The sequence below is a fragment of the Aquila chrysaetos genome, chromosome Z (assembly GCF_900496995.4).
Source record: "Aquila chrysaetos chrysaetos chromosome Z, bAquChr1.4, whole genome shotgun sequence".
Classification (NCBI taxonomy): Eukaryota; Metazoa; Chordata; class Aves; order Accipitriformes; family Accipitridae; genus Aquila; species Aquila chrysaetos.
The window spans coordinates 73,127,308-73,271,486 of record NC_044030.1 but is presented as its reverse complement, the minus strand read 5'-3'; the positions used below and the strand labels follow the sequence as shown (position 1 = coordinate 73,271,486).

The 144,179-nt window shown below is 41.8% G+C and overlaps 2 protein-coding genes across 7 annotated transcripts in view; one reads left to right on the top strand and one right to left on the bottom strand.

The window, feature by feature from the left end:
* The window catches only part of EGFLAM (EGF like, fibronectin type III and laminin G domains), a 76,152-nt gene extending 585 nt beyond the window's left edge, over nt 1–75,567 (top strand). The window contains exons 2-24 of one of the 3 annotated variants that reach the window (XM_030005749.2): nt 17,691–17,803; nt 19,563–19,646; nt 21,370–21,396; nt 25,760–25,877; nt 26,138–26,273; nt 32,601–32,767; nt 41,394–41,509; nt 41,734–42,070; nt 44,571–44,671; nt 46,001–46,101; nt 47,199–47,343; nt 49,799–49,988; nt 53,716–53,841; nt 54,579–54,822; nt 59,199–59,310; nt 60,635–60,751; nt 64,048–64,228; nt 66,575–66,598; nt 68,808–68,886; nt 69,758–69,901; nt 72,584–72,667; nt 73,743–73,846; nt 74,366–75,567. In XM_030005749.2, the coding sequence (XP_029861609.1) occupies nt 17,691–17,803; nt 19,563–19,646; nt 21,370–21,396; nt 25,760–25,877; nt 26,138–26,273; nt 32,601–32,767; nt 41,394–41,509; nt 41,734–42,070; nt 44,571–44,671; nt 46,001–46,101; nt 47,199–47,343; nt 49,799–49,988; nt 53,716–53,841; nt 54,579–54,822; nt 59,199–59,310; nt 60,635–60,751; nt 64,048–64,228; nt 66,575–66,598; nt 68,808–68,886; nt 69,758–69,901; nt 72,584–72,667; nt 73,743–73,846; nt 74,366–74,520 (3,005 nt within the window). In that variant the 3' untranslated portion in view covers nt 74,521–75,567. The remainder of the gene's footprint in view (nt 1–17,690; nt 17,804–19,562; nt 19,647–21,369; nt 21,397–25,759; nt 25,878–26,137; nt 26,274–32,600; nt 32,768–41,393; nt 41,510–41,733; nt 42,071–44,570; nt 44,672–46,000; nt 46,102–47,198; nt 47,344–49,798; nt 49,989–53,715; nt 53,842–54,578; nt 54,823–59,198; nt 59,311–60,634; nt 60,752–64,047; nt 64,229–66,574; nt 66,599–68,807; nt 68,887–69,757; nt 69,902–72,583; nt 72,668–73,742; nt 73,847–74,365) is intronic. The other 2 variants (XM_030005751.2, XM_030005752.2) reach the window with 2 other exon arrangements.
* A 6,117-nt stretch (nt 75,568–81,684) lies between these two features.
* Nucleotides 81,685–136,773, bottom strand: LIFR (LIF receptor subunit alpha). Of its 4 annotated transcripts, none has more exons than XM_030005745.2 (21): nt 136,636–136,773; nt 127,953–128,059; nt 115,239–115,393; nt 114,402–114,522; nt 112,181–112,332; nt 110,243–110,406; nt 109,230–109,404; nt 108,678–108,947; nt 106,456–106,585; nt 104,481–104,644; nt 102,863–103,008; nt 99,940–100,105; nt 99,716–99,786; nt 99,075–99,288; nt 96,025–96,204; nt 94,305–94,406; nt 92,514–92,681; nt 91,690–91,851; nt 90,557–90,650; nt 89,907–89,985; nt 81,685–89,228 (listed from the first exon to the last, which is right to left on the bottom strand). In XM_030005745.2, the coding sequence occupies exons 3-21, from the start codon at nt 115,318–115,320 to the stop codon at nt 88,590–88,592; spliced, it is 3,279 nt and encodes a 1,092-aa protein (XP_029861605.1). In that variant the 5' UTR covers nt 115,321–115,393; nt 127,953–128,059; nt 136,636–136,773; the 3' UTR covers nt 81,685–88,589. The 4 variants fall into 4 exon arrangements, with proteins under 4 accessions (XP_029861605.1, XP_029861606.1, XP_029861607.1 ...); XM_030005746.2 differs by having other exon boundaries at nt 136,640–136,773; XM_030005747.2 differs by lacking the exon at nt 127,953–128,059.
* Between the last annotated feature and the right edge of the window lie 7,406 nt (nt 136,774–144,179).

Sequence of the window (144,179 nt, the reverse complement as noted above, 5' to 3'; positions counted from 1 at the left end):
TGGCGCTGCGCAAGCGGAGTTAGGAGCCAGGTGAACCTCTGTGCCAGTCGGAGGTTTCCTGTCGGCAAGGCTGTGCTTCGGCTGTGAGTGACATCTATGTGTGTGATAGCGAGTAACCTAAGACATACAGTAGTAAACGTGAAAGAGAAATGGCTAGGGACGCAATAATTTAATCAAAAAATGTAGTTATTCCATACCAAGCGTGATGTGGGGTGCTTCAAGGTGCCGCTTCTGGCTGAGCGTTGCCTGTGACCTGCCGGAGAGTTCCCACGGCTGTCGCGGGGTTTTGCACATTGATCAGGGCGGTGGTACGTGGTCCTTAGTGGTTGAAAGTTAAAAACCTGGACTCTGAGCAGCTTTTACAGCCCCTGCAGTCTGCAGCGTATGAAACAGTAACGTAAAATGCAAACAGTGAGATGGGACACAGTGCACAGTGAAGTTCGACATTCTGCATACTTAAAAAATTGTGGTGCTTAGAGAAAATATTGACACCCAGGATGGTTTCAAACACTGAGACTGTCCTGGAGTCTTTGAGGCCAACACCGGTATTTATCACTAACTTCACTGGTGTCAGTTCAATGGAAAATATAACAAGTTTAGTAAATGCTGCCTCAGCTCACAAAGTGTTTGCAGGATCAGACCCTTTTGGTATATATTCCACAGTGTTAGAAGATTTCTATCACTGTTTTTTTCGAATCAGTATTGTGCATTCTCTTGCTCTTGCGAGGGGAAAAAAAAAAAAAAAAAAGCCTGTACAGTTGGAAACTTAATACTTAAATACAGCCTGAGCTTAAAGCCCTTACTGGACAGATGGCTAATTTTACTGGTCTGACCTTGTCTCTTAGGGATCTAGTCCCATGATCCTTGGTTATCATAATAGCTACCATTAAGTACTTGAGGGAATTAGATAGGCAGTAGTTGTGAATGAGATGATTAGTAACTTGCATTAAAATACTAGGTATGTGAGGTTGGGGATGGAAATGTGTAAATATTTTTAAAGATTCCTCTACTGTACTGGTGTACTAGTTTCCCCTAATTATGGCACAATGACAGACCTAGTGGAAATGTATTCCTATGCATTGAATTTAAACAGTTTAATACTTGGAAACAAATTATTTGTAGTACTGTGGAGGAGATTAATTTGATACCATTGTGTGGACACTAGTTTTGTTAGCTACACATTTTATGTAAGTTTTTTTATCATTTACATTGTTTCAGGTTCACTGACTGATTCATTCAGTTGTTCCTTTACTGTTTTTGCTGTATAAGAAGTAGCTAGTTTTATATGGGAACAATTTTTTCAAAATATGTGCAAACATTTGAAAACCCACTTCTAGTAAGATTTGAAGAGGGAAATCCCCCAGACAGTTTGTGTGCAGCAATATACAATTTAAATCCCACCTGCATTCTGCCAAGGGCTATTGGAATTGTGGGCTTCCAAGAATCGTGTCGCTGGGTCCCTACTGTGAAATGTTGCTGTCAAAATACTGAGAACAGGTATAGTTCCAGGTAGCTCACATCTCTGCCTTGTTCTGCAGCATATCACATGTTGGGCGGTTAAGAGTGAAAGGGAACTGTCATTTACTTGCATATTCAAAAGTAGTGAATGAAGAATAGATAAGATAGTAAAAAGTTCCTTAAGATTTTTTTTTGTCCTTTCACTTTGCCCTTTTAATAGCAATAGAAGTGAGACTTGTACAGGAATTGTAACTGAGGTGAAAGTAAATGGTTGTATTGAGCGAGAAGCGATAAAACTAGTTCATCTTCAATAACGGGAGCTGACTGGGAGGTCCTGTGGGTCAAAAGCAAAAAAAGTCAAATGCATCTCCATTTTTCCAAGTTTTTTTTCAGGGCTCACCTTACAAAGCAGCAGAATGAGAAATCTGTCTGTGAAGTTAAAGATAAAGTATATAGTAAAATGGCCACACATGCAACTTCTTAAATTAAACTTCAGGGGAAAAAAGCTGTCATCCTCAAATTTGAAACATTCTGATGACTGCTAAACTCTTTTGAACATTTATTTACAGTTACCTGATACATTTGCTGGAGACAAGGAGATGGGATGACGGACACCTTGGGAAGGGCTTAAAACAAATCCCTACACACCATGTTGTGAATAGCATAGTTGGGAACAGATTAGGCTGGGATTCTTTAAATCTTGTAGTCCCAGAAGCTGGCACTTGTCCTGCTGCTTTCACATTGTTTTCTTGTTTTTGCCTTCTGCAAAGGCACAGATACTCACTGCTTCTGTTTCAAGTTTCAGTCAACTGGTTGAAGCCTGGGAAGCTTAAACCTAGCCCCCAGTGTGTAATACTACTACTGATATAAACACAATAATATTGAATTTTAATGGTTCTGTGATTTTAGAGGATTACAGGGGAAAGAGCCGGCCACTTAGCTGATTTTCCATGGATGTTCATGGCATGAACTTGTTGCACTATATTGCTTTGTTACTTTTTTAGTATCAGAGTGTAAAGTTCCAATGCCTTGTAAAATATTAAAACTGTTGAGTTGGTCTGCACGGAGAAAATAAAATATTCATATCTGATGCTTAGGAATACCTTTTTTTTTTTTTAATATATTATGCTTGCCAACCAATATAAACAAAGAATTGGGCTTGTAGTGTATCTATTTCCCAGATGTCCATAATGGTAGACATCAGTGGCTTTGTGTGTAAATGCTGGAGGAATCAGACCAGTTAAATTCTGAAGACTTTACAAGAGTGTAGCACTCAGTATCAGGGCCAGACTCTTGAAAGAGCCCAGCTCCCTGGTCAGCACTACAGTAAATGACTTTTTTTCCAAAGAACTTGGCTCTGTGATACTTGAATTCTTTAGAAAATCTGGCTATAATAAAAGCTGCTGGACATGGAAGACTTTTGAAAGTCTAGCCCTATTTAGGTATCAAAATAGGTCAAACTACCTTGAAAATCAGGTCTACAGATAGGGAAAATGTAGCAGTCTTTGGGAAGGAGGCTGTTTATTTGAGTTTTTAAAATATTACAATTTTTTTGGAACAACAATGGAATAAGTTGTAATTTACTGCCATAATAAATTCTGCATGTAAAACGTGCAAGGGTGAGTGAGGTTGATCTGCTGCTGAATGCAAAGTGTCTGCAGAAAGGAACAAGTCTGAAGCTGAATGATTCCTAACACGAGGGCTGCAGAGCTGGCACAGACGGTGTGTATCTGTGAGCTAAAACTAATAAAGGAGATGTGAATAATTTATATGGGAGAAGATTAATATAATTCTTTTGTTGTTTCAGACATAGGCCAAAACACAGGCTATTAGATCGCACTGTTCAATGTCTTCAACGCCAATAAAATCAACCCAGCACTAATTATATATTTATTTGCTGTTTATCGCATTTGGTATAAGTTGTGTCACAACATTGTGTGACATTTTCATTTTGATTGGACTTGCTCTCGTACCTCTGGGGTCCATATTCTGTTACATCCTGCTAGTGCTGATCAATCCCATCACCACCTCGCATAGGTACGAGCATTCCCCTAATACCCTCTGGGACAGCACTGGGCAGCACTGAATTAGTTCACTTGAGCATGTTACTTAGTATGTCACTGTTCATCACTCATTTTGAAGTATGTTTTCTGATTTTAGTTAGTTTTACATGCAGCAAAATGTGTTGTGTCCTTTCCATCCTGAAATCGCTGTCTTCCTCTGTAAAAGGAAACTTTCAGTAAATGTTTTTCTTGGGCACCATTTTGACAATGCTCCCTCTAAAACTACTATACAGACTCACAACAGCATTCAAAAAGGTAAAATTAGCCAAGAACCTTTTAAAAATTGGTGGAATTATACCTATACCAGATATTGAGGTTCCCAGTGATGCTTTGGAGAAGGGGGATTGTTTTAGAGTTAAGGCACTAGAGTGAGCCTTGGAAAATCTTTCTGTCCTGAGGCTGTCACAGACTTGCTTTCAGAGTTTGCCAGTCCCTCCCAGGCCAGATTTTCAGTTTTCAAAATGGGGTTAGAGTGGTTTTGTGCTTTTTTCCTTTTCCAACCATGCCACATTAGACAGTAATAGGACTTCTGTAGGGTGCTTAGCACAGATGTACCCCAATTTTAGTCAAGGCTGCTAGGCATACCTTAGCATTAATATGTAGGTGAATGCCTCCATATCGCCCAATGTGCCTTGCAGAAAAAACAGCCTCTTTTTCTCTGACAGACAGACAGTGACACTGGACTGCACAGGGCACAGAACTATGTACTGTGTACAGCTCGTTAGGAGTGAGCACGTCCTGCGATCAGATTCACCTTCTTAAACTTAATGGCAAGGATTCTGATTGTCAGTCACCCAAAAGACATCCTGAGGAGCAGAAGAGTATCCTGTTGTCTTAAAATGGAAAATTTCAGTGGATGAATTCTCTTCAGTGCCCCACAAACTCATCAATTAGCTGAGAGTATACTTGGGGGTTTCCCATTCCTCAAATCATGCTTATATTGGGACTCAACCTTATGCCTGATTTCTGCTTATATCCCTTTGATGTGGTCTTACTGAAAATAAAAATAAATTAAAAAAATAGGTGACTAATATTTTTGCTTCATGGTGGAGACTCAAAACAGGACTGATAGGACCTTTTCACAGCTTTTCTGTCACAATGAAGTGAAACACTACAATAAATGGTTATAGAAAGTTTTTCGCATATTAAAAAGTTATTAAAATATAGCAAAGATGCCTACAATGTGTGTAAACTACTATGAAGAGGTCTTTGCAGACTTTATTATTTCATATATTAAGGAGTGTACAATTTGGTGCCATGTTTATTGGTAAATGTGCAACAGTGGTCTGTGATCATGTAATAAAAGACTTTTTAAACCACAGGCACAGGCACACCTGAGACTATGTTAGCTATGTGATCTTGAATAAAATTTCCTATGCAAAAAGATGACCTATCTAAAAAAAAACCCTACAAAACAAACAAACCCCCAAACCTATTCCTCATAATTAATTCCAACTGAAAGCAAATACTTTTGGGTAAGAATAGGCAAGATTTGATCTCCTTTTATTTTTAGTTAAGATGCTTATACATGAAAACCAAATTAGTTATTTCATATAACATGAACATCCAAACCACAGCAAAAGAGGAACATTATTTTTTCAAACTTTTCAGAGTCGCTGAGCTGAGAACAAGCACAGCGGAATTAATCTTTGAAAGTAACTGCTTCAGGAGGGCATAAGCCACTGAAAATTGGAGGCTTAGGTGCAAAGCTCCATCACAACCAGGTAATTAACTCAAACCTAGGTAATGATATGGTGTGTGATGATCCATAAAACTCTCCAGGTGAGAGGCGTATAGTGTGAAATACACCAAGTTCACACCAGTTCTTCTACCAAGCGCAGTGTAACTACACCCAGGAGTAAGGACTACTTATGAGGAAAGCTTCTCAGGCTATTGGCCTCCAATGAAAGAGAAATCCACACAATATTGACCCAGAGAGCCTTTTATTCAAAAGGAAGAGGACAGCTATGGGGCCGTGGGAGAAACCCTTTCTTCTGTTAATGACTTGCTGGCCATGTAGTTGGATAGTCAAAATGCACTGGCTTTGTTGTCTTAAAAAGGTCTTTCATTCAAGCATTGCCAAAAGTTATCCTAGATAATTTTTAGAGCTAGAACAGATAAACCGTGTGCAGGTGTTAGCATATTCTGCACCTGGCTTTCTGGGTGTATCATCAAGTGGTGATAGGGTGTGTTTCCACTTATATATATTAACCTTATAGTTAATAAACACTTTTTAAATAACAGTGCAGATAGCGGTTGTGTTAAGAGCAGTTCTTGTGAGAAGTGGACACCGAGTGGTTCTGAGTTTCCCCATGTCCTCAGAGGATGGTCAGGCTGGTGTAACTCACACAGAAAGATCCCCGAGGCTGGAAGAATCTCAAGCCAGATTATTCTTCACACGTCCCTCAATTTTTAAAGTCATTTAAGATTGCTGGCACCTGTGAAAATGATCGTACAGTCAAATATCAACACCTGTGTACATTTGGAAGTTGCAATTTGAATCCTCTTTCTAAAATGAGGGGAAATGAGCATCTTGTGAATGTTGAGCATGCTGCTTTCAAATACAGAAATAATTCTGATTCTTCTGATGTCAGAGGCATTATTGCACATATAAAGTTTTAAACCAAGACTGGCTTTGTGTTGCTGAGCTCAAAAGCTTCTGAAAAAAATCCTAAGGGCAAAGATTATAGAGAAATTCACTCAAGTTAAATCCTTTCATGCATGAGAAATTTCAACTAGAAGATCATTTTAGGAAAAAAAATGAACAAAACCTGTCAAACTGCAAATGATGGAAAGTAAGTGTCTAGGACCAAAACTTTTGTGGTTTAATTAGAGATAGCAGAAGCCAAAATTTGTTACTTTGAACAGAAATGTGAGGTCTGTTTCATATTCTGCTCTCTAGATAATCTCAAAAGAAGGCAACATGTTTCTAAAATGAGCGGGCTTTTTATGAAGATGACTATTTACAGAGATGGTGGCATTGCAGCTGGTACTCCAGCCATGCACAGAGACCAATGTCCTGATGGCATTTTTAGTTCCCGTTCCCATTTCATGATGTTCCCATTCCCACATGAACCCATTGTGTGCAGGTTGCTACTCTTCTCATCTTAATTGAACAGTCATAATGGCAGCGCTATGGTATGGTGAACTATGCAGTCAAGAATTGCAACTCTCTCTATATATGTGCTAAAGGACTTAGTAGGCTGAGATGAGAGCATTCAAGCCATTTACCTCCGTGGAGTTGTAAGACGAAGTGCTCATAGAGAGGATAGAAGAAGAAACCTGCAGAATATAAGGGGTTCTTCCAGTCACCTCTGGACAAAGGACTGGGCGGCACCTAAAATGGGCAGAAAGGGAAAAGGAACGAGCTGTTTGAACCAGCTGATGCCAAGACAAGGGCATGGCTTGCATGGTGAGGCAGCCCTGGTAGGGGCTGGGGCCAAAGGGTTGGACTCTGCAGGCTGCAGAAGCTAACGTGCCGATGGAGTAGGGAACTCTTTGAGAGGATTAGGGAGTATTAGATACCAGCTTTGTGGACATCATAACTGTGCCTGGGTCATTCGCTGTTTGTTCCTTTACATATTTGATCTTTTTGCTGAGATATTTTTCCATGCCTCATTGTCTCTTGCAGCTAAGAGGGTTTCAACCCTCCCAGTCATTCTCCCAGCTTTCTCATCCCACTGCTTGTTACTGGCTCTTTGGATACACAGCCGTGTCCCACACTAAATTAGTGCAGGGATTCAGGTTTAAAAAACACATCTATTTCAGTCATTTAATTGAGACAAAGAATTTCCTCTGTGGTTTTTAGTGATACTGTTGGTGAATGGAGAGACTTGCTGACTGCAGAAGATAGTGAAATTATCCCATTTTTTATGGAGGAACTGAGTCACAGAAGAATTTCCTGTTCCTTGAGAAGATGCCAGATTTCCTCCCTGTCCTGGCCTTCAGCAGCCTTTAATAAAATCACAGTTGCAACTGAGGTGGTTTCTCCAGTCAGGTTAGGATCAGTGTGCAGTGGCAGTCCTGGTGGATGTGCCCTTGCAGCAAAAAGGCCAGCAGCATCCTGGGCTGCATCAGGAGGACTGCTGCTAGCAGGTCGAGGGAGGTGATCCTGCCTCTCTACTGAGCACTGGTGAGACACATCTGGAATACTGGGTCCAGGTCTGGGCTGCCCAGTACAAGAGGAGACATGGACATGCTGGAGCGAGTCCAGCAAAGGGCCACAGAGATGATTATAGGACTGGAGCATTTCTGGTATGGGGAGAGGCTGAGATGAACAGTTCAGCCTGGAGAGTAAAAGGCTCAGGGAGGACCTTATCAATGTATATAAATATCTGATGGGGGACGTAATGCAGATGGAGACAGGTTCTTCTCAGAGATGCCCTGTGACAGGACTGGAGGCAATGGGCACAAACTGAAACGCAGAAAATTTCATTAAACGTAAGAAAAAACTTTTTTACTGTGAGGGTAACTGACCACTTGCCCAGAGAGGTTGTGGACTCTCCATACTTGGACATATTCAAACCCTGTTAGGCAAAGTCTTGAACAACCTGCTACAGTTGAGCCTGCTCTGAGCAGGGGTTGGGACTAGGTGATCTCCAGAGGTGTCTTCCAACATCACCCTCTCTCTGATTTTGCAGTGTCACAAGTATCTCTTGAAAATGTCTATTTCAGCTCTTGCTTTTAGCTTCCTTTGATGTGTCCTCCATCCTGTCATGGACTGAAAACACCAGCTGGACGAAGTGCTCTGCTTTCTACAGAGAAGTGTGTGTTTGCTTTAGTTGTGATCAATACGAAGATGTTTGGTGGAGGTCACTACCATTTGAGGTGGTGTAGCTGTATGAAGCCTGTGCTGAAATTTCAGGGATAACAAATCTGCACATTTATTTTTGTGGTACTCTCTGGGGCATGATCAGATTGTTTGTGCCCACCAGTAATGAGCTTCCAAACAATTACTCAGGACTTGTAGGGATTGTGGGAACCCAAGATGCTGCATGTCCTGTCCTCACCCTGCACATTTATTGCTTGTCACGTGGCCAGCTTTGTCCTCTTTATACTTTAATCTTTTTGTCTGTGTGTGTCCATAATGCATGTATGATTGTCAGGTTTTTCTATCATCTCATCACTTTTCCAGAAGCTCCCCTTGAATTTTGTTTCTTATACCAAGTAAGCTATTTCTTCAAGAGCTCAGTTTTGTATGGTGTATCAGCAAGAGAGGAATTTGTAGTAGATAAAGCAAAGAGATTAAGAGAGACATCAAGAAGAACATTTTTCAAGTAGCATGAACAATTTTTCCATGGTTCCCATTAAAGATAATAAGCTTTGGATAGCAAACACCTGAAAAATAAAAAAGAAATTTCCAGGTTATTTATCTGGCATTTTTACTTTTTAACTGGCCTTTTTATTTATATATATATATTTATATATATATGTATGTATGTTATCTATAGAATGAAGCTGTATTTTTTGATAATAAATACAAAGTCTTTCATATGTGGTTCTCTTATGTATTTTACCCACGTTATAAATGCTCAGAAAACATAGCAGGCTGACTTTTATCCTTGTTTTTATCATTTCACTTCAGAACAGTAATAGTGTGCTTAGTAGAGCTTACTGTCACCAACAATGCCTAAGACTAGTTATGAACTTTAAGCACTGTGTGGTCAACTTCGTTTTCCTGTTTCTGCTTCCAGTAGTGTTTGGAGTGCCATGTTTTCTGGAGCTCTGATGTTCATGCTTCCTAGCACCTCAGATGTATAACCCACAAGAGAAAAGAGAACAGGCTTTTTTTTCTGGTGGAAGCAGGTTGAATGCTCTTAGGTGACATCCACATTGGTACAAAAGGGGAGGGAGAAGCCCTGGGGTAGGAAGGTGGAGGGAAATGCCTGGGGGGAGAGGGATGGAGGAGTGGAGAGGCGGCAGGGCAGACCAAGCTGGGAGACCTTTGCCCTTGCCACTGGCTGTGAGCTGCTGCTTTTGCTCAGTGGTAGGATGAAACTTCACCTCTGGATGACACAGTTTTCCTTGGGTGCAGAGTTTCACCTGCGGCTCACGGGGTCTGTCTCACACAGGCAGCATGTGCAAACCTGCTGGTTTAGGGGAGCCATGCCACCACACTGGGGCTTTGACAGCTGAAGGGCAAGCCTGGTTTTAGGGGCGCGAGTGCTAGATTTTGACTCAGGCTTCCAGGAATGAACCTGAAGTTATGCAGATGGAGTGTCTTGGTGGTGCTTTTTACAGGCATCTATACTACATTTATACTGGAAGTGGAAAGCGCTTCCATTAGGAGAAATATTTCACCCAGCTATCTCAGATGCAGGTACAATGTAAGCAGGTATGCACTTGTGTTAGTCAGACTGGCCTCTGATCAGTAATTATTAAAAACACTAGCCTGTAAGATTTATCCAGAGTTTGCCCTGTCTGTTCCTCTTGACAAAGGCAGGACAGGTCTAAACTAGACCTTTGCTCAGAGATAATGGTGTCCTCTGCTTTTAATAACCTTCAGCACCAGGAATTCCCCAAAAGGGGTTCCAGTGTGTAACCACCCACAGCTAGAAGTTTCTTTGTATATCTAGTTGTTAAAAATTATTTTAAAAATCAGTTTCTGATTTTCCTTCTCACACCTAGAAGTCACTGTGCACTGTGCAGAGCTCCCATCCTCTCTCCTTTGCTTCTCTGCAGAGTCGGAGCCTTCCTGGGAGCAGAGCTCCGGGGAGGAGTGTTGGGAGGGGAATGGGGCTTCCCACCTCTGTCCTTCTCTTCCGTGATCAGCAGGGCCAAGGCATGCCACTGATATTGCGTCTGTTCTTTTTTAATGGGATTTGCTGTGTTGCACTGTAGCTTAAGTCCTGAGCTTTGCCTCCTTCCTTGCTCTTCCTTGGGCTATAAATACCCTGATGACAGTCTCCTCAGATGTACCTGGGGCAGATAACAGATGCTATATACTGCATCAGGAAAACATCAGGTGGGTCCAAGCCTGCTATTATTATAACATTAAGGTTTTTGGTTTTTTTTATTTTGTTTATTACAGTATTTTTTAAAAGGCTAATGGAGATTGGGTTAGTCTCTCCAAAGGTTTGTGCACCATGGTCTGCGTCAAAAACCATGATGCCTCTGTAGGGCCATACTGCCTGCAGTGTGTGCACCAGAGCTCACTGTAGCAGTGTGCAGGTGATCCAGCGGATTTCCTCTTGTTGGGATCTAGTGCACGAGCAGTGGTAGGTGAGTTGTTCAGAGGAATGGCTATCAATATTTCTCCATATTTTGATTTTTTCCATGTTGTTGCTACTCAGGGTGCAGGACCAGGAGAGACCGGCTGAGATTTTCCAGTTTCAAGTCATTGTCCTTTGTAGTTGTTGCGGCTGGGAGATTCTTGCTCTCTTATGTACCACTGCTGGGCAGTGGAAGCTGGAAAATACTTCAAAGAGATTAAAAGATGGCACATTTTTTTCATTTAGGATTTCCTAATCTTTTTCAGTTCGTCATGCTGTCTTCGTTCCACCATGGTGTTTGCATAACCTCGTTCAGACTGTAAAAAGAAGGGAAACAAGAAAAGACCCTATCGTTGTTTATTGTTTTACAAATAAGAATTTCACCAATATGTCAGTGAGAGAGTGAATGAGCTGTAATGCACTTCGTTTCACCTCTAGGAGTGGACAGACTTTTTTCCTGAAACCAGCTTTTTCAATGATAAAATGCTATTTCAATAAAACTCTTTTTTTTTTTTTGATGAATTAGTGAACTGAATTAAATAAAGTTTGAAACAAAAGAAACCAACAGAATTCCTCTTTCTAGAAAATGTGTTGTTCTGAAAACTTTGATTTAGAATTAGTTTGAATTGTCTTTCATGAGGCTTTTTATTCCTATGTCCTTATATTATGATGTGTTAGTAGTGACAGCTGGCATTTCATCAACAAATTTCTCTTGTTTCATGGAACCCAGATAGGAGACACATCAATGTGGAAAATAAGGAGTCCTTCAGTCAGTACCTCTTAGCTGTAACCCACACAGATTAAAAGTGAAATAATGAAATGACTATCTCATTTTGTTGGCCTATGCCTTATCATTAATAGTAGTGCAGAATATGAAGATTTTAGTTTTCCAAACCACAAACTAGTAAAGATGAAATGAACTATCTGTTTTCCCTTGAACAAATTACCATATTATTGCATGTGGATTGTATCAGTGAATTATTTGTATATTACTTCAGGACCTGTGACTACCTGCATGCCTTGAAATAGCATAAACATCTAAAAAGGAAAAAGAAGATGAATTGTAAATATAATTAAAACTCTAAAAGAAAATTTTCCAACCCCAATCCTTTCAGATATTCCATTCGTGAATATTTTAAAAAATACTGTTTTCAGTCAGTATTGTTTTCATCTAATTTAAAATTTAAATCAGTTTTGAAATTTCCTCTAAAGTAGTAGTACCATGATGAGCTTTATCCAACTCATCCAAAGAGCTCCAGATATGAAGCTTGTGAACATAAGAAATATATTTGTTTTGAAGTTGTTTTTTTCTCATAACTATTCATCACTGTAGTAAGATTTTGGGGTCACTTCATGACTGGAAGGAAGGAGGACCTTGCCTGTGTCTGCATGAGAAGTTTTCTTGGCATAGCTGGAGGAAACCATCAAGCTGAAGTGGTTGCTCCTGAGGTCTGCACAAGGCCAGCATGGTTAGGCTGGGAGCAGAGGGTGGATTAATTTGAAGTGTTCCCATCAGGTACCCAAGCTAACTCTGCTTAAAATCACATGGGTAGACATGGAAGTGACACCTCTGCTGGTGGATTCAGTAATGGCAAGGAGCATCCTGAGGCACCGGTACATGGTTGGCTGGCCCAGATGGGGGACCATTCCCAGGAGTCACTTTGCCTGTGGCCACCCTGATGGTAGCCTATGGGTGTTTAAGTTGTGGGCAGAGCCTGTTGTATGAAGCAGTGAGAGCCACAATAGAAATGACACTTGTATTGATGGGATAAGCTTTTTTACCATTTGACGTGGTTTAACCCCAGCCAACAACTAAGCACCATGCAGCCGCTCGCTCACCTCCCTCACGGTGGGACAGGGGGGATAATCAGAATGGTAAAAGTGAGAAAACTCCTGCTTTAACAGATAAAGCAAAAGCCACATGCACAAGCAAAGCGAAACAAGGAATTCATTCACCACTTCCCATGGGCAGGCAGGTGTTCAGCCTTCTCCAGGACAGCAGGGCTCCATCATGCGTAACCGTTACTTGGGAACACAAACACCATCACTCCAAACGTCCCCCCTTCCTTCTTCTCCCCCAGCTGTATATGCTGAGCATGATGTCCTGTGGTCTGGAATACCCCTCTGGTCAGCTGGGGTCAGCTGTCCCGGCTGTGTCCCCTCCCAGCTTCTTGTGCACCCCCAGCCTGCTCGCTGGTGGGGGGGGGGTGAGGAGCAGAAAAGGCCTTGACTCCGTGTTAAGCACTGCTCAGCAGTAGCAAAAACATCTCTGTTTTATCAACTCTGTTTTCATCACAGATCCAAAACATAGCTCCATACTAGCTACTATGAAGAAAGTTAACTCTACCCCAGCCAAAATCAGCACACCATTTTTAATTTGAGTTGCTTTTCTGAAGCAAAAATTTAAATAATGATGATTATTTAAGAATGGTAAAATTAACTCCATCTTAGGGAGAGGGCTCATGTATTCTTCAGCTCACTCGGAGAGCTTATTTGGTGGCTTCACTAGTTCAGCAGTTTTTGCTATTTTTAGAAGTATAGAACCAAAGACATCTATAAACAAGAAACAAAATAGCTGTAAGCAGAAAAGTAGATACAATGTTGTCAGCTCAACATTGTTTATCTACAGCCAAACCCTCCTTAACTTCTTGTATTCGATATATTTTTACAATGTATAGTCATAATGTATGTAAGAGTGCTCCCCCTTGATTAATGGCTTCTTTGCATTGGACCAAAGTCATTGCTTCCATTTCTAGTTTCATCAAAGCATTTTGGACAATATTGAACTTTCTTTGTCTGATGGGCCAGAAAGGAGAATGGCTGTGTTTGTACAAAATGCCTTTAATTTTATTTTTAAATAAATTGGTTCCTTGTTCTTTTTGATCAGAGCTAATCTCCATGCCTTCTTAGGTATTCACTGGATCCAACTGCAGAGGACATTTGCAGGTGGGATCATCACTGAGGCGGATCTTCAGAGTATCTACAAGTAGTAGATATTTGCACCTCCCTTACATTGCAGGTTTCTATCCAGCAGGCTGTGGAGGGGAGTAGGCTCTGTTGCAGTTTTGCACTGTGCGTGGTGCTACCAGATTAACAGAGATTTCATGCTGAATTTTGAGAAGAGAGGTGTTTCTGACCTGAATTGTAGGAGGAATTACAAGTACCCATAGAGTTTTACGCTTGAAAACTATTTCTATTTTCTATAGTCTAAACATGACCTTTGACATGTAACTGTTTAGACTACTTTCAATATCCATTTTTAGCATGCCTAATGCATGATGTTCTGTAAAACCTTGCAGAATACCTCAAGTGCACATTTATCTCAAAATAATTTGTTAGTACAACAGCGGATGTATTGCAACAGTTGTGACCAGCTGACAAAATGCTTTGATACAGTGTTGCAGCACGACTGTTTCCAAGCCATGACATCTGCTGCACTTCAGTGGCACAAACATTGCTTGTGTCGGGTCACGCAGTCGCTTTGTCACGGTTGCGAAGGGAAAGTTCAGTCCAAAAATGGACATTTTTTTACTTTCTGCCTGGTTGTGTAAAATTTGGACTCTGGCAACCAGAAGTGACTCTGAATCCCCAGGCGCGTGTCAATAAGCTGCGAAGGCAGGAGCGGTGGCTGCGGAGGAGTGCGGCGACCGGCCACGCTGCATGAGACGCTCCTCTCTGCCCTGCCCTCCATCCTCCCCAAGAAACGACTCTGTGCATGGGACAGGGCTGGCCCAATTTTTCCTTTTCCTTTCGGCTCCGGGTTTAACCAGGAGGCAGCACGGTCCCTGGCAGGGTGAGCACCGCGTGCCTCGTCGTCTCATGGTTTTGTCACGGGGAGAGCGGGATGCAGCGGTGCAGCGAGCGCATCCTGCACACTCCCAAAACCATCATTTGACCGCTGAGCATCATCTGAGACTGCTGGCAAAGACAGTGCTAGGTACCGATGGTGCTTACGCTTGGTTCCCAAGCACACCTCCAGCCACTGTCTTTGTTGTGTTAGGGGAATTCCCTGACTTCTAGGGAGAATTAAACAAGGAGGATGGAAATACAGACCTCTCCCACTCCTTGCTTTCATTTTCCCTGGCTTGAGTTTATCTTTACTCCACCAGTGACAATTTATAGGCCAGTGTAACTGAGGTCAGTATTTGGCTCTCTGTGTTTCTTTCATCATCTGCAAAATGGAGATAGTAGTGTTTAGTAGGGCTGGGTGAATAATTCATGGTGTGGCTCCTTATTAAACAGATGTTGCCTCTCTGTTTGCAGATAGTCTGTAAATGGATTGGATTTTTTTCAAATTTATTTGTTGTTCCAAATTATTTACCAAATACTTTCTGTAAATAATTTTATTGTCCTCTAGTGCATTCAGAATATGAATTTGAAGCCTGCCTTATACATGTATTTGACATTGCTGGTTAAAATTTGTTATTTCAGCAACTATGCCTCCCAGCAAACTTGTCTCAGAGAGCCTCCCCGGAAAGTAATACAAGGATGGCAAGAAAATGTTAAGAGTGAATGTTCAGGGGTATTCTTTTTCCTGTACTACTGATGCAGCTCTAATAGTAATCTGCCTCACTGGGTGTTGTGAAGATTGGAAAGGTGTTTTCCAAATGTGAAATGCTGCTTAAGTAGACAGTGATAGCCCAGCCCTAGCTGCTCTTCCCTGCCTCTCCTTTTGGTAGGAGGTCGTATGTGGTGGTGTATGGTCCAGCTACTGATGAATGCAAGGCAGCAGGCGAGCATGAGGGGTGGTACCCTGCTGTGCTGAGAGCCCCTGAACCAAGCAGAGATCCATGAGACTAAGTCTGTGCTAATAAAGAAAATGGGTGAGGGCCCAGAGAGCAAGTAGCATGGCATGGTTTGGCTCTCATCCATATGGCTGGACTCCTTTACTTCCCAAAAGATGTCCGTACTGACTTACGGACATGGTTTGTGAGCTGTGCTATCCTCCAAACCATTCCTGGGAGACTTTCCTAGGAGGCTGAACCTGTGCCACAGACTGTACAGGCAGTATGGATGTGTGGATGTCCCTGTCTTCGGGTCCCAGGTAGTTTCCAGCATCTCAGGAACATATTTAAAAGCCTAGGGGTTGCTTAGCGACATTGCTTGAAGCACTGGGTGGTTATTTGTTTACCTGAAGATCCACTTAGGATGTGCTTAGCTCTTCTGTGCCCCTTCCCTGGGAGACAGGAGAAGGCCAGCACTGGTGGTGTCCCTGGAAAGGGGCTGAGAGGGGATTGCATCTCCCTGTTTTACCTTCTGGGAAATGCAACAGGCTGGGAGGGAAACTGAGAATCTGGGTGGTGGCCTGTGTTTACAGAATAGCAGCCTGTTAGGGCAAACTGTACTTGTGCATGCTGCCATTAACTCAGGTTAGGTCATTGCAGGTAATGAGGACAATCCATGCAGGTAGAGCCCCAAGTACGTTTTCCCTCCTTAATGTGTAAGTGCAGCCCTGTCCTCTTATGGCTAGATGAACTTCTCAGGGATGTTATAATAGTGCATCAGTCTTCAGAAATTCTTTCAAATTGAACTGATAAGCAAGATCTCTGGGGTGTGTAGAAAATACAAACCGCTAGCATACAATGGGTAGTCCCTTTTTCCGAAGGTGTATTGATTTTTTTATCCCCCGCTATGTCATTTCAACAATAAACGGAAAAAAAAAAGTCTTGGTGAGGAGCCATTGCATGCAGTCCTTGTGCAGCCTTGCCCAGGAGACAGTCTGCTGGGAATTTTTAGGTAAGAATGGCTGAAACTTCAGGCATAGGGACCAAATGGTGAGAGAAGTTAGGGTCTCTTAAACCTCATTTATATATTTATCCTTTCGTGATTACACCTAGCACTGTGCAGGATTTCTTTTAGTGTTGAAGAGAAATAAATAGGTAAAAGAGCCAGGAGAACAAAAAGTCATCAGTGTTAACCGAGGGGTGTGGACCCCGACTGGCCACACTTGCTCACTTAAATTAAGAAACATAAAACGAAAAGTTTCCCAGTGGTGGGGAAATGCAGGGTCAGTTTGAAAAGGACCAGAATATCAGTTCTGCCCTTGTTTTAACTACTTGGATATTGATGCTGATCGGCACTGTGCTGAGTTTGTAAGCTGTTGAATTTTGTATTTAGCTTCAAATCAAATATGTTGGTGGAAGTGACAAGTGTAAATCTGATGTAGGCTAGCTTCACATCTAAAAATGACATTTGCAGTAGCTTGTTTTCACTTGATATTTTGTCAGAGCTAGTGGAAAAAAGAGGGGGAAAAAAAGGGGTTCTTAGCTTTTACTTAAAATTTTCATAGGTAAGGGCATGCAAAAAACTAAGGATAGTAAAACTGTCACCTTGAAAAAAATGAAGTTGTTTAAGTGTCTGAATCAGTTCTCTACTAATTACAGCTGTTTGTTAGGTGGGTTTGGTTTCAAGAGCATGAACGATGGTGGTTTGGAGAAGTTGTGTTAAAAATCTTGCTTGGGTTACACAGCAGACACGCTCCTCCACCTACTATTTCTCAGACAGTAAATGCAGTTGCTGACGTGTTACTAGAGATGTGGAGCTCAGGGTTTCCTTCTTCTCCAGCCTTTTTTTTTTTTTTTGCAGTAGTTGAATTAGCCATTGTACTGAAATGCCAACCTGTACCATGTGAAGAGGAGGAGACAGATAGGTGCTGTGAGACCAGTATAGCCCGTATAAAAATGCCCTCATCCCACTGCAGCTGGTAAGAGATGGGGTTGATGGTGGCAGCACTGAAAGCATGATGGCAAGAGATCCTATTGCCATAACCTGCATCTGGAGAGGGGCAGGCAGGTGGAGTGGGAAAAGGTGCATCCAAGTCAAATCTGAGTAGTGGGCTATGTTTGACAGTTTGGAACAAGGGCAGCGCAGGTCTGTTCTTCAAAGTCATACCTGCCTAGTGGCTAAAGGAGAGGTTTTATGTCCTATGGCTTCTTATACAATGTCATTTTGTTTTAAGCAGATAGGCTGGGGCCTCCTCTCGATATACTGCTGGACTCACTGAACTGCACAGCATTCAGCGTGCAATGGAGGATGCCAAAGCAACATGCGAGCACCATCACGGGATATACAGTAAGTAATCCTCTATGCTGCTAGTAGAGGATTGCAATACCTTACATGGCCTCAGACTACATGTGCAGCATGGTGAAGCAAGCAGGAGAGCCTGCTCTCGTAACAAATAGTACCATTGCCCAGAAAGCGGTCAGGGGACAGTGGGCTTAAACAGATTGAAATGTAACTTTAAGAAACAAGCAGTTCATGTTTTAGAAGCAAGCTATGATGGGACTTTGGGTTGGATACCAAGGGCTTGCAGTGGATATAGATTGCTTTTCTGTTGTAGTTTTCACGCATGTGTCTCGGTGATCTCTGCAGCTGATAAAACAGTGAAGTAGAGCAGAGCTGGTTGATATTACACTGTGCCAGTGAAGGGAGAAGCATGGCCATTCAGATCGTTCGACTTGTACTTCCAGCCTGAGGATTGCTTTACCAGGAATAGCTTTTCCAAACTATGCCTCTGAACTTCCCAGACTGGCAGCAGGTACAGGGGAAGGAGAGTTTCATGATGTCTATTCCCCTGATAGATACTGTACTGCATAGAATCCCTGGGAGGCCAATTCCCCCCTACCTCAGTGGTGAATTTCCCTTAAAGAAGTCAAGTGATTTTCCTGTTTTACCCAGCAATTTTATAGGTGAGGCTCTGACCCCTTCCAAGCCTCCGACACATTACCTTCTACCTAGGACAAAACAGAATGGCTAGCCTAAACTGGGTACTGTGTTTTAGTGTGCGAGCAGAAAAACAATGAGCAGTAATCTGCCATTCATTCATTTTTACTAGGTATTGCTTTAACAGATATTCCATGGCAATGAACCTCAGTCCCAAAATAGAAGTTAGTCAGTGGGGAATTAGCACCAAAGATGTCGGGTATCGACTAGAATTTGTTGCTTTCCTCTTCAACAAAACCCAAATACCAGTTGTTTTTGTTAGCATTTTCTATGGAAGGATTCAAAATTTCCAGAAAAAAATAATCCAAAATTCACTTTTATGTAAAAGGCTGGAAGCAGAAAATTCCTGACTACCTTTATTATTAATGCACACCAAAAGAGTGAGAAAATTCCCTGCTATAGGGAGTGATATTTTTCAAACAGTTGCAATACTTTATAGTCACAAATCATAAATAGTTTTCACTGTTCGTGCAGTAGATCAAGCATCCAAGCCCTAGTTTATTTTTAAGCCTTGAGCTCATGTGTGGCATGAAAATAAAACCAACGGCAAACAACATTGATAATGCTGTACCCAAACCATCTTCACTTCATGTTACCTTTTGACCCTCTGGCATCTCAGTGTCTCTGTGCACAGGAAAGCAGACCCTCTCTGGCTCGTCAGTCTCTGGTATACAGCAACAGACATGGAGAGACATTTATGATACAGCAATTTTTATAATGACATAATCATGTAATGTCAATATCTTCCTTATATGAAGTAAAATGCCTAACTCGTGCAGACCAATCCCACAAATCTTTAGCTGTCCATGCTGACCATGGCCAAATTATGCACAATTAAAGTTGTCAGTTCAAGTCTGCCCTAAAAGCTAGGCTGTGTTTCACATCAGTTCAGCATATACACGGTAAGACGGTGTCCTTTGGTCATACTGACAACTTCTAGCAAATATGAAGGGAACATTAATGGCCATTAGCTTTTCATGCATTTGAAAAGGTAGGGGATCATATGCTTAAATGCTGTCCACAGTGTGATAACAATGCACTTGTTTTTAAGCCATTCCAAAGCATTGAGTTATTGCTTTAACTGGCTTGACTATATGTTCTTCCCAAGGTCTTTTACTCAGAGGTTGAAGATGACAAAGCAGTTAAACAACTCTCACATGATGTTCCTCTGAGTTTGGATATGCTTAGCACGGTAAGTATTTCTTTTCAGCAACACTCAGTGCACTGGAGCAGAGCTTACAAGTGGGAACTTGCAAGTGTCTACTTGTTGCTTGTTTGTGAATTATGCTGAGGATCCAAGCCCCAGCTGTGCTTTGGGTATTGAGCAAAAGGAAATAACAATGTTTTTCTGTAATCCAGTTAGCGTGATACACTTTTGCTCCTTGTTGTCTGACTAATTTATCATGTAAAACTATTGGGACTTTCTTGCGTTTTCCTAGTACTGACCTTTGGCACCCACTAAAATAAAACTTTTAATTTTGAATATGCATTTTCTGTGCACTTCCACATATGGAAGGGGAATTGCACGACTCTATGCACAGTTAGAGGTGCAATATTGGTGTATCTGTATTGCAGTGTCTGACAAAGGTAAATGTGTGAGTTAAAGGAGACACAGAGTTTTCGGTGTATTTTTGTCTCTCTGTGTGATTGTGGCCTCCTGAAATACAGAATTTAAAGTTCAATAATGCTGCTTTAGTTACACTTGTGCAAGTCCATCTTCCAGAAAATTCCATCAACTTTTGGTTTTTTTGTTCTTGAAAGCACTATTTTTCCTTCTTGCTTCCCATTTTCCCCCTTTCTTTTAGTTCTGTTTTTTCTTTTAGCTCTCCTTTGCTTTCTTACTTTGCTTTATTTCACTCTACCCTTCTCTTTCCTCCTTCCCTTTTTCTGTCCAATTTCCCCTTCCTTTTCCATTTGCGAATGAACACCACCCATCTTCTTCTGCTCCACGGCTGAGCAATTAGCGTCAAGATGAAAGCAATTCCTCCGTGCTTCTGGATGGTTTTAATACTGTCTGCTTTTAAAGGGTGTTCTTGAAACATGCCGGTGCTTCATCAGTGCAGAGAAGCTGCTCTTTGAGTTCAGCAAGGCAGAAACAGAGATTTTCCAGCCTCTGCTTGGGCAGAGAGAGAAGGAGTGTTGCAGGTTGGGAGCTGAGGGGAGTGCTTTCATACCACACTCTGCAAAGGGCAGCCTGTCCATGAGGCAGCGATGTTACCAGCACAGGAATCAAAGGCTTACATGTGCGCACAGAGGAGCATTGCAGGCATTCCAAACTTTATTTGGTGGTCCTTCTTCACAATTCAGTTTTTAACTCCTTTCACTTCTGCTCATCTTCATTCTCCTTTTTTTCCTCACACCTCTTCCTTCAGCCTCCCTACCTGATGTTCAATGATACGCATTTACTGACATTTCCTGATCCCTGCTGGGCAGTGCTCAGAAAGCTTCCCTGTGAGAAGCATGAGTGAGGGGGATGCTCAGATTTCCTGCAGTTTTTCATCACTCTGGTTGTCAATTCTGACTCCTGCAGGTTTCTGGGATCAAGGTGAACGGAAGAATATTGTTGCCATGATATATTATTTCTTTATTTATGCATTATTTTCTCCCTTCTGATCTTTACCTCTGTATTCTTCACTTGCTTTTTCTTGTCCCCCAAAAACATTCTTGCTAGTAGTGCCGACAAAGATCAAACAGCTCATTGGTTTTTTTATCTTAATCCTGACAGCAGTAATTTTTACTCACTGGGAGAACAGAGTCTGTATCCCAGTACTCACACAGATGAATAACAGCCACATAGACTACTATATGCTGCAGCATTGGCCTTGTTTTAATTCCCTGACCCATTATTTATGTGGTTTTGCCATCACTTTTTACTATGTTACTTCATTAACAAGTCCTATTTCACTTTTTCCCAGGGTCGACTTGAAGGACAAGCAATTTTTGTAAGTACTGCTTCACATGAAACTTGGTTGCAGATGTGATTTAAAATTAAATTGAACATTCCTGACCTGGTCTTCCCCCAGATTCACACACAAAAGTTGATCTCAAATGTTGATTCTACTTAGCACTTATACAGGATCTTTCATAGTCAAAATGTGGCAAATAGTAGCTAAAGCTCAAAATCCAGAGGTGAAGAAGGGGGACATATGTAGGTACAGCAGCTCCCTTTTTAGCAATGGATAAACTTTTCTCTCAGTCATCAAAAGTATTTGTGGATGTCTTGTTTTGCTGGAGTAAATTTGTGTAAAAAATGAGCTTGATCCAGGCAGTGAGGACTTACAGAGGCCAGGGACAGTCGGGTAGTCAGACATGCAGTGACAGGGAAGAACAAAGTCTGGCAGTGGGAGAGGAGACAGAGAGCGAGAAACCTGAGCCAGTCCAGCAAGAGCCAAGGAGGAGGAGCGCAGGAAGAGACCAACCACGCAACGCCCAGGAGGAAGGAGTGGGAGACTAACAACTAGTATAAAACAGGTTTGAAAGAAATACCAGCCCTGTTAATGTCTTTGCAGCTGGTGAATTATTCAGATTAATCATTTCCAGTCGTGCACTCAGTCCAGTCTGCTTCCTATGAACAGTAAACAAATTGGTTTTATTGTGAAGGGGGGGAGCAAGCAGGAGGTACTCAGGTTTGGATAGGATAAGGGCAGCAATTTCGGTGTTTAACTGAAATCCCTAACATCAACAACCTCTTGCAAAATTTTTTTTTTCTGAGCGCTGTTCTAGGAATGGAGAAATCCCACAAACTTGGTGGATCTCACACAGCTTTCATGGTCTGAATTAAGGGAAGTTTGGTTGGACTGCAGGAGGCTGATGTCTGGATGAGACCTCAGGATGCGCTTGAACCAGGACTATCTGGTTCGATCCCAGCTGAGCTGAGTCTGGATTATGGCATTTCAAAGTTGAGGTTCCATGCTGGGCCCTTTTTTAGTGCTTGATAAAAATAACACTTCTGAGGGGTACTTGTGCAGAAGTATGACTGACTGGGATTAATCAGCTCCCAGCTGTCATTAATCCTCTGGAAGTGGTGTTCTCACTGAAATGTTTTCTGTTATATTCATACCAAACTCAACAGAAATCTGCAATAGTTTTGTGGTTAAGTCTGCGTAGTTCATGTTTCCATCACTAAGATTCCTATCCTGGTGCCAGGTATGACCTCGCTGCTTTCTCAGAAGCTTCCCTGGACCATGCAAGACTGTTGTAGCAAGAGCTGAACTGCATCACCTGTTTCTGTGTGTGAGTGTGTGGATGTGCCTGTGCGTTAGCAAAGTGGATAACATATTATAGCTGTATTGTATCATCTTATAATAGAGAACATGTAAGTGAGAGCAGCCAGGAGAAGTGCAGATGCAGTACAATTTAAGAAAGGCAGATGTTCTACTGGGCATAATATTCAGGAAGTTGAGCACAAATATTAAAAAAAAAAAGAAAAAAGCAAGAAAAATTAGTAGACTTTAAAGGTGGGAGGTTTTAGGTCAGGTACAAAGCTATGGAGAGCAATAGTGCTCCCTATCAAATCACCAAACACACCAATACAAAATGGGGGGTGACCAGCTGAGACTAGTAGTGCAGGGAAGGAGGTGTCAGGGGATCAAGTGTCATTAAATGCAGCTCAGTTTCTGCAGCTGCACTGTAATCCAGGGTTTGATGTTTTTTTGGATTAAAACAAAACAAAACAAAACAGAAAATAGGTTTTCTTTGGAAAATAATTTATAATCCTGGTTTCTGTCAGGCGGTTTACTCCATGGCCTCACAAACATTTTCAACACACTTGGAGGGAGGGCAAGCTGTGTGGCAGGGCAAGGAGGGATATAAAATTTCTACATACACCTGAATTCTCTACCACAGAAAAGGCATCGCATTGTTTCACCCCATTCAAGAATGAGAGATTGTAATGAAAATACCAAACGTCATTTTTCAGGGTTTTAGCAAGTGTGTTGTGTAAGACAAGAAAGTGAGTTTGGTGCCTAGTAAAGCCTCATTGGCAATGTAATGTCTAGTTTGGGGTATCATGTGCAAAAATATAGAGACGATCTGAGTGGAGAGAAAGACTACAAAAACCATGGGGAGCTAACTTTTCCATATACTGCCTAAATTCCTTATCTGTGAGTCCACTGTGTCTCCTCTGGGATTGAAAAAACTTGGATTTAAGACCCTTCTCCTAAATACAAGCAAAAAAAGAGATGAAATATGTTCTCCCAGGGTCCTGGACAGTGGGGTACAAGGAAATGTGTTTCTTTTCCAGAATCTCGTTTGAAAGTGTGAGGTGGGTATTCCCTGAAATTGCCAAGGGTAACTTGATGATGTCCTGAATCTTTACCTATTCACTAATGTCTTGATCCTAGAAGATTAGAAGATACTTGATCTCAAAGACACCCAATGTATGTCCAACAGCTGTGTTCATGGAGAGGACTTTGCAGAAGAAAGAGGCAGAAAGCCATGTGTGTAAGAGAGCACCTTGCTGAGGTTTTGAGGGTACACACGTTGAACTTAAATACCCAAGTTGATAATAGGACTTTGATCTTGATTAGCCTGGCAGTCAATAAGATGCATTCTGTTTAGTTTATTGTAGACTTGAGTTTAGAGGTAATAATATGAGGCAAGTGCATCAGTATCCCAGTATCTGCAGAGGCCAGATTCCTGAACAGTGTGAAAGCAATGAGACACATAATGAAGGATTTTTTCTCATAAGAATGAATGTAATAAAGAAGGATGCTGGCAGGGACAAATTCACACAGTTTAAATACAGATGGACAGTATGTATGGCATGGAGCAGGGTCATCAGTATTGTCATCGGGAGGAGGTGCTGGATTTTCAGCAACTGGCTTTTCAGATCATGTTTTGAAAGATCTCAGTCACTTCAGCTGCGAGACTGAAAGACCCAAATAAATCTTTTGGTGTGAGTGTTCTTGCTGCCTCTCTCTGGGCAGTTACGTTTCCAGCATTGTTATCATCTCTCGCAGATGAATCCAAACCATTCAAGCAGATCAAGGGTGAATGATGGAAAAACAGGATAATGGTCAGCTGGTCCATGTTAATAGGAAATCAGTGATGGAACTCCAAAACCATGGCTAGAGAAATGACAGATGACAGGGTGTTGCCGAGCAATGTTGTAGTAATAACATAAGTTCCCCAAAGAGTAGAGAGGGAGAGTTTGTCCAGAAGATGGTCATAAGGAAATTTAGCTGTTAATAAAATTTTGGGATTGTTTACTATTTTACTGCAACTGGAAATTGATTTAAAGTCTGTTCCAGTGTGAAGAGAAAGGAGATCTCTGCATTTTCACATGCACTGTGAAAAATGTTTTTAATATCAGAGAATGAAAAACAGAAGAAAAACCTTCGTAAAACAGTTTTTTACAAGTGCTTTTTTTCCTCACCAAAACAATCTGTGGTATAGAACCTGGTATTTCTGTTTACTTGCATATGCTGTCCAAATTTGTAAAACTGGGATTACATCTCTCTACAGATGGGCTGTAGGTAAAGAATACTGAATTTCTATACACATGTACACATGCTCCGTTAAAGACCAGATTTAAATGTCTGAAGCTGATCCATGCTATGTGTGCCAGCCAGTGATAAAATGTAAATTTTGGTGACATTTGCTAATTTCTGGGAGATTTTAGCAGGCTTGTCTAAACAGTATTCAGCAGCACAAGCTCTTCATGTGGAGGTTAGCATCGCCTGCCTTACAGTAGTTTTCTATGGGTTAATCTTTCTGTGTTTATGGCAGAAGGACAAATAAGTGAAATGCTCGCTTCAGGTCAAGGCTGATAGCTGGGCTAGGAAAATTGTGAGAGGCAATGGGACTCGTCTCTGCTCCGTGAGAAATTAAAGATCATTAGTTCACACTATAGCAACTTGCTTCATTCTCAGGAGCTTCTACAGTTTCTGGATTTAAAAGAAAAACAAAAACAAACAAAAAATAAAAAAAGAAAATGCTCCAGACTGATACGAAATGCCAGCAATTGACTCAAAGAAGGGAATAGTATGTGACTTTGACTTCACCAGCAAAAAAGCCAGACTGCAAATGCAAACGATCTGCAACCTTGTGAGTTATGCTGAGAAACAGGTCCAGGTCATCCCTGTGGATTCCCCTGGGGTGAAGCTGCGGCTTGAGAGGAAACACGTGGTGCTGTTTGTGTTTGTTGCTTGTGAGCTGAGCTGGGCTGGGCTGGGGACAATCCTCCTGGGGGGTTACATGGAAAATGCTGCGCAAGGTCCCCAAATCCCAGCTCACAGCACTGTCCCCAGTTACATGGAAAAGCTTTCACAATGTTCTTGTCTTGCCTTCTCTTGACTCCGGTAGGAAGTTGTTATCGGTGATCTAAAGCCAGGCACTCCACACCGCGTTAGCGTTGGAGCCTATGGCTGGGCCGGGAAAGGACGACCCAGCATGCCCAGAGACGTGACAACCTTATCCCAAGGTAATGCTGCATACATGGCTTTCTGTTGGAAAACTGGCAGGGCACATGTCTATAGCACAGCAGGTCACTTGCACCTAAATCTCTGTCAAGTGCAGTATTGTAATATTATACTATTATTTTTCCACAAGTTTTAGAGGGGCAACAGGTGAGGGGAGAAGCCTATCAATTTGATTTGCAAGTCTGTGGGTGTTGGGTTATTGTGTGTATTATTAGCCCATCTGCTTCTCTAATGCTATTCCTTTGCATTTCTTCTGGCTTAGATAAGTGCATGCCCCCTGCACCACCCTATCAGCCCCAGATCGTGGTAGTTTCTGATTCAGAAGTTGCGTTATCTTGGAAGCCTGGAGTGAGTGAAGGAAGTTCTCCCATCCAGTACTACATGGTGGAGTTTATCAGGCAAGTTTGCGAGTGGACTCTGAATCTCAGTCTTTGTGCACTACAGGTTTTTTTTAACTAAACTGCACTATTAAACTGCATATAGATTCTTCTCATTGTTTCTTTACTTGCTGTGTATAGTACACTTAGTTTTCCTCTTGATGTGTGTTGAATTACCATGAAAATTTAAAGACAAACCCAGAAATAATCTAATTTGTTATAAAATCACCAATAAATGTTAACTTCTGATTGAAGAAAATAAGGTCTAACTGACTCTGCTTCCTCTAAAAAAGGCTTGAGTGAATGAAGTTTTAAGTTTCTCCTGTCATCAAATGCTGTTGAACCATGCTGAGAAAAGAGTGTGTGGCAGAGCAGTTCCCCTGAGCAGGAGTACCCTGGGCTGCTATAGGAAATAATCTGAGGATTGCAAATTCAGTATGTTGGGCAGTTTTACCTCACAAAAGTCTTCTGGGTCTTGAGATTGCAGGACTCAGACTTGCTTTGTTATCCTAATGCTAATCAAGTTTACATGAAATGTTGGCCTTCCTGTTCAGATTTTTTTTTGGGGGGTGGTGGGGTGTTGGTGGACTTCTTTTTCTTCTTTTATGTTGAACTCTCTAAAATTTGCAGTAATAGAACTGAACTGTGAAAAGTTGCCAGTCAAGTTGCTTTTATAAGATGCGTATGAAGGGTCAGGAGGAGGTGGCTGTATCTGCATGCACAAACAAGTATTCATACCTGACTGTTCCTAATCTTGTGTAAGCTAGTATCTGCATACAAACCTATTTATTTTCATTTGCTTGCCCCTATGTTTACCCTTACAGTGAATGCAAAATTCAACCTTTGGAAGTTTAATCCTTCAGGTGAACACCTGATGACAGGTTTTAGTTGAGGTTCCTGGATAAGAAGAAAGAATTGCTACTTTAACTACTCTGATCTGTAAAGGTCAAAAACATCGTTCTTCAGAAAAACACATTAACTTTTTAAAAAGAACTGCTGTTCTTAAAACAGACAGAAAGAACTATTGGTTTTCAGTGCTCAAAGTATGATTACAGTCTAGAAGATATTGATAAAATGAAAAGAGTTCCCAGGCCGAAAGCCTACTTGTGAACTTACATTGCACTTTGTGTTTGAATCAAAATGCCCCATACCTAGTGGGAAGCCATCCAATGTTCATTGCACTGGGAGGCAGGACATGAGGGCTGAAGATACATTGCGGCTAAAAGTATATTGTATGTGTATAAATGTAACTCTGCTGTAGCGTTACTATGAAATTTCTACAATATCCATTTTTTTCGAATACAATGCTTATCTGAGCCTTTCTCTCTTCTCCCCACCTCTTCTCTTTCATTCTTGGTGAATGGGGAAGGATTTTATTGGGTTCTGAAGGACTGCACTTCTGTCTCCTCCGTGCTTTTGCTGGAAAGTGGAGCCTGAGGGTTTATGTACACCTCTTCATAGCATGAGGGGCCTGGTAATGGAAGATGTGGGCACCATCATCTCCATCTGACACATTGAAAGTGCACCCTTGAATGTTTTTGTTCAGCCAGGGAGTGGAAAGCTGCCTTCACTGTTTAGGTCAAAAGATGAGCGTAACAGAAATTTCAGTGTTTTGTTCGTTTTAGACTTTGGGAAAGAATTTGCTAACAGCACAATGTTTTGATTACACTGTTTAGTTTGAGGTTTAAAGCTAAGCTGGAAGTGTATTTGTTAATTTTGGGATTATGCTCTCTTAGACTTGGAAGCTTGATTATACATTTGGAGAAAGTTCAATGAGCCGTAAGCCCTAATGGCAGTTAGAGGTAAAGATATAGCTTTAAGCTTCATTGGCTTTTGCTGCACATAGTTTTAATTACTATAAAATGTATTAACATGAGTTAAAGCTGTTAAATTAAACCAACATAAAACCAAACCAAAACAGTGCAAGTAAATTTAGAATTAAGTCCTCTTGTGTCAAAGAAACACAATGTTATCCTGTGCTTTTGCAAAATTAATGACTTTCTTATGCAAATCTGTAATTTCTCTTGTGTGCAGCAGAAATGTCTAAAAACTATGACATTGTTTAAATAATTTCTATCCCCTTAGAACTAACTTTATGACTTTAACCCTAGAAAAACCGTGCTAGGAGACTGACATGAGGGAAAAACAGTCTTTTAATTTGCTCAACTGTGATATTGCAGATTAAAACCTCATGAAAATTCTATACATTTATTGTTTGCACATACCAGAATCTGATCAGAACCAGAGCTAACCTGCAGTCTGTTTCTACTTGGGGTCTAAATTTTGAGCCTTTATTTAGGCACTTGCATGGATTTCCCTTGGGACCTTTTGGTTCACTATAGGCAGTGGAAGGCTGCAGGCGGTTTCAGATGTAGGACCAGCTGGGCTAACTCAGACTCTGCTCTGCTGTTGACTGTAAGAGGATGCTAAGGAGTCTGCAGTCCCAACTTGGCTAAATGCTGAAAATCAGGAGGGCGAATGTAGGTCTCACTGCTCACTGCACAGTTTATAGGAAATGTGTAAAAGAACATGTTAAACCCAAAATAGCTAATGAGTCTGTGGGAGCTTGCAGGCTCAGTGTAAATAGTCTGTTGGTTTATGCTGCAAAATATTTTATGACAAATGGCATTCTTATGAAAGCCTCTAAAGGGAGACACTGGGCTTAAACGTACTAATTTGGGTGTTTTTTCCTAAAGACAATATAAAAAATTAATTCTCAATAAAGTCTTGGATATTTTCACTTGAATACTGCAAATACTCAAATTTTTAATCTGTTGAAAGCCTACCCAATCTTCTAAACTTGGAGACTAACTTATCCAAATTTTTATAGTCAGCTAGCATCTGCAGAACCACAAGTGTTTCAGCAATGTGTCCCCTAAAAGGATTAGGTCACTTTCTTTTCATCTCCTTGGTACATAGATGGAGTCAACAGCTTTCAATATTAATCTTGACATACAGGGGAAATTTTTCAATATCTCGGTAGTGACGTGAAAGTTCTGCTGCAATGAACTAGGCAGGTTCTGCTGATGAAACTGGGGAGATTTATTAGTATACAGATGTTAGGGTGGAGCAGATTCAGGATAGTGTTATGGGCAGATTTCTTGATTAGTTTGAAGCCTTCCCCTCCAAAAAAGTTGTATCCCTGAATCTATTCCATGTTGAACTATTCCTGGCATTCCATTGAATCGGGCAGTCATATTTCCTTTTGTTTGAAAGAACCTGAAACAACAGATCTGACCAGGGGGACACCTCCTAATGCCCAGCAAAAGTACCTTAAATACTGTTTTCCTGATTAATGCATGAAACAGATACATCTGCCTCAACATTTACCTTACTGTTTGTGAGGGTTAAATCCTTGAAAAGGTAATTAATGAAGAAAGAGGAATGGAAGATGTAGAAATTAGGAAGGAAGTGCTTAACAATGTTAGACAGCATCAGAGGAATATTTAACAAAAGAATGAGGCCAGAAAATTGTCTACTTTTCCTTTCCTCAGAGCTGACCTGACATATTGGTTGATATATTTTGTAGAAAGTGTCACAATAAAGCTAAATAATGATAATTACTAAAAATAATATCCTATACTGCATTATTTTCTATAATGAGTATTTTCCATAGTGAATAAGAACTTATTGTACTTGTCACTATATTTATTATCTGTAGAAATATTTTTAAAAACAATGTAGAGGTGAATTCACCACTTGAGATGAATACAAACACGGCACAAAAGAACAATGAAAAACCTTATAAAAATTGGATTGCTAACAGGTGCTTCACTCTGTTAAATCATTTCCAGGTGATTTTAAGAGGAAGTTCAAATGAGTGTAAAATTGCTGTTCTCTGCATCAGAAAGATTTCCTTTCTTAAGTTGAATCAGTCCCCAGATTATGACATGAAGTAATAATCCAAATGTTTTGGGTATATCTGGGGCAGAATTCTGCCCTTGGTTTACATCCATCCAGTCCCATTAACTTTACCCATATGTTTATTATTTTAAAAATACTCTGACTTTGTCACTGGCCAGATTCTTACTGCATGGCATTTCTGCGTTGGAGATGCACAGCCGTAACTTCAAGAGCAGAAAATGCCCATGGAAGTTGTCTGATTTCCCTGTGCACAGATACAATGTCTGGAGCAGCCTGCGAGGTCTCAGCCAGAGACAAAGATGGGCAAAGTGGTATCAAAATGAGCCCTTCCAGTGCAAAAGTTGACACAACCTGAAATTTGACACAAAAAAAGGACCATGGAGACAGTTTTCAACAAAATGTTCCCAGCTTAGAAGACATGGGAGCTGGCTGGCCCTGGACAAAGTCACCAGCTGAGTTTGATGTGTCCCTCTTCCCATCTGTTTGCCATTTTCTCATCTTGCACCGATTTGTTCGCATAGGGAACGTTCTGGAGAAGTAGCAAAGGTCAAGTGATAAATCTCCCACTTTCCCGCTCCTTCAGCTGCAGATGCTTACACGTTTTCAGGCATTTCCTTTATTGTTCACTTCTGCAGAAGAAAGTCTTGTGAGAGACAGTTCGAGAAGTCAAAGGCTTGCCTACGGTTTCTGTTATCTCCTAAATCTTTGTAGGTTGCAATACCTCCTTTGGGTCCCTTCGTCAGAGGCGTGTGTTTCCATACGGGTGCAGACATCAGCAGAGCCTGTTGCAAAAAGACTGTGAGGCAGCTCTTGAGCTAGCAGGAATTCCTTGGACTGGAATTAGAGCCAAAAAAAGATGTGTACAGGAAAATTGAAAACACTACTAAGTGAGCATGTGGAAGGAAGCGATGTTAACAGCTTTCATTTGGAAAACACTATACATTTTCATTTTGGCCCAGGCATCAAAAGCTCAGAGAAGGGAAACAATGAAAGAGTAGCCAAAATAAATGCCCTCCTGTTTACCAGGAAATGGTGGTGGAGGGTGACTTAGGATGGCCTATTTAGCTGTCATTACTTCTTGTGCATTTGTCTGATTTTATTTTTATTTTTAGCAAGACAATGACATATTCACATCCTCTGTGCCATTGTGCACAGGAGCTGGGCAGCTGGGTGCTGCTGCTTTGTCACTGCATTTGCCCTGCTGGCACAAAGCAATGAAACCTCAGTGATCAATAAATCTTGTATTGACTGGTAAAAGAAAACATACATTAACTTTGGCATTTCCTTCTGGCTGCAAATAAACAAATACAAAATGCCTGCCTTGTGCTATAATTTTCATTGGAAGACTGTTGGAGACATTTGCAGCTAGTCCTGTGTAAACATTGGTAGATTCAGGGAGCACTTGGAGGTTATTTCCTGTAATAAATATCACAAGGACATCTTAGAAAAGGGACACTGGAATAATTTTCTATGAAAGTCACTTCTGTTCCTATTTTACTTTCGTAGGCTTCAATTTGAATATTTTGTGTGGCCTCGACTGAACTTTTACATTTTTATTTTGTTTGTTTGCCTTCTCATTCCCTTCTCTCTTTGATAAGAAGAGACCACTTTTAAGACAGTAGAAATGGTGTGAAAGCATCAGAATACTCTCTCAAGGTATTTGAAGTAGCCCTCCCCTTTCCGATGTCTCTCTGCATGTGAACATAAACATTTGAGACCAAACTGCCATGTGAATGATTGTACTGATTTCAGATGGATTATAATGGCACTCAGAGCAAGCATTTATTGGCTGCTGGCTTCCAGTAGGAATCAGGAGTTAACCAAGCATTGTCCAAAGGCAGACATGGGAATTTTGTTGCAAAATCCACATACATAGTCCAGGTCCTCTGCAATATTGTTCTGGTTTTGTTTGGGTTGTTTTGTTTTGTTTTGTTTTTCTGAAGAGAAGACTTTGGATCCAGATTTTCCAATGTGAGTGGATTAACCTAATTGCCTGGGAGATCAGATGTTAGTTTCTCATCCTGCTAATGGTTATATATGTTTGAAGGGGCTTAGTGGCATTGGAGTACAAACTCTTAGAAATAAATCAGGATCTTTCCCTCTGTTGTGAAGTATTGCTTTATAAAGCCAAATAGGGGATTGGGAACTGCAGGTAATATACCTCCACTTGAAAACTGTGAACACAAAATCCTTGAAAACAGATAAATAGAGCATGATGTGTCAAACTGTCCTCTAAATAACCTCCTTGGCTTTATAAGCAAAATCTGAATATTGATTTTGTATCACTGTATAGTTTTGATACCATAGGCTTCACAGCTTAGTAATGGTTGCACAGTCTGGCCCCTTAAGACTGAAGGATTTCAGTGATGATTTAGCAGGCTTATATCTCATTTATTTCGTGTATTTCCCAGGAAAGTTTAAAGGCAATTAATTTATACAGCCAGTTTTAATTATTTATGATCTTGGCTTTGTTTGATCCTGAAGGCCAGACCTTGACAGCAATTGGACCGTAATAAGAGAGCAGATCCAGATGGAGTCCATGGTTCTCAAAGGACTTCTCCCAAACACCAAGTATCAGTTTGCTGTCCGAGCAGCAAACTCCTACGGATCCAGCCCTGCCAGTGCACCGAGTGACGTCATCCGAACGTTCAGTGAGTAGAACCACCTGTTTGTAATTAAAGCTATATAAAAATAAAGTCTATCTGGAAATAAAGTGTATCTGGGGTAGCCTGTGGAGGGCTGCTGGTGGAAAGAGTCAGTCCCCAAGCACAGGTACCCCCACTCTGACACCTCTTGATCCTGTCTGTGGAGCTTGCAGCATCCTGTGAAAAGTCAAGCCACAAGGAAAGATTTGAAAAGAACCAGGCAGAGGCACTGTCATGCCATTTCTCTGCTCTGGAGGTCATTGCCAGATATTTTTGGATCACTACTCACTGACTTTTGTGCTGGCTTCATGCAGAAATGATAAGTGAATATCATGGGGAGAAATGAGAGAGACAAGTCTATTGTTCATCTTTTTTTCTGTTCTTTGAAACTGAACCTTATATATTACATTTCGAATTTAAACAACTCAGAAAGACCAAAGCAAATCTATACTGTTTTCTGAGGAGTAAAGCTCTTAAACTATTAAGCATAATCATGAAAATAATGATAAAAAGAAGTAAGCATCCCTTTTTGATCAGAAGCTGTATAGCAAAAATATTAGGTGAAAATGCATTCAAACATACTTGAATAATCACAACTTGATAACTATTATATTCACATTTGTGTAGCAATGTAGGGCATGCACATTGCAATAAGTGGTAGGTCCTGCGCACATCTGCTGACAGCCTTAGAGAGGATATAATCCTCTGCCAGTGCTAGTGTCTCTGTGGGCTGACTTTGAGGTGCTGTTGCTCCTCATCATCCCCAAAGCCATAGCTGTATGTGAGATTCCCAACCAAGCCAACACAGAGCACGCTGGGAACTGTACAAATCACATCTCTCACATAGTGAAAAACCCAATGTCACAAACAGAGTTGATGCAGGAAGCAGAGCCAAGGCTGGCAGGGTATGGGGACTAATTGAGGTCTATCCTTAATATGCCAAACTTTTTATTGTGTTTAAAAGGTCTCAGTACTTTTAAGTTCCAGTTTTGAAGGCATTTATAGGGGACAGAAAACGACACCAAGAAAATGCCTGGATATAATTTTAGCAGATTAATGAACTATAAAAAAAAGAGCAACAAAACTGACTTTTTTTCTTTTCTTACCTGCATGCTCAATTGCAAATCATCTTTAATTAACTGGCAGAAAATGAGCAGCTGATATTCAGGTAGGACTGTGAGATCTGCAAGAATTTGCATGCTGCAGAAATGTGGACCACATCCTTAGTGATCCACCAATTTAACCCATTAAGGATTTATTTCTAAATTGCCTCCCTATCTTGGAATCCCTTGTTTTCATTGACTCTTACATGGTTGTTTCCATTCTTTTTTCCTCTCTGTCATAAATTGAATCCCTTGAACAGTTTGCATGAAGTTTGTTATGGCTGCTGATCTCATAAGTTTAACTTCTGAAGCAAATGTTGGTGAAAGCCATGAAGGTACAGCATACTCTGGGGTTCCTTGGCCCCTGGATCCTCAAGGGTCAGCTCCTGCTGCCTCAGGCACACTTGTGTGCTCCTTGGTATCCTGTTTATCTTTGGATATGAGTGGCTGCATTCTTTGGTCAGAAAAGAGAAAGTGTTCAGTTCTGTTAATAAGGGTGTGGTAGTCTTCAAGATGCACTTATTACTGCGGTACTCTAGGAAAGGCACTTCGGAAACAGCCTGTTCTGCAGAAACCTGTTGAAGTGGCTCTAAAACATGGATTTTTGACAGTAGAGCTTGGAATTAAATTCAAGCCCGGTGTATATAAACACTGATTTCTCGAGAGGTTCATAGGGGGCAGAAGCTTGGTTCTCTGTGCCTGGATCAGATCTGAAAAGTGATGTATTATGTATATTGCGCTGCTCTCTGAGTAGGCTCAAAACCTCTGTGCTGATCTGTGGTAGGCACGTGCGTGCCATTGTGGCTGAGAGGTTGGTCTTGTTGCACCAAGGGTCTGGTAGTGCCTGGGGGAGACCCTCATGAGCAGACAGAGCTCCTGCAGCCTGGAGCCACATCATGTCCGTGATGTGCTGCATTCCTGCACCAGGTCACTTGTACTTACGGCTACTTTGGCAAACTCTGGGCCCCTTGGCAAATGCAAGTGTGGTTCCTTTGCCAGTCTGCTCTTAGTTTCCAGGGTGGATTTTCCAAATAGGCTTAAAAACTACATATAGCCACTATGCATCAGAGCCTGTGTTATCTTGTGGATACCTGTCTTCATAACAACCAGCTTTTTGCAGAGCTAGGAATGGTGTTCAAAGGCAACAGAGGATACATGCCTTTAGAAATAAGTTCTGCAGCTTTCTGGAAGCAGGACTGTAACTGAGTATAGCAGCTCTCACTTGGCTTTAGTTGTGATGTCTATGTAAGAAACTGTTTTGATGTTATCCAGATACACAAGTACATTGTGCATTAGTAGAAAAGCTAAACTTTTGCTGTGAAAAGAATGTTCTTGATTAAAACTGTGTATAGCTTGAACATTTATTCTTCGCAAAACTAAAAAACCCTGAAGAGTGATTTAAACCATTGACAAAAAAATGCATGCTAAGCTCAAGGGCAACCAAGTAAAACTCACTCCTATTTCTCATTATGTATCTGCAGCTACCTTCCCCCATCTAGTAGCCAGAAAGCCAATAGACACCATCTTTGGCCCTGTTAATCATTCACTTCAGTTGCTCAGGTATAGACATTCGGTACATTTGAGGTCATCTAGGTCCTGCGGTTTTGAGCTGTTACTGCAGGAAGGCAAGTGCCACCCAGGTGGCTCCCAGACACCTGACAGTCCTCTGGGGATGTCTCAGGTACTATAATGCATCTCAGATGGCACCAGATGCCTGACTCTCTCAAAGTGCCAGCAGATACCTCTTAGTCACCTATTGTTGCTGGGAAGGGTGTCAGACAGCATGTCTGAAACTGAAGCTTCTTTGCCTTTCAGGGTGCACATCATAGGAATTGCTATCTTCATTATTACCACGGTTCCTCCTCCCATGTAAACAGTGAAACATGCCACAGATAGTTGATGCTATTTTCTGACTGCCTGTGTGAGAAATACTTGAAATATCTGAAGCAGGCAGAATTTCATACAATATCTGGCTCCTTTGCATTAAACTTAGTCCACATAGTGCTGGCACTAAGGTCCTTAGTGTGTTTGGATTTTAAAAATTTGTAGCTTTATGCTTGTATATCCTGGGGGTTTTATGCCTGTTTTGAAAAAACTAGTGCTTTTCTGATGCTTATTTTAACTGAAGAACAAATTCCCAGTGTTACCTCAAATGCAGTGGACCTTCAGGGTCCATGTTGCATTGCGTAGAGTCTCTCACAGCTCTTCTAGGCAGGCTGAGACAAAGATGAGTCCTGCACACGCTGAGTCCACGCTACTTGGAGATGTTTTCTGCTGGGGTTTATCTCATTCTCATATGTAATGCTCTCATTTTGGTTTTAAAAGGTGGCTAGCTTTGCAGTAGTCTTGACTGCATTGTTTCAGATCAGCATAGGAAACAGTTGTCTTTGTTTGCTTAAATGTTTCTCTGAAGGTTTGCTGACGGTATCACCTAATGTGACAGACCTCCCAAGGTCCTTGCGAGTAGAACATGTGGTCTTGATTATAAGCAGTTACCCCCTTACCTAGTAAAAAATGCATGCTTGGTTTATGTTACATTGCTCCATTTTCAGGGAAGAAAGAGAGGGCAAGTTTCCCCAGGGGTTCTCATTTATTTGTGATTTGGTTTCTTTTTTTTTTTCTAGAGGAAAATGATGTAATAAATCAATTTTTGTAGCCTTTGTTAATTACAGACGCAGGTTGTGGGTATTTCACTTATATGGTTGTTGGGTTTTTGCTATATCAAATCTCTCAATGTGTCATGGACAATTTACTTGAAAACAAAAGATTGCATATATCCAGTTTAGTAACAACAAAATGAACTGTCCCAAAGAATCAAACAAAGTGTCATCACCTGCATTGCCTAAATACCCTTTGTCTCCTGGGGAAACAGATGGGGTTTGCACTGTGCCTGGAAGGTCACCAGCCTTGGGCTTTGCCAGACCAACAGAGGAAGTGTCTTCTGTTAAAAATACCCTCCTGCTTGTCTCCACAGCAAATGTGACAGAAGTGGCTGCTTAATCTGGGTACATCCTTTCCTCTGGTCCTGGCTATCACCGCCAGGCTCATACTGAGCAAGGCATTGGCACAGGTGCTTAAATATTGTGCATGGTGCTTGAATGTGTCAGCTGAGGCTCAGGCACAGGAAAAAGCCTGTCCCTTGGGCCCAAACCTTGATGTAAATGATGGTGATGTGTCCTGGAGATAGCAAATGGAGAAGGTTTTCCACAGAACTGTTTCCCACAAATCTCCAAGGGCTTTACAAAGGCAGCGTTTGTATTTATAGGGACAGGGACAAAAAGCAAAAGACAGGCCAAGTGATATGCAGTGCCTCACTGTGAGTCACTGACAAGAATAAAACTCAGATCAAAATGCCCCTGATGTATTCTGGATTTAGACCTGTGAGGGATTCTGCATGATGGCAGTCAGTCTGTTAACACTGCCATTCAATCTGCCCACATTGCAGTGCCTGGTGGTCTACCTCCTACGCTCTCCTGTGTCTCCTAATCAGTATGCTGGTGGCCACCTAATCGGCAAAACAAGAGTTTGCATGGCTTTCTATTTGTTTTGAGAAAGATTTCTTTGGTATAACTTAATCCCTGATTATTCGGAAAGAAGCTGTCTAAAGTTCATGACGCCCCACAAGTTTTCCAATTAGTTGTGAGAGGATTATAGGACCTGGTAGAGGGTCTTAAACAGGCTTCATCTCCTTGTACATTGAAACACTGATTTAATGAAATATAGCATGCTTATAATCTCTGTAGTCATTGTTTTGGTATTTGCGGAGTACCACTTTGCTTAATTGTCCCTGGTTTGCCACCCATTATGAGATGAGCTCTTCACCAAAGCAACAGAGAGCTCTTAAGAAATGGGCTCATGTGGGGGTTTCTCTACAAAAAGTCCTGTTGGCTTCTCTGCTTTCTGTTTGTTTTGTAGTTTTATTGCATCATATCACATGGCAGTATCATGTCACAACTAGTGAGCAAACACCAAGTGTAGGGAAGAGTAAGGCGACTGAGACACCTGTGGACTGTTAGATGATCTCATCGTTTGTGTGTGTACTCATCTGTATAAATTCTGGCATAGTTAGAAAAGAGTACATCTCCATAACTTCATTGCTTCTGGCTGCGTTATGTGTTACCAAAACTGCTCACAGGTCAGCGGGTAGAGTAATATAATGTGTGCTGGTTGAAACTCAGATAGAGCCAGGGAGGAGCAAAAGTGGGGATTTGGGGCTGTGCTGAAGACCCGTGGATATTAGGACACCTTCTGAAGTTACACCTTTACTGGTGATGCCAAACTTACATCCTGAAGGTCTTTGAAGAAGGGCTTCAAAGCAGTCTTTTCTACCAGCCACTATAAGCCGTACCTTCTTTGCTCTCTCCAGCCTGTCAATGTTGTACCAGTTCAATAAGGTGAAAGGAATCATTGTCTCATTTAGAACAGTGGGTACACTTCATCTCCCAAGGTCTTCTGTTGGAAAAGCATAGAATGTTTTGGTCTGCCAGATGAAGGAGGCACACTTTGTTCTTGGGGAACTACCTGTCTCCCCTAAGTTACCAGGTGTCATTGCATGCTGGTGGTTATTGATGCAGTTTAGTGATAACTCCACTCAAATCAGGAGAGTTACACTTCTGTAAAACTGGCATGGCATTAAAATCATGTCTACATATGTAAGCAAGTGTGCATATCTGAATGTGAATTTGAGACCTAACATTTTCCTACATGTGAGTATAGAAAGACTTCATTCTCTGTATTGTGCTTCATTCCTGCCATCCTTATTGAACCTAAATCCCATTAAGCCAATAGAAAGATTGCTTGAGAAGGGAAAAAACTGTGGCAGAATTTGGATTACAACAGATGTTTATTTTGTAGCTTGTGACTTCCAAATTAGAAAATGGAGTGTGTGTATTACAGCTTGTTTGAATACAGATTAGATTGTTTCCCCTGACACATGATTGTGAATTTTCCTTTTTTCCCAATTTATCTTTTTGGCTTCTGTTACTCTTAGGTAAATTAGCGTTTCATCCATTAGAAGAACTGAATTATTTCTGAAACAGTTTCAGACACACAATATAAAGGCAATAAGTATTATTACAGACCTGACTTAAAAGCAGCAGTATGCCAGTGAGCTGAAAATTGCTGCATCTGCTGGGAGCTGTATTAGTGCTGGACTCTGCTTTGTTCATATAATTTCTGTTAAACTGCAAGTCATATTTATAATGCTTATATTTGAGGTTTTGCACACTGAAATTATTTTGTAGAAATCCATGTCTTATAAAATTACTCTTGCCAAAGAAAGAAGTCTGATGCAGTGATGGACAAAGAGGTCAACCTTGCAGTTAGACTAGATAATCGTTGTAGGTCCCTTCCAGTTGAACTATTCTATTCTATTCTATTCTATTCTATTCTATTCTATTCTATTCTATTCTATTCTATTCCGTTCTCTTCTCTTCTCTTCTCTTCTCTTCTCTTCTCTTCTCTTCTCTTCTCCTCTCCTCTCCTCTCCTCTCCTCTCCTCTCCTCTCCTCTCCTCTATTCTTCCTACCTTCCCACCTGGAGTAAAATTACCCTGTGATGGTGATTAACCTGAATGACTATACAAGAGAATACTAGGAGTAAGAGGTTTTGCCCACATTTTGATAATACCTATTGTTTTCCATAATGAATGCAGGACTGGACCAGTTCATAAATGTGCAATCTGTTTCTCCAATGGTAGTCTTGTGCCTGTGCATCCACAGTCACTAGCAGAAATAATCTGGATGTAGTTTGTTCAGCTGACCTCAATGGTATGACTCAATACTAGTTATAAAGCTATGAGTTCTCTGCTTAGCTCAGTTGGTAGAACTCTGTGCTGAATATTTCTGTTTAATATACAGTTAAATTGTATTATTTACAGATGATTAGGTATACTTGTTAGAGTGGAAAGGCTTACACACATTCTCTCCCGTCTAGCATGCTGTTTTCGTTGCAAGTGTGTATGCCTCATTACCTCTACTCATTTGCCTCTGATTTTTCTGTATGCTGATGTAACATGTAAGGCCCATTGATAAGTAACTCCCACAGAGTATATGGTGGGCGGCCAATTAGCCAGCGAGGGCATGCATTCATATCTGGTGCACATATGCTTGATTTTATAACTGTCTGCCAGGATTTCTGGGTTGCAGTCATGGCAAAGGAAGAAAGAGTACAAAAAGATTTAGACAAGTGGTCTCCTGCCTGAATCAGGTCAATGAGATATTTTTCCTTTATTGTCCACCGAGGTGCGAGATGGCTGACCCCAGTTAGACTGGCTCAAATGGCCTGGTAGCACTGTGCCCACACTGTTCCCTCTGAAAGTCTGCTAGGCCTCGTTAGCTTTTGTTGGCTCCATTGGGTTGTTCAGTGGTGGTAGTGAAGTTCTCACTACCATCAAGTGACATCTTCTAGGTTGTCAGGTCTCCTTTCTGCAGGCAGCCACTGCCTAGCATGACTTCGCGTCTCTGCATGTTGCAGTGTGAAGGACCTGCTAACTTAGGAGGAAATACGGGCAGCTTGTGGCTGCTAAAATAAAAAAGCACACATGGTCAGCCCATACAGAGGCTTTTTAAAGCAAGCATTACCCATGCTGTTTTTAAGTGATCACAAAGTATTTTATGGAAAAGGCAAGTGTATGAAGTCTGTTGTTTTAATGGTTATCAAATGTCTGTCTATTCTTAACCTCACTGAAATGACAAATAATGATAGAGATGCAGTTACCTGATGCAGTTATCTTTCTTCATGACTTCTGGCAAATTTTAACAGCTAAAAAGCATAAACCATTGTTTAAGCAGAATTTGCTATGTAAAGTGCAGAAAAGCACAGATTTTTTCTACAAGGACCCTCTTACTGTTTAAACTGTCCGTTCCCAGCCGGGAGTCCTTCACAGCGCAGTTCAGTGCTCCTGGGAGAGGCAGAAGCAGATTATGCACATGAAAAACACATGAAGTTTGTGATTGTTTCTTTTTTTGAGGTGCTAAATTGTGTTTTAAAAAATAGCCTGAAAATACACTTAGGATGCTAATTTTAGAAGCGTTAGAGCCAGTAGAGACAAAGTCCCAAGCAGAGTGTGCCGGAAAAGCCCTACCTAGATGCATCTGTTTCACTGTTCCAGTTATTTGGTCGCCAGTAGGGCAGATACAGGACTGTGTATTTATAAAAGGGAAAAGCTTGATCTAAACCCAATTCAGTTATTAAAACGTTGTCAACATTGAAATAGTTCAGAGCTGTTGTCCTGAAAGAATGACGGATAAAAGTCAGTTTGCAGTGGGAGAACTGAGCTTTGCCTGCTTTCTTTGTTTAGTCACTTACTATGTGACTAAACAAAGGTCTTAATTTTGTTTTAAGTTGCATGTGTATCACTTGAACGGTGTCTCCCATCTTCAGGCTGACACTTGCATTGTCTGTATAAGAAGAACGTTAACACCATGTCCGATTTCAGTGTGGAGAATCAGGGGGTGGTAAGATCTGAGTTGCTGTGTGTAAAGAGAAAAAAAATATGTGAACTGAATATACCAGTTGTGCCTTTTTAGGCTCTGAGGAGTTAGGAAGTGGAAGCTATGGGCATCGGTACATCACAGACACAGCGACTGGAGATGATGATGGATTTGATATCGATGACTCAGACTACGACATTTACATAGAAGAGGTAAATTTCAAGATTTCACTTTGGCATTTCTGTTTTCTTTATGGTCTCAATATTTTAAAGTGTCCAGCCTTGTCAGTAAGTTTAATATCTGATATAATAATGTGGTGGTTTTCTTCAGTGAGGATGAGTTTGTTGCCTCAGATGTATATCTTGGAAGGTATTTGTTTCTTCACCACATAGCACTTTAGGTGTTACTGAATTTATGTTTCTTTATTTCCTTTCAGCTCAGACCGCTTCCTGCTATCAAAGGAGGCAACAGAAAATTTCTGGTCGAAACTAAGGTCACACCAGGATCTAGTTCCAGGCTCCTGTCACGGGTCCTTACAACCACTTCTGAACCCACTACTTCCACTCCCACCACCACACGGCCTTCAACCACAGCAAGGGTGACTACGGCCGGGGCAGCGAGGAAGGGCAGCATGTCTTCTGCCGCGCGCCTCTTTGATCTCTCCTGCGATGAGGCCATCTGTTCTGCAGACAGCTTTTGCATCAACGACTATGACCGGGGTGGCTCACGCTGCCACTGCAACTTGGGAAAAGGAGGAGAGACGTGTGCGGAAGGTAGGCTTCTGCGTGCCTGACTTCTCTTTGTCTGGGGCAAAGAGCAGCTTCACGATGAACCAAAGTGCTCTTTGGGAATAGCCAGCAGGGCTTAATGGGTCATTAAGGGCAGCAGCAGCTTCCACGTCCCAGTTCAGACATCAGCCCCTTTGCTTCTCTTTACTCAGCTAGGTGTGAGGAAGTTATTCTTTAATAAAGCTGAATGCAGAACCCATGGGTAGGTGCACAGGGGAGGTTAATCCTCCTTCCCCAACTAGGAGTAGGAGGGTGATGGAGCCAGGTATGTTGGTAGGCAGTCAGACCTGACAAGGTCCAGCCATGGCATCCACAGCTTCCAGCAGGGACATTCAACCCCCCTTTGACCCTTGCCTTTTGCCTGCAGCTGAAGCCCTGATCCACCCACATTTCCAGCATGGTCCATCGGATGATGCTCAACCTGCAGCAGGGATGTGAAACAGAGCCCCCATTGTAAAACCATCTCCAGAGGAGGCTTTCCCCATGGTCTGCAGGGTAGAAGTGCTGGAGTGGTAGCCCCAGCACTCATGTCCAGCAGCGTGGGGCAAGGGAGCAACAAAATCCCCTCCCCAGTTCAGGAAGCATGACCTGAAGCCTGGGTCAATGTGAGGAGGTGTGGCTGTCCCAGTCAGGACTTGCCACATGTCCTCTCACCTCTCTGCAGGGTGGCTGAGCCAAGACAAGAGGTTGCTGAGCTGAAGGAGGCTGTCCTGCTTCTCCTTCCCTTGCCACCTTCCTGTTCTCTCCCTCTGCAGACCTAACCTTGCCTTTTTGCTGGGTCTGATGTTGAACTGACCAGCTGGTGAGCCACTCCAACTCGATTACAAGGCCACACTTCCCCCCCCCGGAGTTATTTTTTCTTCTGGTTTGGTGACCAAGGAGACAGATGAATGCCAAAGCTCGTGCAAAGAAAGTGTCCCGTTGCTTGTAGTAGTGCTGTTCCATGAGCTAAGAAAGAGCTGATCCATTGCTCTGCGTGCTGATCTGATCTACCAAGGCCCTGACACACAGCAGAGCATCAGGGACACATGTTTTTTCTGAAGGCTTGTGTTAGACATTAGTGATGCACAGTGTCTTGCATCGGGGATACAGACACTGAGGGTGTTTGATCTTCTGCTCCCGGCGCTGCTTATTCTGAAAACAATCTGTTGTGACTCAGCCACATGGAACAGCTGCAGATGTGATTTTTGGCCTTGATCAAGGATGAAGAGTCAAGGATTTATTTGAACTGACATAACTGTATACAACTTGTAGAGTGGGTTTGTTAACGTCAGTCCAAACCCACCATTTTTCACAAGGGAGTGTGTTATTCCTTAGTAAGCAGTAGCATCATGTACCAATATTCCCTTGTACTGAATTTCTCCACAGCAGCCAATATTGTTAAAAAGTATATTAATCTGAATGAAAACAGACTTTTCTTTACAACCAACAGCTGCATGGTGGTCTGGTCCAGTCAGTTCTGCTTGTGATCGGGCATGAGTTAATTGCTCTCTGCTGCAGTTACATTCAGGTTTATAGCACTGTTTCTCTTCACCTCAGCCTAAAATGTATGCCTTGCAAACAAAAAGGCTGAGCGTGCTGTATCCAGATCCAAATATGCAAGAAAAACCCACTCAGTATTCAAATAGCAAAGAGGAATAGGACTCCTCATCCTTCCTTCCTCATAAGACTTAGATGCACAGCAAAAATTAAGAATTCAGGCCTGAAACTGTGTTTGTCCTCAGTACTTCTTAGGAAAATGAGCTGCAAAGGTAGCAGTAAGACATCTCTCTCATCTTCTGTGCTGAAGCCAGGATGGGCCTCTAACATAAGACAACAAAGGGTGAGGATTGATAGTGCCAGCTGAAGAGAGCAATATGAAGGGCCTCTGTTGCAGCCAGAGATGGAGAGATGCCTGCAGGGGCTCTCTTCTCCCCATCACTCCCTTTAGCTTCTGCCCTGAGCTGACTTGAGGGAAGCACTGGAAGCCGCTGGGCTCTTATGAGCCATCCAAGGATTCTGCAGATGCTGGACACAGCAGCTATGGAGCAGCAGTGACTAATGCGGTGTAGAGTCTGGCTGCATTTCCCGCGTATGTTTTTATAATCCTGCAAAATAGAAAATTACTTTGTTGTCTCTGGGTTAAATGAATTCTTAAAAGGAGATAAATATGAAGTTGATGGGTTCTGTCTTCTGTAACAAGGATGAAAATCTGGAGAAATTTCCACTGAAGCGGAGCAATTAAACTGTTGAGCAGTATTTGGCTCTCAGTATCAAGTTTCTTTCCAAGTTCACCAGGTCCTTGGGAATAAAGGAATTAGTTGTGAAAGGTGGTGGGAGGACAAGGCAATAGGTTAACTGATTGTTGACTGCTGCTGACTAATGGTTGTCTCTGGAGGAACTCTGCCTTTCATTTTCACCTGATGTTATCTAGTGCTAAATGTGTGTATCGATTTTTATATGGGAGAAAACTGCTAAATAACATGGTTTTGTCTTTGCTTTTCAGATATTATTATCCAGTATCCGCAGTTCTCTGGCTACTCATACATCACCTTTGAACCACTGAAAAACTCCTATCAGACATTTCAAATTACCCTTGAATTCAGAGTAAGTTTAAGCAATTCCAAGCTCACACAGGGGCTTCAAATTTTATTTGCTTATTCTGAGGCTGTGGACAACGGAACAATAACTTAGCTTCAGTATAGCTTATAATGTAATTGTGGTGAAGTTATACATAACCTTCATCTCTAAAGATCTGGCTTTACCTTCAATGAATGCAAATTAAGCTGGTAAACTAACCTAAAATGTTTGCATCCATTATTGGTAGGCAATGCATGAGAGAATCTCTGAGACTATTGATACTGGTATTGCAGACTAGCAGCAATGTACGTTGGCAAGGTTATAACCATGTGAATAAGCTACAGGCTGAAGTACACCTGGAATTTTTGTGAATTACAGTTTGGAAGTGGCATGCAGTGTCTTTGCATGTAAGAAATTGTGATCTTATATTTGCATATAAGAAACTGTGATCTTGTTGTACTGAGCAAAATATTGCCCCTATATCCAGAGTTCCTTTCCTACCCTGCAGCATTTAAGTAGGCATTATTTTCCACCTCTGAATTTTGGGACACCAGCTACTAATACATGCAAGAGACTGGACTACTTAAACTACAGGTCTGAAGTGATGGGGTACACTCCACAGTGACTTGTCTTAATGCTGTCTGTATATTATGGACAGAACTGGTAGGGCTGCCTGCAGAGAGGGTGGCCGAGCTCTCAGATGCACCCCTGCTCCCACGTAAGGCAGACTTGCCAGCCTCACAGCCTAGGTACAAGACTGTCACTAAAGCAGCAGCAGTCTGTTGCCTCACATGGTGATCTAACACTCTTCTGGCTATTTGTCATCTTAAAATGCAGGATGACTGCAAAAAACCACTGTGTCAGCTGCTATGCACATACGGAGAAATTCTGCCTGCACAGGTTGTTCAGCTTGAAAAGTGTCAGGCTCACTGAACATGTGAAGCAGGGAGTGTGTATTCACGTGCAGTAAATCTGATGTGTCTACACTTAACAGGCTTGCTAGGACATCCTTACTAGACTTTGTGCTCAGAGGTCTCATATGGGACATGTCTGACAGTCTAATCACTTCAGGCTTGTTTTTAGGTCTGATAATATCATACAGTAAGTAGAAGAGATGTTCTTAAACCATTTAAGCATTAAGGCAACGTTTTTCTAGGTTCTTCAAATGCAGGATTAAAAATTGATCAACAAATTTCTGATTCTGCAAGTGTCCTGGTTAAACCACAACAGCAAGTTAAAAACTCCACCTGAAAAATGCTGTCACTTTTCTGGAGAAAAGTTCCCCAGTACTGCTTGCATTTAACTGTTACTGTGAGGCTTAGACTTGGATTTTTCATGTTGATGCAATGATTGCAGGCTGAATCAGAAGATGGTTTGCTGCTATACTGTGGAGAAAATGAACACGGTCGTGGTGATTTTATGTCACTGGCAATCATCCAACGTAGCATCCAGTTCAGGTAAAAAGTCCACACTAAATCTGATGTAAAGAGAAGGGGCTATTGCTGTCTCCTGGGACTGCTATATATGATGAATATCTGTCATGCCTTTGACTTCTGCCCCATGCAGTGCACAAAATGGACAGTATTACTTCATTTAATAGTTCTTCAATATTTTTTTCTCTCATCCTTCTTTAGTGGGCGGACATGGGCCCTTTTGAACTCTTTTTACTCAGACCTTGGTGTAAAGGCAAAATGGTCAGTTTTCTACAAGGCATTAGTCTGGGGCTCATTGCTATGTTATCAGAAATGCCAGTGAGCCACTGCATTTGCTAAGCTTATGCTATATCAAGCTGTGCATAGTCAATGTTTTTGCTTCACAGCAAAAGGACCTGCAGATAATGTAGCAAAATAAAGGCTTTCATGCCAGCACGGGGCCTGGAACTTCATCTTATATCCCTTCTTTAGATGGGAGCTGCAGGTTTTTTAAATGAAGGTGGAGGGGGTTTCTTGCAGTCCCATAGATATGAAGCATGTGAAAGAGTATCTCAAGGATCTCCTTACTTGGGAGGATGAGTCCTTTGAAAGTGGGAAATAACAAAGTGGGTGATGTGCCGTAGTTGTGTTTATGTTCACCCATACTGAACGGCAGTCAGAGAAAATGGCACATTTTGTGCACCTTCAGCTCCACAGAGACTCTCCTGGAGGTCTCCTTGTCAATAGTACTGAGTTTCATGTAGAATCACAGAGTTACTCATGTAGCACTGCCTCCCACCAGGGAGCTAGAAAAATTCTCCAGAGAAATTACTGTGATAGCAGGAACTCAGATTGTAATTCCCTCTATCCTCTAACAGTTTCAGCTGTTGGCCAACTTTGCAATGCACTTGGTACAGCCAGAGAATGCAAAATCTTCTCCATGGGAGAAAGATAATGAGGTTTGAAACTTAGTACAGATCATATGTAGACCTGCTGTCTAATTTTCCTGCGGTCTGCTAATACGCAATGTGAAACAAGAGAGGTTCCCAGGAGCAAAGGGAATATTTGGAGTTTAAAAACAACTTTCAATTATCTTGTTAATGTAAGATTGTCATCTTGCCCTCTGTGTCTCATGCTCCCAGGTTCAACTGTGGCACTGGAGTTGCAGTCATAACGAGTGAAAACAAAATCAAGCTGGGGAACTGGCACAGTGTCACGTTGTTCAGAGACGGGATGAATGGCTGGCTTAGGATGGACAGTGATGCTCCAGTCACAGGAAAATCTCAGGTAGGTAATCCTTGCACCTGCATCTCAACCTTGGGTTCTCTCAAGATTCTGATGACATGTTTTTTTAGCCAGCGGAAGTCCAATCAGATTTTAAAGGTACATTTTTATTTATCAGTGTTGGGGCATTTAGTGAACCAGGATCAGGGTACGGATTACTCTTCTACATATGTAGTCGAAATTACAGACATAAATATCCCACTGCTGAATCCCATCACAGTTTCCCTGTTGTCCTCCACGCTTGCTTTGCCACCCTCCTGCTACACTTCGCTAGTGTCAGATACAGGCTGCTATTAAAAGTTTGCCAGGCTTTACAGCTGCTGTCCCTGATTGCTTTCTTTTTCAAGCCTCAGAGTGCTGCTCTGCTTCCTCAGCTGGAAGAATTAGATGCATATGTATATATGTGTATATATTCATGTATAATATGCATATAGCCACACAAGTTTTGTATACAGAAGCATAATTACATGTATACCATGGACATAGATTTAAGCACAGTAATGGTGATAGACATTCTGCCCTGACTTATGTTAACACCAACAACTTCATATGAGGCCGCCAGTATAAAGTATAATAGAGGAAGATGTCTTGACTTGCTTATCTGTTGCCAAGCCAGAAAACAGAAATAAATTAAGGCAATGAAAAAAAAGGCAGCTGCTCATTTTTTCAGATGTCTTTCCTCTTCCCGTTGATAGCCACTATTAGCATGCCATCCCTAGCCCTGAAAAAAAACGTCTTCAGACATCTTATTACTTTACACTTTCATGTGCAGGCACTGAAGGGAAAAAAATGCTGCGCATTGAGTTCTCATCAGCTGGAAATGACAGAGGAAAGGATTTCAATGTCTGTCACATGTTGCTATGAGGCCATGCAAAGGGCAAATGTGAATCAGGAAATCAGGAGAGATACATCCAGTAGAGACTAATGCCATTGTACAGCACTTTGTTAAGATGGCATCTATGATCACCCATAGCCAAGAAAGATGAAGTCAAAGAAGAAAAGGTGCAACAAGGGGTTAGTAGGAGGATTATGGTTCACAAAGTCTACTACAAGAAGAGTTTGACAGTGGACACACATTTTTCTAGCTGCAGCTACAGCAGAAAAAAAGTTAATTGCTCTGGGTGCTGCTCTCCACCAGAACTTGCTGCTCCCGTAGTATTGTTGCTCTAGTGAGTCCTTCTCAGCCCTTCCTAGCTAGAATGACCTGAATTAGAGTCATCAGAGTGGTAGTGTTTTCTGACCTCATTCATTTTGACTTGAACCATCTAGACAGTACAAGAGAAGTGGAGCTTGACAGATCAAGGGGGCAGGAGCATCAAAGGCGACCAGTGATAGCAAGTGGTTGGAGGCAGGCCAGAGAGCTGTATGTCCTGACATATACCCACCATGAAGCCCCGTGGACATCTGAACTCTCTTTAGCCACAGGCTCCACCTGAATTACTTTTCCCTGCTGAAATTGAGATCCATTTGATGTGTTTCTGCAGTGCACTGTGCAGCGAACACCCCTAGACTCCAATAACCTTGGCTTATTTAGCTTGGCAAAATATAGGCTATGGGGATATAATTTATTGTTCTAAACACTATGGAGGCAGGGCAGGGGTAAAAATCCAGAAAGCTTTTAGGCTAAAGGTCAGTGCTGTCAGAAGGACACATTGGTAAAAACTAGCCATGAATAAATATGGGAATTTTGAGTGGTTTTTTCTAAAGGGCAGTGAGGTTTTGAAGAAACCTCTGAGTAGGAGGCAAAAGACATATATTCTGATCAATTTATGGAACAAATTATGACTCCATTGTCCAAAATAGCATGGAATTTGATTCAATGGTCTAGAAAGTTCTGGGCTGGGGTTGGGGGTTTTTTTGTTGTTCCTTCCTGTGCACTCTAACAGTGTTAGTAAACTTGTATGTGTACATTTCTATAGGCAGGTTAATGCCTCAAAAAACCAAAGATGGGGAGTAAACTTAGTGCTGGCAAAGTGAGCAGAACCCTACTGAAGTTGTAATTTTATTGGCTTTTGCCTTGTCTTTTTTTTACTGTTGTTTTTTGTAATTTTATTTTTATTCAACACTAAGCACTTGCTGTCCAAAAGGCAGTATCACATTGTTCTGTGTCCCCCAGTGCTTAGAGTTTAGAAGATAAAAAATTTTGGCAAAAGCAAGGGAAGAAATTGCAACAAAAGACAGATCACAATCCTTCCTCAGAACATAGTGATTTTTAAGGTTTTTATTGTACTGTTAGTAGTTCATGTTATCATGATGGATGTGGGTGCAAAAAGTAGCATTTAAAATGGTAGGCTGATTGGAGGAATGACTAATGGAAAGGAATTACCAATGAGCAAGCTACATATCCCCTGACATAGTTCTTTGTGGAGAAAAAAAATTTATTATACCCAGTATGGCTTAATTAATTATCTTGTGTTATGTCTGTTCTACATCACATCATACTCTGTTTTCCCTTTAGGGCCAATATAGTAAAATCACATTTCGGACTCCCTTCTATGTTGGCGGTGCCCCCAGCGTGTACTGGCTGGTCAGAGCCACAGGCACCAGCCATGGATTTCAGGGCTGCGTTCAGTCGCTCAGCGTCAATGGAAAGATAATTGATATGAGACCCTGGCCATTAGGGAAAGCTCTCAGTGGTGCTGATGTCGGTAAGTGTAATGGTATGGGATCATTAATCAGTGACAAACCAGGGGTTATGTTTTTGCCTGTTGAAAAAAATTGAGCAATGGTCTGGGTTTGAGGGATGGAAGGTGTGATCTCTATTTTTGGCGTGGTATTTCTCTATGCCTTTGCACATTGCTTTTCCTGAGTCTGTAGTAGGAGGGTTTATCACACCGTGCAAGTAAACACCACTGTTTAGTATATCAAAAACCCTTGTGGACACAGTTATCCTGCACAATAAATAGTAAAACCAGTTCTTATAGGCAAGCAGGAAGCTCAGTGTTGCCAATATAATTATGTCTGCACCAGTATTTCTGCCAGCATCTCTCAGGATGCCTCTTCATGCTTCTGACTGACACAGTCATGTCATCAGAAATCAATAGTATGTACTCTGTGTTTGTATTTAAAACAGTATGGACCCAACAAAATGTGTTCTGCCTGAAGGCATCATTGCACTTGACCAAAGCAACACAGGGATCTTTCAGACCCACAGCAGTGCTGTGGCCATTACAGAGGGCTTTTCCCCATTAAATTCCATTAGTGCTGAGGAAAATAGGCTTTCCTGTCGACCATCTATTGTTTTCATTTCCAGAGTCGCAGTATGTTTTAAAAATACCATGGAATAAATTTTTTCAACAGCTTTATGAAGTGGTATTATAACATTATCTCCCCTTCACAGTTTAAAAGATGGCAAAGTAGGGAAGTTAATTAACCAGTTCTGTCTTTTTTATTCATCTCTATTTCATCCATGTAATGGGCACTTGAAAAAAAGACAGGGCAACAAAATCCTTGCTTTAATGAGGTCCCAGTCTAAACAGTTTAACAGTAACCCCAAGTCAGAAAGCAAGTGATAAAGGCAGGAAATAGATCTCATATCACTGAACTCTCCATGCCATGCTTTAGCCACAAAGTCATCTTTCTTCTCTTCTATAGCTGTGCATTTGGCATCCCAAGAAGGAAGTGATTAATGAGAAATTTCCTAACAATTGCTCTATATTCTCTACATACCATGACCAAACTTCTCTGCAATACAGGGGGAGAACAGGGGCCCAAGAAACAGGTGCTGGAAAGAATAAGATTTTGGAAGCAGAGAGTAATTTCACGATAGAGTGAGAATCTATAGGATTTAGATAGATAGATGAAAGCCCTGCTGAAGTTCTCTAAGCCCTGATCTCCATTGCTTTTTGGGTTGCAGCTAGCTTCATTCCCATCCATGAATGCTCCACATACTACTGCATTAACAATCAACATCAATGAAAATAAATGCTGGGTTCTACCATGTGTGGCTCGAAACTGAATGATAGAGACTTACTGTCCCTACGTGACTGCACACACTTATATGAAACTGTACCAGGAGAGACTTGCAAACAACATGCCATATAAGTGAAGCTTAAAATAAATAAATTGCAAGTGAATTTTACCAGAGTTTAGGGATAGTTTTTGCTAGCCAGTCTTTTGTTTCTTTTCTATTGGCACAGTGTATAAACCAGGGGTGCTGTGGTACATGGACTGCAGAATTGAGGGTGGGGAGGAGGGAGGTCCACCCTGCCCCTGTGCCATCTCTGCTGGCTGCAGCAGAATTCCCACCCGACTGTAAGCTAAGGGGCAGATGGGGGAGACAGTGCTCGTGGCTCGCAGCAGGCATGGCAGGACCCTGTACTCCCGCTGCAGCTTCCCTCCTTCCTCATCTGCCACTGCAGCCAAGCAGATGCAGCCATCAGACCTGTGGTTTGCCTTTTTGGTCTAGTCATCTGTGCTGGCCCAAAGTCTGTGACAAGTCACTGAGACATTGTGAGAGCAGTCTGTCCATCAATACCAAGACTGCTCCAGTTCAAGCTGTCCCTCAAACCAGAGAGCCTATGACTTGTCCCATTATTGTTATCTTCCTTGTCCTTTTCTGTTTCTCAAAGACTTCAGCTTTGATCTGTTTGAACATACTGCCAGCATTGACTAACAGTGCAGCAGATGCAGTAAAGATGAGTATTGTCTTAGTTTTCTGTTTGTGTCTCAAACTTGATACATCTAGATCCTTGTTTACCCATGTCTTGGCTCTGCTTCATAGTCTAAAGAATAGAGCTAGTGCTACTCATTTCTGTCACTGTCATGATAATTGATGAGGGATCTCAGAGCCTAGATGCCCGTCCTGCTCCAGTTCACTGTGGCCATTACAATGCAGCCCAGAAAGGAAAAAAATTGTTCGATGAGCACTGCAAGCACCCCTGCTCCTACAGCTGGGTGTGGGGCAGCTGTTTGAAGGGGTAGTTGTCCCCTTCCACATAGCAGGAAAATTTGTTCTCTTCCAAGGGACTTGTATATTTTGCTTATGCTCCTTAGGTTAGCCCTGGAGCCCTGCGTTATGACTGCTATACTCAGACCTTCCCTCTCTACAGTACAAAACGGGTTTGGCAGGAGATTTGTGGATGTGAATATGAGACAAGTCTGGTCTAGCAGGGATTTGTTCCAGATGACCTGAGAGTTATTACTACCTCTGTCCTGTGTTGGTGAGAAAAGGTTATTTACCACTGTGGACAGCAGAGTGATCGGGAAGAACCAGCACATCAGCCATTTACATCTGCATACTTCTCTGTGCTTTTCTTTCTGGCTGTGGGATGGGAAATCAAACTGCAAAGCTGGTGCCATACTAGCGCCAGTACCTTATTGAAGATTTGTAAAGTCCTGGTCTGAAACAGCTTTTACAATCAGAGGGCTTTACAAAACAAAAAGGGCACATCCCCTTCTTGCAGTAGTTTTGCAAGACTTCTCTCAGACATCTCAGATAACAAAACTGTTCTCCAGCGTTTATTGTCAGAGCTGCCTTACAACATCTGTGTCACCTCAGAGGTAACATTTCAATGTGCCTCAAAATAAATGCGCAATTCTTAGTTTGTCATAAACACTTTGCCCCTCCAAATGACGTGCTTACACTTGTACACCACAAATGTCTTATCTGGGCTTTCTTAATGTGTAAGATGTGTTCATTACTAGTAACGAGGGGAGAATTATATAAACAGAAACTAAAATAAAGGAGAAAGTAAACAAAATCAACAAAAACTTCCATCAGATGTACATTTGACCACTGCATAATCTAACTTTATAGATACCAGTTTTAAGAAGTAAATGAGTAAATTATTTTTTCTACAACAATTTCAGCTTAATTCCAGCAAGAAGAAATAATCTCCTTGTTCCTTCAGTTGATGTGCCAGCACAGTAGAAATGTTTCTTAAAAAGCCCATATGCTAATGGTATGAATCCCTTTTAGTGCAGACAACAGGGCTGACAACCTCATTTTAGTTAATAAGATTAGTTGATGATGATTAACATCTTCCATGCTTACCATGGCATGAATTTACAGTGAACAAAGAAGCACTTAAGGCAATTGAAATTAAACAAGTAATAGTGCTTGTAAACAATCTAGACAGATTTCTGTTTCATGAGAAAAGAAAGATAGGAACAAGAGCAGAAGAAAAGTAATCCAGGGAATGATTGAAAGCTGCCACTGTCATGGTTTGTTAGTAAGGGCTAATTTTTGCTATTTTTTTAAGGTCTCTTGCTGGTCTGCTACTAAAAAAAAGTGCTAAAAATCAAGTTACCTTGTCTAAATTGCACACCATTTGACAAACTGGGGAAGAATCTAGGCAGGAGAGCAAATTGTATTGGCCAAATTAATCTTTGACAAACGTCTCTGATAAATCAATGTTCTGGCTCTCTGTTTAGGTGAGTGTAGCAGTGGCATCTGTGACGAGGCATCCTGCATCAACAGTGGTACCTGTACTGCAAGCAAAGCAGATTCATACATTTGCCTTTGCCCTCTTGGATTTAAAGGTCATCATTGTGAAGAAGGTGAGAGGGCACTGGGCTGCTTATATTTCTTTGTATATGTTATTTAGTGTTTGATGTGTTTTCCACACAGTGACATCCAAGGAGGTCTTACGCTATTACACTAACAGGAGATCTTTTTAAAATCACATAGTGAAACCCTCCCCCACCATCCACTTGGGGGCTCCATCTAGCTCCTACATAATCAGTGATTCTCAAATCTCTGTGCTTATTTAAACTAACTATAATTAAGCATCTCAAACTTACTTTTCAGAGGTTAAAATAATGTACCACTCCACAGCTGCACATTAACTCTAAAAAAATCCCCACTTTTCTCCTAAAACCAGTGTCAGTTGTATATTCTGAAATGTAAAGGACCCACTATCAATTTCCTGCTGAAATAACACAGATACAAACAAGTAGGCAAATACTACAGCATTATTTTCTGTGCTGCAGAAATTTTCATGCTACCACCCATTGTGTGCATGCTTGCTATTTTGAAAAACTGTGGTGAATCACTAAAGAAAAGGAGCACAAATCTTTAGAAAACAAATGCATCCCTGGAAAAGGAAGAGATTAAGGAGGGAAGCAGTGTTGGCTAGGACAAAAAATATTTTTAATGTGAAAGAGAAAATTTTTAGGTTGTTTTTCTGAATGTTAGCTTTAAGTACCTGTAACAAAGGGAACTGAGACTGGTTGGAAGGAGTCAGTCCCTTACCTTTGAGCCTCAAGTGACCTGCTTGTGTATTCTGGATTTCCAGCACTCACCTTGGCCATACCTCAGTTCAACGAGTCCTTAAGGTCATTTGCTAGCACACCCTGGCCCTTGGAACCACAGAATTACCTTTCCTTCATGGAGTTTGAGATGACATTTCGTCCAGATTTAGAGACTGGTGTCCTTTTGTACAGTTACGACACAGACAGCAAGGACTTCCTCTCCATTAACATGGTGGCTGGTTACGTGGAGTTCAGGTTCGACTGTGGCTCAGGAACGGCTGTTATCAGGTAAACAGCATTGCTTGTGTTTCCTTTCCAAGAGTGCCATGGTGCTGACCCAGGGGAGGAGTGGGCTGGAAAGAGTAATAGCCTATGGTGAGGTATAGAAGCCCATCAGTCTCTATTGCCTACTTCTTCTAAGGAAGCACAGAAACGCTAGAACTGTATTCAAAGGGACAGGATTTTCTTCCTACATGAACTCATGTTTCAAAGCTTTATTATGAGTGTTACCATGTCATGCCACCATCTTACTGCAGATGTTACTTTTGTTTCTGTATGGTATTGTAGATATTCCCTTTTTGCCTCCATGACTTTGTACCATAGCTAATTAGGGGATCTATAAATATTTTATGCATATACTTTCTAGCCACAGGATTGTACAATATTAGCACCTTTGTAAGCATCCTTCTTCCTGGTCTCCAGTACCAGGCAGTAAGGAGGTTTCACAAGAAGATACACCTCCAGGTCCTCCCTTTCCTCATAGTGCTGGTTTTTGGTGAATCTGAGGGTAATACCCAATTTATACAACTTAAGCAGGCTAAAAGATAAATATATAGTTTAAATGAGTCACCCAGGCTTCCAGACGAAGACAGACCTTCTGAGAATGATTCATCACATCCTAAAATTAATGTCTAGGATAGGAGCAATGAAATGCCTCAAAAAGGGCTGCTCTCTCTCTCTCTACGTGTAACTGAGTGCCCAGTCTCTGGACAGCTGTTCCCGGGGCTTTTCTGAAAAGGCAACGGGCTGAACAGAGCCACTCAGTACCTTGGATGTGGTCCAAGAGGCTGCCAGTTTGACTAGGCTGACCTAATATCTAGAAATAATCTATATAAAACTTATGCAAAATGTGCATACTGCCTGCAAGTCTTGCATAACGTATGTTTCCTGTGGATACACATCAGGAATTTTGGCTATACGGCCATTAGGAGAAATGTACTGATTTTCCACTGAATGAGGACTCAAGCAAACAAGCCCATTCAGATGACAAAGGGAGAGATGAAATTTCAAGGGAGGAAATGCAAAATAATGCACAATCCTAACAATGTATAGCTGTGGCAATACAGTTAGTGCTGTCAGACAGAGAAAGATCCTGGAGTCATCATGGATAGTTCTGTGAAAGCAACAGCTAACTGCTTAGAGACACATACAGAAATGTAAGTACAATGCAGAGAATTATTAGGAATGGAAAAAGGAACAATGCTTCTGCAAAAATCCACAATGCACCCTGTCCTGAAAACTTGATGCCATTCTGGTCACTTCATTTCAAAAGACATTAGCAAAATTTAAAAAGAAGAGTAGTGTTGATATCCAGAGCATCTTCCACAAATACAGCAGGACCCTTCAACCTGGAAAAGGGTCTGGTGAAAGTATGATAAAGGTTTTTAAATTGTGAATGCCTTGGAGATAAATAAGGAATGATTATTCTGTATTTTTTCAATATGGAAGAATTAGAAGGAGCCCAGTAAAACTGCAAACCAAAAACCAGCGAACAAAGAAAATAAGACTTTTTTCTTTTTTTTCCAGACAGCACATAAATAAGTTGTGGAAACTAATTGTCACAGTATGTTACAGATGCCAGAACTATAAATAGGTTAAAAAAAAAATTAGACAAATTTAAAGAAAGCTCCATTGAGGGAGATCAAACACAATTGTACGGATGCAGCTTCTGACTCAGGAAATTGCTAAGTGACAAGTTGCCAGAAACCGGGAGGATATATCAAGGGAAGAATCACTCCATACTTGCCCTGTTCTTTTCTCTCACTGAAAAGCGGCAGAAATAGCTAATGTTGGAGACCTTTGCTCCAACCCAAAACGGTCCTTCTTACAACAGTCTTCAATCTTTTTCTGATTACAGCCATTTAATCCTATTACTGGCAAACATAAGACATTAAAGTAGACAGAATTTCCCCCCCCCCCCCCCGCCGCCCAAGAATGTTGTAGCGCTTCAGAATACCTTGGACTAAAGTTTAATCAAGATGTAGGCTTGTAAAATGTGGCAAGAGCCACAAGCACAAGCCTGGGAGTAGAACTGCCTCTTTCTATTGGAAAGCAGAAGAGCAAGCAGGACACCAGCTAGCACCTGGGTCATGAGCATTGGGGAAAAAGAGTGTGGTGAGACAGCTGGGTAATGGGGGAGACTCATGAGACCAGCAGGCTTCCTTGAAAGTTGTCAGGTTGTTTTGTTCAGCTCCTTTTTCTAGATAATGTGTGCAACTCACACCTTGTCATCAGCTCTGTCAGTGATTAAATGAGCTAAACAGATTCCCTGTTTTTTTGTGCCTGCTTAGCCAATATCCACTTAAAAGTCTGCCTTGACCTTCATCATACCACTTCACACCTACCCTTTGTCCTAAACAAGGATATAACTCTGGTTGTCCTGACTATCTCTTCTACAGGACCAGGCTGTTAAATATTATAATATAATCAGAACACAATTATAATATCTTTATAATAAAGGATGAGGCAAGCTCATTTATGTATGTCAGCAGCAGCAGTAGGAAAGCTGACGTTGGTGAAGCTTGGGTTTTGCCTGAAGTGTCCCAGGATGGAAGCAGCATGGTGTGTGCAGGGGGCTCAGGAGGAAGCAGGGATGCTGAGTGGACAGAGGGATGCAGAACCTCAGCTATTTATCAAGACGTCTCAGAAGAGAATTTGCTGTCCCCTGCGATTTGCCTTGGCCAGGCATTCACAGGATCAAGATCTTCATAATTTGGTGTATTTTTTAAGGTTCATTTTGCGCTAGGAAAAGTAATCCTTAACCCCACAGTACATGAAGAGCCAGAAGTGTTCAAATGCCTGCAGAAAACATTACCAAACTCATGCTGGTTTCAAAAAGCCTGTGAATCCAAGAAATAGCTTGCAACTCTGAAGTGATGACTTTGCAAGGCTTAATCATCCCTAATTGTAATTAAATCTAGCAGAGCAGGAGAGTTAGCATGATGATGACCTAATCAGCAGAGGAGATAAAATATATGCATTGCCACTTATTCGGTAGCCAAACCTATCTGGTTCCTATGTATGTATATATTGACATCTTCAAGGTAATTAGATTCTGTTAACTATTGATTTACCAAAGGTAGTTAAACCCTAAAAGCTACTACATAAGAAAAAGGACAAGTGAATGGCATTGCCTGATGATATTTTTTTATGGAGGTTTTCTGAACCATGTGTCAAACTATTATTGCCAACATTGTCCAAAATAGATGAACATGGGCTTTGAGAAAATTTGGGGGAGCAAAATAGATACAACAAAAAGATTTCAAAGCTCATGTTGATTGTTCAGAAAAAAAGAAAAAAATTAAATTTTTATTTTCACATTTTCAAATTTATATAACCTTTTAACTCAACATTTGAACCACTACTGACTCACTATTTCAAATCACAATTTTTTCAGTTCTTTCATTTTGAAATGTATCTTTTTCCATATTTAAATGTCAGTAGCCTGCAAATACAAAACATTATTTCACCCCAAACAATTTTTTAATTTTTCATTGAAAGCTAGAAAGTCTTCAGGTGTCCTAGATAACAATTTCTGATTTTTCCAGCTTGACCAGTGAATCAAACACAAGTTTTCATTGCTTCTGGAAGAAAGGCTGCAAGATAACATTTAGACATAAAATGCTATAACCAGCATAGTAAAATGACATTTGAAAAACAGATAGAAGGTTCTGTAGAACTTGGAAAGGGGAATGTGGTTTTGCCCTTCATACAGGCTGCTGTTCATATTAGTGCTGAACCAATAAAGATTGTAAGAACAGTTTTAAAATGCTTCCTTTGAGACTGGTGAATACTTCGCACAACTGGGGATTATTGTTCCTAGACAGGATCTCATCACATCATTAGGATCATATTTTAGTTACTTCCCCTTAATGTACAGCAGCCAGGCTGCGTGTATGTGTGTGTACATGTCACTGTAATGGGCTGCATAAATAGAGCTGATAAGCCAACACAGAGTAGTTCTGTTTTAAAAGAGGATGAAGAATGTAGGACTAGACCGATCATTAAGTGGGAAGCTTTATCTCCAGGCTTATGTCATTGTGAAATGAGGATGTACAGCTGAGGCAAAAATTTATCTTTATGCATCATAAATGACTGAACAGAAAAATTAGCTCAGGGGTAGATGAAATACATGATTACTGTAGAAATGTTTCATTTATAAATAAAAGCTATTTTCTGTAGGAACATGGTCTTATTTTCCTCTGCTGATGGGGCTCAGAAATTATGTTACTTCCTTATAAGGAAAGAAACACAGTGATTTATTTTTATTTTTTATTTAGAGGATCATCCCAGAGGACTTGACTTTTTAACATCACAACAATATCTGAAAATATCAGAAAGGCAAAAGTGTAAAATACTTGAAAGTTTTCTTCCCCTTGAAACAGGAGTGAAGAACCTGTCAGTCTGGGTCAATGGCATGAGTTGCGAGTGTCTCGCACAGCGAAGAATGGTATCCTACAAGTGGACAAACAAAAGCCAGTGGAAGGGATGGCAGAGGTAAGCATATGGCATGGCTTGTCATGAATACAGCTATCAGACTATAAATGATTGTATGGTAAACTACACAGGCTGCTTTCAAAGCTCTTGTCAGCTAAACAAAAATATACACATTAGGGCACATTTTCTTAAGCCCAGAATTGGAAATTTGCACATGAAGTCTTCCCTCTGAGGACAGGGATGCATGTAAAGGAAGCTGAAATCACCACCTTAACCTGCTCTTGCCATGTAACTGGACTCACATTTTTGTGTTTGGTTCATATATGTCCTTGAGGTTCTTTTCTTGGTACTTACTGCTTGTGGCTAAGTCTGTTGAACAATGTGTGCTGGAATACTCAGAGAGTTGATGACTTGCATTTATTTTTCCCTCACCAAGAGGTCATACTGAAAGTTTGCTTGTACTGAGCAGGGTATTCACTCTAAGCACTCAAATGCATTCACCGAGGTACTTTTTTGTCCCAAGAACCTGTGGCCAGAAAACTAGACTCCAGATCCTGTTAACAGGTTTTTCTGCAAACTGGAAAACTGTTTAAAGCTTAGACTTTTCTTGAAAAATGTAAATAAACTGAAATTTCAGTTGTCTGTCAAGAAACAGTTTGAGTGGGAAACATTCAAATGGAGCAGGTGAGACTTCTTTAGATAGATAGATCAAGATGAAGACTCCCTTTTTTTTTTTCTTCTAAGTGCTTCAGTGCAGCTGCAGAAGGAAGTTGGCTGGGAGCTGCCAACCCAGAAATCACAGGAGCTTCTGCAGGACTGGAATTACACAGTTATCCTGTCCTTAGCTGTTAAACATCTTTCAGTTCACTGCAGGAGCCTGACTAGTCCCATCAGGTATCCTGACCAACTGCTTCTGGTAAAAAATGCAAATTCAATGTTTCTTTCATTTAGTCCCATAACTTGCTATGGATTATCTTTTTAGACATTAGAAACATTAAATGAGTCTCTGTTGCATGGACTTTGCTCTGATTTTAACTTTGTGAACCTCGTTCTGGTTCTAGATTTACGTCAATGTACCTAAGTGATTGCAAATAGAGCTAGATGTGCAGTCAGAAATCACGAGTCAATCTCCTTTCTTTCTTTCTTCCTTCAGTATTCCTATTTTGAAATACTTGAGATTTTTCAGCTAGTTCTGATTAGGATAAAGCATAGTCAGTAGAGAGTGTCCTACAGTGGCTTTCTTGAGAGAATTGTACAAAGAAATGCAATTAACGGAAGTAAAGAGGCATTAAAGTAAGCTATAACACCTAATGTAGGCTAATCTGAAGATAACAAGCATGGTTCCAGCTACTCTAATAAAATGTTATTCTTATATTTCTTGCAGGGGGCTTTCACACAAATTAAGTGCAGCTCTGAAATATTTATTGGCGGAGTCCCTAGTTATGATGCTGTGAAGAAGAACTCCGGGATCCTCAGACCCTTCAGCGGGAGCATCCAGAAAGTATGTGCCCAGAGAAACATGCTGGAGACATTTATTTCCAACTCATCCAGTGCACACTTCAGGTGGAAACCTGCCATTATACCACTGGCAATATTAAAAATAATCCAAGATTTTGTCTCAGGAACCCACCACAAAGTGCTTAAACACATATTTCACAATGAAAAGTCATTCTAACTCTAATAGCCAGTAAATATTACCACTGCCAGTCTCCCTGTTAATTTCAATACTGTACTAATAAGTGAGCAGAAGCCATACAGGATTGAATTCAGAATGATGCACAAAGCTATGTCAAGAGTGGCCTTAGAGTGCCCTGTATCATCATATATAAATAAATGAACAGAAGAAATGCTCAAATACTTCAATGTATGCACACTGAGGCAGCTAAATGTCTGATGTAACCAATGCAGTAATGAGCGAAAAAGAATTGTAGAATCATAGAGTCACAGAATCATAGAATGGTTGGAAGAGAACTTAAAGATCATCTAGTTCCAACCCCCCTGCCATGTGCAGGGACACCTTCCACTACACCAGGCTGCTCAAAGCCCCATCCAGCCTGGCCTTGAACATTTCCAGGGATGGGTCATCCACAGCTTCTCTGGGCAACCTGTTCCAGTCTCACCACCATTACAGTGAAGGATTTCTTCTTTATATCTAACCTAAATCTACCCTCTTTCAGTTTAAAGCCATTACCCCTTGTCCTATCACTACATGCCCTTGTAAGAAGCTCCTCTCCAGCTTTTCTATAGGCCCCCTTTAGCTACTGGAAGGCTGCTGTAAGGTCTCCCCAGAGCCTTCTCTTCTCCAGGCTGAACAACGCCAACTCTCTCAGCCTGTCTTCATTGGAGAGGTGCTTCAGCCCTCTGATCGTTTCTGTGGCTCCCCTCTGGACTCGCTCCAACAGGTCCATGTCCTTCTTATGTTGGGACCCCCAGAGCTGGATGCAGTACTCCAGGTGGGGTCTCACCAGGGCGGAGCAGAGGGGCAGAGTCACCTCCCTCGACCTGCTGGTCACGCTTCTTTTGATGCAGCCCAGGATACGGTTGGCTTTCTGGGTGGTGGGCCCACATTGCCAGGTCATGCTGAGCTTCTTGTCAACCAACACCCCCAAGTCCTTCTCCGCAGGGCTGCTCTCAATCCATTCTCTGCCCAGTCTGTATTGATACTGGGGATTACCCTGACCCAGGTGCAGGACTTTGCACTTGGCCTTGTTGAACTTCATGAGTTTCACAAATTAAAGTGGATCCCAGTCCAGCTAGCACATTCTTATACCACACAGTAGTTGCACACCTCACTGCCTTCCCCTTTTAAGATTTTTTACAGGACATATGAATGGAGGAGATCTTTTTCATTGCTGGCAGACATTAGGGATGATGTTCCAGTCAGGTCAGCTGTGCATTGGTGCAGTTATCTTCTGGAGAATGGATCTGTAAATTCATAATAAGTCCTAAGAAATAATCAAAAGAAAGTTCAAACTGAATTAACATTTGCTTTCCCTAGGCATGCTTAAAATAACTTGGATGAAGCTGAAAGGCTGACTCTGAGTTTTAAATGAGTGAATTATTGCATCAGATTTACTTAACAAATAAAAAACTCTAATAGTGCATCTCATAACGACTGATCAAGGGCAGAAAGGTAATTGTAATTCAGTGTAAATGGTTTCATCACTTGGTCCAATATTTTTCACTTTGTCAGCTGTCTAGCAGAAAACATGAAGTTCAAGAAAACTGGGGGATTGTGTAATAGTGATGGGAATAGGTCAGTAACACAAACATTTTTGGAAAGCTGGGTGTGACTAAATACTGTGCATTTTGGAGTGCAACACAGAAAGCCTAGGAGCAATTAATACAGGTCATGCTTAAAAGGTGAGGGGTTTTACCCTAGAGTACAGAGGCACTGATAAGGATTAGGAAATGCTGAGTGTGAGGCCTTACTTCTGTGATGCAGTTGGGAAGGTGGATTTGCCTTCCCAGAGGCCTGAACTGGATGTCAAGGAAGAGTATTGCCTGCGTTTTGGGCACTGGGAGACTATTAATTGACTGCTGTGTTTATACATAGTAGGATTTTGGAGAATTTTATAGAAATAAAGCTACAAACATCACCAAGTACTGGAAAACATGCTGTGTACTGAAAGACCTAAGATGCCAATCCATTTAGTTTACTCAGATAAGGTTAAGAAGTGACTTTATTGTGGTCTGCTAGTTCCTACATGAGGGTGAGATTTCTTTGAGTACCTGGCTCTGAAATGATGCAGAAAAACTCATGATGAGAAACAAAGGCTGGAAACTGAAGATAAGTTTAAGCCCAGAAATGAGAGACACAATTTTAAGAGTCGAGGCTCTGCTAACAACATAGCCAGAAGTTAGAAAGAAGCTGAAAAGGTAGTAGTCTTCACTGGTCCATCTTTACGACAGGACTGGATGTTTTTCTGCTGTTGGAATTTAGTGCTGTTTCAAACAGAGTATATATGCTTGATGCAACCCCTTCTCCCAGTAGGACCCCCTAAGGTGCATTGTCTGAGTTATGCAGGAGACATAACTATCACCATTCTCACTTTGGGCCTTAAAATCTATTTGTTTGTGAAAATGGACTTACTATTTTGATATAGCTGAGATCAAAAGCCATACCCACATGTAATCTCTCTGCCAAGATATCAGCTGAGATTATACAAACGTCAGTTTATATTGGAGAACATATGTTGCTGACACATTGGAAAAATCCAACATTTAACTCTTCAGTTTGTATACAAATGGTTTTGTGAAGTCATTAATTATGTTATTCATCCATCTTAACTTTAGCTTCTTTTGGGCAAGATGAGATACTAGAAAGCAACAGAAAATGTGAAAAACAAGTGGTTCTGCTCAGTATTTCTGTTGTCAACACTCATCTCCTGGGGGGGGTTCTGATCTCAGAAACGCTTTTCCTGAGCAGTGCTCATCTAATTTTACCATCTTAGCTAACAGCTAAGCTACAAAGCATCGTGCCAATGTTCAGACAGAAGACTGGTAAGTCCCCCACAGCTTCACCCCATATGGGGGTTGCCTAATGCTGTGTCACAAAACACAGAAGAAATTCATCTCCAGGGAGTCAGGGTGAGCAACAGAATGAGTTGGACCTCTGCGACTGGAAAACACACATTACAAGAAATAGGGTTTTGGCCACTTTTTGAGGGTTACGTTTCTCTGAAGTCTTTTAGAGAAGTCTTCTGACTAGCAGTACAATACCGGGAATTTGAAAGTTTTTAGCATGTGTTTTCCTCCCCCCCCCCCCCCCCCCCCCTTTTTTTTTAAAATACATAGATTATCTTGAATGACCGGACAATCGATGTGAAACAGGATTTCACTTTTGGAATCAACCTAGCGAATGCTGTCCACCCCTGCGTGAGCTCACCATGTGCAAATGGAGGCACCTGTGTTCCCAAGAAGGACAGCTACGAATGTGACTGTCCCCTGGGCTTTGATGGGCAACATTGCCAAAAAGGTAACCATAGCTGCATTTCAATTCAGAGATCCGGAGTTGATCACAAAAATAAGAGAGATTTAACACCTACAACTGCTGTTATACACATTCCTTGAAATAGAAACCCTGGAGGCCAGAGCTCCCTTTGCAACCGTGCACAGTCCATGTACCCAGGGAGGAATTCATTTTGTTATTTAGGAACATGGTAATTGTTATCCCAGCATAGAGCTATGATCCATAGATAGCAGCCTGGTATCTGGTTGTTTGTGGTGGCCAACACTGAACAGGTCATACACCTCCCTAATTATGCAGTGCTATACAAAGGGGGAATTCCTGCCAACGTCCTCCAGCCAGTGATTATGTTACGTCCTGAAGCATGAACATTGATAACCCTTGTAATTTTATCCTCCCTAGGGCTCACAACAAAAGCTGTTCTCATATACAGAAAGGTCTAGCTCTTTTTTAGACACTGACTACTCTGATGGTAATTTCACCATCTGCACAGACCCTGCCTTGGTATAGCCATGGAGACCACCAAGGAGGAAAACCTGCCCAGATGCATACTGTTTATCTTTCCTCAGAGCCACTGTAATAGTTCAAACGTTAGATTCTGGAAAGTGTTCAGATTGCATGAAAAGTGTTTAAAAAACACTTGCTCTGGGTTATTCCACTAGATGGAGATGTTTCCCTTCTGTCAGGCTTGATCTTGAAAAATTCCTAAGGGAAGATTTTGTAATGTAACAGCAACTCAGTTCAAAAGAGCTGACTGACATTATTGTCTTCACCCACTCCTTCATTTCTCACAGGCACAAACTTCAAAGTTAAAAGTAGTGGTTTTGGTTAAATCATGATGAATACATTGACCTTTTCTTCCAAAAAAGACAATATCTTAGAACAAAAAACATTTTATTAAGATACAATGCAAGAAAGCCTTTCGCTTACGTTGTTGTGGTCTAACTAATAGCTGGAGCAACGTCACTTATCCCAGCTTCTCTGTGGGGAGGAGGGAGAATTGCAATTTTGGCTTTCTAGGTATGTGCAGGGTGCTAAGCTCCTGGCTTCAAGTTGGTATCTGCAGCAGTACCCAGGTCTCCAGGGGAAGCCGAGGCAAGTGAATGCTTTGCAGCCTGCCTGTTCAGTGAGCTCCTGTGCATGGCTCGGGCCACAGCTCCTCACCGCTCACCTGCTTCTGACCTGTGCTGAGCCCCTAGAGCAGCGTGCCAGGCTGCCCGCCGCTGCATCCGTCTCACAGCACCGGCAGCGCTGCCGCTCGGCTGGCATGCCGCCTCTCTCCTCTCTGTTGTAACCTGAATGGGCGTCCAGGCTTTCAGAGACGGTCTGAAGTGCCTTGTGCCTTTCGCTTGGACTGGATCCTGGGTATTGCTGCCTACATGAATCTGACCTTAATTAGTTCTCTAAGAGTGCCCGAAATCACGAGTCACCTGTCTTCTGTTCCTGCTGCCTGTGGCTGCTGTTCAGGTGACTCTCAACCCCCCTACACTTGTGCAGCCTCAGCTGCCATGGAAAATCCAAGGTTTTGCTGGTGGATGTGCAGAGAGCATGGAGGTCCCTCCTGAACCTCAATCCATGACAGCCTTGATGAACCTGGAGCACATTTCTCAAAATAATCCTTACCTGTGTCTCTTTGGCAGGGTGTAGACACGGCTAAGGCAGGATGCATGTGTGTGTGTCCGCTTCCGTTTCAGAATGGGGTTTTAGTTAGTCCACTCAGCTGGTACGTGAGATGCTGAAGGTGCAGTCTCCATCCTGCTTGTTGGTGGGCTCACACCCTGAAAAAACAAAGTTTTAGAGAGGGACTGTGCCTCATTCTCCAAAATCATACATGCCACTTATAAAACTCAACTTAAATGATGTTGGTAAGAGGTATATGAGATATTGTTTCACATCATAATGGATCATTGGCCAAGGATTCAATAGAGTTTCTGCTGGCATTGCTGGGTTTTATGTCTTCTGTCCAAGCTGTGTGGAGTGTTAAAGGTATTTTTATACTTAATTGTAAGAGGGAGTGGCGCAGAGAACAGTTGCTTTCCCCTGGTTAGAGCAGATCCCTGGGTAAACCATGGTGATTCACTGGGATTCGAAAACAAGGAGTAGCAGAGGGGTTTAGTGCTGGTCCTACCTGTCTGCACCTTTGTGTGTTTTGAGTAGGCAAATGTAAATACTTAGGGCAAAACAATAATAAAATAGTGTTACCTTCACAGGCGATTATATTTGCTTACACAAATGGGAAGCAGGGATCATGCATTTGCAGAAACATGGGCATGAAACAGGATGAAGGGGGATTTTTATGCTATAGAAAACTAAAATGAGAATGTTCTTGTTTTGTTTTCTGCTGACTCACTGCAGAATGTGGAGGTTACTGCCTAAACAGTAAGTACTGCAAATGATGTGAAAACTGCTCTGTCATTGTGCGTCTGTGTCGGTTCTAGCAAGCTGGATGCTGGATTGCCATTAAGACTGGCAAGCTTCTGTCAATAAGCCAAAATATTTTCTGGAGTTTTGTAGTACATCCTTAAACCTCATCCTGTTGATATTTTAAACTGCATCCAGAGCACCTGCCAAGTGCACGGCAGTGGCTGTAGAGCTGGTCCCTGTATTTGCAAAGCAACAGGGCCAGGCAGCTGGCTGACTGCTTTGTAGGGGTAGGTGCTACTTCAGGCTGTCCTGCAGTTCAGAGCTTACTTCTGCTTGTCATGAGAGCTTTGATGCCTCCCTGCCGAATCGTGATTAGCAGACAGTGAAGGTGTTTAGTCCTAGATCTCCTTACCGGCCCTGTTCCCTTCCAGTTGCGAAGAGCCTCCATGCAACAAGGGTACTGCTAAAATTTACTTGGTTTTCTGCAGTCAAATTCAGTGCAGCAAGTGAAGAGCATGCAGAAGAGCAAGCAGAGATAAATGCCCATCAAGCTCCATAGAGGAAACCAGAGTCCTAGAGCAAAGGCAAGGGCTGCTGCATGGCACGGGCACCTTCCCTTGCTGAAGGCAAGAGCAGTGGGGCTCTGGTGCTGGTGTGGGGCATGATGGGGGAAGAAGGGCTCCTTTCACACACTGCTGCCATCTGCCGTGGTCAGAGACTGTCCAGTGCAGAAAGAGTCAGACCTGGCGAGGAATGTCTGGCTAAGTGTGACATATCTTTTGCAATCTTCCAACGACGCTGGCAGGCTGCAGGCTGTGGACCGCCTGTGGTGGTTTCTTTAGACACATTAGGCAGCTTTCCTGATTTCACTACGGATGAAAACAGGCGTTCGTCACTATCTAAAATTCTCAGACTTGGCACTTAGAGCTAAATTTCATATTGCTGTTGTTGGCTGCCAGACTAGACGAATTGTTGTATATCTGTATTATAGTGAGCTCTTAAAGCCTAGCCAGCCTCTGCATTGCGTGAAGAAAGCAAGCATCCATGCCCTGAAAAGCTTGAAATTTATATAGATGGGATTAGCTGTGGGTTGAAGGGATTAGTTCTCAGGAAGAGAATAGGATGAAGGCAGCTATTTTAAGGAATTTATAAAACTGGCTTATATTAATGCAGCAGTCAGTTATGAGACATCAGCAGCAAACTGTAGGATGTTCACTCAAAAGAAAATCTGTTCAGGCAAGTGCTTGTAGCCTACCAAAGGCCATGTATCAGGGATATTCAGTGATTCGTATCACACATCTGAGTTACTTTGCCAAATTCTTCTCCATGGGCAGCAGTACACCAGCTCCAGGTCTGGTTGCAATGTGTGCTGTTGTCCCAGCAGCTATACACCACAGATGAACCAGAGGCTGTCCCTAGAGAAATGGGAGATGCTGTGTGTGGGACACTGGTGAGCTCCGAGCAAAACCTCCTCCAAGGCAGCACTGCAGCCTGTTGAATGCAGGCGCCAAGAGGCTTTGCAGCCTCTGTCATAGAGCCTTTAGTGTAATCTCAGTTGCTTTCAACAGACCTAAACTGATTAGGGGCACCCTGTATGTCCTCCCTGGATATAGCCTTACCCCACACTGCACCCCAGAGGTGACCCCTGAGCGGGCAGCAGCCGCTCTGTGCAAAGCCACATACACAAAAGGAGAAAATGGGGAGCTCACCGATTGCCTGTGCTGCCTCCCATCCTTGCTTTGTAGGGGTGAGAGGTCCCAGCACATGTTCTGCAGATGGTGCTCAATTGGGAGCTGGAGAGGAGTTTCTTGGACAAGAACAAAGGGTGGTTAATGCATAAGCTTTCTCAGGAGGGTGGCTTGAACCACACAGAGAATCAAGGAATGTGGAAACAGGGATAAAAATAAAATTTGCAATATTTTCCCAATACTTCATATTTTCCTGCACTAATACTTATGGTAGAGGAATACATTAGGCCCATGACATGAAGGCTGTTAAGTAGAGGGACTGTCAGCAGATTAAACCTCAACTACCGTCCCTACATTTAGGTACGAACTGGCAGTGCCTTCTTGTAAACCAGTGTGAGTTCAGCTCAGTTCTGTGTCACCAGCAGCTACCAGCCAATGCAGGAGTAAATCAATAAAACAGTCTTGTCTCTTTTTTTCCTTCCATTTCCATGTCAGCTAACTGACACTCATCTTCATTTTTTTAATTTACTTTTCAGCCATTACAGAAGCAATTGAAATCCCACAATTTATTGGTCGCAGTTACCTCACGTATGATAATCCAGATATCCTGAAAAGGTAATGTATCTCCTGTAAACATAAATATTCTGTTTGTTAACCATTATAATGTTAGGAGCCTCATGTGGGAGGATGCTGTATATTTAAGTATTTTAAGCTGCATTTGCCATATTTCTAAATTTCAGGAAAAAAACATATTTTCTATGTATATGCCTATGGCTTGATTTGTTATAGTATCTGAACATCTCACAACCCGCATAGAAATGGCATGCACAACATATGTCTGGCATGGAGAAGAACTGGTGTGTGCTTTCTGAGAGCAAAGAACAGACATACAGAGCCTGTATCTGTAAAGAGACTAAGGATTTTAACTCCCGCTTTAGCCTAAAATTTAGGTCCTCAAACTTCTTTTTGGCTGCTCTGTACCCTAGAAGATGCCCAAATTCCAGCAAATTGTGGGTTGTTTCAACAAATTTCTCCATCTGCATGTATTTCAGCCACTGCTTAGAGGAGGCTTCCCAAATGTCCTCACCTGCAGCTTGGTACCTCTCACCTACCTGGAGTTTCTGATTTGCCCTTCTTATGCTTCTTCCACTGGCTTCTGAGGGCACCAAATCTACTGGACATTCTCAAAATTTGCTTGTTGGACTGGATTTCACACTACGCTTGGGGAGAAAAAGGATTTTCTCTTGTTTGTGTAGAGAAACTGAGTACTTATTGTGTTTGGGATTCTGGAGGGACAAGTTCAATTCCCCCATGCTGGAAATGGGGATGTGAAACAGAGTCCCTCACACATCAGCATGTAGGCGAGTTGCAAGACAGTAACCTGCAAGACCAGCAGAGAAGAAATATTGCTTCATCTTTTATGTTTTTTTGAAAGAAGACTGTCCCAGTTCAATATTTTATTATTATTTTCCTCTACATTAAATAGGGTATCAGGATCAAGAACGAACGTATTCATGAGGTTTAAAACCACAATGAAGGAAGGTCTTTTGATGTGGAGGGGAGACAGTCCCATGCGACCTAACAGTGATTTCATTTCCCTAGGCCTTCAAGAAGGAGCATTAATATTCAGGTAAACTCTCTCTCCCTTATTTGTGTTGCATGCAGTACACTCAGGGCTCAAAGGACCTGCCACAACACATCCAGTGCACTTGTCCTTTGGTATAGTGTGAGGCAATTACATCCTCAAGGTTTTGTTCAGTGATGGGTCCTGTTGTCTGGGAAAGGGTATGAGTTGAAGAGGTAAAGTGCTGCAAGCATTGCATCATTCCTGCTCCCTTCCAATTTTTAAAACATCTGGTTTTTAATGTGATTTTCTAAAAGCCACCTTATGAGGGTACAAGTACTGTCAGTAAATCCCCCCCATGCATCCTGAAGCACAGTTAAGCAGAGCAGGTGTAGGATTTGCAGAGAGAACAGGGGTCTAGGAAAAAGTCTGCTGACACCCGTGCTCACTGCAGGCTCACTCTTCACTGGAGAGTGCACATGGGAGCAGGGCTCCCACCTTCTCAAACCGCCAAATATCCTACCCTGTGATACAAACCCAGCTGGCAACAGGCTTTGTTACTGCCACCATCCACAGAACCACTTACTTAAGGAACAAATAATATTACTGTCAAAAAGCTGAAATTGGGGAGTGTTGGGAAATGTTGGGCTGAACTCGTGTTCTCTCTCCAGAATCACTTTCTCCCTTGCAGACTGCTTAGGCAGATTCCATGCAACTTTTTGCATGATGCTTTTTTGGGACTCCTGCCTTTTGAAAACCCTATCTTTCCTCATGATCCCCTTTTAGGTTGTGTAAGACAAATATTGAAACAGGAAACTACAAGTGCCTTCAGTATTATGGATTCTTGTGAGACACTTATTTAAATGACAAGGATTTTGTTAATCATTTTAGCTAATTTGAAGTTATCTTTTACTTGATTTACCTGGTTGTTTGTTTGCTACCATGGACTTATGGTAGCATAGACAAGTTGCACATTTCTATTGAAATTAATTTTTTGTAAGCTTTTTTTCATGTGATTTTCTGTGGTTAACTTTGCAAAAACTCTTAGTTTCCTTATCATTTTATAAACAAGGAACTGACTCTGCAGAAATGGTGCATTTTTTAAATGTCTTTGGGACAACATGTCTCTCCAAGATGCGTGGCACTAATTGGCCACTCTATTCTATCTGTTTTCTAGGCACAGTGCATTTTTGTTAGGGTTGTTGCTATCCCCCAGAGATGAAGATACACAAAGGTTTTAGACCAAACCAGCTGAATTTTATTGAACTATCTGTACCTTCCACGTGCATTTAGGAAGGTGAAAAATTAAGATCCCAAATGAAAACTCTCATAAACAATCACTGCATACTGAAAGAGAGCACCGAAGATGATGGTGAAAGGACAAATTCAGAAAAAAAAATATCATCTTCTGTCAGAAAGAGTGATCCTCATGCTACTTTTCCACCATTTGAGAGGTGAGGTCAGGAGAATATCAGGGCTGTGAATTGGTCAGAAGTATTTTCCTGCAGCCCAAAATTAGATATCTGTGTTCTGGTCCAGTTTGAAATTCAAAACATACCTTTTCTTTCCCATTTTCTATGGCCTAGCAGAGTAGCTTCCCTGTAGAGTGTAACTGCTGCTGTAAATCCTTTCTGCTGCTCCCTGCTTCTGTAGAAGGTTATATCACTGTTGCAGGGGATCTCCATTCATTAGGATTATGAATCTCATTTTTGTAACCAAAGGTCTAAGACAGATACAAACCTGAACACCCAAATCCTTCTGTAGCTCTTGACCTAGACTGGTATCTGCATCTTGGGTAAAAGGAGATGCTTGTTTGAGACTCACTTAAACCTCTGGGGAGGAGTCAAATTTAGGACAACCATTTTGCTCTGGGCGACTCATGAGTTAATGTGCTGTTCTCAAGTACCTAACCCTTGCCATGAACTTAATTCCAGGTTCAGCCTTTTTTGAAGAGATGATGATGTTGGCTTTGATCTCTCTAGCTTGGTACAGGCTGAAGGCCAGCAGCGGCTGGCTCAGGCTAATTCATCCTGCTTATTTAGTCAGCTGAGTACCCAAAAGCTCACTGTGTTGTAGCATCTACTTCCCCTTTGTGAAAGTTGGCCCAAATTTCTGGGACCCAGAAATTAAGATGCCTGAAGTGTAAACATGATGGGGACATTATGTCTGCTGAGTAATTTTAGTAGCAGCAAACACAAAGAAATAATCAGAGCTGGAACTGAAGCAGGGAACTTCATGATTATCTCTGCATTTATTTATTAGGCTTCATCCTTTCTAACATCACAGGTCTCAACCTTCCTTATAATTCAGATGATTTGTAGATTGGTTATAGGGCGCATGCTTATTTGCTCATGTAATAATTTATTTATTAACCGTGTTTGCAACCTCCCACAGCTCTCTCGCATTAGGCCAAAGGTTTGTAGGTCACTGACTTTCATAACCTCCTGTTTTGGGGAGGAACTGCCATGCAGAGGCCCCCTTCTTGCTCCCATGGGATGGCTGTGATGGCACCCACTCTGACCTGGGCAGGAGGGAGTTTTGCCTGTTGCTCCATGAGCCTGACTTTGCAAAATAAGTGCATTGCTGCTGGGCTTCCAAAGGACTTCACTGGTCCCCCAGAATCCAAGCCATAAGGGGTGTTCTGGAGGATGAGCAGGTGGGGCACAGAGCAAGGATGTCTGAGCAATTTGGCAGGCAGCCAGTCATTGCAAGTCATTGCAGTAACATTTTAATTTTTTTTAATTGTAGCTACAATTTGGGCAGCGGCATTGCTTCCATCACGGTGAATGGCTCTTTCAGCGACGGCCGGTGGCACAGAGTCAAGGCTGTTCGGTAAGTGGCCACGCTTCATCTGGGAGCCGTTTTGAAGCTGCCCTGCCATTAAAGGTGCTGGCTGGCATGTCTGGCTGCTGGTTGAGTGTGAATCACTGCAGCTCCACACTCTCACATCACTTAGGAGTCGAACTGTTAGCAACTTGGCTGTTTCAGGACAATGTACACAAAGATTATTGTATTAAAGGTGACAGCAACAACTCAGCACAGCTCAAGGCAGGCTGCCAAAGTCACGCAGGGCTATTCTGGGGCTGTGACAGGCTTTCTATTAAACCCATACCATTTGGGTTGAGAGTATTTTTCTTTAATGTCTGCATTTTGAAATTCCCTAGTGAGCATTTTGTGGTCTGGCACAAGCAATGGAGCATGGACAGTGTATGCCTACTTTTTCTATTTGGAGAAGGTGCAGACATCTTGCAGTGTATATATAACTCATATTTATAACTCATTACCTCATGGGAGGCAAGTGTGCCCAGCAGGGAAAGCACACATCCCTCTCTTCATGAGATATTGGTTCCCTAGAAATCACAGGCTGACATTAGCACAACTTGTTACCAAATTCAGTGAGAATAGGAGCCCATCAAGTGGCTCTTCTGTCAATGCAGTTATTGACCATATATAAAATGGAAATGGCCTAAAAGCTTTAGTAAGAAACAAAACTGCTTATAAGTATGTTTTACCTTAGCTTGCCTATTTCGCTTTTGTTGAAGCTTCTGCTGTGTACTTTTTATATTACATCTGATTTTTAACAACACATCAGAACCTCTTCATCCTCCCCTCTCCACCAGCTATGCAATTTACTTCTTCCCCAGTTTTTTCTCCTCCGCAAATGTCCCCCACACCCTTTGCAGGTCTCTGACATCTTAGTCCCTGAAAAAAAACCCACCCTGAAAGTTCCGGATTGCCGTAGCACACTGTTGTATGTGGGGCTCCCCAACATCAGTCCCAAGCCTTCGCCATGAACCCCGCCAAGCACTGAGTCACCCTGGTCTCCTGGCACGGGGGAGATGCTGCTGCTCCTCCTCCTGCCTGGTTGTAGGCTGGATGCTTGAGAGCGGTTTGTTTTTCATTTCAGGGATGGACAGTCTGGCAAAGTAACTGTGGACGATTATGGTGCCAGGACTGGTAAATCCCCTGGGAAGATGAGGCAGTTAAACATCAATGGAGATCTCTATGTAGGTGAGTGCTCACCATTCACTTTCAGGACCTGGATGCATTTTTGTGTTTGCGAGGTCAGCTGTAAGGCAGGACATTTCTGGTCCATCTCTGGCCATCCATCTCTGGTCCTCCACAGCCTGGTTTTTGTGGTGAGGCCTCTCTGGGTGGGATGGGGCGGACTGCTATGAGAAGGGACCAGCACCATGGGGTGCGCTGTGGTACCCCCAGCAGGTACACAGAGAAACAGTGAGAAGCACCTGCAAACCCTGCACCTTAGTGGGAATCTGGGCACAAGCTTATTCAGCTCTTACTGATGCTACAATTTTTGCAATAAATAATTAGCATCCTAGTTTATTATCTCCTGCTTAGCCCCTCTGTATTTTCAAGTGCCTAAAAGACACATTTAAAAAAACCTGTAAATTAAAATTCACTTCTGAGGTGTGCTAGGAAAGCTAATGGTGTTTGTTGGGCATGCAGTCTGCCAATCAGGAGCAGACACCCATGTTGGTGAAGAGTTTCTCATCACTGCCTTTCCCCCAGGTGGCATGAAGGAAATAGCCCTGCACACGAACAGGCAGTACATGCGGGGCCTGGTGGGCTGCATCTCCCACCTCACCCTTTCAACCGATTACCACATCTCACTGGTGGAGGATGCCGCCAATGGGAAGAACATCAACACATGTGGGACCAAGTGACAAGAGAGGAATCCATCGTGTGCTTGCGTGTGCGGCTGAGCACGAGCTGGCTGCCACAGCCCTCTATGGCCAGCCCATGTTCACCATCTGGGAAGGTGACAGAGACAAAGGGAAACCTGAAAAAAAAAAAAAAAAGAGCATTTTTCCCTCTCCTTTCCTGACCAAACCAAACCAAGTATTTTGTGTAGGAACTGTCCCCTCTACCCGTTAAGTGCTTAGTGAATGCTAAAGGTTGTGCATCAGTGCAAACAGCAAAGAAATGTGTGGTGTTATGAGTAGCTCAATGACTGTGTTGTGGTCCTTTAGATTATCTTTTGTAATCTCAGAGAAAGCAGTCTTGAAACACCTGCATTCATCCCACCCTGCAGTGGTACAATGACTGTGCTGTTCAGCAAATACACCATCAGACAGTGTATCTATGCATTCAAATGTATGTCCTGGAACAAGCAGTTCTCCTTACAACTCCCTGATCCAGCTAAATTATGTTTCATCCTGTGTAAATAACAGCTACAGTGACTGGTTTCAAAATACTGTTGTTTGTTGAGGAGGAAAGTTCTAAAAGTCTACTTTTTTATTACAAGTAAAAAAATCAATGAACCAATTTTGTAGAAGTAATTTTATACTTGTATATTTTTTATAGCAGAAGCAGACCTGCTTACATGGTATAACTTTAAACATTTAGGTGTACTATACAATTAGCTCTTTGCACACTTTCCTAAAAATAGCAAACTGACCTGTGGTTTAAATTTGTTATATGGGAGGCTTAATGTCTGTATTATACAGTTTTGGTGGAGGTATTTGTGAGTTATGACCAGTTTTAAATCTGACTCTTTTTGTTTTGTAAATTTTGACAGTTTAAAATTGTACATTATGAACCTTTCCTGGCTTAAACAGATTAAAAGATTAGGAAAAAAAAAGAACAAATGCTTGCTACTGTGGTATTATAAATCACTTTCTTTTTTTTTTCTGAAAAATAAGAAAAGGGATATGCAAGAGACCTTGGTGGGTCACAGTCCTCTTAAAATAAAATGTTTTCTAGGCACTGGACCAACACTTATGCAACCTTGATTGCCAAACCGTAATTTAAGTAGGCAAACAGAGTGTTGTCGAGACACTAAGGAAATGGTCCAGAATTTCGTAGTTTGGAGATTTTTCTTCCTTAACTCTTTGTTCAAAGTGCATCAGTGAGCCATCAAGAGAGAGATCCACTGTGCAACGGGGTGCCCCACAGTTTGCCATGTGCCAGCAGTAGGAGAAGCACAAACCTCCTCAGCGGTGCAGACTCATCTGAATGCTGATGGCTTAAAAGGACCTGATGTGGTAAAAGCAATGCAGGTTTCTGCTGCATTTTTACTGTGCTCAGGGTGCTCCTGGCTCCCTGGGAGCTAAAACACATTCCCGAGACTTGTCCCAGCTACAGCTGAACGTGAGCAGCTGCAGGATTGAGTGGAAAAAATAATAGCTGGTACTAGATAATGGCACACGCAAATAACTGCCAAGGAGACCCCAGCTCCTCTTGTGCACCGTGAAAGGGACGCCCTGATCACTTAGGTAAGAGATCTTGTGCTCCTTGTCCATATGGCAGCAGTAATCAAAAACAAATACAGCCACTTGTTAGAAATAGAAAGAAATAGAAAAACACACGGTGGTGCCAGCATGTAATGTCCACCTGTGCTCTGCCCCTTTTTCAAATCACACTTCAGAAAAACTGTTTGTAGAAGACACGGGCAGCTTGCAGAGGACCTGGAGGCAGTTATGGCTCTCCTCCCAGGAGAAGTGAAGTTTTGTTTGGCTTGGGGAGCCCCACAGGGAGAAATAAACCTGTGCGTGGTTGGAGAAAAGCAGGATAAAGTATATATGATCAAGATGCGGCTTTAAAATGAAAGTAAATGGAATATGATGCCATTGGATGTAAAGGGGAAATGTGCAGAGTTTGAAAAGGGGTAAAAACTAAAGCCTCTGGAGGCTGAAGATCTTGCTGGCTGCTCTCTGCAGCAGCCCTGTGCCAGTGGCCAGACACAGCCTGCACCTGGGCTGCATCTCAGCTGCTGGCTGCTGGAGAGGGAAGACTCATGTTTTATGAGTTCAAGGGGTTTCCCAGATGGTAGTGACCTGTCCTGACCTGGGGCGGGGTAGGGAGATCTGGCCAGCTGTACCCCTGATCCTGGGGACCTGCCATGCTGCTGGTGACAGGGGACAACACTGGTCCAGAAACGGCATCAGCCTCCGCTCTGCCCCATGTGCCTCGCCTTTCCCATCCTTTCATTTCTGTCGCAGGGTTTGGAGAGTGGCTCCAAGACAAACATCTGGCGGGAGAGTTCTCTATTTTAAGATCATTTACTGCAGAATAACAGGCGTTTTGGTACAAGGCGATACTTCTCCAGAACAAAAGATGCTCTTTGAAACGCAGGGTAGGGGGGGAGCGGGTAGGAAATACCTATGTTGTTGTTGTGGAAAAAGAAGAGCAACATACGGCAGCTCCCCAAATATCTCTTTCCAACTCTGCGCATCACCAGGCGGGAATTCAGAGCTGGCGGCATCACTCCACTGCGGCATAGACTGAGCACAAGTGGCACAGCTGCATGGTGCCGGGTGGGGGGATAGCAAAGATGCTGTGGGGTTTGAATCTTTTAATGAAAAAAAAAAAAGGTCCCTTCTGCAGCCTTTTAAAGATAGTCTAAGAAACTTCCAGAGAGGGAAGAATCCCACATCCACATCTCCAGTGTCTCTGGTGAAGCTTTGGGGTAGGTAAGAGGCAGGGGTTTCCACGCAAGGGGCTGGGCAGGAAATAGGTGCCAGAAGCTCAGGAACATCTAACCAGATGTGGAGGCTTGGCCTCTTCCCCAGCCCCCCTGATGCTGGGCCAAGGAAGGAGAGGGGAAAGGCAGACAGTGCGTGGCAGAGAGCTTAGTCATTTTCCCAGGAACTGGCCTGGATGTGCTGCTCACTGTCTCCAAGGCTGTTTATTAATCATGTTATTTATTGCTTGGGCCATATCAGATGCTCGGCATGACGCTGGTGGCACTGCAGGTTGACCTCTTGCCCATTGACAGACCAGCATCCTTTTTGCCACAGGTACCTGTGCAAACCAGCAATGAAGCCAGCAGTCCCAGGTGCTTGTGTCTCTCTTTGCAGTTTTATCCCCTTCCTAAAAGTGCAGTTCTTAGCTTTCTTCCTAATTTTCCACATTAATCCCAAAAGATATCCCCCTCCACTTTCTAGGGCTAAACACCCTCCTTGGTGCCAGCCTGGGATGGGCCAAGTCAGGCTTTGTGCTGGGCACTGGCTGTCGGGCAGAGCTGCTCCCTGCCTGCCCACTGCTCTGCCCAGGGCACAGGATACCTCGCTGCTCTCCACCAATCCTCCATCTCCCAGGGGACCAGGCACTTGGGAATCAGCAGCTGGGTTTATTCAGGTCATCCTAAAGCAAAATAAGGAAAAAATCCCCATGAACAACAAAACCAAAGAAAAAATAATAAAAAAAAAAAGGCAAGCAAAAAGAGACATCAAGGAGAACTAAAGCCAGACCAGACTTAGCAATGATCCCTATGGTAGGCAAATTCTCCCTGCACTGATGCTTCCTGGGTGGTCCAAGGTGAGGGGCCAGGAGCTCTTTTCCATCCCAGTCCTCCCTGCCTGGCCCCAGGGAGCAAAGGGGTGAAGAGGAGCAGGGGCTGCCAGAGTTGGGAAACTGCCTATTCCCTGCTGGTGCATTAGCCTGCCATAGGTGTCTGTTAAAAGTTACTATTTTGTCAGCCAGGCTTTGCTTTTGAGAAAAACACGTTCATTCTGTTGATAAAGCAAAATAAGCCAGGTGGGAAATGCATTGTTCCAGCTCTGCGCGTGCAGCTCCCTCCACGGTGGCATCACCCCACAAAGAACAAATCTCCTTACTTTAAAGGACTAGGTAAAATGCAGCTGTGGCTTACTCATGGAGAGCAGCAGCCACATCCCATCAGCCAGATGTGTCTTTTTATCACCATTTTATTTCTTGGGGGAGTGGTGTGTGCACACAGTGGGGGTTTCCCTTCTCCAGAGCAACACCTTGCTCTGATGTCTGAGTTGGGGCATCGCCTGCTCCAGCAAGTGCATCCCTCCCTCCCACTCCATTTTTCCATCAGTCTGAGTCACCGCAGACACCCCTGGTCCCCTTGCCGGGCAATGAAGTGTTCCCACCCCTGCACTCAGACATCTCGCACATGAGTAACAGCCTGGCACCGGCACCTGCGGTCGCCGCAGCTCTGCGAGGTCCTGGCTTTCCGCCCGCATGGACAGGACCCGACTCATCTGTGAGTGCCCTCTTCCCAAACCCCCTGTGACAGAGACTGCTTGGCAGTGCTGCGACCGACTGCCCTTATTTCTCTTGAATATCCATTCACTGTCAGAGCATTTTTCTTTGTTTATTGTGTACAGGACAAAGATGACGTTGTTCCCTTCCCCCCCCACTATTTCTTTTTTAAGCTTCCCTCAGTCTTCCTTTCTAGGAAAACAATGGTGCCGGTTCTTTCAACACTCGTCCCCACAGCTTGTGTTTTCCAGCACTGTACGTTACCATGACGTATGGGGACAGTGTGGAAGAAATGGGGCTGCTGAGTGTGGACACCCCATATTCAGGCTCACAAACCAGTGACTTTCCAGCCTTTTTTTTTTTGTTTTGCAGACCCTTAAATAGTTTCTAGTGGCAATAGCTGCAGCGTATGTAGTCGCTTTTTGTGGACACTGTGTGGTACCCCTGGCAGGAGGGTTGGAACTAGATGATCTTTAAGGTTCCTTCCAACCCAAATCATTCTATGATTCTATAAATTTCCTCAATTTTCCTGTCTTTTAAAGACACCAGAGGGGCAATATTTAATATTTTTCTTTACAATTTCTCTTGCTTCCATTTTTTTCCTCACTACAGCTTTTAATGTTGGTGTCAGTGGAGCAGAATTCAAAAATGGAGCTACCAATTTATCATCATGTTTAGGCAGTTTTCATTTGAACAGATTGTTCTTGCAAAACCGGAGATTTTTTTTAAAGAACTAAAAAATGCCTCGTACACAGGGAATCCGTAACCTTTATTTATGTGTTGAGAGTAACTTTTTGCCGTTGCAAATGCAGGGAAATGATGGACATTAATGCCAGCTAGTGCCATGTTAAGAGCAGCTGGTGTTGACAGTAGAGGGAGAGTCAAGTGTAAGTAAGTAGAAGGTAAGGATGTGTGCTGCAAGAGCCAGGAAACACGACGGTTCAAGTCCCTCTCCCCACCCTTGTCCCAACGGTGAAAAACAGGGCAGTCCACGTGCTCTGTCATTACCAAAACTTCAATCTCAGTTACTGGGATTTTGTAGCATAACTTATTTACTTTGAATGGCCGCAACGCTATGTGAAACTCAGACTCTGTGATTTTAATTACGTTGTAGAAGTGCCTGTGTCTGTAGTTCCCAGGCACCTCATAAATGCACCCAAAATTAAAAGCTCAAGCTTGCAACCGGCTTGGGGTATTTCACCTATAGTGCTCGTGCATTCTAAATGCGACATGGCAGGATATCATCAGCAACTGATTTCTGTGGTGGCTTCATGAGAAGAATGCCCCCCGATTCGCCCCAGGATAATTCAGCACCAGCGTGGGGCTGCACACTCGTGCACCCCGCAGGCACACCCTGCGTGTGTGCAAGGCACACGGCAAGGCCATTCGTTGCAGCTGAGCGTCCTGCACCAGGGCAGGGACGGCAGTGTCCATGGAGGGGTCAGACCCACCTCACCTCTCGCAGGGCCAGAGCTCGCAGCCATTCTCTCTCACGCATTCGCTCTGCAGTGGCAGAGCACAGCCTGGGCTAACTGGTCTGCACCCACTGTGGACGTGACACAGCTCCATCCCTGCAAAGAAACCTGCTGCTTCCCTGTTCCTCTGATGCTGCTGTCGCATGAGTACCTCCGTGCCAATGGATGGGGAGCCCCAGCTGTCCCTAAGCTGTGTTAAATACCAAACCCAACAGGATTAGCCTAGTTTTGCCAAGGTTTGAGCGAGCTGTACCTGAACAATTTGCAATATCTTCAGAAGATTTTGCAAAAACTATCATCCCTTTACTTCTTTTAGACCTGAGGCCCAGATGATGGAGTGAGACCTGTCTTGAACTCATCCCTGGTGTTCCTGCACTAGCCAGAGCAGTTGCAGGGCTTGAGACTGCAGCTGAGGGATTTCACCTTTGGAATAATCGAAGCCTTTCCTCATTCCCACAGCTCTATGTGTTTCAGTCTTTTCAGAGCAGTACTCTTCACTCCTGCTTAAAGGACTTAGTACCCTTGGCCCCGCACCTCCTCAGCGCTCAGTGGAGCTCACACATCCTGCCTAGTTGCTGTCATACCAGTAAGCTGCACCAATCTGCTACTGCAAGACAAGGAATTGACTCTGACTTTCGAGACTGCGTCCAAAGACATGGAGAAAGCACAGTGCCACCATGCAATGATGGCTTCACGTGACATGCTGTGATGTGGCACCTGTCTGTCCGCACACTGCTAAGCCCATGTGTCGCTCCCTAGTTCAGATGCCATGGTTAGATGAGCCACAAAATTCCCAGGCCGAGTACTGTGGCATAAATGGCCTCAAACAGAAGGCCCGTGTTACAGCCACCATAGAAACTGATCATCTCCATTCCACTAAAACACACTAAGAAAGTGTCCTATGTCACCCATATCAACCCCACAGCGCACAGCCTGGGCCCCTCCTTCCTGCTGCTACATCCTTCATCCTGAAATAGGGATGTCTGCCACACAGACCTGTTCTCCATGGAGACCCTCTGGCTGCTCATCTCTGCAAGCCCTCAGCCCAAGCCTGCAGGGAAATCACACCTCAAAACCCCAGCTGTGTTACAGCCATAAGCCGAGGAGGACACAGGTGAGTCAGCTGGCCTTCTTCCTATCATCACGTCGCACGGCAGGAACAGGAGAGCTTCAGTGAACCATGTACGTACGCACTATAGCATGCTGTGCTTAGGAGAAGCTGCTCAGAGAATATCCGCGTTACGACCAGCTCTGCTGATCAAGAAGCCAAGGCTGTGCTTGCCAGATCATGTGGTTATTTACTCTGGCACAAAATTAAAATAACTCTGTTTGTACTGGAGCATGAGCAGAATTTAACTCTTCCTTAAAAATAAACATGCAAGCAAGGAATATGAAAACATGTAAGAGTGTAAGAAAATATATTTATTAAATTCCATGGCAATACTATGGTAAAATTGTTAAATACATGCGTATTTTTAGACACCCAAGCAATACAACAGGAGTTACAGCAGCCAAGCAAACTAAGTTTAAAACATATGCAAAGTTGGTATCTTAGTGTTAGGTTAGTCTTAAATGTCACCTCCCACACTGGAATATTATATCCCCAATATCATCCCACACTTCCTTTTTCAAGCATGCATTTGTTTAACTGCTTAGCTAATAAATTTTCATGTTGATACAATTTGTTGAATCAGTATTTTACTTGGTATGCTACAACTTCATTAAAGTGCCTTGTGATGATCTTGCTTAAATTGTGAAAGAAGTATTTTTTCAGTAGCAGATTTGGAAGCTGGAAAACTTCAGTATCATTCAGCAACAGAAATATGTTAAATGACTGATTAGATTTAGTGTGTTAGGAAGACTATTTTGTCAGCTTGATTTATTGATTTATTCTCAGAATTAATTTCTATAGATGACTTTCAAATTGGCAAACAATATTTTCACTAGTATTAAACAGAAGTCCATTAAAATCTTTGTAAAAACAACATAAAAACATCTCTAAACAAATTATTTACGCTGTAAAAAATATGGTATAAAAAGAGCTAAAAAAACATTGAACCTATTCACAGTATATATTTTAAAAGTTACAGCATTATAGTACAACGTATTTTTTTTTTGCAGGTGACCTGTATGACTCCACCAGCTCTGCTGTTCTGTGCGCCACAAGATCAAAGTCCAAATGACTGTTCCCTTCGAGTAGGATTTCACACACGAGTCGATTCAGTTATCTTCTTTTTTACTATCCCCTTTTTTACTATTACAAACTTTTCTGACATGCTATGAAGCATAAAATGCTGTTCATCCTAAGCCACTCTTGAGTCACATTAAGGAAACACTGACAAAGTTATATTCAAGGATTCTTTTTTTATTGTATTACTACTAAAAAGTGTGAGACCTTGCCAGATTCTATTTTACTTTGCCCTGCTTGAGCTACTTCTTTTTTGAATTTTTTTCAGCCCAAAGAATGAAAATGAGAACATTTCATTTTTTGCTTTGTCCCTGGGTAAGTTTTACTTCCTACACTTTGCACAACGTGAGACCATGAGACCAAATGAGTTGCAAAGGTATTGAACCTTCTTGTGGAAGTTGTGCATACACTTCCACTGGAGCTTGTTTTCATGTAACAACAGCTGAAGTGCAGATTTGGGACTGTCCAAAAACCTACCTAGAGATTCTGTTGGGTATCACATCAAAAAACAAGGATGTCATCTGCTCTGCTGCACTACAAAGTCACCGGGGCTGCGCTGGCACAAGGAGAGGGTGAGACTGGAGAGGGATTAACCGCATCCTCTTATGCAGCACCCTGCCATTAGACCAGCTCACCTGCATGGGGATGCTGAGCCCCTGCCATCCAAAACAACAGAAGTTCTCTGGGGACTTTTTTGTTGTAAGAGCAGAAGGAATTAATAGACGGTTTTGTGGGGAAAAAGTATTGTCATGCACCCTGGGACAAGTTGTAAAGTTACAGAAACCCCTGCCAATATCATCTGAGGTTTGTTTGCATAACATGCAAAAAGGAAACAAACACTGGCTATCTTAGAAACACTGGGGAAAATCCAGAGTTATATAAATGGGGGAGGAGAGGAAAGAAAATCATTACGGAAGAAACTGTTTTCCAGCTTCTAAGAAATATTTAAAAATTTAAGACAGGCCTAAGCATGAGGAAATTAGTTTTTAAACATTCCAATATTTCTGAATCTGTGTCTGGCATTTGGGGTCTGGGACTGTGTTTCCAGGCTTGCTAAGGAAAAGGCAAAGAAAAAGCCAACAACAAATATTGCAAACTGCCGACAGCATCTCTGAGCATCAGCCACACAGGGCACTGCTTAATGCACAGCAGCATGAACTCATGTAGTGTGTCAGAGGAGTGCAGACGGCAGCTATTTCCTCTAAGATGAAACTTCGTCTCAAAACGCATATATTTAAGTACAGGGCTCCAAAAAAATCACTTTGGGAATTGCAAACCAACTTCCTCTGTAATATGCACCTAGGTACATAATGATGTAAGCACATATGTGCATAAAGGGTCAGGACTTTTCTTAGTGTTAAAAATATTAATGCCATTTGCACTGAAGTCTTCATCAAAGTCTGTGGCAGAACAGAAGATGCTATTTACATGGGAAGCTCTTGATAGATTTATGGTACGTGGAGCCTTGTTAGCAATCTGATCCTTTAAATGTTACATTTTTCCTATGTATTTCAAATTCTTTTACTATATTCCTATCTACTTGTAGGTATACAAATATTCAATTTACAATGCAGTATTTGTCTAAAAATAGAGCACATGATTTCTCATTGCCTTTTCAGAGTGATGTCTGAACACCTTCTACCTCCAATGCATTCAACTGCCTTCATTTTTGCTACTGTTCATGTTCAGCTGAATGGCCTGGAGGACAAGATCACAGGAAACGCCACAGCCCTAAGCTTTACCCAGCTGAATGTATCAGGGGAAAAAAAAAACAAACCAAAAAAAAATGCGGCTTGAACATGCCTCTTCAGAGCAGCCTAAAACTCAAGGTCAGCAGGAGCTTGCTGCTGCCATGTTCCTAGCAGAGGAAAGCTCTGGTCCCCCACAAAAACCAAAGATGAAGAAACATGGCACATTTGCCAATTGTGCCGTGACAGACAACATGGTTACTGGTTCCCTTTGGAAATGGTTTACCCATGAAAGCAGCAACTACAGATAATAAAGACAGCTACCACAGCAAATGTCAGTCATTGGGTTCTAAGTCTGCCTATGCAGCCACTGCATAGCAGGGGAGGCAATTCACTGCCTGCCTGTAATATTAGCTTACTATTTTGTTGATATATTAACTAGTAGTTCTGTGAGGTATATCACATGCAGAGCTACCATCCCAAAATTTAACACACAAAGCCAAGATCCCAGATCCCCCCACATGTCAGAACAATAAAAATAATGAATGTGTCAAATAGGAGAGTGCACGATGTTACATCAAATGTGACTGAGGTTCCATGCATACAGCGAACAGCACAAAAAGCTATTACAAACCCCAAATTGTCACATATGACAGGCATGGCTCAAAAATAAAAAGCAGCAGCACCGATGATTTGCTTCAGAAAGAAATTGCTTGGCATTAACACCCCACACCTCTGAACACTGATCTAACTGGAGGATTGAAGCACTAAGTCAGGAGTAACAGTGTTTCAGACACAATCCCTTCTGGTCATATCCCTTCTGGAAGTTGTTGTTTTGTTTTGTTTTGTTTTTTAAAAAGCTGAACTAGTCTTATTAAAAAAAAAAAAAAGGCCAAAAAACATAAAACAAAATAGATATTCAATAAAGGAGTAAGATCTTTCAGAAAATGATGGTTAGAAAATGCAGTACTTTGCTTCCTAAGACATTTTTCACAAACAATTTGACTGAAGAGGCTCACCAGGAAGCCCAAAGGCACTAGTACAAGGAGTCTGATCCCCTCTGAAGCCCAAAGTTTAGTCTTACAATTGTTACCAATGCATTTAAGGCTAAACAGCACCGTGCTTTGAAAGTGAATTCGGTACAAAGACATTCCTAAAGACACTTCACTGGTTTAACATGGCACTTGGGCTCAGAAAGCACGTCCATTCCCTGACAGTCCTTGTCACTCATTCTTACTGCTCCATGCACCTAGGGATGTCTTCACATGATCACTAAATTAGCACACAACCTCTCACTACCCATCTGGTATTTGGATTCGCTGCTGAAGATTTAAAATAGGCATTTGAAAGGAGTCCTCACTGGCAGCACTGAATAGGCTCAAAGGAAACCACAGAGGCGAAGCAGCTGAGCTTTCAAGTGCTGGAATGAAAACTGCTTACTGGTTCATAACCATTAAGCAACAGTAAATGATGCTACATATACTGCACAAGCCTGTTCTCTCCCCCATTCGCCCCACTCCTCTGCTACTGATACAAGATGATGTGTATAGTAAGCCATTCCTATTAACAGGACTCTTCTGCCCTACGTCAAAACACCAGTCAAATAAAATATAGAGTCAAGGTTTTTTTTTTTTTAAAAAAAGTGATGGATATTTAGATGAGAGTGCTTTGACAACATCGAGGCAGACCCTGTGTTTGTGGACCTTTCCCCTGCCTAATCACTATGAAATGAAGCAATTTAAAATGCTGTTGCCTTTACTGAATAGGAAGAGCAGCACAAAGGAAAACCTGAGTATGTGATGCATGTGTTTAAGTGGCTCACCATGGGAGTACTGCGAAGGGTGTTAGGTTGCTCCTTGCAAGTTCTATGTGTTCTCAGCAGCTGCCCTGGCTTCCAGTCTGCCAAATCAAAAATTGCTAGTACTCTCAAACTTCAGTTTGGTTTTGTTTCTTGCAACACACAGCCATATGAAAGCACAGTTATTCTTCATGATCAGCTGTTCCACTACAGAGGGGGTTTTTTGTTTGGATTACTATACAATACTGATTGCTCCTCTGCATTGAGAAACTGCTCCATAAAAAACCCAAACCACTACCCATACACTCTGTCCATGACATCTTCTGCTTTCAATTAAAAGCATATGGCAGCATAATCTAAAATTCATCTTAGGAGATAAACACATTAAGACAAATCTGCACTAGTGAAAAGAAATCTGCTCTAAAAGACATGTTGTGAGAAAAGGTTGTTAGGTTTTAGCCACCTCCCAGCTACCAAGCACAAAGGGCAAAACTGCTTCCTTTTATGTATTAGGTTAGTGTTCTGAATAACAGGCAGTAATAGATTAGGCTTGAAACTTTCTCTTGTGGTGATGCCTGGTGACAGATGGACACCAGCTCTTCGCACTGCCTGTCTGTCTTTTCACTCGCAGCTCTGCTAATTCCAAGATTCAACCTCAAAAGCAGAATCCTATCTGCACTTTCTGTTCTTTCAGACACACCTTGCACTCTGTCAGGTCTGCAGACAGATCTATTTTTACTGCCTTCACAGTTCACTCTTCCAGGAGGCACACACAGGCAGTTGTTACTGATGATGATGATTGAATGCTGTTTAGTGTTTTGCCTTTTTGTCAGTTTTGAAATCCTTCTGTATTTTCATTCTATGGTGATGGCAGAGACATACCAACACCTGAAACTGCAGCATCCTTTACTGCGGTTAGGTTTAACCTAATGCTTGGTTTTATTCTGATGGCCTGATCACGTGGTTTGGAGACCAAATGTCTGCCAAGCTAGCCATCCTCCTGGTCTGCTCTCATACCTTTACAACTAGCAGCTTAGCCAATTCACTCTCCTTATCTGTTTTGAGATCTTGTTTAGAAAACCACTCCCCTATCTTATTTATTCAAAAAACCACAAAGTAGATAAGGAAATTGAAATCTAAAAAGATTTGGTTAGGACTTTATGGAGACCCTTTTTGATCAAGCTCTTTAGTGTTTGACCTCTCACCACCGTGTTTTACAGTAAGGAACAGGTAAGTTAGAAAGCACTTTCTCCTGTAAGCTAGTGAAATTCACATGTGCCACAGTATGAAGTTTACACAGTGAAATGTTACAATTACAGCTGCCTAGAGATCCATATATGAAAACAAGCATTTTCAAAGATGATTGTTCTGAACACTCCTTTAAGCACACAAATACATTATTTAAGCTTTCTTTGCATCACATGTCTGATAAAGGAGAGGTAGAATTAGCGGCACTAAAACCCCCTTGGGTTTCTCCCTGCCACTGGAGAAATCCCACCTTGTACTCTCAGGTAGGATTTGTAGAGAAGGTCCTGTTGTTTAGACACTCGAGAACAGCCAGGCAGCAGGTGGCAAAGCTAATACAATAAAGATCATCCAAAGAGCAATTTGTTCTCAAGGAGCTAGTACTACTACCTCTGATTTTGCATGCCACACTGCTTGGACAGCTAGTGTTAGTAGACAAGATTTCCCCATGGCTAACATTACTGTATAGTGCAAAGACTGCTGAACACTGGGGGCGAGGATTACTGTACCACTTTGAAGCAAGAGATCTGGAGCTGAAGCTATGAAATACAAAATGCATTAGTGCAATACATTAGGAAAGATTAACTCCTTAACCAAAGGATAGAAAAAATATAGCGCATTCTAAGTTTAAAAAAAAAATAAAAATTAAACTTTATGCAGTTCTTGCTGAGGTTTAAATCAGTGTTACACTTTTTTTCCCCAAGTTTGTACCCCTGAGTCAAACATTGAATAAACTTTGTACAGTAGGTACAGAAACTAGTGTCTAGTTAAAAAGCAATAGATTCAAATGGCCATTGCTTCAGAAGTGTTAAACAGTGACAATACCCTTCCGTATGGGAGAGGAAAAAAAAAAATAGCACTCTCATTTCTTCTTAGTTTATAACTAGGTAAAAGATCTCAAGAGTTTCCAACCACATCGTTTCCATGTGTTAGGCTGAGGTTTGTGATAAATGAAACCTTCAGTAAGGAAACCTGTTGGGGCTGCATCATTTGAGTACACACAGTTGAGAACAACTACAACAAAGCAAAGCAATCTTTCCAAGTTATAAGTTGCATGAGACCATATTAATCTTGGAGCACTATGTGAAGATAGGCAGAGTTCTTTGACTATGATTATCAGGAGCTCTAAACTTAATACCCTTTATATCCAATATATCTTACTAGAGTAATAACTAAATTGCTATAACTTTGGCCGCTCGGCCTCTATTAAAATGGAACATTAACACTTCCACTAACTTAAACGTGGTAACATTCAGCTCACTAGAACCTCTGCTGACTGTCTCCAAGAATAATTCATGCCTTTTGCACTTTTCTTCTTCCTTTCTTTACAACATCAGGAATAAGAGCTTATTTAGAAGACAGGTTCAGGTGCAACGAGGACTCACTGTTAATCATTTGGTTTGTTCTGAAAAAAGTGTGTAAAGGACCACCCTATGTTACTGGGTTTGGGAGAGTCTTCATCGTCTTTTGGGGGAAGCAGAAACTGTCGGGAATTAATGGAGCATGGGCTTCCAAAAGATGCATTTTCATTGTTGCTTTCAACTGATCCAGGAGAGTCTGGAGTGTCCATGTTCCAGGTGTTTGTGTTTGCCTGAGGTCTGTAACCTGCAGTTTTATCCAATTCTTCCTCTGCAAGTGAGCGACTCTCTATTTTCAGAGCACTGATAGGCAGCTGCATTTGTGGCTTATAGCCTGCTGTAGTCACTAAGTCTATTTCTGGCTCCTCCTCTGGTTTAATTTGAGGCTGGTACATTGACTGGATGTCAATGTAAACCACCTGAGATGACCCCACAGGTTCATCCGTAGGGGGATTTGAGATCTCCTCTTCAATGATAGGTGGGCAGTAGGACACAACCACGTGGTTCTCCGTTTCTGAGTCAGAGCCATCTTCAGGCACAGTGGTGTCTGCTGCTGGGGACATCATCTCTGTGTCTTCAATCTTGGGAGCTGCAGACCGTGTTTCCACCACTTCAACACTATTGGGGGTGCATGGGTTCATTTCCAGTGTTTTAAGTGTCTTATTCCCCTGAAGTGACAAAAAGTAGAAAGGGGAGAGACTAAGCCAAAAGACCTGGAAATCCTGAAAGCAACAACTTGCCCAAATTAAACCAGCATGTTGGCTTGTGGCTTGCATTCATCCCACTGCCATTCATACAATATTAAAAAAAAAGTGGTTTAGTTCTCATTTTCTTGCTCATCACATATTCCTGTTAATGTTAAAAGTATTTTAGCCAACGTAAAGACACTCCGGATCTTGCAGTAAGGTTTTGAGCACTCTTTCCCTAAATCTTGGCTTTGTATAACCCATTCCAGAACGTTGTTTAAATGTTACACCCAGTTCCAGCTACTATGTCTACCAGAAGGTTGGGGATATGGCATGTACACTTCTCCACGCTTTCTACTCCTCCTAACACTATGACAAAGATGGGTATGTTACTCCCACATCATTACCATGTACTGACACTTCTCATGAGTGCAGGAGGAGAGAAATGCAGCAATCCTTTCCGAGTTCAAACACTGCAAGTAACTACAGTAACAACAAGAAAGCTCTTGAGAACAGGTGACAAAAGTTACTCAGTAAATTGCCCTGTTCCCCCCTGCCACAGTGTTATTTCTACAACTGGAAGACTCTAAGTTCGCAAAAGAATTCTTTACTCACGATACCTTTCAGAAGTTTGAAATACCAGATTTAAAATAGGGTTACCTCACAGATGTTCTTCTGAAACTGCAGTGCCTTACTGTTCTCAGGATTCGGGATCTCCGGATAAAATGTTTCTTTAATCCTTTAAAGAGGGAAGAACAGACTTTTTAAAGTTACCAAGCCCTGAAACAGATTGCGAACACACAAAAGGAGTCAGGACGTTTCCCTTTAATTCAGAATACTGAAGACATCTGGCACAAATATTTAGTGTGTTACACTTTCACTGAGTATTTAATGGAAAAAACAGCAAATGGTTTTGTTTTGTTTTTTTTTTTTTTTTTTTTTTTAAAAACTGGGGAACTTGATATGCCACGTTTACGAAAAGTTGAAGATAGGATGTCTACCTGAATGTTTGTGGATGGCTCACAAATTATAGTTTGTTGCCAGCTTATTTCCATTTGGGAACTATTTATAAACAGTGCTCACTGGGAGTCAGGCTCCTGCAAAACCTTTTTGCATTCCTCACTCTGACCTCTCTCCAACTCAGTTTCTCCCTCACCTTCTACAATGTGTTTTTGCCACCCACCTTTAAACAAAGCCCACTGACATCTTTGGGTACTTGGAGAAAACAAAGAGTAACTGAAATTGTGGAAGACTCTAGCACTGAGGCAAACACATCCAGGAAAAGATCAGTACTGAATGCAGGCATTTACCATTCCCTCTTTCGGTAGCAGAAGACACTGGCCACCACTCCAAGCAGCACAACCACTGCCACAGGGATGAGAATTGCAATGATTAATCCTACAGCTGAGGGACAAAAAAAAAAAAAAGACAGTAAATGTATATCCAAAGTTACCAGCGAGTTTTATGCTTTTTCTAACATTCCCACAGATTAGTGACCGTTTCATTAAACTCAATCTAACAGTGGTCTGCAAACAGTGACCTATACCATACACTTTCCCTTTGTTGGAAGGGCAAAAGTCCATAAACAGAGCTGATTCAGTGATAACTACAGGAATCAGCAGATACTTCTCTCTGATTGCTCAATTGCGAAAGGCTTCATGTGCAACACCAGACGGATTGCCACTGTAATTCTGTTCTCAGTAAGCACTGGAATTGCACTTTTCATGTTACTTGAGCCAGCCAAATCTCTGGTAATGGCTCTTATAGGCCAACAACTCATTGCACAAACTGCACTGCCTTACAATGCTTCTAATCTCCAGGGTTTAGCTCCAATACATTCCCACTGCCTTCCTCTACTGATGTTAAGTGCCTCAAGTTTGATTTTTCGTGTATTTTAGTTGCACCCCAGTGTTTAGTCTTTCATATGAAATACTTTTTTTTCTTCCTTCCTCATTCCCTAAAGTAATTTTTTTTTTTTTTCCTAACTGTCTTTCTGGGTTTGTTTCTATCAGGGGATCGATAAAACTGAATTCAAAGCAGAGAGGCATCTGTTTATAATTCTGAAACTGGTAAATATTTCCACAGTGTCTTTCTTCCCACCATGTATTAGCAGATATTCATCATGGGAAACGTGACAAAAACAGCTAGCTGCTTGAGAATATTAAGTTCAGACTCAACCATACTTAGCAGTAGCTTAGAAGTTATTTTTCTTGTATACAGTACCATGAACTACAAGGTAGCTGTAATACGAAAGGATCTTTTCCTCACCCTGAACTGTAGCAATTTTTTGTATTTAAAAATAATCAAGTAAATAAATTAAAAATTAGACTGTAGGCCCAAACTACCTAATGGGACCAGAAAAAAAACAAAATAAGCTCAGCTTTATATACATTGCACAGGCCCTGTGCTGAAGACTATTAATGAACAGGGATATTCAACTTACAGTCCTCCTTTGTCACCACATAGAGGCTGTTTGGAGGGCTCAACCCACCAGCAGTGTAGGCTTGTAGGTCCAGCTGGTAACTTGTTTTGCCTTGAAGATCAAGTATTTTCAAAGACTTCTTTGTTAAGTCAGTGATATTCTTAACTTTAAGTTCTGGATTCCCTGTTTGTTTGGAAGCAATAAGAAAAGCATAACTTTCTAAGAAAGGATTCACAAAGACAACCTCAGCTTTAGCAAGACTTTCTCGAAGTCAGCATATGAAACCTGAAGAATAGTCTGTGTAAGGAAAACTGAAATAAAGAATCCTAGCAATGCTGCTTGCTTACACAGCACCAAACAGCACAGGAGTGTGTTGTTGCTGCAGACTGGCTTCAGTTTCTTACACTCCTGCTTGTCTTCTTATGTTAATGTGACCCAGGCTTCAGTTCTGTACAGAGATGCTCTTACAAGATGGGTACTGGAAGAATATACTCAATTAAATATAGCCATGTAACCTCCCCCATGTCTCATCCACCCAGGGTATCTGTATGCAGGGCAGTGTGCCACGTTGCCACTTAGTCACTGCATAGCTTTATGGCCTTCGTGAGCCAGGGTTTTCTCTGACTTTTGCCTTATATTAAAAAACAACTATGCTAATCACACAAGGAGCTGATTATTTCAAATGCTTTTGTCACATATCAGGGGCCAATTATGCCAGTAAGTAATGCAACTGAATTATGATTAAAGCATCTTTTTTTAAAGTGAAATTATATTATGAAAAAAAAAAAAAAAAAAAAAAAAAAAAAGCTTGAGCAAGGAAGTTGTGATCTATAGATTTCACTTACCTGATTCCGAAAGCCTAGGCTTTAAAGCATCTTTTTCACCTTTTGCAAAGGAAAGCCGATATCCCTCTAAAAACCCCTGACAATCTTCAATAGGAATGTCCTCCCATTTTACCAATATAGAATCTGAAGAAGTTTCTTCTACAGTAAAATTTGGTGCACGTTTTGGAGCTGTAGGGAGAATTATGAAGGGAAAAGCTAGTAAGTAACCACCTTATTAAATGCTGAATCCATGTGTTTCATCAGTTTCATTTCAGGGGTAGCATTTTCAACTTGTTCCTGAATACTTTTCCCTCATTGTCAAGAACATGTGAAAAGACTTAGCAGGTGATACTACAAAAATACAATTATGTCAGTTTCATTGTTATTAATTACTGCAGTATTATCTACTAACAGAAGCTGAAAGAAGAATCTCTCCTTGGGCAACCTTCTTACAGATCCATACATGTAAATACCCTTCTTCCTGCTACAAATCCCAAAAGATTGCATAAACATTCAGACCACACAAATTACTTAGCTTTTAAAGGCTTTAACTCTGTGACTTCATGGCTTGTCTTCAAATTAAACAAATTCTACACTCCTATCATGGAAATCTATCTCAGTTTAAAAGAACTACTCTTAGCAGGCATCACAATTCCTTATTCCAATACCTGCACCGCACTGAAAGTGTTAGAGCAGATACTGTGTAAGGTCATGTGCATCAGGAATTAGTCTGACATTTGGCATTGATCTACCAGTGCTGAACTCATGTTTAACAATGCATCTATTTTTGTCTTGACGGTTATCTGTCCAAAGGAAAATCTAAAGTTTTAGAATGAATCTATGCTTTTGTGCGAAATGAATACATTTCTCAGTTCCTAATAAGTTTCTTCTGCATGTTTGATGCATTTTTAGTCCCCCAAAGTCTTTATCCTTTCATCTTGAAAGCTTCCAATCTGTTGAGAACACATATGGGAGAACCTTCTGGAAAACTGTTCAGGATTTTTGCAGAGATACAAATGGCTGAAAGTTGAGTTTCTGGTAAAATTGCCTTAATCTCACCTTCAACCTTAGCAATGAAATAAACAATGGCATTTCCAAGGGGTCAGATTATGTCAGCAGCTCAGTTTTCCAAGCAAACTATTTTAGCAGAAAACACACTAAACTTCAAAGTGAAATGCATGCTGCAGTTACAATACAATACAGTTGTGATGTTAAAGGGTAAAGCCAAGTTCAGATAGCTGCGAACAGAAAGCATTCAGACACTAATGCATCTCCAGGCAAGCGAAACTCAGCCTCGGATCAAACCGCAGTTACTCAGATGGGGTTGGTACAGGAGGGAGTACAAGTGCAATTCTCAAAACGGCTTATACTCTAGGATCTCATTCTGGTCTAAGAAGTGCTTTTAAACAGAAATGTTGTGGACACCTTTTATATTTGCTGAGCTGTACCAAATGTGCTCAGAAGTTTACTTTGTCTTGATAAATCGAAGTAAGTTGCCTCCTCTCCTGCAGAAGTGACTGCAGGCCTGTGGTTCAAATTATGCCTGTGCCTTCAGCTCTGAAGACCACCGTCTCCAGAGCAAACTTCTGTGACACCCTGTGCCACCACACAAGCTGGGGAACACACGGTCATTCCAGGCTGGGAACTGGAACTGGCTGGAGAAATGTATTACAATTATATACAGAGAACAAGCAGAAGTCAGTAGTACTGTATGGGGATTCTGGTCTCAATCCTCTTCTGCCAAAACTGAGCTAAAAATAGACACAGTCTAAATCCACTTCGTAAAGATCCTGAATGATAAAGTGCACTTACGCAGCTCTTTCATATACCCAGTTATGTTTTTCAGTAACTGATATCCACTGGATTGGCAGCCATATAGTGAAAAGTTGTATCTCACGCCAGGTCTAAACAGAGCTGCAAGAGAAAACTGCTGTAAGAATACTTCACTTATGAAGAGTGATACTTTTAGCTTTCATGGGACACAGACTTACATAAATACATATTCAAAAATTACAAAGTCTTAGACCACGCTGTTAGGTATAAACACTATTCCTACTTGTATTTCCTATAAAAGCTATGCCATCAGATGCAGCTTAGAAGCAGTAAGCAAATCTAGCTCCTGGAGAAATTTTGATTCTAAACAAATAGGATTCAAAACAAGCTACTCAAATTTCATAAATTGCTCTTTCCATGGGGAAACACTAACTGAAGTTACCAGAAACAACCCCTTTCCTTTCCTCCCACGGTAGCCATGTAGATCCTGCCTCCTCAGAAATACAAATGTATTTTGAAATACCCAAGCTTATTACAGCAACAGTAAAAAACAAATTCAGAGAACTCTCAAAAGTGATAGTGAAGCACTTTAGCCATGAACTCCAGGCCTGAACTGACTCTGCAAAACACAGATAGTCAGCAGATTTCCAGTTCACGTGTCTTTGGTGGAGGCATAGGTGTTTGATACTACAATGTGTAAATAATTTACCATCTCCTGGGATTTTCTCAAGTCAGGGGTGTACACTACTTTCAAAATTTTTTCTAAACAGGATGCCACTGTGAAACTCTACAGAAGTCAAGTGGGGTTTGCAAGAGTTCAGGTCCAGCCTGAGAGATTCTCCTGGCAGGACTAAGCACTGAGGTGGATCTGATAGCTTGGGCCCTGTCCTAGCAGCCTGGTAACTCCCACTATGTGCTGCAATAAGCATCCCAGGGAAGAGCTCCGAACTAGAGCACTGCATTGTTGGACAGACATAGTATTGTCTGCTTAGAAAAAACAAGCTCTAGCCAGTGCAAAGGAAAACAACATGGACACAGTGTTGTAATTACAGGCAGGAAAACATATTGCCCCCCTCCCAGGTCCCACTCCCCCCCAGCTGTCCTATGTACACAGCTCCAAGTTGTTTTCTCTAACGGAGACTTTATATACTAAACTCTTCTAAAAAGCAAATATATACTATTTTAGACAGCAGAGAAAAATCCTACATCTTTCTTGGGTCGTCTCTTTCTTCTTCTGCTCCTACTTGTCCCACCACAGCTGAGTTTCATTTCCCTGATCTGCCCACCAGCATCTAGAGACCTGAAATGTGCCCTGTTCCAGGAAATTTCAATTGCTGACAGCAAGCCAACACATGGAGGTCACACTTAAAAAAATCTGCCTCATGTAAAAACAAAGGATTAGTCTCCCCCCATCCTGAGCAGTGCTGTTTATGTTTAGAATCCAAATAAAACCCCAAACCCTAGATTAACCATTATGCATTAGGCTGAGTTAGGAAGTTGCTGGGTGTAGCTAGAAGAGGTAATTTTGAAACAGTTAATAAACATAGCATGATAACAGTCAAGTAAAGACTGATATTTGGATTTGGCAAGGCTGTGTAAGAAATTAAAATAAACACAGTACCAAGAAGAGGTTCATTTATATACACAAGCACACAGCAATGCAACAATCTTCAACTTAAGAGTATTGGTGCTCCTCTCATTCCACTTGCTGCTCAGGCTCTCAACCAGAAAGACTCACAAAAAAATATTTCTGACTTACCAGACTTTATCACTGCATCTGTTGTATTTGAAGGAAATTTCTGCCAGTCCACACTACAGGGTTCAGACCCAGATGAATGACACCATTTTACTATGTAGCCACAGGTCATATTGGGGTAAGAATTCCAAGAAATATAAATTCCATTCCCCATTGCCACAGCCCTATCTGTTTTGACGTTGTCTGCAACAAAGACGACATAAAAATCCATCAGAGAGCAGACACTTATCTGTAGTCCAAGCTGGAAGAAAGCCTTTCAGTCACAGCACAAATGTTTTATAAACTGTAGTCATTTCTAAGAACAAGAGGTACGCTCCTGGTACCGTGAAATTCGAAGCTGTGCACTCAGCTATGCTTTCTGAAGTGCTGGAAATCAGACGTAGCCTGCAGCAAGTCCCTCAGCCAGCCTTAAGTATGATGACGAGAAGTGCTGCAGCTCAGGACTGGCTTAGAAAGCACTTTTTCAAGGTAAGGATTTACAGTAGATGGCAGGTTCAAATCTGACTTGACACCAATTTGGCAGGAGCCTCCAGCTATAAATTCCTGCTGTCATTTCATCAAACAGTTTGCTTTGTGTTTCTTTCAAAGTGTCTTGCTGTCACTCGCCCGGCCACAGACAACCATTTTTCACTGACAATCGACAGCAAGAGTCAAGTCAAGTCCCTGGTGAACTTTATGGAGGCTCCAGTCCACCAAGGGTAAATTTTTAAAAAATAAAAGCTTTGCTTTTAGTCTATTTTTATTGGTTTGGATTATCAAAGGTTTACTGCCCTTGAAGTGATCAGATCTGGGAACGACTTCTGATTCCTGCAGCTTCCCTCCACAGCTGTCCATCAGATGGGACCCCGCTGAGCTAAGGGATGTTTTCCAAAGGCCACAACAACAGTGGTGGCCCCACAACAGATCTGCAAAAACAATCTCAGGGTTTCAGTTTTTCCTTTTTCAGTGTTCTCATTTATGCTCCCTATTGAGTCTATTATTTCATGTTATTAAAGCCATAAACTATGGAAAGCTGAAGGGCAAGGGCAGTTTTTAAGAACCAGTGCTGTGAAAACTTTACTCTCACAGATGTGCTGTGAATGTCGAAGGACTGTCTATTTCTAAATAATCTTAACATACAGCTAAGCGTACCACCCTTCTCTAGCTTGCTCATGGCGAGAAAGACACACATGATTAAAAAAGCAAATCAACTCCAGACGTCTTTCCCTAAACTACTATGCATCCAGTGAAACTACACTTCTGTGATGCTGGAAGAGAGCATATTTCTATTTAGACTGCTTTAATTCTTCTATTTACAGGAGAGACTTTTTACTGACAGTGAGCACACACTCTCTAAAAAATGCTTAAATACACCACACTCAATTTTATTTCCTGTGCCAGATGACTAGAAATTCACCCAGGGCAGTACTGCTCATTTTGGTGTATTTATAGCTGCAACCTAGACTAGTAGAAGTAACTACTAGCACTACACTACTACTGTGGTAAGGGAGTCTGTAACAGCCAGATTATATGCCCTGACTCTCTACAGAGCACTTTTCAGAGACAGTGAGAAATTAATTAAGGCAGAGTACCCTTTGTTTGTGTTTTCAGTTTTCACAAAACCTCAGCAGATATCAAGCTTCAGAGCCACTACTCTCTTACGGACATTAAAAGCACTTACAGACTGTACACAGGAAGCAGCCAGAAAAGATGTTTGGGCAGAAATGTCATCCAGTTCAGTGAATGAGTCATCTTTCATGACTCCAGTCAGTGACTCAGATAATTCCTATACCAACTCTGGAGCAAGTCTTCAACGAGTATAAGTTGGGTAACACCAAAGGGAACCTCAGACATCCGACAGAAAGCTATACATGAATGCAAAGCTCCAGCTGCCATCAGTTGTCCCACACCACAAACCTATTACAGAGACCTCATCGACTCCCAGAGTCTCGTTCTTTCACTGCTGAAGGAGAGCTATGAAAGCATTTTTATTCATTCAACTGTCCCACACAATTAATTACTTTTCTCTCCAAGGAGCAGACTAAGAATATACTTTTAGGTATCAGTGTTTTGGAGAGGCAAAAGAAACATTAAGAGCAATGGTTTTCCTTTACACAGAACAAGCTAATTTTTTCCTCCCATTGTGAAACTCAGTCAAAGCACATTTCTTCCTATGAGAGATGGCCTTGTCTTACCAGAACCTGAGTCGCAAGATGGGAAACTGTGGTACCTGTTCCCTGGGTGGGGAAGGAGAAGCAGCACCATACGTGCTCCCGGCAAACAAGCAGAGAGGGGCCTCACTGTGTAAATCTGTCTTCCCTGCAGAGCATCGTCCAGATCCGGAGCTAAAGGTTTGGGCCTTAGGAGATTACACTCTTCTGGCGTGCAGGGAAGCATGGACTCTCAATAGCCACATGCAATATTATCATTTCCACAAGCTCAGTGTTAGGAGCAGAAAATCATTATCTGGCTCAGCTATTTCCCTTTACAAAAGCCCGCAGCAAGAGTGGCAGTGCTTTAATTGGGGAGCTAAAGTCCTATCTCCTTTTCAAACACTGGCTCCTAGCACAAGGATGCCAACACTTTCCCAACCAGCCCAATTAATATTCTCCTGCAGAGCTCACAGGCATTGAACTAACAATTCTCCCCTTAAAAAGCCACACAACAACCCCAAAACTTTATTCTGATTCTCTTCAGCATGCAACACTTTTCAGCATCTCAGCAAGAACACACAGAAATAAATTGAGCTCCCTAAACATCGGAGATCGACACTAATGCGTTGAAGCCTCATTCTTGTTGTTCCTGGGAGGTCTCCAGAAAAGGGCAAATCGCTGCAGAGACTGCACACTATCACCCTCCTTTTATGCAGAGAGCACAATTAATTGGCAATATGCTACCCTAAAAGCAAAGCAGCAATTTTCTTCTTCCCCCGCCCAGTAGATTGGGGGAGGAAATAAACCAGAAACCAAACACAAACAAACAAAGAATGTATGTATCTGATTTTTCAATAAACAAACTCGCCCAGGTATTCCCCAAGCTTTGAAGGTATTTAGCTCTCTGCTGGGAGCACTCACCGCTTGGAAGTTCTACACTTGTTATCCTCGAAGGAGGAGATGAACCTGCGTGGTTTTTGGCTACAACACTAATTACACAGTCATTTTTTCCAAGTTTTATCTCAGTGCTGTTTGACGGTTCGGTGACTTCTTTATATTCCAGTGGTGTCTCTAGCACGTAGCAGGACACTTCATGAGACACTATTTTTCCATTGGCTTCAGAAAGGGATAAAGGCTATGAACAGACAAAGAGCTCATTAAAACCAAAATGGAATAAACAAAAGAAGACATAGGATATTATGAATTTAATGTCCTGATCTAGTCTGATAACTGTATAGGACTACAAGGCAGAAGAGACAGTTACTTAAGTGTGACTTTCAGGATTAATGCATAAGTTTATAAATTTTTAATTTTCAGCTAGGATGTATTAAAAATTCAATTCTTCATGTGAAATGCTTCTCAATGCAATGTTTAAATTATAAAAATTTAATTATATTCTCATTTGGGGAAAAATATTTGTCTCAATGGATGGTTCTATAAAAAGTTAAGAAAAGCAGTCCGATTTATTGACTATAAACTTTACTCATTTATAAATGTGTAAGGAAATAGTTTTTCTTCAGTTACATTAAATAATATTTTAAAACTTTAAGTGTCCTATCTACCTTCCAGAAGATTTTTAGACTTTTTCCAGAAGGACTTCTCTCTCTCCAGATATCTGGTCCTCTTGTAGGAGCTAAGAAATAAAAAAGAGGTTTGGGGTTTTTTTTCCAAGTTGCACAGTAGACAATTTACCATCTACTAAGAAGTTAGTTTTTTAGATGGCTAATTTTAAAATATTTGGCTTCACAAGTTCAACATTTTATCATCAAATAATTAACAAACTTACGGGCTTCCAGTGTTGTGTGCTCCTCTACCATGCTCCAGTCACTCCACCTCCAGAAGTGGTCAGCAGCCGAACAGCGCACCCTGAAGTGGTATTTGGTATATGGGCGCAATGCATTCAGCTGAGCTGTGTAAGTTGAGAATTTTCCACCAGGCATGGAGATATTGTGCTGTTAAAAATTTACAGAAATTGACATGATACATATATATCTTTTTCTCCTAGATTATGCTGAAAGTCAACACCTAAAAAGGTGATATTTCTCCTCAAGAATACCGACAGTGTGAAAAAAAGCTGCAGTCAAGCCCTAGAAAGAAATTAATGAAAAAGAAAAGTATTTCCTATGCAGTCATCCTAAACAAAGGAAAATTTTTCAGACGTTTGCCAAAATAAAATCGTATGTGGCACAGAAATTGGAATATGACAGTAGTTAGCACCTTTGAGATGTAAAGCATGAAAAGGAGAGATAACACTGACAAGCCTTCAACAGGATGAGCTCTGCACACAGTAGCAGGGCTGCTTCCCATCTATCCCGTCCAGTCCCCGTCTCTCCCACATGCAGCAAAACTGCTCTTAGGAGGCAGGCCAGGATTTCACCTCTGGTGTTCAGAACCTGCACTTCCACTGTGCATGTGCACATCCAGCTGGGCAGACAGAGGCCTTTTTCCTAAGATACAGGTGCAGGAGCACATTAAAGACAGTCTGTCTGAGCAAAATGTTTATCATGCAGTCTTCTTCCTAGGCAGTCATTTTTTCCTTCAAAAGATAGTACCCAGTGATCTCTGTTCACAGCTCTTATGACTGGACTAGCCTTTCCTATTATTCTTAAAATGGTGCAATTCTAGGGAGTATTTCAGTTTCATGATTACTTAAAGAAACCCTAAGCCTGGGAGTGTTTTTTACTGAATCTAATTATAACACATGTGCATCACAGCTGCCAAAAACTGGACTCCAAGTGACTTTAAGATGCAACTAATTGAGCATTTCTAAAGCCAAATGACAACTTGAAAAATATAAAAAAAGCCAACTATCTCTCATACAGATGGAAAAGCTTCTGAAAACATCCTCAAAATGCCATGTAAAACCCCATAACAATTTTACAGCTACTTTTGTTTATTACAGAGAACTTGTGGAGGACAACATAACAAGGCTGTAAAAGCTTCTACCAAGCTGTTTGCTGTGTTTCAAAATATCTGTAGCTGCCGTCTCTGATACAGGTGCAGTGAATCAAACTGCTGTGGCAGCATAAGAACTTTCCATCTCCCACTGCCCCAGATGACTGACCTGGTAGCAGAGTTCACAAGCAAGTGTGTGCCCCAGGCTGCAAGCAGCGTAACGCTGGCTAGACAGAGCTGTGCAAAACTACTTTTTTAGCAGTTTAACCTAACTGAGCTGGGGGTGGGTGACACTTGGGTGCTTCTTTCCCCTTCTGACTGCACCAGAAGCAGTAACTGTTGGGAGCAGAGAAATGCAGAGAGCTGTCGATCGTGGTATCTCAGACTATACACCAAAATCCAACTCAGCTCATCTGTCAGAGCTGTTGCATACACCTAAAAGCCAGTTCCTTCTCCTGTTAATTGCAAAGATATATATGATTTTCTTTGCAGTAACTAATCTCTGGGTACTACTTAACACATATCATTACAGAGAAAATATAAAGCTTAAGGCTTCCATACTCATTAAGTGCTTTGAAAGTATTTTAAAAATACTCCTACAGAGCCTGCATTAACTACTAGCCTATTATTTTAGAGGCAATGTATATAATGATTATCTTCAGTCTCAGCTGCATCACTTCTGTGGCTTGAGTGACTTTACTCAAGGCTGTGCCGAACAGGCAACTAAATGCAGTGGGTAATAGAATACTGCTAAAAATCAAACAAGTGTTGTAAAACCCAGCCTCTGAGGTTAATACGCTCAAATTACAAATTCAGGCTCTGTGCACCAAGACCTGATAATTCAGCATGTGCCTACCCAAGCTGGTCAGAGATACTCCATCTAAATACACAAACACAGAATTTGGGGGTAAATCTCAGGCCAACTGAATATGCAGTTCTGCCATTGGACTGCCCCAGTGACATAGATCACCCACACAGAGTAGGCAATACGGAAGAAGAGGATATGTTCCCACCACCTACACTCAGTATCTGCTGCTAGTGTCTGAATTAGTATTCTAAACTCCTCTGACAGTCAGCAGACTAAATATGCAGCTCCAGTCACTGACATAGAGCACCAAAGCCAGGCAAAAGCTGGAAGCCTGAATGCTGGAAAATCTGAACCCCACCCAGAAATACCACCTTCTCTCCAGCTCCAGAGGTCTTCACTGGGGATTACCTATTGATACGCCCAGGGGGAGAATCCTTCCCTATCCTGCCTCTACATCACTGACACACAAGCAGGTTTAGCAGCTCCGTATTACAGCCAGGTGCATATCAATTGCTGAGAGCAAGCAAATGAACTGTCCTCTGAGGGGAGGGGGGAAAAAAAAGAAAAAAAATAAATCAGCTACAGACTGCAAGATGCAATCTGAGACAACCACCGTGGAAGTCTGCAGGGCAGCAGCGCATCCTGGAACAAGTGTGTGTTAATACCTTTATACCTTTTGCACCAGGAAGCACAAAGCACAAGGATTGTTACCTAATGGGTCAGCATAAAGCACTATGCACCCTCTCCAAGTACCAAATAACATGGTGGGTAATTTGACTTTCCTCTAAATTGTTTAAAACCAACCAATAAAAAAGAAAGCAGGCAACAAGAGAGATGAGCAGAACTTTTTCTGATTTTTGTAGATAAACTTCTAGTCATTACTACATTAATCATTTAATAAGATGATCAGAATGAAGCTCTTAGAAAAGAATTTGAAATGTGATTAGTTCAGTGAAAAAGATCAACATTTGAGCAAAAAAAAAAAAATCCACTAAAAGCAACTTACCAGTTTTCGCTCGGAGTGACCACTGCGAATTTCAATTTGACACAGAAGCCTGATTTCAGCAAAGCTGCCGTTTATAAACCAATGCAGACGGACGCTTGTAGAGCTGTTCCCAGAAACAGTTAACTTTTCTGGAGTTTTTGGATGAACTTAAAAAATAAAGAAAAACCCCTCAGTTCTAAGAAAAAAACATTCTTTTTAGTTCAGAAAAATCTGATTTTAGAAGATCAAAGAGAATCAGAAGGATAAATAAGTGATCCGATCAGCAACTAGGACAGCTGGTGCTGAGAAGGCACTCACAAACAGACTCATTCCTGACGCTCTTCTCAGCTATCAAACATGGAAACAGACTTACTTAAAGCTGAGCATACTGGCATGTGTGATAAGGAGTTGGAGACACAGAAAAACATTTCCCTTCCTATTGACTTTATCAAAAAAGCGAAAAATGAGCTATTTCAGAGGACCACAGTGACGGATGAAACTTACTCAACTTTGTTCACCTTCTGGGAACTTTTTAAGTTAGAACTTAAAATCTGCAGACTAGGACAGGGTAGGACTCCTAAATGACCTCTCCCTTCCCAAAACTCCCTTCACAGAATTTTTCAATAATATTCAGTACTGCTATTCATAGCTATCAGAGAAGAAAATCTCTACTGTTGGAATTGCTCCAGTTACCCTCTTACCCTTAAGGAAATATGTACTCTATGTTGGGAATTAAGTGGACAGTGAGGGAAAGAAAGGAAAGGAAACAAATAGGAAATAGCAGTCATATTGACTGGGTGCAAAACAGCCCAGTTTATAATTAACAGAAACAAATTATGCTTTTCTAGGACTTGCCAATTTACTCTGAAAATTCTAACCTCAGGCTAGTTGAACTGGGACATGGACAAAAATACCGCACCATCTTCATGTTTAAATTCAGTTTTTCAGAGAGAACGGCAGAATGCTGTAACCATTAGGAACACCTGAATCCTCAGCTGTGGTTGTGGAGGCAGATAAAAAAAGGATGGGGAAGACAGCACTAGAAAGGTGTTAATTTCTCCCTTTCCTTGTTTAAACTGAAGGTCTAATGAAAGAAGTTTTTTTTTTTCTACAAACCATGACAGCAGATGATCGTGGCTATTACCAACAGCAGGTAATACTCCTACTATTACCTTTTAACATTTACTGCTACTTTTTTTATGCTCCAAATCCTGCTGTTGTAAAACTGCATAATATTTTGCCCTGTAAGCAGACACTGAAATACAGAGTCACTTAACAGTTCATAAAGTTACACCTAAATTTTAATTATTGATGTGTAATAGAATATGAAGTAATACATAAACAACAGCTGGCTAATTATTAGATCACAAGTAGCATTTATCCACACAGCAGTGTATCCAATCTGGTAGCATTGTTGTTGAGAACTGGCATCTCCCCGTACACCTAATCATTCCCTCAGGACATGTCCTAAGCTATTTTCTTTTCAAGTTCAAATTATTGAACACAGCAAAATACTGGTGACAATAAAGCAAATAATGACAAGTATACCATGTCAGAGCTCTTCAAACCCAAAACAAAAAAAAAATTGGTTAGCATGCAGTAAACATATCTTTTTGCCTTTGTAATTCTTAAGTCTTACCTCTTTGAGTTAAGTCAACCACAAGCGATGACTCCGTTTGCCCAATAGGATTGGAGACGCCTAATATGAAATCGTAGGTTTTTTGATCAGCCAGTACTGGAAAGCCACAGACACGTTCTCTGTTCATTTCATTGACTTCGCATGAAACATTTCTACCAGATATTCTACAAAGTAAAAAAGGGGGTAACAACTTAATTTTTGAATAACATAATTTCTAGAAAGTCAGAAGTCGAGACTGAAAACACAGTAAAGAACGATGGGTTCACTGACACATGGCTTACAGAATGATTTGATTGCAGAGGCATATCTAACACCACAACGCAGGTTAAAGTGGCATCAGTCATGACTTGCCCTGCTCTCACGTGAAACTCTCCTCTTCCACTAGCATAACATTTCCATCCTCTCACTTCTCAAAAGCCTGGAAAACAGGTAGGTCCTGTAAAACCACCTCACAAGTCACAACTGAGATTCTGACTTAAAGTATCTTTCTTCAGATCAGCATATATTTGCATTAAAAGAATGTTCTTAATTGCTTTCTGAACTAGGGAGATGTGACACACATTACTATCAGCCCTACTTTCTACTACTTTCTCTCAGCCCTGCCAAATCTAAACTACGGTTCGTCAGCCGGGGTATATCCACTAGTCCCAGACGTTTTTAAATCAAAAGCAGGAGAGGCAGTCTGGTAACAGCCAAGACCAGAGTTACATCTTAAGGGGTGAAATCTAAAGTGTGTATCTGTATGTGTGTACCTATATAGAAGTTGCTTTAATTACAATCTGTGTAAACCTCTCATTCAGTAGCACAAGTTTAATTTCTTCCTTTGGGCATTTTTATTGTGTTCTAGCTGAGCTCTGAGCTCTCTCCACACGATTCTCTGTATTTCAATAGCTCAGTGGAGGCTGAGAACAAGGATGAGAATGTTTACCCTGAAATGCATCACATTAATCTCCTCACAGCTTTGGGCTAAGCGAAACAAGTCTGAACTACATCCTTGTTTATGAGCTGAATATAGGCAGCCAGCAACTGCACCTCCTTTCCTTTGAATACCTGCTCTGTTTTGTCCACCTCTTCGCACCCCAGCTAATGACTTTTTTAGCACTAGCATTCTGGATGACATCTGTGACTGTAACTCAATCCTCATTGCCTCTGACTTGCTTCAAAGCCACCATGAGACTCCATTTCCCATCAGTTTGTGTGACTCAGGCCTCTCCTGGCTCCTTTCCCTGACTGTTCCTTTGGCATTATGGGGGAGCCTTCTCGCCACAGGAATTTTGTTAACTCCTCACTAACTTCTAATCATAACCACCAAGGAATCCCATTTGCAAGTGCTATTCCAAAACAGCGATTCTTCACTTTTAAGGCTTTACATGGCCTACAATGTAAGACAAACTAGTAGGACATCAGTCTTCACTTCTTTCTGTGGATGATATCAGTGTTATTTGTCCCTTTCAACATTTTCCTTATAACATGTACTTTGCCTGCTCTACACTATCTAGTTCTTAATGCTGGGAGGAGAATGGATGTAGGCTTACTGCTATTTTCCCTAGTAGCATTTGGGAAATGCACCATGGCCTGCCTTACAACTGTTCCTCAGTGTGTTTCTGTCATCGTGCATAGCAGAAGCTCAGTAAATGTCTGACAGATGACCTGACAGAGGTTGCATATAAAAAAAATTTAAAAATTAGTGAATGACTCCTATATCTCCCTGTATTTTCATATTGGTCTTATCTACGTGTTGGCAGCAGCCTAACACACTAAGCCCTTTATTTTCTCATTAGTTCATAATGGCATAAGTCTTTGGGAAAAGTTATACTGAATTCCCATTGCAATTTTGCAGAGCTAGACAACGGTTTTCCAAGTTTAGTTTAGTTTTGACTTCCCCAAGCTCTTTCATGGTGCAGAAAGTCACAGGCAGTAATGGATATATTCCAGTTCCACCCTTTTTACTCCATTTAGTGCTGAATTGTTTTACCTTTCAAATAAACTATACTTTGTTCTTCGTTTTCCATACAGTCCACTGGGTCTGCCTGGTTTCCAGGTGCATTTTATATTCAGGAAGTTGGACGTTTCACAGCTGAGGTTTTGGGGAATATCAGGGGCATCTGTAGCATGAAAGGAAACCGAAACAGTTAGCCAATGTTTTGCCAACCTAGTACAACAGTTGGGCCACTAGCTTCCTGAAAGCATCACCATTTGTTTTTGCTGGGTCTAGATTGCATGCCTCACCAATACATGGTAATAGTTACACTCCAACCCTATAAATAATACGATTTAAAAAAATCCTAATAAAGCAGATGGAGAATTATCAGCCCCATCTGACTAACACTTGACTCTAGGCTTCTAAGTGGGTGGGTAATCTGGTAAATCACATGCAAATATGTTCACAAGCTCCAGGCTCTGACCTGGAAGTGTTTCACTGAAACTCTGCCAAGACTTTTTCAAAATTCAGAGCATCAGTTTAGCTGCTGAGCAATGTAGGAATGCTGTCGGCTGTGCGTCACATTTTCTTATGTGCCAGCCCCACCGCTGCTTTGAATTCTCCAAGCAAGTCTTGTCAAGGAGATGTTCCCTTTAGCATGAATTCCACACTGAATTTGAAAGTTAAAGCAAGCCCCAAATGGCTCATCCTCTTCACTGTTGCATTGGAAGTGCCCATCTTTTTCTTTTAAAGCTTGTTCTTTGCTCCCATACTAAAGCAGCTTTGAGTGCCTTCCTGGAGAATATGGGCAGTGCTCCCAACAGAGAGGGTAACCATGCTAATGTAAGACTAAGCAGAGCACTTATTTCAAGTCACTTACACTTTTCTCCAAAAGGTAGCACAATAATATCCACATAGCTGGCCTAGAGAAGGGGCACTAACACAAGAGGCTATAGTGACAGGCTTAGTTCAGATTATGAGCAGCGGGCCAAAAAGAACACTTATTTTGCCAGACCTAGGCTTAACCAAGGTGGTGTGCATACACATTTACTTCCTCTATCTTTACTTCCCCAAATGTCTCTCATCAGCAAAAGCATTATGACAAGTCCTCTCCCCTCCCACTAAGCAGGTACCACAAGAAACAATACTGGCAGGAAACAGACTTCACCACAACCCAGCTCTTCACAAACTACTGTATGAGAAAAACCTATAGGATTACCACAGCCTTCATTCATGAACCACAGACTTAGTTACCTGGAAGATTCTCCCACAAAAGCAAATACTGCACAAATAATGTAAAAATGTCATCTTGCCGAGTCATAAAAGGTTGGACTCTGTTTTGCATTTGCTATCACACACTTAAGACACAAAGTCAATGCCAGCAGGCAGAGGCTGGCGTTGGGAACACACTTTCAAAATAAGTCCAGTCTCTCCTCTCCTTTCCTTAAATCCCAAGGACCCTAAGTTCAAAGGCAGACGTTTGTAATGAGGAACAGGATTCTAATGGGCAGCTATTGGAAGACGATAACTCTCAAAACCCCTGTGAGGAAAACACACAAAGATCTAAAGCGACCAATTACAGGAAAGAAGAACCAGGTACTTTCAGTAGTTTGTTTTAAGAGGTATCTGTATCTCAAAGAGACTTCTGAGGCTGGCATGGTTACACAGAGAAGATACACAGTGATTCAGTACCTTTAAAGAAAATACTGAAAGAATGTTTAGAAGAATTTCCAGGAAAGATGAACTGTCAGCTGTGTTCCTTTGCTGTAATTAGCTCCCAGGGAGCTACTGCCCTGGATGAGCATCTGTTGCTATTGCAAGTCTAACTGTTTTATTGTCTTCATTTGACTGGTTGGTAAATGAATGTTTTCACTTAAAATTCTTGCTCTTACTCTTGCCTTGTCAGGGACCAAACTAGAACAGATGTAAACCTAAAGTGATAAAGACTGAGGGTGAATCTTCATATGGCAATAAACTAGTAAGTATTCCAGACCATGAAGATGTCCCTTAGAAAAAGAGATCAAGGAGACAAGCACTGCGCCAGGTTCTAAGAGAAGGCAGATGACATGGGTACCTCCTCATCCTCTCAGCCTTGGTGTCTTCTTCATGGGCTGGAGTTTCCACAGTGAAATCAAACAAGTATAATCCCAGTTCATCCTTAGAAACCAAAGGCCAGGGGAAAAAAAAGCCACAATAGTATTTGTTTCCTAGCAGAACCCTAAGAGTCTCAAAATGATTTTGATTTTCCTAAGGTTAGTAAACATAATGATACATACATCCTACAAACAGGACAGTTCCATCCATCTCATCTCCGGACAGTATGCACACTACATTTGTCCCACTGGTATTTGAAGCACTGGCGTTTAGCACTCTGATTGCACTGCTCCGACTGCTCAGATGTATCATTGGGTATATTTCTGGTCCATAAGTCATCCGTTTTATCTGCTGTCCTTCTTCATGGACACAACAAATTGTCACATCTGAACCTACTGCCACCACAGTGTCCTGAGGAAACACCCCACTCCCATTGGGCTCGGTATCTTTTCCTAGCAGAGAAGGAAGAACAGAAAACAAAACAAAACAAACAAAAAACCCACATCAACAATTTGCTATATACATCGTGCTGATCAGCTAAAATGTGACTGAGGAGCACTCCAATGCATACAAATCAATGGTTACTAGGTTTCATAACTAATGATTGCATTATTTCTCTAATCAAAACACCCCCAAAAGCAGCAGCCCATCACTGCCTAATGCTTTTCCTCCTATTTTGGCTTACTTTTGATAAAGCAATCAAAGTCCATGTGGTGGCAAGGAAACAAACATACCAGGGACCTCTTCTACTGGGCTCCAGTCACTCCAATCCTTGGGGCCAACAAACTGTGTTACATTAATGTAACAGCGAATCTTCACATAGTGTGATGTACACTCCAAAGGCATATCTGATGTCCAGTTCCAAGACAGAATGATGTCTTCATGAGTAAGTTTTGAATAGTAAGTTACCTACAAAGTTTACCCCCCAAAAAAACAACCAAGAGAGAGTTTATGAACACCTGTTAGTAATGACATATAATCTCCCAGATGTCAACAGAATGGCAAATTAACTGAAGTAAATCATAAAATCCTGATAGATGGTTGGAGCGTCCCACCTAACTTTCAGTTGTGTTGTGAATTTACTTGGACAAAAGCCTAAGATGCTAAACAGCCCACCAGCCAGGTATAACTGCCAGCCAGATATACCAGAGGGCAGACATTTTAGAAAGAGCAGGAAGCTCGCCAAGCATTTCAAAAGGTATATACTGCATCTCAGTATCCTGGGCCTCTCCCAGGCAGGGAAATGTTCCAACTTTTCCAAAATGAAAATCATCTAATATTAGTCCCATGCTGCACATTTTATCTTTCCCCCATTCCTAAAAATTATAGAACAGAGCTACAAATTGGCCTGGAGTAACTGTGGTTGCAAAAAAAAAAAAAGAAAAAAAATTCAAACTGAACATTCAAAGACCACCAAGACTGGAGACACTATTGGAGAAGTAAAGCAGAGATAATGGTGTAAAATACCTGCCAAATTCATAAGCAAGTTCTAACTAAAAAAACCCCTGTACTAAATTACAAAAAATAAAAATTCTGTGACTGTGAATAAGTACTGACAGTATAGTAGCCAGTGTCTTCATAACTTTGAAACTTCACAAGAAGTTACCTACCAGAAGCATGACTACACTCAGGTTCTGCAAAGCTCTACAATTTTCATTCTTCTCAGCTTTCTTCAAATGACCTCCCACAATATTACCAAGGGCAAAAACAGTATATATATTTTTCATAAAGGAAGAAAAGGACTTACTTGTGTGACTTTTTCCATTGCTGCTTTGCGGAGTATCTGAATCTGCCAAAAGGCACCCAGTCCATATGGGAAGACTGATCCATTATCACTCCACTTCAGATTTAATGTAGAAGTTGAAAAGTCAGGTGTCAAACTAAGAATGCGTGGAGTCAGAGGAACAAACCCTTGAAAAAGAGAGGGGGAAAAAACCATATTCAAGTCATTAGTCAGCAACACCAGCCCTACAGGTGTTTAACAGCCACATCTCTCTGCTCTGAACTGGCTAGTAGCCATACAAACACGTAACTCAACCTCTGTAATTAGAACAAGATGGGCTCTGTCATTACTTGAGCATGAAAGTTCCCAGGAAAGCACAGGTGCTGATGAGTCACCAGGTAGCATTTTCTTTTTACATCTCAGCATGCAGATGTATGAGTAACTGATCATGAATATGACTCTTCATAACGCACAGTAAGGAAGACATCCTATCTTTCACAACCTTCATTCAATGCCACAGAGATAAAGGAAACATGGCGACAGTCTCTGAAGTGTACATGAGAACACATCTAGAGAGGATGATGGAAAATCCCCCAAAGGAAGAAGTGGGATTTGGAGACCAGCAGGGAAGAGGGGACTTGCAACAAAAGCGAGAGTAGGGAGAAAGGAGAGGAGAAGCAGAGGACGGAAGAAGCTCACATGAGGCTCTGAAGAGGATCATGGGGAATGTGATTTTAAACCAGAAGAAATATTAAAGGCATGACATAGTGATGGGGACAGGGCAGGGAGGTTAAACAGAAGCATCTCTTCTATGAATGGATGGTGGTGAAGCAAGAGGCTGAGAAGCAGGCAAGGATTATGGTAGTACAAGCGTTATGGCAGTTCATTGGGCCTGATGCAGGATAAATCCTGTTTCTAAAATGTGTGATTAAATCCTGTTTCTAAAATGTGTGATTTATCCAGCTGTGGTCCTGGCCAAGGCTCTGAGAGCCTGCAAAGTATTCGGCACAGTCAACACACTACTTGGGATAAACTCTGATGAACCTGAGAGACTCATCCTGCCTGGAATCAGCAAAATGCTGGAGAACCCAGTGTGTTGGCCACGTATTTTTGAGGTGTGTTTCCTTGAAGTTCTTCAGCTGCTCTCAGTTGAAGACAAAACTGAGCCATGGTTAAGAAGCACTACTGACTTTAGATTTTGACTGCACTAAAGGAAAAATCAGGCAAACCAAAACCAATGCCTAAATTATGAGCAAGCGTGACAGATGGTGTCAATGCCATCTTCAGCTTACAACTTCCTCCTCTGGGAGGAAACTAATTTATCTATGACTCCAACATGATGCAGCCTACCTTCCAAGCATAAATGTATTTGCTTAGTTTCATATACATTTGAACAGAATGGGTAAGTTGGGCATATATTAAGAAAATACGATCCTGCCAGGAGTGACATATGATATAACTTCCTTTAAAATGTTGTAAAATTACAGGAATAAACTACTTCATTCTGCAGCTTTTCAGCATTTAAAATGGGAGAACAGGCACTAGGAAGTTTATTCTTCCTTTCCCAAGCCAAGTCTGACCAAATGCACTTTATGACCCATGCAGGTACCTCAGTACGTAGATCAGGAACTTGTTTACAAATCCCTTCTAATTTATAATTAGGAAAAAAAAAAAAAAAAAGGTGAAGAGTGATTAGGGGGATGTAACAGTGTTATACTTAGTTTTCCTCCTCACATTCTGCCCTTGATTTCTCTGCTCTGAGCTATGGATAAGAGGGGTTTTCTTTCCCCTGAAGGGGGAGAGAAAAAAACCTGTTATGTATGGTAGATTCATATGGACTCAGCACGTCAACATTTTACATACAGGAACACTGCCAAAGAAAAGTGCAAGCATATACACTTCTGGAGCATTGTTAATCATGGTACAAAGGCCTTATGTGCACACATAAGACCTGATACTTACAGATGTCTTCCTTGTGAATTTCAAATTCTTTGGTAGCAAAAGCAGTTCCAGAAATGCTGTTTGTGGTTATTGTCACCATGCTGGAGCTCTCTGGGACTGGAATCTCGACCCTTTTCTCCTTAGTTTTAAAACACACTGGAGGAGGGAGGTCACTGAAAAGACAGAGAGGATTAAGCAGGTATTTCAGCTGATAGAAAGCTAAGGCAGTTAAGTCCTATTCCTAGGACACTAATAAAACACAAATTCTCTGTAATATAACAGAGCGCTCCATATTAAGTTTGTGAAGGAGTAAGACTTGCATGGGCTTTGGTTAGTATCAGATTAACAGGCATTCCCTCATCTTTCAAGTCACTTTTATCATAGTGAGAGGCTGTGCATTACTTGTATAATGCAGCTACCTAGTTGTTAAGAGAACACTTCAAAGTGAAAAACTGACTTTTTAACCAAAAAACACATTTCTGAAACCTACAGTCACCATGAATCAGTATTTCAAAATAAGCAAAATACCCTCCCCCCAACCCCAACAGTACCTCCCCCTCTCTTTATGTTTTCTGACTCCCTCTCCCTCCATTTCTTCTCAAAGTGATGGCATATGGGTGCAGAGAGCAGGTTTACCCATCTGTGTCCCCATCTTAGAACAAATCTTTCAGCTCCCTTTTGCTGCTCAGCTCATGGGGAAAGAGCAGAGGGCAGGGGAGAGAATTGCTAATATCCCAGATGGAAATACAGTCTGCGCATAATGTTCGTGCAGTGCTTGGCACAATGTCATCTGGCCTTTGTCTGGAAGCTGCAGATACATACAGGAAACAATAATGGATGGGTCAAGTCCCTTTGCTCATTATCATTGATATGCAACTAGAAAGGCAAAAAGTTTGGAAAAATCCAGACCTTCCTCCTGGGGGAAAGATGGGAGGAAGGAAAGCAAAGAGAACAATGCCAGACTTCCTGCTGAGGGACTGTTACTCACTTATGAACTGGAACAGGACCCTGGAGCTCCCACTGGAGCTCCCATCAGCTGTAGTCAAGAGCTTGGGTTGAACTTTTAAGATTCATGCAAGACTCTGGGCTAGCAAAGGCCAGCTGAGACTTGAGTGCTCAGAAAGGCTATTCCTCTTCTGTACTGAGATATTATTAAAGGATGTTTGGGCAACTGAAAAACAAAATCTCTTTCCCTCAGGGAGGTCTGCACTAAGCTCAGCCCTCAGCCTCTTTGCTTAAGGGACCCAAGCCTGTTCTGCTTTGCTAAGGAGAAACAGCAGCAGCTACATGACTGTTCTTGTTTAGAGGGCAGTACCTCATGAACTCTACACTCCTGAACTCGGGCCACAATGTCACATATATGCGGGGTTTTTTGTGTAGAAATGATAGCTGGCAACACAGGAGGAATAACTAGACACAGAGAATCAAACAACTAGGTGGAAGAAGTGCAGCCAAGCCCTGGGACCCCAAGGACAAGTCTGGGCTGCCTGCAGAATTTACAGGAAAAACGACAGTACAAATATCTGGATTGGGGGCAGGATCAAGATGCAAAAAGGATTTGAACTCATCCCTAGCACATGATAAGTATTTGGCAGACTCACAGTATGGGGAATTGCACATGTAGTTCTCGTTAGTGAAAAACACACTGAAGATTTAAGTTTTTTTAATGTCTCTCAAAATTTTCAACTTGCATTCACTTCAGAAAAGCTATTGTAAGTGTGGAATAATTTTTACATTTCCTCTAATAGAATGCTCTCCAGACAGCTTAAAATTTATAAAGGTTATAAGACAGCCACCAAGAGATTTTTCATGTTTTTCCACATGTGAATCTCAACACTTATGTCATATATTCTACCGCTTTGGCCCATAACATCAGGATTCGCTTCTTCCAACTATCATTTCCTTTTGGATTGAACCTGGTTTAAAGATGTCCCTCATGAAAACACTCAGCAAGGGCTAGGCAGACACACAGAGAAGTCTAAGTAAATGAGAGCATCTTCCAGTCCTTTGAAGAGAGCAATCAGGAGATTTTGGCAGGAGAATTGTTAGCATGAAACAAGACTTTGCCAGAAACCCCACCATTGCCTCAGTTAACAGTGCCTGGAGGGAGCACCACCCAAGGAAAACTGATGGGGAGATGCTGGGAAACAACAGTGTCGCAAATTCTGTGGGCAGTGACTGAGGAATAACTATGCTTTTATCATAATTCGATAGTTTTCAACCAGGTATATAGGGGACTTACTTGGTAGTGTAGCAAAAGTCAGTTTGTCCATGTCTTCCTTTAGAAGAAACATCCCAAGTACAGATCATTTTACGTAAATTGTGCGTTACACATTTCAAATTCTGGGGGTGCCCCAGAGAACCTGAAATCATATAAGAAATACAGTCACAAACTGCAGGTCAAAACTGACCAACTGTGAAACAACTGCTATTATTCACATCTATAGCCATTCTTTTTACGTTTTTATTGCATGCATGTCTGGCCAGTATTTTAAAATTGTTGAATGATTTGTGTGCCTGATTACAGACAGCCACAGACTGCCAGATTTCTAGAAGTACCTAAAATCTGGGTTTGTACTTGTGTGTAATGACACAGGCAGCTGTTTCTTTCCACAATACACGTTCCTAGCCTAGCCTAATAAGCAGGCTTTGGGCCAATGGCAAAACCGCAAGCTTTGAAGATAAACTTAATGAGTTTTTTGCTCTCCTCCATTGTCCCACATGGAGGGCAATTAATGACAGAAGGGCAATTAATGATAATGTGTGAAATTGTCGCAGACAGCTGACATGTAGAGCAAGAAGGTCTCAATGCGGACATTTACACCAACTGCATATGCAGACTATCACAGTTGCATTATGGAGAATTTAACACCAAATTCTGCACTGGTTTACAAGATGCCAGTGGGTGCTGGAAAGCAGAGACCAGCTCTGGTAGCCCCTCCATCCCTAGGATGGTGTGGGACCACAGAGGCAACGGGTTTTGAACATACATATAGTAGGAAAGCAATGCAATTAAATGGTGTCAGTACAGAAGCTACAAAGAAAAAATAATTCGTAAATTACATTGCAATAGACTCACCTATCTCTTGGCTATATATTAAGCTTCTCAAACATAAAATAGCTAGGGCTAAAAGGCAGCGGAGGCTTGAATTCTTCCACATTCTTCTACTGTTTGTTTTCAGAACAGCAGCTTCAAGCAGGAATAAACATCATCTTCCAACAAGCTGGTCAGTTCTAAAATTAAAAACAAAAAAATCTTTGAAATTCCAAAGCTGGTACTCTACAAACGCCACTTTTGTTCCCTGTACTTTTCTTCTTCAGTGCTGCACCCAGACGTAGCAACTCCCTTCTCTTCATTGTCTGGCAAGCAAACCTTTTCCCTGTCCCAGCCACTCTTTGATGCATAAGTCTTCAGCGAGGCATTTCAAACACAACCTCAAGAATCACAGACATGTAAAATCTAAGTGTCCACAGGCCTTCTTCAGGACTATCAGGCCAGAACAGAATAGACATGGCAAGGTATTCCCCTAGAAGAGGTCTCTTCAACTTAGATGAAATGTCATATTCACAAAGGGTCTTGTATACCATGAATGGAAATGTCCCCTGCTTTGGATACGGGTTTAAGGGTACAGGAGAACCCATTTGTTTTCCTCTCCCCACTGCTCACTTTTCATATCACTGCTATTCAAAGCTATGGGATGCCTGAGACACTGCAGAACCAGATCTGATCACCCAGGATCACTGGTTCAATCCAGTGTTAACTAATAATGTCTGGAGGAAAAAAAAGGAAAAAATGAGAGCCATTTCTCTACCAGAAGATACTTGTTGCTGTAAATACTGACCTTAAGGTAAAAATTGTCTAGAATATTACATTTAATGAGTTTTTTGAAGATTAATGGGCTGCATGTTTTCCAAAGAAAAGCTCAACTGTTTAGTGGGATCAGGGGTACACATTCAGTTCCACCCACACATCGGCTGCCATCAGTTTTTGTTCTCAAAAAGAAAACTGTGGAAAAGCTTATCCTGAAGCCCACCCAATCCCTGATGCATTGTTTCCCTGCGACCTGAAAGCTCTGAAGACGAGCAGCCTCCCAGAGACCATAAGTCCCAGGAGGCAAGGGGTCTTCTCTCAGTGACCAACAGCAGGACCTCAGACACTTTCACATAAGAACATAGCTGAGCCAGCCTGTCCTACAGAGTAGTTTTCCAAAACTCACATTTTGTCCAGGCTACTTCTTTTGAAAGTCTCAAGTGGAAAGGCTCCTGACCTTGTCTTAGAAGTCTCTTCCAAAGCTAGATGTACATCATTGTCAGAATAACAGACTTTGCCTAAAAGCCTCTGTAATTTTGAAAGAAACCTCTCTTCACTGAAGTCCTCTGCGCCACTAGGAGTATGCTCCTTCATCCCTGCAATACAGCCATATATTTTTTATTACTTTTTTTTTTAAGGAATTCTCCCTCAAGGGACAGCTGGGAATGTCTGAAATGCTCTTCTGTCCCTCACCAATCTGCACTGTGTGAGAAGAAACATATCAGCACTACGTCAAATAATCCAGAGCTGTTCACAAGGGGCCAGTTCTCGGTTTTTCTCTTCATTTGCAATAACCAGACTAAGGGAAAGGCCTAGGCAGCACAGGAGCTGAGAGAGATGCTATGATAAAGGCCAGTGTTATATCTGGAGGGAGGAAATACCCTTAAAAATTAACAATTATTTTATTTTCACCATGTTCTCAAGCTACCTGAAGACCTTGCTAAAAACATAATTTAAGCTATACTACCCCTAGACACATTCAGTTCTTCTTTTTACGTATGCCTAAACTGTAATAATATCCATGCCATGCAAGTTGTTAAAGGCCAAATCAAAAGTGAAGTTTGACAAATCCATGTTCAGGTAAAGATGACTCAAGAACCTGCCAGCACATAAAATATAATAATCTGTGTGCCAAAAGTCCCCCACTGCATTTTGGTGTCTTTCGGGGTCTTCATGTCCTAATTATCCATGTTACTAATGAAAATATGGGATGTTACCTCCAGGCTTAAACTTTGTTCACAAATCTCTCACTTCATCAAAAATGCGAAGACCACTCAGACAGACCTGGGAGTTACATGAATAAAAAGACTGATTGCTATTTGCAATGTACCTGTAAATGATATCTCTTTGTTTGTGAGTACTTCTTCAAAGGCCATTTCTGGTTTGCAGAAAAGCCCAAAATCAGAACTTCAAGTTTTACATGAAAATCTGTTGACAGTCCCTTATCAGCTAGCAAAAGCCAAGGAAAGAATGAAAAAAAGGGAAAGCACTGATGCCACTGGAAGGAGAGAAAACTGTATTGTGGAGTTAATTAAATCCCAAGCCTCTCACTTTCTAAACACATTATCTGAACAGGATTGTGCAAAACCTGTTTGGTCATGCCAGGTTTATGAGGCAGATTTCAGCAACTATACCTGTGTGTGTCTGTGGTTCAAGAAAATCTTCTGATTTTCTGAAAATTCTTTCAATACACCGCTTACTGAGTAGTCCCTCTACTGCCGAATTTTTAAGAGTAACATCATAGCAGTGAATTACAAGAAATTCGAGTCATACCAAATTCTCCTAACTCAAGCACAGTTTTAATATCTGTTTCAGAGTCAGGCACCAAAGGGAACCTATGCACTTTCATGCAGAGCATGATGAGTGTCTTGTAAACCACAATCTTTCGTAAGAAGCGTAGACTCCCTGGCTCCTGTCTTCTCATACACATTTTATAGCTTGCTGAAAAGTTGGCAATTCGAAGCCTCATGTCGCATAATTAAATGCCATTAGTCAGGAGAAAAGATCCCCATTTATAGGCTTGTTTTAATTACAAAGTTACAAAATAATTTAAGTAATTTAAAAATAGGAAGTTCACTTTCTTTGGATGAAAGCTGCCTTCCATCAGTTCAAGACTAATTCAAAAAAGGCATGGAGGTTTTTCTGTACCCTGGAGAGACATGAAAAGCATGTTACCCTCCAGGCAGATGTACTCTAAAGCTGGATAGGACAATATAAGAGTCAGAGATATTTATTTAGGACAAGAGAGCTCAACATTGTCAGAGGAAGGCAAAACCTTGACCAGGGCCAGCTGGAGTGCAACAGGAGCAGTTGTCACTAAGTGTAAATGTCTTTATATTGTAAATCTTTATTTTTAAAAAATGAGATGAAGGCAGTCAGCCCATTGTCTCCACCAGAAAGAGCAACTGCAACTAACCATTTTTAACAGACATCCATCTCAAAAAACATCAGCAATAGCACATCCCACAACAATCTCATTGCCTTGGGCAACGTATTTGTATCACTTCACTGGCACTATCATTAGTGCTCCCAATGTGCTACACAACTATCTCTTGCTCCTTTTTAAGCACATTACTTTGTCCTATCTCCAGCAAAGAACAGTTTATTCTCCGTCTTGCAGTCAACCTCTTACAAAGGTGACTGATACCACGTCTCCACTAGCTCCTCCCCTAAAAACTCCAATTTTTTTCACCATTTCCCAGTCTCAGTTTCTAGATTTCTGATCATTCCTGGAAAAAATATTTCTCTGTGGACCAAATCTGCTGTATCCTCAGCTTTGAAATATTTCTGCCCCCTGAGGCCTGAGCATTATCAAGCACAATGAAGGAACTTTTCTAAGGCAAACCTATGCGTAGTATGTGTTTACACAGCCCATGCCATATTTGCTTTTCTCTCAACATTCAGACCTTGTTGACTCAGTTTCAGCATGTGATCCAGCCCTGGATACTACTGTATAAAGCTGCCACATAGCTGTTTATCTAGTACTTGAGACTCCAACCTCATCCTCAAATGGACTGCAAACCTCCTGGCTTAGCATGAGTATATTTGCACAGCAAATTCATCTTAAAGGCCTTGCCTGAAAAGGTCTTTGCTTTTGAAATTTTAAAATAAGGAAAAAGCCTCACATAAATCCATGCTAAGGAACAACATCGTGTTACATCTCATATTCACATGCAAATTCATGCCATACCAACAGCAAAGGCATGGCAGGCTTCAGTATATAATTGCCCATATTTAAGAGCAGCTACTAAAAGCAGGATTCCACAATAACTGTTGGAAGCTACAGTACATGGAGAAGTCCTGACTTCTGCTCAGGGCTTTATGTTGTGCAGAGGAACTACCCTTGTGGTGCCTGTGGTCAGAAAGAAGTAATTTTAAATTGCTTTTTATGCAGATATGCTAACAAAGGAACAATTAGATTCAGATTCTTAATCACTGAAGCCAGTGGATGGTGGCCCTTATTTAAAACAGCTAAATACCAACTGTGGACTTTTAGATGAATTTTAAAGATGTTTTGATCCATACAGTGCACCTACTGGTGGTCAGATAGATAAGAGAGGGAAAGGACTCCAAGTCAATAATGTGCACCTCAGAAAAGCAGCTGCGGACAGCTTTCCTTCAAAACCTTGTCAGCTGTAAAGAAGGTTAAAGGTTCTGGGACAAGCTGAGAAAACTAGGGCAGCACCAGCTGTTTGACACTGACATGCCAAGACATTACCAGCCTCTTTAGACTTAACGTCTCAAAGGGAAAAACAGAAGATAACTGGTATCTCTCCTACTGACTCTGTTTCATATTATGTTATTTCTTCGCTTAACTGGTTCTGCATATCTTTTTTTAAAGCATAGCTAACCAAATGCTCGATTCTCTTTAAAAAAAAAAAAAAGTATTTTCTTAGTCAGTTGTAACAGATCAGTTCTCTAAGCACATAAGTTCTCCAAAGCTTTGTTCTACTTTTGAGTTTTCTGGTCTCCAAGTCTATTTCATTGTCAAGTGCTTGGAAACCACTTTGAAAACAAACAAAACAGATAAAAATCTTTCTGGCCTGCTTTCTGCCTGCAGTCTGATCCGCCAGTCACAACCCTCCAGATTTGGTTTTAAAAAAAATCTGTGAATTGAGGTTCAGTGACCACACTTTTTATGGCTATTTTTGTGCTCCACCAGCAGACACCTAAGAAGAAATGGTTAAAAAGTCAGCTTATACAAAAGGTTTAGGGGAACTGTAAGTAGAGAATACTAGATGAAACCATGAAAACAGTAAAAACATATGTATTAAACATAATAGAAGAAATCTCTTTGTCAATAAATTTTCTCAAGTTACAATTTATTTGTTTTTTCTCCACAGTTAAAGGTATCATCATAATTTACCAACAAATGGAACATTAAAAGCTCTCAAGGAAAATTATTATATAGCACATCAACAAAAAATTGTAGTGACTGATGGCAGGCTGCATTTTTGGCAATACTGAACAGCCATCATCCCAAATACAGCCAGGCAGAAATGCAGGTGGCTAAGTATGTGCCTAGATCAAAACCTCATTGCTAGAAGAAAAATTATTCTGCTTAGCAGATGGAGAACACTCATTTTACTTGTCTCTGCCCAAAGATACTAATTTAATCTTCAAAGTGAAAGGAAACACGCCTATATCCAGATAAAAATGCATATATCAAATTACATATCCTACTATTGCCAACAGAAAGCTTCCAAAAAAATTCCCCTATCTGAAAGACCATGCCAGAAGTACACATTTCTGGGAAACCAAGCAAATTGCCAATAGAGCTGACAGTAAAGACAATGAACACAGAAACAGAAGATGAACTGGTTTTCTTTAGAACAGCTTTGCTGATCCCACAGCCTTCAGTCTTTCACTTTAAAGCTAGCTGAGTAATAAGAAAAATGGAAGTAGAATTAATAAGATTTATTTGAGGGGGTTTGGCTGTTTTTCAATAGAGTACATTCTTCCACCTCCTTAAGAAAATTCCCGAAGTTGAGACAAAAATCTCTCTTTAGTAATCGAAATGCAGGCTTTCCCTCTCTGTTTTATAACATGGCAGTATTCCACATTATAAAAGATTTGCAGGACATGAATCACTAAAACTCATTTATAAATGAAGGCTGAATCCCATCTGGGAATCTGGCTTTCCCCAGTTCTGAGGAATTAATTTAAGAATCTGCTATTTCACTTTCCGAAAGCTGATAAAATAATTCAAGCTGCGTATCTGCACCGAATGCACTCTCCTAATCTGCAGTGGAGGAAAAGGAAACAAAGACAGGGTGTTAAGATATTATACAGTAAATGTGCTGCAGTGCACAAGGCCAAATTTTCAGTCCTTTGAGACAAACTTTGTTTTGTTGGTTTTTTTCCTGTCAAGCATGAGGAGAAAAATTCCCTCCTCACTGCTTCCTCTAGCTGCCAAACAGCAGCATCACCTCTGAGATGCTGGGAAGCTACCGCAGTTACCTTGCAGCCGCTTCAGCCTGCTTCTGCACTGCAAGATGAAGTGAGATGTCAGGATGCAACACACAAGCCCAATACAAGGATCAACACTTCAGCAATTCATTTTTAAAGCTCCTGGTCACAAGCACTATCTACAAAGGCAAGCATTTTGGCAAGAAATTTTACCAGCAAGAGTAAAGGTGCTCCCCAGCTGGAGTAAATATTTCACCTGGCTCAGGGTCTAAGGCCAACGCGCAGCTGCACCTGCTTTCCAGTATCTTCCTTTCCTCCAATCCCAGGACTGTTAAGCACTGTGGAACTACAAATAAGCAAGCTGCAGACTGGAGAGCTGGTGGGTACTTCCAGGTAGTGATTAGCATGAGAAGCACCCTTACCTGGCAAAGAGATGAGAGAAAACTCTTTGCATGGGATTTCCTGACTTGGGGAGGCTGATGCATGAAAACTACATACAGGACAGGGATCAGAAAGGTTTGAAGTCATTTGCCTAAGAAATCCATGAACAAGCACAACAATTCAAGGATGATTTTATGAAAGCATTTAGTACCTGTTGGACAGCACAACACACATACACACAAAGAAACTGAGACCCTTAGGACTTGCCTTTAGAAAGAAAGGAAAATGCACAGAAGAAGCAGATGTCATAGCAATAGATACAATTTTGAGAAGGATTTAGAAAGTACAGTGGGAGACTCCTTCAGGTTACTCATGCCAACCAAAAAAACCCCACCTAACAAGAACAAGCCAGGTGGCTTACAGAGAGAATTGGGAAGAATATCCCTGCTGGGACAGTCCGGCTGGAGAGAAAAAAGAAGTGCAGCAATACTGAAGAGGCAGAGTAGTCTGGCAGAGCAGTGGACTGCAAGGGCAGAACAAACCCAAGAGACACTGTAGGAACCAATGATTTGTTTTTACCACTAAGACTGAACTTACTAGATGACATTTTTTGTTTTTTCAAGCTAAATATACATTTTTCACACTTCGCCTTTTGTTCTCACTGAATTATGCCTGTTTTCAATTAAATCGTATGCTAATTTGGAAACTGTTAGTCCTACTGGAGTCATTTGCCATGCATTGCCCAGCGTACACCATGCAAGAGTGGTCCCCAATTTGCATTTGATGTTCCTAGCGTGAGATTTTCAGAAAAACAAAGACACTTTCAAAAGAAAATTGGGTGTCTAACTCCTGAGTTTGGAAGTCCTTGCCCATATCAATTAGCCACTGAGCACGTGGTTAAATACAAGCACATCCATCACTACTAGGAACACAGCACTGAAAACAAACTCTTCTGAGAAACACAGTGAATCCTAATACTACCAAAAGTAGACTAAATATGTTTTGTGATATCTGCAAGCTTGTTCACAATTTCTTGTTGTCACATATGAGGCAGATGTTATTATAGATTACCCCCTAAGACTTATTAGACATCAGAGAAGACACACTAGAGAGGCCTGGAGTGCAGTCCAGTAAAGGCTGACTTCACTCTGCAGCTATTTCCTCAGCAGGGTCTCTCTATCCAGCTGCAGAGTTTCATCAAGCTTGTAAGGACATAGTATGCTGAGACCTCACCTCCTCATTCTGAGTGAAGTGAACCTGGGCAGCATGTTCAAAGGTTATTGCAAGGGTAAGAGGACAAAGCATTATCAGATAAGCCCGACTTCCTTAGGAAGTCAGCTCAAATTAACAAGCACAGATTCATCTTCCATAGAGGTGCAGATGGAAAGCACCTAATCATCTGAACAAAGAACAAAGCAAAGGGGTGAAGGTTAAGGGACACTACTGGCCAAAAGAGAAATTTTGATCTTCTAGGTTATTGTGCTGTGCAAGAGAAGGAAATGGCTCCAAGTCATTTACACACTTATATTTTAACCCATTCAAAAAACTTCTTGCTACTTACTACAACTGGCAAATTAATATTGCAGTAAGGTGAAGGATTCAACTTACGTATTTGCATAAATCTGATACAGCTACACACATTTCCTGATATGCTTGAATTCAGTGACCTCATGGTCGACACACTTCCTTGAATTCTTGCGCTTCACAACGCAGCATGGAACAAGTACACTAAGCAAAGGCACACAAGTCCGATTACTTTGCGTATATAAAAAACAACTCTTATCATGAATGCTATGGCTACCCATTATGCCTTTTTAATACTTAACACAGGTACAAAGCATAGAAACAAATGTACCCACTTTTTTTGCAGTGTATAAGCCTAGAATGAAATGAAAACACACAGAGAAGATTTCCCACTTCTGCAATGCTTGCTGCATTTTACTGATAAATAACTGAAATAAACGACAAACCAAATATTCAAGAGCACATTTCATTTTTTAGGGGTACTGTTAGTCTCTGTGTAGTTCTCAAGATAGCGTATCTTCAGAGGAAAACACCATCTGCCACATTGTCAACTGTGCTTTACTCAATGTAGTTCAAGGGCCAGACCATGTCACTCAGACTTAGATGGCTGCAGAAAAAAGTTGCTGCTTCTCAGAAGAGTCATGTTATCTACATAATTCTGTCCCTGCCAGTTCTCTTCAGCTCATACATCCTTATGATCTAATAAACATTAAAGAAGTTGACCTTATTAATGAAAGAGTTTATTTTCCTTAATCTGGCAATGTCCGAAAACTTATTTTGAACTATATGACCTTTAATCTTCTTTCCATCACAGGAAAAGCCTATTTAGTTTTATAAGAGAACACTGATAATTACTGAAGCAATTCCAACTGTGTTTTTTTTAAACAACCGGCAATGACCTGAGGGTTGGAATCCTTCATTGTTTACAATGAAACCTGCGGTATTAGAATTATTTTTAAGGTACAATGAACCAAATCCAAAGAAAGCCTGTCTTCATGTGTACTAACAGTATATAAATAGATCAAATGCTGAAACACAGCTTTCACATTAAATAATATATTGAGAATAATGGGCAACAGTTATGCAATATCCTTTTAGAGTGAATGTAAGGAATAAGAGTCACTTACGAGAAATAAATTGGGTTTTTAGTAACCGAGGGAATGGGCAACTCCTGAAACTATAGATCTATATTTTCTGATAAATTCCCATTGTATTAAACTTTTTTGAGACTTTAAAAGCTCTCATGCCATGCTGTATTTCCACTCTTAGTAAGTACCAGATGTGTCACATGAAGACATACTGCAGCATGTTATCATGTGGAGGCTACCGTTCCACTGGGGTGAGGAAATGCTTTCCTCTTTGCTCCACTCCCAAGTGGGCACTCAAGTGCTGCCATTCCCCTTCCAACCTTTTCAAAGAAGGAGGGTCTACAATCTAGTATGACATTACCAGAACAAGTCTGTCCATGCATAATTACATAGCAGTTGGCATTTACTTCTTTCACATACTGTTTTAGTTGCACCTTATTCCCCTCCACCTTTTAATTTATGGATATACATGCATATCCTCCTTTTAAGGCGGCAAAGTGTAGGAATTAAGTACTCAGAAATACAAATATTGACTTCTACAGTTGATACGCATCAGAGCTGGTCTCTTTCCTAATTAACTGTCATAGACCCAAGTGAGACCATTCCCAGGCTATAAAGAACAAATACTAACCCTTGCACTTGTGCATGCATGTACTTACACATGGCTACTGGAAACTGAGACTCACTGTCCCACCCACATGCACACCTGCTCTTGGTACCAGTAATCTCTCATTCTCTTGCTGTTCATAACCTTCATTGGAGCCATGGACCCAAAAGACATGCAGGCACACCTAATCCAGCTGTCTGCAGCACTCCTCCTTGTCCGCTCTGCTCCTCCCACAAAGGTCTCCAGGTCCCTGCAAAGGACTCAAAGGACTGATGGTCCACTTGTGGATCAGTTCTCATAGCAGCACAGCTAGCAACTCAGTGCCTCAACATGAACTGATACGTTCATGTCACCCTTTCTACCCCTCTAACAGACTTTGACACCTCCAAAATACAGACAGCCTCAGCTCAGTTTGAGTGTACTCCTCCATGTTATCCCCAGCTCTACAAACATGCGGCACTTCCTTAACTGTACTGCCCTAACTGAAATAAATCATGGGGCTGTAATGCCAAAGGCACAAGATGTAGTTGTTTTACAATTAAATTAACACCTGGTTTTCCATTTCAAGTAATTTAGGCTCAATATTCAGTTTAGGCGGAACATTGTTTTAAAACAAAACATATAAAAAAGTTCAAATTTTGTTTTCAATTTCTGCTAAATGACTTCAAATCTAATTCAAACACAGACTGAGATGTCTCAGTCCACAATAGTGAAAAAGATGCTAAAAAATTCCTAAGTTTATTCAGAATACTGCAAATTAGAAGTTTACATCTTGTCTGTCAGTTGGATTTATCTTAGAAAGTTTCTTGATTTTTCTTGATGTAAATAAACTAGCAGCTTTTCAGCTGTTTCATGGAAGGTCTCAGAATGGAAAATACTGCTAGAAAGTACTCTGCAGGGGGATAAAACACTTGAGCAAACTCTCCATCATTAAAATAATGCATAGCAAAAGGAACAAAGCAATGAAGGGCTGAACATTTTAAAAAATTACGCAAGATGGCTAGAACTCATATATATAATTTTTATTGCTGTAAAATAAAGCAATGCTTTTCTGTCATTCCTTTTAGAACTTAGCAAGAGCGGTGAATTGAGTCCCTGTATATGACCCACCAGCAAGTGCTGAGACAGCAGTGTCTGTAAGGCTAATGATGCCACACCTCATTTAAAACTGAAAGCAGCTCAGAGAAAATTGAGACTGCTACTAATAGGACATAGAATGAGTCAGTTCCACAGTTCTCTCCTGACCTGATTCACACTTAGAATTAGAATACAAAACAGAAACTTTCAAAGCCACAACTGAACTTCATCTCACTTCTTCACATAATTTTCACATGACCATCACTACATCATGTGTGACTTGCATCTGCCTCTTCTCCCTCAATCCTTCCTTGAAAGCAAGATTCTTCTCCTGAAGATCTCTTTTTTTTGTTTGTTTGTTTTGGTTTTCTCTTCTCAAGGGTTACTATAAAAAAGGGCTGTGGAGAGGGAAAAACAACCTTGGATTTTACACACACAGGTCATTCCAACTTTGCTATCTCTGTTTAACAGGGTTCTTCCTTCCTGCTATTATTAGTAAATCTCATGGTTTACTTCTCTCTCAGTACTGAGCTGGCAGATGATGTACAAAAGGAGAAGGATTTCTTACTTATTAGCTTCTGTCACCAATAAATCCTGTATACCTACACACTGGCATGGAAAAATCTCTTCCTGTGGAAGGCTGTTCATCACATTTTTCATGCATTGTTGCTGAAATGTTTAACTTTTTTGTTTCACAACTCAGCAATGAAATAGCTATTGTTTCCAAAGTGCTGAGCAAGTCCAACTGGGGGAACAAGAGATGTGCGACAATTCTCAGTGGTGTCTCTGGCAGCTGCAGATTGCGGTGCCCAGGCATGGGGCACGAAGGTGGGGGCGAGAGGAAACATAACTGCAGAGAAGAGAGAGTTAATTGGACAGCTAGCCCTTTGGTGTAGTAAAATGAATGACATGTTCTGCTTCAGCTTATTTTTAGTTTCTCTTCCAGTACCTATTCCTTAGGAAAATTTTTCTGATCTTTATGCATCTAATCAGGTCCATCCAGATATACAGTGCATGACTCACAAGGCCAAGCACGTTCTTATAAGCTTACCTGCCTAAATCCAGAGACCGGCAAAACCTTTACTGTAAATTTCATGGTATGAAACACCAACGTCTCACTTTTTCTTCCTTTTGTGAAATCCTCTTCTACAGAAGCTTGTGCCAATCTCACCACAGAGCAAGTCATTAGAACCCACATAGCATTTAAAAATAACACCACCTCAAACATCTTTGGAGAGTACTCTGTTTTTCCCCATTTCTGCAATTTTCCATATTAAAGAGCTAGACACTGGATCTGTACAAAGATCATATTTGCAAAACATATTTAGATGACAATGCCTATGCCTCAGGAACATATATATTTGACTTTAGAATAATATATACAGAAAGTCTTTGTGAGCTACAGTAGAAGCCATCAAAAAGATCAGAGGTACACATACGCATTAGGAGTGCAAGTGACAAGTATCTCTTTTTTCCAAATAAGAAAATTATAAAAAAAAAAACAACCCAACAATTGACTACCATTAAAGAAGGTAAAAATTACTGCACATTACTTCAAAAGAAGAGATCAACTGGAGGTAATTATTACCAATACTTGCTAAATTCTTATTAAAGTGATCAGTTCATCAAATATCTAGGTTTAAATTGCAGCATTTTATTCATCTTAATTCTCAAGTCCCATGAAACAAGTAGCTAAATGGTATCAGAGATCACCTGTGCCCTCTGACAAGAAGGTATTTCAAAGCCATGGAGTGCTGCTCGTGACTAACTAACTGCTGATTTATGCAAGATAATAAGCCTCAGTAACCACATATATACACATATAGCTCCTGAATTTACAAACACATAAGTATATGACTAATTCTATCTTATGAATAAAGGCATGCATAAACTTACATTTGCACCGTTGGCAGGAGCCCAGCTGCAGGAGCCTGTGACAGGCTCAGTCCTTAGTCTTCAGTGTGGGAGAGTTAAATGCTGAACTGAGCAGTCACATTAGGTACCTGAAGTTAAAAGATTCATATATAAACCATCGAGAAGAATGTTACACTAGGGGATCACTCAGAAAAGATGTGTAATTATAAATATACCTTCTGTGTTTGAGTGTGTAGAGAGGAAAATTAATACTACTTTGCTGAAAGCCTGTTAGTGACCTAATTCTACAGGCAGCTATTGTTAACACCGAGTGCTTGCTCCCATTTCTGTCTGCAGTAATCACTGCCCAAACTCCAACCCAGAGTTACATACTGATTAGCAAGCATGCATACAGCAGGGCAAAAGGATAATAGACAAGAATCTAATGTTTTCAAGGATACATTCTTCGCATATTAACACCAGCTGCACCACTCGTTAGTTGAAATATGGGGAAGCAACCAGAAAACATTCAATTCTCAAAGTATCAGTTATCAGATCCCCAGCAAACAAATACATAAGAGTTGCTGAAGATAAAAGTCCTCACAACTTATTCTGTATGGATGAGGCTACCTTACAAAAGCACTTGATCCAACAGCACAAAAGAAAAACTAGCCATTCATTACCAGTGGAAATGGTTTAATCCAGTACAAAGTCGATTTATACACAGGATCAAATGATTACTTAGGGCAGTTCAGGTTTGAGAGATCGTCTGTTGTTGAAAAGCCTAAAACAATGCAACTATTTAGTTCAACAAGGTTACTTGATCACAGTTCTCCATTACATACACAGAGAAAGGATTTTGAACATAACCCACAATATATGAGATACAAGACTCAATGCCATGTAGTAGATCTCCACTGAAAAGTACACATTGTGAAAAGTAAAGATAATTAAGTATTGGCAAAGCTCTTCAAGGATGGGGTTTTATTTTTTTAAATAAAAAATAAGATTGGATGCATTCCCCAAAAATTCTAAATACGAGCTCAATACAAGTCCTCCCAGATTAAAGCCTTTGGTTCACATTATACCAACATCAGACTAGATTATCAAGAATCTTGCACAGATCTCACATCAATAAGCATTTTAATGGTGAATGAAGACAATATACAGGGGACAAACTACAGATTTTGAGATAAGATTTAAAATGAGGGTCACATGACAGCTTGCTGGATTTACATCCAGACTGATCCTGTCATTTGAAACATGTGGCCAGTTGGTCAAAAATATCTTCTTTAAAAAATTTCCTAGCATTTTGAAAAAGAAACAGGTCAATCACATTTAATTTGGAGGAGAAGGCTCTTCTATATTGGGAATCATGACAATGCTGTTCTAGCAGATGAATTACGAGTTACGTGTCTGGAGACCTGTACACTAAAGACTTCTCATAGCCATGACCTTTGGAAGAGATGGAGCAGGGGGAAGGAGCGGAAAAGGAAGAGGAACAGGTGGACTCTAGGGAACTGATATTATTATCCTCAGAACCAGCAGAAACCCTAGCAGAAGTAAAAGAGTTTGATGTTTATGTATACCTCACACACACACAGTACTTCAGTGCTTGTTGCACATAAGACAACAGTGAAGTCTACAATATAAATAAATCACATTTTTGTTTTTTTTTTTTTCTTTCTCTCCTCCTCTTTCTCTGCCTAGGATTAAACATTAAAAGCTTATCTCCTTGGTTTTAGCTCCAGAATAGCTGTAAAACCTCAGAGGTCAAACATCTCTTTTGCCGCAAGTGCTGAACTTGATCCAAAACATGAAATATTGTGAAAATTAGTTGTAGTTGGAATACTTATAACTTATATTCACCTTTGGGCTTCAGAGTCTGCAGAAGCCCCACCTATAATACTGACCACTATAATTTTCTTCGGAAGTTCATTTGATTTAAGCAGCATTTTTGCCCTGCAGTAATATTAAGACCAATTATTTGAGAAAGACATTTTGCAGCTCTGTCCTCACTGATTTTATAGTTAAGAGAGGCCATTAGATCACCCAGTTCAAGAAGGGCAAATCCATGGTCAGCCATACAAACAAGGTTACATCACATGATGAGCAGCATTACTGTCTTGGCACAAGAGCTTCTGGGTGACCATGTTAAGTCCTGTTTGGAAGGGAGAAGGGCTGCCAGGCTAAGGCAGATACCACCAGACAGCCCCAAAAGGCAACTGCTTGCCCAGGCCAGCCCCACAATGAGCAGAGCCATGCCTCATCTCCCACTTGTCCAAATCTCCTTCTGCTCTGGGCTCTCCAAGATATGTGGGATGTGTTTCAAACATGCAAGTAATTTGAAATGCAGCTCGTAAAGTTACAGAAAGCATGAATATCAGAGATGCTCAAACCACTCTCGTGGACTGCAGTGTGGGGGTATCTTCACCCCCAGGCTAAATGCTGCAGACAGGCTTGCCATCACATTGTTTGGGACCAACATGTCTGAGTCTGGACTAGACCACTTTGCAGCAAGTGGCCCAGGTCACCATCTGACTCCAAAACAGCTTTTTCTATGCTTCTACGTTCTAAGTGCTTGAAATGAAGAGAAAGTATTTTTTAAATCTTTAGGCTGAAATGTGTAGCGTGCCCAAGGCACAATGTGGGGGGCATTTGAGGGCATAAAGCCAGCTGGGATAGAGCTGGCTTGCTCTGCTCACCGTGCTAGCCAAGCTTGCCATAGGCCATATCCATGCCATCCAGAATAAACGTTTAACCATGCTACCCAGTCAACTGAGCCTGCATTTCCTCTTGGAGGGAAGTAATTGATTTATTTAGGGAGCAAAACTAGTTTAGATGGATGGCTGAGGCCCAAAAATAAAACATGGACCATTTCTGAGCCAGATTGACAGTGTAAACCACCTTCAACCACCCCTGTTACTTGTACTTTTATTATACCTTTAAGCAACTTGCGCAATAATGACAGAATTATGCAAGCATAAGAAGCATTCCAGCATACTTTTCAGACAGTGTTTATCACCTAAAGAAATCATACAAATACATTGCTTTATTTAAATTTCATGATTATGTACTACAAACTACTAGGCTACATTGATACAAAGCTATCGAGGTGCAGTCAGTATTACAAAGCTATTACCAGTGCAGCTATAGGTACAGAGCAAGCACAAATATATACCTCTATTTTAGGAATATATGTATATTCCAGAAGAAAGTGCTTTTGACTGATGATCAAAATGCAGTAAGCTATACTGGCAAAGAACACTGGTATAATGTTGCTTATCAATATAGAAGCATCCCAGAAAAAAATCAAAAACCCACAGTAATTCTCTAACCAGTGTTCCTGTGTCAGTGAAATCATTTGGCTGGCAAGGAAAATGCTGCAGCATAAAAGCAACCCAAAGAAAGCACTACTTTATCTACTTAAGACTTCAGGAAATTTCAGGAGGAGCTGAAAGGCTGTGCTTTTTGGTTTTGCAGGAAGCTGCCCCTAAATTGCTGGGTTTACAGGTGAGAAAGGAGACTGTGCTCCCTGACAACAAATGGCCCAAGAGAGGGGGAAGCCATCCTGCTCCCAAGCGCTCCCCTAACACCAAGCTGGCAACACGGACTGTCCATCCTCTGCTGTAGGCTGTGCTGTGGGTCTGATTTTTGGCAGGGTAGGAAGCGAGGCAGAAGGAGCGGGGAATTGCTACAGTGCTGTCCTTGTTTCCATGACACATGCTTTTATAACTTGTGCTCCCTGAGGTAAAAGGCATAATTTGGACTCAACAGCTGACAACTCAGCAGTTCTCTGCCTGTGGGATAAGGGAAAGCTGCTTCTGTTGTAGCAACAGTCTTCAACCTCACTCCAATGCCAGCTCCAGACCATGCATGGAAAGGAGGGGAGGCATATGCCCTTCAAAACCTTACACCCTGACCAACATTCATACTGATGGGTTAGGAGTTATTTTTAGTTTAAGCACTCTCTGCCTGCAGTGAAACCTGCTGCTAGGAGTGATTCCAAGAGAGGGCAGCAAGGAAAGGCAGACAGCAGCAAAGTGGCAAAAGCCCCTGCTGAGAGTTTCTGGTTCTTGCAGGAAGTGCAAGGTCCTTATAGACACACAGCAGGAGGTCTCCCACAATCTGCAAATTTAGGGATTTCAAATTTTCCAGGGGAGGGAGGACAGCAATGATCAGCAAAAAATTGATGGTGCACAGGAAAGAACAGTCCCTGGATATTCTTCTCAGTGTCAGATCAGAACTTCCAGATATCATTCATTCTAATTACCATCTGCTAGTTTATAAGTCAGTAAGTAAGGCAGGCAAAGAACACAGGAACCTCTGCATTTGCTGGTGATTGGTATCCTAGCTGCCCCTGCACCCTGAAAAGGCAGGTAAGAAACAGCTCTGGACATCTAGGAATTTATATGGCCCCCATCATTGCTGTGCTAATGAGTCTGAAAGAGAACCATAAGATTCTGGAAGATGATCCCTGGAGACATTTAAGTACCTATAAAAAACGAACTTCTGATGCTTGAACCTGAAAGAAAAATGTTCCAAAATCCCATTTAGCTGCAGCTAAGTACTGGGGGGCAGGGGGGTGGGGGTGGGGGTGGGGGGAAGAAAAGAGAGGTGATGATAAATTTCGACTGCATGCACAGATGCACAGTCTCATCTTTGACAGGGCCACAACACTTGCCTGATGCTTAGACACTCAAGACTCACAAAGCAATTATTCCCTGCCTGTGTCTGCTGATAAAATGTGCACAGAACCACAGAATCATGTTCCCCAGAAAAAGCAGGAGCTATTGCTTTTGTTTAAAGACATAGTCAGAAAAAGAAAGCAGCAGTGGTGCTCCCTTTTCTAAGGCAGCCCAGCCACTGCAGCACTTGCTGGGGTATAGGAAACACCTCCAACCACCCCAGAGACTGCTCGAAGTGACAGACGGGTCAGGATGGAGACTTCTCCAGCCTTGCTGCAGATGGCATTTCTCTCTGCAGCTTAAGTAACCACTGGCTCAGAGCGGGACTGTGTGTCCTTGTGAGAGGGCACTCACTGGAAGCGAGGGACCACAGGCTCCAGGTCCTGCTCCCAAGGATTATTTGTATCTTTTACATTAAACTGTTACAGAATGAAATACATCAACCAGTTTTGGGGTGTAGAGCACAATCACCTCTCAAGCCTTATCTAGAAGTAATTTATTTTCTTATTTGTAGGCAGAAATTTGATGCCTAACAGTCAAAAAGGAGTCATAACTAAATCTCAGGGGAAAAGACACACCAAAACATGAATCATTTCAATTAATTCTAGCTAGTTATGGTAACAGGAGTAAAATTGACTTTCATACCTGCTCTCTGTGTCTCCCTGCACGTGAATCAATGTCTAACTTGGAGCAACAGCATCCCCTCTCAAAGAGCCACCAGTATCTTATCTGAGTTCTCAATCCTTCTACCTATGTGAGCATCTTTAAACCTCCATCATCAGACTTTTTCTTCTACTGCTAATAAACATCCCATCACTTGAATCGTCTCTGTATTTCAACATCAATCTGAATCCAAGATCCAGTGTTTCTATTATAACTGTGTCCTAGATCAATACCTATTATTGAAAATGGAACAAAACTAACTCCAAGAAGTTTCCTGATTTCTTTTTTCTGTTTTACCTTCCATTATCCAAAAGCTGCCTTTCAACAGCTCAAATAAGCTCATTACAAGATAATGTAACCTATCATTTAAAACTGTATCAGATCATTTTTGCTTTCATCCAACAAATGTATCAACACAACAGGAACTGCTGAATTCAGCATCCTCTACATTCCTCTGAGCACTAGAACACAGTGTAAGTGGAAAAGAACCTCATTTACCTGGGGACATGATCTATTGGGTCATTTGCAGAAAAACATAATCTATCTGCATCAGCCTTGTGAAACACTGCACTCTCCAAGATAGAGTTGGTATTTATAAACATCTAGATTGTTTAAGACTGCCAGACACTTTCTTCTTGAGGTACCATTTCATCTTTCAGATGGAATTCTTACTAACGTACTGAGTTTAAACACATCATTTCATACGGCACAAAAATTGCTGTCAGTCACCCACTGATTAAAAAATCTAATATTCATGCTCTGAGAGAGCTGTTCCTAATAGATTTACAGACTCTATTCTAGCATTACCTATGGATATTAAAAAATTCAGATTTTTTTGAATGTTTACTAAAGCCCTGAGCTGCACAGTGTTGAAGCAGATGCAACCTTATACCATAGCTCATAACTCATCAAGCACTTGAAAGTTAGAGCCCCATGAATTCCCTGCTACAGTAGTAGCAGCAGCTTTGCCACCTGTGAAAATAAGTTTCTCTCTCTTTCCTGAAGAGCATCTCCAACCATATGGCTGTTCCCACATATTCCTGACTTGCCTTTGGCAAGTCTATGAGAATGCCCTTACCTGAAGGTTAAGCTTCTCCCTTTCCTCAGCACACCTGTAAAGGGATTTTGCACAAACTAACTCATAGATAGTGCTTGCCACTGGTTGCTCTAAGTGACTAAAGCGGTATGTTTGGAGAGTGCACAATGGAAACTGTTATCACTTAATAATGCTGATAAAAGTTTGAATAGGTGAAACAGTGATAAGATGAAAGGATGCAAAGACTAAGTAAACAGAAAGCAAAATCAAACAAAATCAGGTGATCTGCTGACTGCCTAAAAGCTATACTCCAAACCAGCTCCAAGTTAGATTTTTAAGCTTTCCATTTGTGGACTTTTGCAACATCTTCCAGTTCAGATACATAGCCCTCCAGCCTGCTGATACTAGACTGTCTTTTCTTAGTAGCCTCAGCAGGCTTCTCAGAAGTAACCTGCAGATCCCTATCCAGCTAATGACAGGCAACCCATGCCGAGCAATACCAACGAGCTGCATATATGGCACTACTCATTTTGTGAATCCACTCCCTGCATTTGTTTCTGTCTCTTCCACACCCTAATCCTTCCCCTCATCAATCATAATTTTTGTTTTGTTCTTGATTGATACTGGGGCCAAATCCAGGAGACTTCTATGCCCATGCTTAATCAGCAAAAACCTACAGAAATCAAAGCTTATCTTTGTCACCAAAACCGTAACACATACAATGGTTGAGAAGTTAAGGACCAGCACAGGCTTCTTCCAGATCAAGGCATTCACGCATTCTTCCCTACAGGATGTGCAAAGTTTATATATAAAGCACATGTGCACAGCTTTATATATAAAGCACATGTGCACTGACAGATCTACATTAAACAACATACTGTCTCAGCTGGTATTGCCACATGCTGATTTGAGAGGAAACATGGCACGACATGGACTTTAATCTTCCCCACAGCTACTAAACCTGCTAAGTCCGATTAACAGTCTGCATTCATGCTCTGGAGTCGAATGAAGGGTTTAAGAATTCAAATAATTCTTTTACAGCAAGGAAAAAAGTCAGAACAGACTCGCAGGTGAGATGTCAAAGGCAAGTCACGTTGCCTTACTTAGGTAACAAGCTAGGTTTCAAATAGAGCAGAAAGCTACCCAATGCCCATGCTCCCCTGAAGGGAATTTGACAGGACATGGTCAGCTTGGTTATGGAATATGAATATTTGACTATTTTTGCAATGGAAATGTTAAGTGTGAAACTCTGTGGAAAAGAAACAAAGTGACAATTCCTACGCAACAGCTCACAGCCTAAGTCTCCCCAGCACTAGGTGATTATAACATCTATCCAGAGTTTTACTCCCATTTATCGCAAGATTCCCAGGCACCCACCACCGATTACAACTGAAAAACAAACAAACCACGTACGTCACCAATTCCTACCGAAGCAACACACAGCATGCCAGCACAATATGCCCAGTTCAAATTCACTTACACACGCTGAATTTTAACAAGGGAATGACGTTCTCTCCACAACCACCTCAGTGGCTTAGAGAGATCTTTTTAAAACACACTCCCTAAACACACTAGAAATTTAATCACTCAAAATAGACACAGCAAGCTGCCACTGCGCCCGTGTGCCTGTACAGACGGCGTGCGGCGAGGCGCGCAGCATGTCTGGATGCTCCCCAACCGCAGAAGGGGCTCTGGATTCTCCTCCCGAGCTCCCCCTTTTTGGAAGGGTGCTACTTATTTAAAAAATAAAAAGAAAAAATAAAAATTAAAAGCGCAAAAAGAGGCATAAACGTTATTTACCCGCTGTTCAGTCCCTGAACGAACCAACCAACCTGCCGGCCAGCAGAACGAGCTGTTGACAAAACACAGCCTCTCTTTAAGCCGCAGGCTCCGGGCAGCGGCAGAGAGGAGCCGCCGGTCTCTCCCCCGTACCCCCGAGGGAGGCTGCCGCGGTCCGCACCGGCTCCGGCGCCCGCACCGGCTCCGACCCCCCGCCGCCGCCGCCGCCACCTGTCCCCCAGCCCCGGCCGAGACCCGCGCCGCAGCGCCCGCAGGCAGGCAGGCAGGCGGGCGGGCAGGCGGGCGGGGGGGCTTGGAACCTCCCCGCGGCCCCGCCGGGTCCTGGCTGGGCCGTCAACCCACCCCCGCCGCCCGCCCCTCCTCGCCGGCACCTCCGCGGAGCGGGCAGAGGGAGGGATGGAGGGGGCATCTATCACCGCGCCCCTCGGGCCGCCGCCCCCTCCCAGGTGCGAGCGGAGCCCCACCGCGGGGCCGCCGCCGCCGGGGGGAAGCCGCCCGGCCCGGGGCCCGGCACTCACTCACTCACTCACTCACTCACCCACCCGCCGCCGCCTCGCCGTGCCCTGCGGCAGCCTCATGCCGCGGGGGGAGTGGTGCGCGGGGCTGCCCGCGGCGCGGTCCCGGGCGGCCCAGCTCCGGCGGGCAGCAGTGCGCAGCGCCGACAGGAAGGAGGGATGGAGCCGGGGCGGGAGGGAGGGAAGGAGGGAGGGAGGGAGGGAGGGATGGAGGAGAAGGGATGGCGGGCTGCCTGCGGGAGGAGCCTGCGCCGCGCACCGCCCGGCCCCGCCGCCACCCCCGGCCCTGCCCCCGGGCCACCGCCGCCTCCCGCCGCCTCCCGCCGCCCGGCGCCGCCCGGCCCGGCTGCTGCGGCCGCGCTCGGCCGCAGGCGCGCCGCCGGCAGTCCTGGTTACATCGGGGCGAAGCTACGCAGGATTTCAGGCTTCGGTTGCGTCGCCGGGGTATAGCCGGGACTAAGTTGTTACAGATAGTTCGGTGGCCGGTGGTTTCCTTGGGTCCCCAGCGGGCTGTTCGGAGGGTGCTGCGAGGGTGGGCGAAGTCAGGGATGGGATCCCATCAGGTTCCCTCTGTGACGCGGCCAAACACCCTGCTTAGGAAAGTATCTTGAGTATCGCCAGTGCTGCCAGCCCTCCAGGGTTTGAAGCGGTGGGCCTGGCCCTCCAAACCCTGGAGATTCTTGATTCATTTTATCTTTGTATTTGCCTCTAGTTTTTGAGGTCAGCGACTTGACCTCCAACATTTCTTTGAAGCCACAACAGCTACATGCTAGCCTCTCTTTTAAATTAAACTTGAAATCCTCACAATCCCACAGTCTCAAGAGTCAGGCAATTAAAAAAATGTATACCACGAGGCCCATAAAATCAGAAGAGTTGGCAAGCCTGTGGCTCTTCTCTTGTTCCCCAGTAAACCACAGCAGAACGGGGAGAAAAAGTTAACTGCTTGGTTTGTCCTTGCGTTTTTCTGCCTACATTTTCCTACAGAGGTTTTCCAAATTGCTGTAGATTGTTTTTCGCAGAACCTGGATGATAAAGAACTGCAAAGACTTGTATGGAGGCCCTGGGCCAGACTTGTGTCCCATCTTGGCTAAGTAGATGATTTCTGGTCCTCAAAGCCAGAGTCTTCTGCCATCCTGCACACTCCCTGCTCAGGCTGAGTGAATACAGGCTATTTTGTAGAGAAGAAATCTTCCACCGTTTCCTCCCCTTTCCAGTGTTTTTGCTTCTGCAAAGAGAACTGAATCTTCAGGAGGCCAGCAAGAGACACAAGAACCTTGTGGTTAGGTCACGCATCTGAACATGAGTTCAGATCTCTTCTGGCTCAAGAGCACACTTGACTTCAAGCCTTGTATCCTGAGACAGTTGTCTATCCGTTGACCTGTGTCACCTTCTCAAGACGAAGGATTGAGTCTCCTTATACACATGCCATTCTTGGGAAAGAAGGGAGTTTTTTTAAAGAGCATTTAGAGAGAAGCCCTGGGCTGTGAATCCCAAGCAGAAGACGATGTCTTCTCCTGATGCACTTCAAAACATTCATAACTCCAAGGATGGACAGGCTTTAAGAGAGTTCTCTTAAGGGTCTTCTATCTTGTACGTTTAAGCAGTTACCCTTCCAGCACATCAGTTAGCTCTTTACAGTCCCAAATCTCTCCCCACCAGGAAGGTCTGCTGGATGGCTAATTCTGTGATCGAGACTTTACTCCAGGCACCAAGAGGTTTGGTATGTCAGCTGCCTAAGACCATTTTTGCACTTAGTTCCCTGTTCCCATTCTAGCCCTGAAGCCCTCCTGCCCCTCTGCCAAGGCTGCAGTGAAACTGGGAATAACCATAGCACTAGAAGGCTTGGGGAAAAGTTGGCTGTTTCATTGTACTTGACCCATCCAAGGGAGGACTGCCTCTGCCTTCCTCCATTTCCAGACCCGATTAATTGGAGTCTGGTGCCCTCCCTAGAGTCTGCAACCAAGGCTCGGAAGGATGCAGCTTGCATCTGTGCCATGGATGACAGACCCACAAATGCAGGTTTCCATCCACAAAAGTGACATAACAACTTTCTTTCAAAGACATGAAAACATTATATGAAGGTATACCACCTTTCTTTTCTGCAGCTCAGGTTATTTCACCTCACAGGCATCTGACTTGTCAGGAAGCCCTGTACCATGTACATGGTACCATGTGTACCATGAGTAATTGCGGAAGATCTGGCTCATTTTCTATATGATGAAATCAAGCAATAGTAATTTTTACCATTTTCTCTTTTTAATTAGCAAGGCAACTTCCCTGTAATTCACAGACATTCCATACAGGAACTGGGGAAAGAGGAGTGGGTTGTTCTTTTTTAAGCGGAAAAATGTGATTGTGAAATTAGAAGAAGCTGCCAGGAGAAATCAGAGGTAGGGGTAGTTCCTGGCGTTGTTTTAAGGTTTTGATATTGTATTAATGACTCAATTTTTAATGACTTGGAAGTTAAGAAACTTTCTAGATCTGATGCTATTTAAGACAAGTCTGTATAGTACAAGTTTCAAGGTGATAAAGCTACAGATGGTTGGTGTCAGTTATCTCTTTTTTATACAGTGAAATATGCTAATTTTAATATAAATATCCCCTAGACGAATGACTAGTCTAACTATCCTACTACTTCTGATCTGCAGAAAATATGCTATCTATGCATCCTGTCTCATCATGAGACCTTCCCTGTAAAATATCTTAGTTGCTAGATTTTATAATGAAACTTATCTGCATGTAGTACATATATGCAGGCCATTTATTTTGTTTCCTGCCTTATCTCTGGTTTCCAGAAAACTGAAGGACAGATGCTGGAACGCACACTGTGTCTTTATATACTCCGTGTAGGATTTTGTCATTGATTTTAACAGCAGCAGGGCTGTGCCTTTCAACATTAATGTTTTGGACAGTGAGAGAGGAAGGTTTAAGTCTCTCCAGATAGCAGGCTAGTTTTAGTTTATCTTAGTTTATCTCAGTGCTTAGTATTACTTAGAGAACAACGTATCTACTGTCTAGGTCAGCAAATACGTCTTGGGGCATGTAAATTCCAAATGAAAGTGAGAAGCCCAACTAGGACGTTTTCATTAATGAGAGTTTCCTGGAGCCATTTAGTCTTGTATTTAAGGGTGTGTTGGTTATTTATGGCAGAGAAAAGGAACGGATGTGTTGATGTTCTGGAACTTTTCCTTTGTGCATTGTTTCCCACTTCACAGTTGTATTTGGCACCCACTTTCCTCCAGCCAATAAAGAATATTAAAGAACTTCCTTTGCTGAGAAGTTGTGTGCACATTTTACAAACCATACAGTTTAACCAGAATCGTGAGAGGTAGTCCTTCTACCAGCATTTACAAACACCAGAGATTGTAAATACATAATACTGCCAGCAAAGATCTGCCAATGATTCTTTTTATGAACTATCTATTCCTGTTTTCTTTAAAAAAATATTATATAATACAACCAACAAAGCAAATCTGGGTCTGACTGAATGTATTCAGGAAAGCCAATAACAAAACTCACACTGGCTGTGATAAGAGCAGGAGTAGCCTCTGTTCATGCCAAGAATAACCTCGAGTACTGTGGATAGTGCATTTGTTTTGGTGCACTCACAAAGCAACAGCTCTTTCCTATGAGGTCTCAGTGGAAGCATCCCTGTGTTGTCAATCTGGCGTAGAGCTATTCTTGGAAATGAGTACACTGGCCCCAGAGAAATAAACTCTTTGTAATTAATATTTTTCAAATACAGAGAATTTTCTTCATCATTAGGGACTTATGCCTGTAAGCCCAGTGACATGTTGGCAATATATTGCTAAAGGGCTTCAGAAAATTCCCTGGACTCCCCCGTCTGCAGGAAAACCATACAGTCTATTGTGGGTTTTGTGTTTGCAGGGAGAAGCAATGAAGGACTTTGATCTAGTGACCTGCACTAACTTAGATAGTGCCATGAATTTAAAAAGAAATGGAAAGAAAAACACTACTTGCCAAAAACAATTAAATTGAAGGCACTTGCATTTGTTTCACTGGAAAAAATTCTACCTCAGATGCCTGAAAAATACATGGTGTGGAAATACTGGATTCACTACCAGCAATAAGACCCTCATGGTTAGCAGTGAAGGTAAAGCTTCTCCCATGCAGTACAGAGACGCTAGCAGGTGGATCTCATTGCCATACACTGCCAAGTGTCAAGATCTTTGTATGGAATTGGTCTGACCAGGGTCATTTGTGCGTAGGACAGAGGACAAGGGGCACCAACTGTTGAGTCCTCACTAATTATGTTGGGTCTGTCTTGACTGGCAACAACAAACAATTTTTTTGAACAAGTCTTTTATATCGTCCCAAGTCAAGCAGTTGTTATGCAATGGTTTTGCCTCAGACCCTTGCTTGCCTTATCCTCAAGGAACCTTTGAAAAAGTTTCTGCCCATTGCCTTATTCCTTCATTTTGCCATCTTTATGGCTACTGTCTGTCTTCCTCTTGGGAAGGTGTTATCTGAGCCCATGTTAACAGAGCATGGTTTTGGGGGGTGACAAATTGCCTATGCTATGGCTTTTATCAGAGCAAGGGGACTGAACTTTTGGTCTTGTCTTATGGTCTTGGTGTAAACAACACTCTCCTCACAGACCCTTGATTCGACTGCTGTTGTTCATGTCCATCATGTCCATTAATGCTTATTCTTTCCACCCTTGCTCTACTGCGTCTTCTGATGCTTCCACATGTGGGCGTTTCCATTCATACTTCATTCAGATGAGTCTTAATGTTACAAATGTCTACAGTGGCTACAGTGAAGTAATGACTGAGAAGGGACCTACTGCTGAAGTTCCTCTGCTAAAACAACCTACATGCTGTAAACTGATTAATAGTTGCAAGCCTGCTTCCCAATCTAGGCATTTGTGCCATTCTGCAGTTGACTATACTGGCAGTGTGAAGTTCAGCACATGCTTAATCATCATGTTGGATGCGTCCCATTGCTGAGTCCCATACAGTAGCATGAGAGGTCAGTCTCCAGGTCAGTGAAATAAGATACAGCATAGTTCTTGGAAAGAAATGAAGTTAAATATAAATTTCTGAAGAAACACCAACAAATGGTAACAATCTTACTAACTCTGGAAGGGTTGGTGGAACCGGTCCTAGAACTAAGTCTGATTTATGGACATGAAATTGAAGGGGCTTACTTTGCACAGTAGTGCAAAGGCCTAATTACATCATGAAAAAGAGGATTTATGAGACTCAGAAGGTAATTTAGATTTGTAATAGCCAGAGAAGCATGGAAATCTGCAAGTAAAAGATACTGAGAACATCTCAGACATGTATATACTCTTAATACTGCAAGGCCCTCCATTGGCCCCCCAGCATCAGTGTATCACATTCAAACATACTGCCTTGCTCTGTGCAACTTTCAACTATGCTCCTTATTTAGCAATTCTTGTCACTGTGGTGTTGGCTCTGTTTCCAGTGCAGTGCCATTCCTGTCAGTCATACCTTTCTGCTCACCAATTTGTCAGCTAGATACTGCCATGCTTTCTCTGTTTCTGTGAGATCCCACAAAGAAATGTCCCCTGCACTATGAAGCTTAGTAAGTTGATGCTTCAGATTTTCTGTGCTTCAGTCCATGGCCTGAACGTGTCTGATGGATGTCAGATGAATTTGAAGCACCCTAAGCTGTTATGAACTTTACATGCACTCCAGAGCTGATTTCTAGATCAACAGGAGCCATTCAATCAGAATTCATGTAACTCAGCTGAGCCACCAGCTTCAGTGAATCCTGAATAAGTGGCTTGAATTTTCAAAATTCTCCCTGCACAAAGTTTCCAGGCAATAACACCCTCTCCCCTCACTGAACCATATCCAGGGAAAGAAATATGCCTTCTCCCATACTATCCTTGGACTGAGCTGTAAGCCCACTCACTGCTTGGAACCAAATTTCTATGCATCAGCATAAAAGTAGTGAGACAAAGACAGCTCAGCCAGAGGGGAGGTGGAGATACATAACAAATGCTTTTTAAGGAGCGTATGAAGTTCTATATTTACATGGTTCATGGCATTCCTCCTGTCAGTCTTTCCATGTCATTTTTCAGATGTGGGTTTCAATACTGCTTAACATAGTGCATCAGAGCTTGGGATATTGTAGTATTAAATAATGTGCAAATAAGATACCTTAAGGTGTGGCCTTGGAGGATGCAATGGCAAAATCCATTTATTAGAAACAACTTTATCCTTTCTGGGCCTGACTTTAGAAATATTATTGTTTGGTGTGTCTCAGTCACCCTGGTTAACCACAGTTCTCTTGCAGGCTGTTAAAAGGTCTAGCTCTAGTAAAGAAGATAATCCCAGCATATTTGAAAGTCAGGTTTTCATAAAAGCAGGTGATTGTTTGCATTAGGTTAAATATTGTGGCAAATTCTGTATCCATTCCAGGAGTTTCCATCAAGGTGGACCTATTTTTGTCTTCTGCTGTGTTTTTATTTTTATACAAAAACATCTCTACCAATGACGTACAATCCTAACCTAGTACCCACTTAATTACATATCTGCATACATCCTCACATCCTCTCTTCTGGTATAACAAGCACCTTTGCTTTCACTAGTTTGCAGATTGAAAGCAATCTCAACCTGCCTCTGCACATACCTAGTAAAGCCAAAGGAGCTGCCCACCCAGGGAATGATTTTTTGTAGCATCAGAGCTGTAAGATTAAGCTTCTTCAGGCAGGAAACTATTTTCTGTAAAACACTTCTTAGAACATATGTGGACAGCACTGGAGACACCAGAAATGTACATACATGATAAAGATTGTGCTACTGAGCATGCTCTGTCTTGTTCCCCCATCTTTGCCAAGCTGGATGTCTAGGCAACTTCCTTCCCTACTTGGGTCACCTGAGTTGCAGAGAACAACCATCCCTGTGTCATAGAACCCCATTTGCCAGCACTGAGCTAAAACTGATTCACATTCACACACGGCTCTGTTCAGTGCTCCCTGCTCTGAAGCATCGCTCACCAGCGAGGCTGCAAAGCATGTTCTTGAGACAGATACTGTGAGGGCAGGAGGCACAGGCTGAGTTAACGCATGTATTGGCCTAGATTAGGGTTTGGCAGGTACTTTCTCTGCCAGCTGTATGAACCTGAGCATCCATTTTGTTACTTCTGTGATCCTCTACTGCATTGTGTTAGCATAAATCTTTGCACACACCCACACAGTAAGACAGATCAAGGAAACAATTCCTTTTTTTTTTTTTTTTTTTTTTTTAATTAACCTCCCCTTAAGGTATTTTTTAACTGAATAGTTCCCCTGGTGTGAAGTACACTGAACACAAACATCAAGCCACTGGAAGGCTGGTAGGAGGTAGGAATAAACAGGAATAAACAGCCAAGGGCAAAAGTTGAAGGAGCACTCCTGCCGTGTGTCAAAATACAGTCCTGGGCTCTAGGCTGTCCTTAGTCTGGGAGAGGTGGTGAGTTCAGCTATGTGCTTTAGCCACTAGGCTGGAGTATTTCAGGCGTGGCCAGGGACTCAAGCACACTTGCAATAGCCAGGACGGACTGACAGTAGGAGCCTGAGGAAAACAGGGAACTT

Excerpts from the sequence above, each read along its gene's own strand:
- LIFR (XM_030005745.2), bottom strand. The coding sequence starts at position 115,320 with ATGTGGAAGAATTCAAGCCTCCGCTGCCTTTTAGCCCTAGCTATTTTA. Across the intron at positions 104,645-106,455 it reads AAGTATAGTTTATTTGAAAG|AATATCTGGTAGAAATGTTT; the intron begins GTAAAACAATTC and ends TTTACTTTGTAG. Across the intron at positions 90,651-91,689 it reads TGTGGTGACAAAGGAGGACT|CTGTAGGATTAATCATTGCA; the intron begins GTAAGTTGAATA and ends TTTGTCCCTCAG.